Genomic DNA, 144,179 nt, shown 5'->3' on the forward strand with positions numbered 1-144,179 from the left:
AATTCCACCAAGCTTATTATTAGGTGTTGTACTAGTGGAATCTCCCAAACATGGATAATAAAACCTTGGAGTTCATTTTTAGATCGTGAAATAATTTCCAAATTTTTTTTACATACATGAACTCTAAAATTTTCATTTTGTTATGCCTTAATATCTTTTTCGTTTACGAGAAAAATGGGAGAGTGAAAACTCAAGTTTGGATATGAAAAAAAATTTGACCATCCAAGATGGAAATACACAAATGCTGAGAGAGATAGTTCCAAAAGAGTATCTGTGAATTTTAAGGATAGGCAAAAAGTGGGTTGTTTGGCTCTGGTTAATATCCAAGCACTTGAGAATTTTATTTTTTCCACTCCTTGAAATTTTTGGATCATTAGGTCCACTTGCATCCTCAACATGTTTCTGGCATGCATATCCACCACATTTAAAGCATGTTAGGATCAGTTACAAGTCCTTTTCCTATAAAATTTCACCTAGCTTATTATTAGGGGTTGTACTGGTGGAATCTCCCAAACATGGATAATAAAACCTCAGAGTTCTTTTTTCGTGCGTGAAATAATTTCCAAATTTTTTTTGCATACATGAACTCTAAAATTTTCATTTTGTTATGCCTTAATATCTTTTTTGTTTACGTGAAAAAATAGGAGAGTGAAAGCTCAAGTTTGGATTTGAAAACAAATTTGACCATCCAAGATGGAAATGCACAAATGCTAAGAGAGATAGTTCAAAAATGTATCTGTGATTTTTAAGGATAGGCAAAAAGCGGGTTGTTTGGCTCTGGTAAATATCCAACCACTTGAGAATTTGATTTTGTCCACACCTTGAAATTTTTTGATCATTAGGTCCAATATCATCCTTAACATGTTTCTGGCATATCCACCACATTTAAAGCATGTTAGGATTAGTTATAAGTCCCTTTCCTATAAAATTCCACCTAGCTTATTATTAGGGGTTGTACTAGTGGATTCTCCCAAACATGGATAATAAAACCTTAGAGTTCATTTTTATTGCATGAAATAATTTCCAAATTTTTTTTTACATACATGACCTCAAAAATTTTTAATTATTTATGCCTTAATAACTTTTTTGTTTACGAGAGAAAATGGGAGAGTGAAAACTGAAGTTTGGATCTGAAATCAAATTTGAGAATCCAAGATGGAAATGCACAAATGCTGAGAGAGATAGGTCCAAATAGTATTTGTGAATTTTAAGGATAGGCAAAAAGTGGGTTGTTATGCTCTGGAAAATATCAAACCACTTGAGAATTTGGTTTTTTCCACTCCTTGAAATTTTTTGATCATTAGGTCTAGTTGTATCCTCAATATGTTTCTGGCATGCATACCCACCACATTTAAAGCATGTTAGGATCAGCTACAAGTCCCTTTCCTATAAAATTCCACCTAGCTTATTATTAGGGGTTGTACTAGTGGAATCTCCCAAACATGGATAATAAAACCTTAGAGTTCATTTTTAGTGCGTGAAATAATTTGCAAATTTTTTTTTGCATACATGAACTCTAAAATTTTCATTTTGTTATGCCTTAATATCTTTTTTTTTTTACGAGAAAAATGGGAGTGTGAAAACTCAAGTTTGGATCTGAAAACAAATTTGACCATCCAAGATGAAAATGCACAAATTCTGAGAGAGATAGTTCCAAAAAGTATCTCTAATTTTTAAGGATAGGAAAAAAGTGGGTTGTTTGTCTCTCGTAAATGTCCAACCACTTGATAATTTGATTTTTTCCACTCCTTGAAATTTTTGCATCATTAGGTCCACTTGCATCCTCAACATGTTTCTGGGATGCATATCCACCACATTTAAAGCATATTAGGATCAGTTACAAGTCCCTTTCCTATAAAATTCCACCAAGCTTATTAATAGGGGTTATACTAGTGGAATCTCCCAGACATGGATAACAAAACCTCGATTTCATTTTTTTTGCGTGAAATAATTTCCAAATTTCTTTTGCATACATGAACTCTAAAATGTTTATTTTGTTATGCCTTAATATCTTTTTTGTTTACGTGAAAAAATGGGAGAGTGAAACCTCAAGTTTGGATCTGCAAACAAATTTGACCATCCAAGATGGAAATGCACAAATGATGAGAGAGATAGTTCAAAAAAGTATCTGTGATTTTTAAGGATAAGTAAAAAGTGGGTTGTTTGGCTCTGGTAAATATCCAACCACTTGACAATTTGATTTTTTCCACTCCTTGAAATTTTTTGATCATTAGGTCCAGTTGCATCCTCAACATGATTCTGACATGCATATCCACCACATTTAAAGCATGTTAGGATCAGTTACAAGTCCCTTTCCTATAAAGTTCCACCAAGCTTATTATTAGGGGCTGTACTAGTGGAATCACCCAAACATGGATAACAAAACCATGGAGTTCATTTTTAGTGCGTAAAATAATTTCCAAAATTTTTTTCGCATACATGAACTCTAAAATTTTTATTTTGTTATGTCTTAATATCATTTTTGTTTACGAGAAAAGTGGGAGAGTGAAAACTCAAGTTTGGATCTGAAAACAAATTTGACCATCCAAGATGGAAATGCACAAATGCTGAGAGAGATAGTTCCAAAAAGTATGTATGATTTTTAAGGATAGGCAAAAAGTGGGTTGTTTGGGTCTGGTTAATATCCAACCTCTTGAGAATTTGATTTTTTCCACTCCTTGAAATTTTTGTATGATTAGGTCCACTTGCATCCTCAACATGTTTCTGGCATGCATATCCACCACATTTAAAGCATGTTAGGATCAATTACAAGTCCCTTTCCTTTAAAATTCCACCAAGCTTATTATTAGGGGTTGTACTAGTGGAATCTCCCAAACATAGATAACAACCTTGGAGTTCATTTTTAGTGCGTGAAATAATTTTGAAATTTTTTTTGCTTACATGAACTCTAAAATTTTTATTTTGTTATGCCTTAATATCTTTTTTTTTTATGTGAAAAAATGGGAGAGTGAAAGCCCAAGTTTCGATCTGAAAAAAAATTTGACCATCCAAGATGGAAATGCACAAATGCTGAGAGAGATAGTTCAAAAAAGTATCTGTGATTTTTAAGGATAGGCATAAAGTGGGTTGTTTGTCTCTAGTAAATATCCAACCACTTGAGAATTTGATTTTTTCCACTCCTTGAAATTTTTGGATCATTAGGTCCACTTGCATCCTCAACATGTTTCTGGCATGCATATCCACCACATTTAAAGCATGTTAGGATCAGTTACAAGTCACTTTCCCTTAAAATTCCACCAAGCTTATTTTTAGGGGTTGTACAAGTGGAATCTCCCAAACATGGATAACAAAACCTTGGAGTTCATTTTTAGTGCGTGAAATAATTTTCCAATTTTTTTTTGCATACATGAACTCTAGAATTTTCATTATGTTATGCCTTAATATCTTTTCTGCTTACGAGAGAAAATGGAAGAGAGTGAAAACTTATGTTTGGATCCGAAAACAAATTTGAGCATCCAAGATGGAAAAGCACAAATGCTGAGAGAGATTGTTCCAAAAAGTATCATTGATTTTTAAGGATAGGCAAAAAGTGGGTTGTTTGGCTCTGGTTAATATCCAACCACTTGAGAATTTGATTTTTTCCACTCCTTGAAATTTTTTGATCATTAGGTCCACTATCATCCTTAAGAAGTTTCTGGCATGCATATCCACCACATTTAAAGCATGTTTGGATTAGTTATAAGTCCCTTTCCTATAAAATTCCTCCTAGCTTATTATTAGGGGTTGTACTAGTGGAATCTCCCAAACATGGATAACAAAACCTTGGAGTTCATTTTTATTGCGTGAAATAATTTCCAAATTTTTTTTTGCATACATGAACTCTAAATTTTTTATTTTGTTATGCCTTAATATCTTTTTTGTTTACGAGAGAAAATGGGAGAGTGAAAACTGAAGCTTGGATCTGAAAACAAATTTGAGCATCCAAGATGGAAATGCAAAAATGCTGAGAAAGATAGTTCCAAAAAGTATCGGTGATTTTTAAGGATAGGCAAAAAGTGGGTTGTTATGCTCTGGTAAATATCCAACCCCTTGAGAATGTGATTTCTTCCACTCCTTGAAATTTTTTGATCATTAGGTCCTCTTGCACCCTCAACATGTTTCTGGCATGCATACCCACCACATTTAAAGCATGTTAGTCCTTTCCTATAAAATTCCACCTAGCTTATTATTAGGGGTTGTACTAGTGGAATCTCCCAAACATGGATAATAAAACCTTGGAGTTCATTTTTACTGCGTGAAATAATTTCCAAATTTTTTTTACATACATGAACTGTAATATTTTCATTTTGTTTTGCCTTAATATCTTTTTTGTTTATGTGAAAAAATGGGAGAGTGAAAGCTCAAGTTTGGATCTGAAAACAAATTTGACCATCCAAGATGGAAATGCACAAATGCTGAGAGAGATAGTTCAAAAAAGTATCTGTGATTTTTAAGGATAGGCATAAAGTGGGTTGTTTGGCTCTGGTAAATATCCAACCACTTGAGAATTTGAATTTTTCCACTCCTTGAAATTTTTCAATCATTAGGTCCACTTGCATCCTGAACATGTTTCTGGCATGCATATCCACCACATTTAAAGCATGTTAGGATCAGTTACAAGTCCCTTTCCCTTAAAATTCCACCAAGCTTATTTTAAGGGGTTGTACCAGTAGAATCAGCCAAACATGGATAACAAAACCTTGGAGTTCATTTGTAGTGCGTGAAATAATTTTCAAATTTTTTTTTGCATACATGAACTCTAGAATTTTCATTTTGTTAAGCCTTAATATCTTTTTTGTTTATGTGAAAAAATGGGAGAGTGAAACTCAAGTTTGGATCTGAAAACAAATTTGACCATCCAAGATGGAAATGCACAAATGCTGAGAGAGATAGTTCAAAAAAGTATCTGTGATTTTTAAGGATAGGAAAAAAGTGGGTTGTTTGGCTCTGGTAAATATCCAACCACTTGAGAATTTCATTTTTTCCACTCCTTGAAATTTTTGGATCATTGGGTCCACTTGCATCCTCAACATGTTTCTGGCATGCATATCTACCATATTTAAAGCATGTTAGGATTAGTTACTAGTCCCTTTCCTATCAAATTCCACCAAGCTAATTATTAGGGGTTGTACTAGTGGAATCTCCCAAACATGGATAACAAAACCTGGGAGTTCATTTTTATTGCGTGAAATAATTTCCAAATTTTTTTTTTGCATACTTAAGGTCTAAATTTTTTATTTTGTTATGCCTTAATATCTTTTTTGTTTACGAGAGAAAGTGGGAGTGTGAAAACTCAAGTTCGGATCTAAAAACAAATTTGAGCATCCAAGATGGAAATGCACAAATGCTGAGAGAGATAGTTCCAAGAAGTATTTGTGATTTTTAAGGATAGGCAAAAAGTGGGTTGTTTGGCTCTGGTAAATTTCCACCACTTGAGAATTTGATTTTTTCCACTCCTTGAAATTTTTGGATCATTAGGTCCACTTGCATCCTTGAAATGTTTCTGGCACGCATATCCACCACATTTAAAGCATGTTAGGATCAGTTACAGGTCCCTTTCCTATAAAATTCTACCAAGCTTATTATTAGGGGTTGTACTAATGGAATCTCCCAAACATGGATAACAAAACCATGGAGTTCATTTTTATTGCGTGAAATAATTTCAAAATTCTTTTTTGCATACATGAACTCTAAATTTTTTATTTTGTTATGCCTTAATATCTTTTTTGTTTACAAGAGAAAATGGGAGAGTGAAAATTGAAGTTTGGATCAGAAAACAAATTTGAGCATCCAAGATGGAAATGCAAAAATGCTGAGAGAGATAGTTCCAAAAAGTATCTGTGATTTTTAAGGATAGGCAAAAAATGGGTTGTTATGCTCTGGTAAATATCCAACCACTTGAGAATTTGATTTTTTCCACTCCTTGAAATTTTTGGATCATTAGGTCCACTTGCTTCCTCAACATGTTTCTGGCATACATATCCACCACATTTAAAGCATATTAGGATCAGTTACAAGTCCTATTCCTATAAAATTCCACCAAGCATATTATTAGGGATTGTACTAGTGGAATCTCCCAAACATGGATAACAAAACCTTGGAGTTCATTTTTTGTGCGTGAAATAATTTCCAAATTTTTTTTTGCATTCATTAACTCTAAAATTTTTATTTTGTTATGCCTTAATATCTTTTTTGTTTACGAGAGAAAATGGGAGAGTGAAAACAGAAGTTTGGATCTGAAAACAAATTTGCGCATCCAAGATGGAAATGCAAAAATGCTGAGAGAGATAGTTCCAAAAAGTATCTTTGATTTTTAAGGATAGGCAAAAAGTGGGTTGTTATGCTCTTGTAAATGTCCAACCACTTGAGAATTTGATTTTTTCCACTCCTTGAAATTTTTGGATCATTAGGTCCACTTGCATCCTCAACATGTTTCTGGCATGCATATCCACCACATTTAAAGCATGTTAGGATCAATTACAAGACCCTTTCTCTTAAAATTCCACCAAGCTTATTATTAGGGGTTGTACTCGTGGAATCTCCCAAACATGGATAACAAAACCTTGGAGTTCATTTTTAGTGCGTGAAATAATTTTCAAATTTTTTTTTGCAAACATGATCTCTAAAATTTTCATTTTGTTATGCCTTAATATCTTTTTGGTTTAAGTGAAAAAATGGGACAGTGGAAGCTCATGTTTGGATCTTAAAAAAAATTTGACCATCCAAGATGGAAATGCACAAATGCTAAGAGAGATAGTTCAAAAACGTATCTGTGATTTATAAGGATAGGCAAAAAGTGGGTTGTTTGGCTCTGGTAAATATCCAACCACTTGAGAATTTGATTTTTTCCACTCCTTGAAATTTTTGGATCATTAGGTCCACTTGCATCCTCAACATGTTTCTGGCATACATATCCACCACATTTAAAGCATATTAGGATCAGTTACAAGTCCTATTCCTATAAAATTCCACCAAGCTTATTATTAGGGATTGTACTAGTGGAATCTCCCAAACATGGATAACAAAACCTTGGAGTTCATTTTTTGTGCGTGAAATAATTTCCAAATTTTTTTTTTGCATTCATTAACTCTAAAATTTTTGTTTTGTTATGCCTTAATATCTTTTTTGTTTACGAGAGAAAATGGGAGAGTGAAAATAGAAGTTTGGATCTGAAAACAAATTTGCGCATCCAAGATGGAAATGCAAAAATGCTGAGAGAGATAGTTCCAAAAAGTATCTGTGATTTTTAAGGATAGGCAAAAAGTGGGTTGTTATGCTCTTGTAAATGTCCAACCACTTGAGAATTTGAATTTTTCCACTCGAAATTTTTTGCTCATTAGGTCCACTTGTTTCCTCAACATGTTTCTGGCATGTATACCCACCACATTTAAAGCATGTTAGGATCAGTTACAAGTCCCTTTCCTATAAAATTCCACCTAGCTTATTATTAGGGGCTGTACTAGTGGAATCTCCCAAACATGGATAAGAAAAGCTTAGAGTTCATTTTTAGTGCTTGAAATAATTTTCAAATTTTTTTTTTGCATACATGAACTCTAAAATTTTCGTTTTGTTATGCCTTAATATCTTTTTTTTTTTATGAGAAATATGGGAGAGTAAAACTCAAGTTTGGATCTGAAAACAAATTTGAGCACCCAAGATGGAAATGCACAAATGCTGAGAGAGATAGTTCCAAAAAGCATCTGTGATTTTTAAGGATAGGCAAACAGTGGGTTGATTGGCTCTGGTTAATATCCAACCACTAGAGAATTTGATTTTTTCCATTCCTCTAAAATTTTTGGATCATTAGGTCCACTTGCATCCTCAACATGTTTCTGGCATGTTTATCCACCACATTTAAAGCGTGTTAGGATCAGTTCCAAGTCCCTTTCCCTTAAAATTCCACCAAGCTTATTATTAGGGGTTGTACTAGTGGAATCTCCCAAACATGGATAACAAAACCTTGGAGTACATTTTTAGTGCCTGAAATAATTTTCAATTTTTTTTTTTACATACATGAACTCCAAAATTTTCATTTTGTTATGCCTTAATATCTTTTTTGTTTACGTGAAAAAATGGGAGAGTGAAAGCTCAAGTTTGGATCTGAAAACAAATTTGACCATCCAAGATGGACATGCACAAATGCTGAGAGAGATAGTTCCAAAACGTATCTGTGATTTTTAAGGATAGGCAAAAAGTGGGTTGTTTGGCTTTGGTAAACATCCAACCACTTGAGAATTTGATTTTTTCCACTCCTTGAAATTTTCTGATCATTAGGTCCACTTGCATCATCAACATGTTTTTTGCATGCATATCCACCCTATTTAAAGCATGTTAGTCCTTCCCTATAAAATTCCACCTAGCTTATTATTAGGGGTTGTACTAGTGCAATCTCCCAAACATGGATAATAAAACATTGAAGTTCATTTTTACTGCGTGAAATAATTTCCAATTTTTTTTTTTACATACATCAACTCCAAAATTTTTATTTTTTTATGCCTTAATATCAATTTTGTTTACGAGAAAAATGGGAGGGTGAAAACTCAAGTTGGGATCTAAAAAAAAATTTCAGCATCCAAGATGGAAATGCCCAAATACTGCGAGAGATAGTTAAAAAAAGTATCTGTGATTTTTAAGGATAGGCAAAAAGTGGGTTGTTTGGCTCTGGTAAATTTCCAACCACTTGAGAATTTGATTTTTTCCACTCCTTGAAATTTTTGGATCATTAGGTCCACTTGCATCCTCAACATGTTTCTGGCATGCATATCCACCACATTTAAAGCATGTTAGGATCAGTTACAAGTCCCTTTCCTATAAAATTCCACCAAGCTTATTATTAGGGGTTGTACTATTCGAATCTCCCAAACATGGATAACAAAACCTTGGAGTTCATTTTTATTGCGTGAAATAATTTCCAAATTTTTTTTTGCAAACATGAACTCCAAAATTTTTATTTTGTTATGCCTTAATTTCTTTTTTGTTTACGAGAGAAAAGGGGAAAGTGAAAACTGAAGTTTTGATCTGAAAACAAATTTGAGCATCCAAGATGGAAATGCAAAAATGCTGAGAGAGATAGTTTCAAAAAGTATCTGTGATTTTTAAGGATAGGCAAAAAGTGGGTTGTTATGCCCTGGTAAATATCCAACCACTTGAGAATTTGATGTTTTCCACTCCTAGAAATTTTTTGATCATAAGGTCCACTTGCATCCTCAACATGTTTCTGGCATACATACCCACAACATTTAAAGCATGTTAGGATCAGTTACAAGTCCCTTTCCTATAAAATTCCACCTAGCTTATTATTAGAGGTTGTACAAGTGGAATCTCCCAAACATGGATAATAAAACCTTAGAGTACATTTTTAGTGCGTGAAATAATTTTCAAATTTTTTTTTACATATATGAACTCTAAAATTTTCATTTTGTTATACCTTAATATCTTTTTTGTTTACGAGAAAAATGGGAGAGTGAAAACTCAAGTTTGGATCTGAAAACAAATTTGACATTCCAAGATGGAAATGCACAAATGCTGAGAGAGATAGTTCCAAAAAGTGTCTGTGATTTTTAAGGATAGGCAAAAAGTGGGTTGTTTGGCTCTGGTAAATTTCCAACCACTGGAGAATTTTATTTTTTCCGCTCCTTGAAATGTTTGGAGCATTAGGTCCACTTGCATCCTCAACATGTTTCTGGCATACATACCCACAACATTTAAAGCATGTTAGGATCACTTACAAGTCCCTTTCCTATAAAATTCCAACTAGCTTATTATTAGAGGTTGTACAAGTGGAATCTCCCAAACATGGATAGTAAAACCTTAGAGTACATTTTTAGTGCGTGAAATAATTTTCAAATTTTTTTTGCATACATGAACTCTAAAATTTTCATTTTGTTATCCCTTAATATCTTTTTTGTTTACGTGAAAAAATGGGAGAGTGAAAGCTCCAGTTTGGATCTGAAAACAAATTTGACCATCCAAGATGGAAATGCACAAATGCTGAGAAAGATAGTTCAAAAAAGTATCTGTGATTTTTAAGGATAGGCAAAAAGTGGGTTGTTTGGCTCTGGTAAATATCCAACCACTTGAGAATTTCATTTTTTCCACTCCTTGAAATTTTTGGATCATTAGGTCCAGTTGCATCCTCAACATATTTTTGGCATGCATATCCACAACATTTAAAGCATGTTAGGATCAGTTACAAGTCCCTTTCCTATAAAATTCCACCTAGCTTATTATTAGGGGTTGTACTAGTGGAATCTCCCAAACATGGATAATAAAACCTTAGAGTTCATTTTTATTGCGTGAAATAATTTCCAAATTTTTTTTTGCATTCATGAACTCTAAAAGTGTTATTTTGTTATGCCTTAATATCTTTTTTGTTTACGAGAGAAAATGGGAGAGTAAAAACTGAAGTTTGGATCTGCAACCAAATTTGAGCATCCAAGATGGAAATGCAAAAATGCTGAGAGAGATAGTTCCAAAAAGTATCTGTGATTTTTAAGGATAGGCAAAAAGAGGGTTGTTATGCTCTAGTAAATATCCAACCACTTGAGAATTTGATTTTTTCCACTCCTTGAAATTTTTTGATCATTAGGTCCACTTGCATCCTCAACATGTTTCTGGCATGCATACCCACCACATTTAAAGCATGTTCGAATCAGTTACAAGTCCCTTTCCTATAAAATTCCACCGAGCTTATTATTAGAGGTTGTACTAGTGGAATCTCCCAAACATGGATAATAAAACCATAGAGTTCATTTTTAGTGCGTGAAATAATTTTCAAATTTTTTTTGCTTTCATGAACTCTTAAATTTTTATTTTGTTATGCCTCACTATCTTTTTTTTTTACGAGAAATATGGGAGAATGAAAACTCAAGTTTGGATCTGAGAACAAATTTGAGCATCCAAGATGGAAATGCACAAATGCTGAGAGAGATAGTTCCAAAAAGCATCTGTGATTTTTAAGGATAGGCAAAAAGTGGGTTGTTTGGCTCTGGTTAATATCCAACCACTTGAGAATTTGATTTTTTCCACTCCTTGAAATTTTTGGATCATTAGGTCCACTTGCATCCTCAACATGTTTCTGGCACGCAAATCCACCACATTGAAAGCATGTTAGGATGAGTTCCAAGTCCCTTTCCCTTAAAATTCCACCAAGCTTATTATTAGGGATTGTACTAGTTGAATCTCCCAAACATGGATAACAAAACCTTGGATTTATTTTTAGTGCACGAAATAATTTAAAAATATTTTTTTGCATACATGAAGTCTAAAATTTTCATTTTGTTATGCCTTAGTTTCTTCTTTGTTTACTTGAAAAAATGGGAGAGTGAAAGCTCAAGTTTGGATCTGAAAACAAATTTGACCATCCAAGATGGAAATGCACAAATGCTGAGAGAGATAGTTCAAAAAAGTATCTGTGATTTTTAAGGATAGGCAAAAAGTGGGTTGTTGGGCTCTGGTAAATATCCAACCGCTTGAGATTTTGATTTTTTCCACTCCTAGAAATTTTTGGATCATAAGGTCCACTTGCATCCTCAACATGTTTTTTGCATGCATATCCACCACATTTAAAGCATATTAGGATCAGTTACTTGTCCCATTCCTATAAAATTCCACCAAGCTTCTTAATAGGGATTGTACTAGTGGAATCTCCCAAACATGGATAACAAAACCTTGGAGTTCATTTTTAGTGACTGAAATAATTTTCAAATTTTTTTTGCATTCATGAGCTCTAAAATTTTTATTTTGTTATGCCTTAATATCTTTTTTGTTTAAGAGAGAAAATGGGAGAGTGAAAACTGAAGTTTGGATCTGAAAACAAATTTGAGCATCCAAGATGGAAATGCAAAAATGATGAGAGAGATACTTCCAAAAAGTATCTGTGATTTTTAAGGATAGGCAAAATGTGGGTTGTTATGCTCTGGTAAATATCCAACCACTTGAGAATTTGATTTTTTCCACTCGAAATTTTTTTATCATTAGGTCCTCTTGCACCTTCAACATGTTTCTGGCATGCATACCCACCACATTTAAAGCATGTTAGAATCAGTTACAAGCCCTTTCCTTTAAAATTCCACCTAGCTTATTATTAGGGGTTGTACTAGTGGAATCTCCCAAACATGGATAATAAAACCTTGGAGTTCATTTTTATTGCGTGAAATAATTTCCAAATTTTTTTTTTACATGCATAAACTCTAAAATTTTCATTTTGTAATGCCTTAATAACTTTTTTGTTTACGAGAAAAATGGGAAAGTGAAAACTCAAGTTTGGATCTAAAAACAAATTTGAGCATCCAAGATGGAAATGCACAAATGCTGAGAGAGATAGTTCCAAAAAGTATCTGTGATTTTGAAGGATAGGCAAAAAGTGGGTTGTTTGGCTCTGGTAAATTTCCAACCACTTGAGAATTTGATTTTTTCCACTCCTTGAAATTTTTGGATCATTAGGTCCACTTGCATCCTCAACATGTTTCTGGCATGCATATCCACCACATTTAAAGCATGTTAGGATCAGTTACAAGTCCCTTTCCCTTAAAATTCCACCACGCTTATTATTAGGGGTTGTACTAGTGGAATCTCACAAACACGGATAACAAAACCTTGCAGATCATTTTTAGTGCGTGAAATAATTTTCAAATTTTCTTTTGCATACATGAACTCTAAAATTATCGTTTTGTTATGCCCTATTATCTTTTTTGTTTACGTGAAAAAAGGGAGAGTGAAAGCTCTAGTTTGGATCCGAAAACAAATTTGACCATCCAAGATGGAAATGCACAAATGCTAAGAGAGATAGTTCCAAAAAGTATCTGTGATTTTTAAGGATAGGAAAAAAGTGGGTTGTAATGCTATGGTAAATATACAACCACTTGAGAATTTGATTTCTTCCACTCTTGAAATTTTTTGATCATTAGGTCATCTTGCATCCTCAACATGTTCCTGGCATGCATACCCACCACATTTAAAGCATGTTAGGATCAGTTACAAGTCCCTTTCCTATAAAATTCCACCTAGCTTATTATTAGGGGTTGTACTAGTGGAATCTCCCAAACATGGATAACAAAACCTTAGAGTTAATTTTTCGTGCGTGAAATAATTTTCAAATTTTTTTTTTACATGCATGAACTCTTAAATTTTCATTTTGTTATGCCTTAATATCGTTTTTTGTTACGAGAAAAATGGGAGAGTGAAAACTCAAGTTTGGATCTGAAAACAAATTTGAGCATCCAAGAAGGAAATGGACAAATGCTGAGAGAGATAGTTCCAAAAAGTATCTGTAATTTTTAAGGATAGGCAAAAAGTGGGTTGTTTGGCTCTGGTTAATATCCAACCACTTGAGAATTTTATTTTTTGCACTCCTTGAAATTTTTGGGTCATAAGGTTCTCTTGCATCCTCAACATGTTTCTGGCATGCATATCCACCACATTTAAAGCATGTTAGGATCAGTTACAAGTCCCTTTCGCTTAAAATTCCACCAAGCTTAATATTAGGGGTTGTACTAGTGGAATCTCCCAAACATGGATACAAAACCTTGGAGTTCATTTTTAGTGGGTGAAATAATTTAAAATTTTTTTTTTGCATACATGAACTCTTAAATTCTCATTTTGTTATGCCTTAATATCTTTTTTGTTTTCGTGAAAAAATGGGAGAGTGAAAGCTCAAGTTTGGATCTGAAAACAAATTTGACCATCCAAGATGGAAATGCACAAATGCTGAGAGAGATAGTTCAAAAAAGTATCTGTGATTTTTAAGGATAGCCAAAAAGTGGGTTGTTTGGCTCTGGTAAATATCCAACCACATGAGAATTTGATTTTTTCCACTCCTTGAAATTTTTGGATCAATAGGTCCACTTACATCCTCAACATGTTTCTGGCATGCATATCCACCACATTTAAAGCATGTTAGGATCTGTTACAAGTCCCTTTCCTATAAAATTCCTCCAAGCTTATTATTAGGGATTGTACTAGTGGAATCTCCCAAACATGGATAACAAAACCTAGGGGTTCATTTTTAGTGCGTGAAATAATTTCCAAATTTTTTTTTGCATTCATGATCTCTAAAATTTTTATTTTTTTATGCCTTAATATCTTTTTTGTTTAAGAGAGAAAATGGGAGAGTGAAAACTGAAGTTTGGATCTAAACACAAATTTGAGCATCCAAGATGGAAATACAAAAATGATGAGAGAGATACTTCCAAAAAGTATATGTGATTTTTAAGGATAGGCAAAATGTGGGTTGTTATGCTCTGGTAAATATCCAACCACTTGAGAATTTGGTTTTTTCCACTCCTTGAAATTTTTTGATCATTAGGTCCTCCTGCATCCTCAACATGTTTCTGGCATGCATACCCACCACATTTAAAACATGTTAGGATCAGTTACAAGTCCCTTTCCTATAAAATTCCACTTAGCTTATTATTAGGGGTTGTACTAGAGGAATCTCCCAAACATGGATATTAAAACCTTGGAGTTCACTTTTAGTGCGTGAAATAATTTCCAAAATTTTTTTTCACAAACATGAACTCTAAAATTTTCATTTTGTTATGCCTAAATATCTTTTTTGTTAACGAGAAAAATGGGAGAGTGAAAACTCAAGTTTGGATCTGAAAACAGATTTGAGCATCCAAGATGGTAATGCACAAATGCTGAGAGAGATAGTTCCATATAGTATATGTGATTTTTAAGGATAGGCAAAAAGTTGGTTGTTTGGCTCTGGTAAATTTCCAACCACTTGAGAATTTGATTTTTTCCACTCCTTGAAATTTTTGGATCATTAGGTCCCCTTGCATCCTCAACATGTTTCTGGCATGCATATCCACCACATTTAAAGCATGTTAGGATCAGTTACAAGTCCCTTTCTTATAAAATTCCACAAACTTATTATTAGGGGTTGTACTAGTGGAATTTCCCAAACATAGATTACAAAACCTTGGAGATCATTTTTAGTGCGTGAAATAATTTCCAAATTTTTTTTTGCATACATGAACTCTAAAATTTTTATTTTGTTATGCCTTTATATCTTTTTTGTTTACGAGAGAAAATGGGCAAGTGAAAATTGAAGTTTGGATTTGAAAACAAATTTGAGCATCCAAGATGGAAATGTACAAATGCTGAGAGACATAGTTCCAAAAAGTATCTGTGATTTTTAAGGATAGGCAAAAAGTGGGTTGTTATGCTGTCTTAAATATCCAACCACTTGAGAATTTGATTTTTTCCTCTCCTTGAAATTTTTTGATCATTAGGTCCACTTGTGTCCTCAACATGTTTCTGGCATACATATCCACCACATTTAAAGCATCTTAGGATAAGTTACAAGTCCCTTTCCTATAAAATTCCACCTAGCTTATTAGGGGTTGTACTAGTGGAATCTCCCAAACTTGGATAATAAAACCTTAGAGTTCATTTTTAGTGCGTGAAATAATTTTCAAATTATTTTTTGCATGCATGAACTCTAAAATTTTCATCTTGTTATGCCTTAATATCTTTTTTGTTTATGAGAAAAATGGGAGAGTGAAAACTCAAGTTTGGATCTGAAAACAAATTTGAGCATCCAAGATGGAAATGCACAAATTCTGAGAGAGATTGTTCCAAAAAGTATCTTCGATTTTTAAGGATAGGCAAAAAGTGGGTTGCTTGGCACTAGTAAATATTCAATCATTAGGTCCACTTGCATCCTCAACATGTTTTTGGCATGCATATCCACCACATTTAAAGCATGTTAGGATCAGTTACAAGTCCCTTTCCTTTAAAATTCCACCAAGGTTATTATTAGGGGTTATAGGGGTTATACTAGTGGAATCACCAAACATGGATAACAAAACCTTGGAGTTCATTTTTAGTGAGTGAAATAATTTTCAAATTTTTTTTGCATACATGAACTATAAAATTTTCATTTTGTTATGCTTTAATATCTTTTTTGTTTATGTGAAAAAATGGGAGAGTGAAAGCTCAAGCTTGGACCTAAAAACAAATTTGACCATCCAAGATGGAAATGCTCAAATGTTGAGAGAGATAGTTCAAAAAAGTATCTGTGATTTTTAAGGATAGGCAAAAAGTGGGTTGTTTGGCTCTGGTAAATATCCAACCACTTGAGAATTTGATTTTTTCTACTCATTGAAATATTTGGATCATTAGATCCACTTGCATCCTCAACATGTTTCTAGCAAGCATATCCACCACATTTAAAGAAGGTTAGGATCAGTTACAAGTCTCTTTCCTTTAAAATTACAACAAGCTTATCATTAGGGGTTGTACTAGTGGAATCTCCCAAACATGGATAACAAAACCTAGGAGTTCATTTTTAGAGCGTGAAATAATTTTCTAATTTTTTTTGCATACATGAACTCTAAAATTTTTATTTTGTTATGCCTTAATATCTTTTTTGTTTACGAGAAAAAATGGGAGAGTGAAAACTCAAGTTTGGATCTGAAAACAAATGATAGCATCCAAGATGGAAATGCACAAATGCTGAGAGAGATAGTTCCAAAAAGTATCTGTGATTTTAAAGGATAGGCAAAAAGAGGGTTGTTTGGCTCTGGAAAATATCCAATAACTTGAGAATTTTATTTTTTTCACTCTTTGAAAATTTTGGATCATTAGGTCCACTTGCATCCTCAACATGTTTCCGGCATGCATATCTACCACATTTAAAGCATGTTAGGATCAGATACAAGTCCCATTCCTTTAAAATTCCACCAAGCTTATTATTAGGAGTTGTACCAGTGGAATCTCCCAAACGTTGATAATAAAACCTTGGAGTTCATTTTTAGTGCGTGAAATAATTTTCAAATTTTTTTTCCATACATGAACTCTAAAATTTATATTTTGTTATGCCTTAATATCATTTTTGTTTACTAGATAATGGGCGAGTGAAAACTCAATTTTGGATCTGAACACAAATTTCAGCATCCGTGTTGGAAATGCACAAATGCTGAGAGAGATAGTTATAAGAAGTATCTGTGATTTTTAAGGATAGGCAAAATGTGGGTTGTTTGGCTCTCGTAAATATCCAATCACTTGAGAATTTGATTTTTTCCACTCTTTGAAATTTTTGGATCATTAGCCCCACTTGCATCCGCAACTTCTTTCTGGCATGCATTTCCACCACATTTAAACCTTGTTAGAATCAGTTACAAGTCCTTTTCCTATAAAATTCCACCAAGCTTATTATTAGGGGTTGTACTAGTGGAATCTCCCAAACATGGATAACAAAACCTTGGAGTTCATTTTTAGTGTGTGATATAATTTCCAAATTTTCTTTTGCCTACATGAACTCTAAATTTTTTGTTTTGTTATGCCTAAATATCTTTTTTGTTTACAAGAGAAAATGGGAGAGTGAAACCTGAAGTTTGGATCTGAAAACAAATTTGAGCATCCAAGTTGGAAATGCACAAATGCTGAGAGAGATAGTTCCAAAAAGTATCTGTGATTTATAAGGATAGGCAAAAAGTGGGTTGTTATGCTCTAGTAAATTCCCAACCACTTGAGAATTTGATTTTTTCCACTCCTTCAAATTTTTTGATCATTAGGTGCACTTGCATCCTCTACATGTTTCTGGCATGAATGTCCACCACATTTAAAGCATGTTTGGATCAATTACAGGTCCCTTTCCTATAAAATTCCACCTAGCTTATTATTAGGGGTTGTACTAGTGGAATCTCCCAAACATGGATAATAAAACCTTAGAGTTCATTTTTAGTGCGTGAAATAATTTTCAAATTTTTTTTGCATACATGAACTCTAAAATTTTTATTTTGTAATGTCTTAATATTTTTTTTGTTTTCGAGAAAAAATGGGAGAGTGAAAGCTCAAGCTTGGATCTGAAAACAAATTTGACCATCCAAGATGGAAATGCACAAATGCTGAGAGAGATATTTCCAAAAAGTATTTGTGATTTTTAAGGATAGGCAAAAAGTGGGTTGTTTGGCTCTAGTAAATATCCAACCACTTGAGAATTTGATTTTTTTCACTCCTTGAAAATTTTGGATCATATGGTCCACTTGCATCCTCAACATGTTTTTAGCATGCATATCCACCACATTTAAAGCATGTTAGGATCAGTTACAAGTCTCTTTCCTATAAAATTCCACCTTGCTTATTATTAGGGGTTGTACTAGTGGAATCTCCCAAACATGGAAAACAAAACCTTGGAGTTCATTTTTAGTGAGTGAAATAATTTTCTAATTTTTTTTTGCATGTATGAACTCTAACATTTTCATTTTGTTATGCCTTAATATCTTTTTTGTTTATGTGAAAAAATGGGAGAGTTAAAGGTCAAGTTTGGATCTAAAAACCAATATGAGCATCCAAGATGGAAATGCACAAAAGTTGAGAGAGATAGTTCAAAAAAGTATCTGTGATTTTTAAGGATAGGCAAAAAGTTGGTTGTTTGGCTCTGGTAAATATCCAACCACTTGAGAATTTGATTTTTTCCACTCCTTGAAATTTTTGGATCATTAGGTCCACTTGCATCCTCAACATGTTTCTGGCATGCATATCCACCACATTTAAAGCATGTTAGGATCAGTTACAAGTCCTTTTCCTATAAAATTCCACCAACCTTATTATTAAGGGTTGTACTAATAGAATCTCCCAAACATGGATAACAAAACCTTGGAGTTCATTTTTAGTGCATGAAATAATTTTCAAATTTTTTTTTGCATACGTGAACTCTAAAATTTTTATTTTGTTATGCCTTAATATCTTTTTTGTTTACGAGAAAAAATGGGAGAGTGAAAACTGAAGTTTGGAATTGAAAAAAAATTTGAGCATCCAAGATGGAAATGCACAAATGCTAAGAGAGATTGTTCCAAAAAGTATTTGTGATTTTTAAGGATAGGGAAAAAGTGGGTTGTTTGGCTCTAGTAAATATCCAATCACTTGAGAATTTGATTTTTTCCACTCCTTGAAATTTTTGGATCACTAGGTCCACTTGCATCCTCAACATGTTTCTGGCATGCATATCCACCACATTTAAAGCATGTTAGGATCAGTTACAAGTCTCTTTCCTATAAAATTACACCAATCTTATTATTAGGGATTGTCTAGTGGAATCTCTCAAACATGGTAACAAGACCTTGGGGTTCATTTTTAGCGCGTGAAATAATTTTCTAATTTTTTTTGCATACATGAACTCTAAAATTTTTATTTTGTTATGCCTTAATATCTTTTTTGTTTACGAGAAAAAATGGGAGAGTGAAAACTCAAGTTTGGATCTGAAAACAAATTTGAGCATCCAAGATGGAAATGCACAAATGCTGAGAGAGATAGTTCCAAAAAATATCTGTGATTTTAAAGGATAGGCAAAAAGTGGGTTGTTTGGCTCTGGAAAATATCCAATAACTTGAGAATTTTATTTTTTTCTCTCTTTGAAATTTTTGGATCATTAGGTCCACTTGCATCCTCAACTTGTTTCTGGCATGCATATCCACCATATTTAAAGCATGTTAGGATCAGTTACAAGTCCCATTCCTTTAAAATTCCACAAAGCTTATTATTAGGTGTTGTACTAGTGGAATCTCCCAAACATTGATAATAAAACCTTAGAGTTCATTTTGCGTGTAACAATTTTCAAATTTTTTTTGCATTCATGAACTCTAAAATTTTTATTTTGTTATGCCTTAATATCATTTTTGTTTACGAGAAAATGAGAGAGTGAAAACTCAATTTTGGATATGAAAACAAATTTGAGCATCTGAGATGGAAATGCACAAATGCTGAGAGAGATAGTTCAAAAAGTATCTGTGATTTTTAAGGATAGGGAAAAAGTGGGTTGTTAGGCTCTGGTAAATATCCAACCACTTGAGAATTTGATTTTTTCCACTCCTTGAAATTTTTGGATCATTAGGTCCACTTGCATCCTCAACTTGTTTCTGGCATTCATATCCACCACATTTAAAGCATGTTTGGATCAGTTACAAGTCCCTTTCCTATAAAATTCCACCAAGCTTATTATTAGGGGTTGTACTAGTGGAATCTCCCAAACATGGATAACAAAATCTTCAAGTTCATTTTTAGTGTGTGAAAATAATTTGCAAATTTTTTTTTGCATACATGAACTCTAAAATTTTTATTTTGTTATGCCTTAATATCTTTTTTGTTTACGAGAAAAAATGGCAGTGTGAAAACTCGAGTTTGGATCAGAAAAAAAATTTGAGCATCCAAGATGGAAATGCACAAATTCTGAGAGAGATAGTTCCAAAAAGTATTTGTGATTTTTAAGGATAGGCAAAAAGTGGGTTGTTTGGCTCTGGCAAATATCCAACCACTTGAGAATTTTATTTTTTCCACTCCTTAAAATTTTTTGAGCAATAGGTCCACTTGCATCCTCAACATGTTTCTGGCATGCATATCCACCAAATTTAACGCATGTTAGGATCTTTTACAAGTCCCTTTCCTATAAACTTCCACCAAGCTTATTATTATGGGTTGTACTAGTGGAATCTCCCAAACATGGATAACAACACCTTGGAGTTCATTTTTAGTGCGTGAAATAATTTTCAAATTTTATTTTGCGTACATGAACTCTAAAATTTTGTTATTTTGTTATGCCTTAATATCTTTTTTGTTTACAAAAGAAAATGGGAGAGTGAAAACTCAAATTTGGATCTGAAAAGAAATTTGATAATCCACGATGTATATGCACAAATTCTGAGAGAGATAGTTCCAAAAAAGTATCTGTGATTTTTAAGGAGAGGAAAAAAGTGGGTTGTTTGGCTCAGGAAAATATCCAACCACTTGAGAATTTTATTTTTTCTACTCCTTGAAATTTTTTTATCATTAGGTCCACTTGCATCCTCAACATGTTTCTGGCATGCATATCCACCACATTTAAAGCTTGTTAGGATCAGTTACAAGTCCCTTTCCTATAAAATTCCACCTAGCTTATTATTATGGGTTGTACTAGTGGAATCTCCCAAACATGGTTAACAAAACCTTGGAGTTCATTTTTAGTGTTCGAAATAATTTTGAAATTTTTTTTTGCATACATGAACTCTAAAATTTTTATTTTGTTTTGCCTTAATATCTCTTTTTTTTACGAGGAAAAATGGGAGAGTGAAAACTGAAGTTTGGATCTGAAAACAAATTTGAGTATCCAAGATGGAAATGCACAAATGCTGAGTGAGATAGTTCCAAAAAGTATTTGTGATTTTTACGGATAGGCAAAAAGTGGGTTGTTTGGCTCTAGTAGATATCCAATCACTTGAGAATTTGATTTTTTCAACTCCTTGAAATTTTTGGATCATTAGGTCCACTAGCATCCTCAACATGTTTCCGACATGCATATCCACCACATTTAAAGCATGTTAGGATCAGTTACAAGCCCCTTTCCTATAAAATTTCACCTAGCTTGTTATTTGGTGTTGAACTAGTGGACTCTCCCATACATGGATAACAAAACCTTGGAGTTCATTTTTAGTGCATGAAATAATCTTCAAAATTTTTATTTGCATACATGAACTCTAAAATTTTCATTTTGTTATGCCTTAATATCTTTTTTGTTTACTTTAATACATGGGAGAGTGAAAGCTCAAGTTTGGATCTGAAAACAAATTTGAGCATCCAAGATGGAAATGCACAAATGCTGAGAGTGATAGTTCCAAAAAGTATCTGTGATTTTTAAGGATAGGCAAAAATTGGGGTGTTATGATCTGGTAAATATCCAACCACTTGAGAATTTGATTTTTTCCACTCCTTGAAATTTTTTGATCATTAGGTCCATTTGCATCCTCAACATGTTTCTGGCATAAATATCCACCACATTTAAAGCATGTTTGGATCAGTTACAAGTGCCTTTCCTATAAAATTCCACCTAGCTTATTATTAGGTTTTGTACTAGTGGAATCTCCCAAACATGGATAATAAAACCTTAGAGTTCATTTTTATTGAGTGAAATAATTTCCAAATTTTTTTTTGCATACAAGAACTCCAAAATTTTTATTTTGTTACGCCTTAATATCTTTTTTGTTTACGAGAGAAAATGGGAGAGTGAAAACTCAAGTTTGGATCTGAAAACAAATTTGAGCATCCAAGATGGAAATGCACAAATGCTGAGAGAGACAGTTCCAAAAAGTATCTGTGATTTTTAAGGGTAGGCAAAAAGTGGGTTGTTAGGCTCTGGTAAATATCCTTTTTCCACTACTTGAAAATTTTGGATCATTAGGTCCACTTGCATCCTCAACATGTTTTTGGCATGCATATCCACCACATTTAAAGCATGTTAGGATGAGTTACAAGTCTCTTTCCTATAAAATTCCACCTTGCTTATTATTAGGAGTTGTACTAGTGGAATCTCCCAAACATGGATAACAAAACCTTGGAGTTCATTTTTAGTGCGTGAAATAATTTTCAAATTTTTTTTTGCACACATGAACTCTAAAATTTATATTTTGTTATGCCTTAATATCTTTTTTGTTTACGTGAAAAAATGGGAGAGTGAAAGCTCAAGTTTGGATTTGAAAAATAATTTGACCATCCAAGATGAAAATGCACAAATGCTGAGAGAGATAGTTCCAAAAAGTATCTGTGATTTTTAAGGATAGGCAAAAAGTGGGTTGGTTGGCTCAGGTAAATATCCAACCACTTGAGAATTTTACTTTTTCCACTCCTTGAAATTTTTGGATCATTAGGTCCACTTGCATCCTCAACATGTTTCTGGCATGCATATCCATCACATTTAAAGCATGTTAGGATCAGTTACAAGTCCTTTTCGTATAAAATTCCACCAAGCTTATTATTAGGAGTTGTACTAGTGGAATCACCAAAACATGGATAACAAAATCTTGCAGTTCATTTTTAGTGCGTGAAATAATTTCCAAATTTTTTTTTGTTTACATGAACTCTAAAATTTTTATTTTGTTATGCCTTAATATCTTTTTTGTTTACGAGAGAAAATGGGAGAGTGAAAACTAATGTTTGGATCTAAAAACAAATTTGAGCATCCAAGATGGAAATGCACAAATGCTAAGAGAGATAGTTCCAAAAAGTATCTGTGATTTTTAAAGGATAGGCAAAAAGTGGGTTGTTATGCTCTGGTAAATATCCAACCACTTGAGAATTTGATTTTTTCCACTCCTTGAAATTTTTGGATCATTAGGTCCACTTGCAACCTCAACATGTTTTTGGCATGCATATCCACCACATTTAAAGCATGTTAGGATAAGTTACAAGTCCCTTTCCTTTAAAATTCCACCAAGCTTATTATTAGGGGTTATACTAGTGGAATCACCGAAACATGGATAACAAAACCTTGGAGTTCATTTTTGGAGCGTGAAATAAGTTTCAAATTTTTTTTTGCGTACATGAACTATAAAATTTTCATTTTGTTATGCCTTAATTTCTTTTTTGTTTATGTGAAAAAATGGGAGAGTGAAAGCTCAAGCTTGGATCTAAAAACAAATTTGACCATCCAAGATGGAAATGCACAAATGTTGAGAGAGATAGTTCAAAAACGTATCTGTGATTTTTAAGGATAGGCAAAAAGTGGGTTGTTTGGCTCTGGTAAATATCCAACCACTTGAGAATTTGATTTTTTCCACTCATTGAAATATTTGGATCATTAGGTCCACTTGTATCCTCAACATGTTTCTAGCAAGCATATCCACCACATTTAAAGAATGTTAGGATCAGTTACAAGTCTCTTTCCTTTAAAATTACACCAAGCTTATTATTAGGGGTTGTACTAGTGGTATCTCCCAAACATGGATAACAAAACCTAGGAGTTCATTTTTAGTGCGCGATATAATTTTCTAATTTTTTTTGCATACATGAACTCTAAAATTTTTATTTTGTTATGCCTAAATATCTTTTTTGTTTACGAGAAAAAATGGGAGAGTGAAAACTCAAGTTTGGATCTGAAAACTAATGATAGCATCCAAGATGGAAATGCACAAATGCAGAGAGAGATAGTTCCAAAAAGTATCTGTGATTTTAAAGGATAGGCAAAAAGTGGGTTGTTTGGCTCTGGAAAATATCCAATAACTTGAGAATTTGATTTTTTTCACTCTTTGAAATTTTTGGATCATTAGGTCTTCTTGCGTCCTCAACATGTTTCCGGCATGCATATCCACCACATTTAAAGCATGTTAGGATCAGTTACAAGTCCCATTCCTTTAAAATTCCACCAAGCTTATTATTAGGAGTTGTACCAGTGGAATCTCCCAAACGTTGATAATAAAACCTTGGAGTTCATTTTTAGTACGTGAAATGATTTTCAAATTTTTTTTGGATACATGAACTCTGAAATTTTTATTTTGTTATGCCCTAACATATTTTTTTTTTTTACAAGATAATGGGCGAGTGAAAATTCAATTTTGGATCTGAACACAAATTTCAGCATCCGTGTTGGAAATGCACAAATGCTGAGAGAGATAGTTATAAGAAGTATCTGTGATTTTTAAGGATAGGCAAAAAGTGGGTTGTTTGGCTCTGGTAAATATCCAATCACTTGAGAATTTGAAATTTTCCACTCCTTGAAAGTTTTGGATCATTAGGCCCACTTGTATCCGCAACTTGTTTCTGGCATGCATATCTACCACATTTAAACCTTGTTAGAATCAGTTACAAGTCCTTTTCCTATCAAATTCCACCAAGCTTATTATTAGGGGTTGTACTAGTGGAATCTCCCAAACAAGGATAACAAAACCTTGGAGTTCATTTTTAGTGCGTGATATAATTTCCAAATTTTCTTTTGCATACACGAACTCTAAATTTTTTATTTTGTTATGCCTTAATATCTTTTTTGTTTACAAGAGAAAATGGGAGAGTGAAAACTGAAGTTTGGATCTGAAAACAAATTTGAGCATCCAAGATAGAAATGCTCAAATGCTGAGAGAGATAGTTCCAAAAAGTATCTGTGATTTTTAAGAATAGGCAAAAAGTGGGTTGTTTGGCTCTAGTAAAAATCCAATCACTTGAGAATTTGATTTTTTCTACTCCTTGAAATTTTTGGATCATTAGGTCCACCTGCATCCTCAACATGTTTCTGGCATGCATATCCACCACATTTAAAGCATGTTAGGATCAGTTACAAGTCCCTTGCCTATAAAATTCCACCAAGCTTATTATTAGGGCTTGTACTAGTGGAATCACCCAAACATGGATAACAAAACCTTGGAGTTCATTTTTAGCGCGTGAAATAATTTCCAATTTTTTTTTTGCATACAAGAACTCTAAAATTTTTATTTTGTTACGCCTTAATATCTTTTTTGTTTACGAGAGAAAATGGGAGAGTGAATACTCAAGTTTCGATCTGAAAACAAATTTGAGCATCCAAGATGGAAATGCAAAAATGCTGAGAGAGACAGTTCCAAAAAGTATCTGTGATTTTTAAGGGTAGGCAAAAAGTGGGTTGTTAGGCTCTGGTAAATATCCAATCACTTGAGAATTTGATTTTTTCCACTCCTTGAAAATTTTGGATCATTAGGTCCACTTGCATCCTCAACATGTTTTTGGCATGCATATCCACCACATTTAAAGCATGTTACGATCAGTTACAAGTCTCTTTCCTATAAAATTCCACCTTGCTTATTATTAGGGGTTGTACTAGTGAAATCTCCCAAACATGGATAGCAAAACCTTGGAGTTGATTTTTAGTGCGTGAAATAATTTTCAAATTTTTTTTACATACACGAACTCTAAAATTTTTATTTTGTTATGCCTTAATATCTTTTTTGTTTACGTGAAAAAATGGGAGAGTGAAAGCTCAACTTTGGATCTGAAAAAAAATTTGACCATCCAAGATGAAAATGCACAAATGCTGAGAGAGATAGTTCCAAAAAGTATCTGTGATTTTTAAGGATAGGCAAAAAGTGGGTTGTTTGGCTCTGGTAAATATCCAACCACTTGAGAATTTTATTTTTTCCACTCCTTGAAATTTTTGGATCATTAGGTCCACTTGCATCCTCAACAAGTTTCTAGCATGCATATCCATCACATTTAAAGCACGTTAGGATCAGTTACAAGTCCCTTTCCTACAAAATTCTACCAAGCTTATTATTAGGGGTTGTACTAGTGGAATCTCCCAAACATTGATAATAAAACCTTGGAGTTCATTTTTAGTGCGTGTAATAATTTTCAAATTTTTTTTGCATACATGAACTCTAAAATTTTTATTTTGTTATGCCTTAATATCATTTTGGTTTAGGAGAAAATGAGAGAGTGAAAACTCAATTTTCGATCTGAATACAAATTTGAGCGTTCGAGATGGAAATGCACAAATGCTGAGAGAGATAGTTCCAAAAAGTATCTGTGATTTTTAAGGATAGGCAAAAAGTGGGTTGTTAGGCTCTGGTAAATATCCAACCACTTGAGAATTTGATTTTTTCCACTCCTTGAAATTTTAGGATCATTAGGTCCACTTGCATCCTCAACATGTTTCTCCCATGCATATCGACCACATTTAAAGCATGTTAGGATCAGTTACAAGTCCCTTTCCTATAAAATTCCACCAAGCTTTTTATTAGGGGTTGTAGTAGTGGAATCTCCCAAACATGGATAACAAAACCTTCGAGTTCATTTTCAGTGTGTGAAAATAATTTGCAAATTTTTTTTTGCATACATGAACTCTAAAATTTTTATTTCGTTATGCCTTAATATCTTTTTTGTTTACGAGAAAAAATGGGGGAGAGAAAACTCAAGTTTGGATCTGAAAACAAATTCGACCATCCAAGATGGAAATGCAGAAATTCTGAGAGAGATAGTTCCAAAAAGTCTCTGTGATTTTTAAGGATAGGCAAAAAGTGGGTTGTTTGGCTCTGGCAAATATCCAACCACTTGAGAATTTCATTTTTCCACTCCTTGAATTTTTTTGATCATTAGGTCCACTTGCATCCTCAACATGTTTCTGGCATGCATATCCTCCACATTTAAAGCATGTTAGGATCAGTTACAAGTCCCTTTCCTATAAAATTCCACCTAAATTATTATTAGGGGTTGTACTAGTGGAATCTCCCAAACATGGAAAGAAAACCTTTGAGTTCATCTTTAGCACGTGAAATAATTTTGAAATTTTTTTTTGCATACAAGAACTCTAAATTTTTTATTTTGTTACGCCTTTGTATCTTTTTTTTTTACGAGAGAAAATGGGAGAGTGAAAACTCAAGTTTGGATCTGAAAACAAATTTCAGCATCCAAGATGGAAATGCCAAATGCTGAGAGAGACAGTTCCAAAAAGTATCTGTGATTTTTAAGGGTAGGCAAAAAATGGGTTGTTAGGCTCAGGTAAATATCCGACCACTTGAGAATTTGATTTTTTCCACTACTTGAAAATTTTGGATCATTAGGTCCACTTGCATCCTCAACATGTTTTTGGCATGCATATCCACCACATTTAAAGCATGTTAGGATGAGTTACAAGTCTCTTTCCTATAAAATTCCACCTTGCTTATTATTAGGAGTTGTACTAGTGGAATCTCCCAATCATGGATAACAAAACCTTGGAGTTTATTTGTAGTGCGTGAAACAATTTTCAAATTTTTTTTTGCATACATGAACTCTAAAATTTATATTTTGTTATGCCTTAATATCTTTTTTGTTTACGTGAAAAAATGGGAGAGTGAAAGCTCAAGTTTGGATTTGAAAACAAATTTGACCATCCAAGATGAAAATGCACAAATGCTGAGAGAGATAGTTCCAAAAAGTATCTGTGATTTTTCAGGATAGGCAAAATGTGGGTTGGTTGGCTCTGGTAAATATCCAACCACTTGAGAATTTTATTTTTTCCACTCCTTGAAATTTTTGGATCATTAGGTCCACTTGCATCCTCAACATGTTTCTGGCATGCATACCCATCACATTTAAAGCATGTTCGGATCAGTTACAAGTCCTTTTCGTATAAAAATCCACCAAGCTTATTATTAGGGGTTGTACTAGTAGAATCACCAAAACATGGATAACAAAACCTTGGAGTTCATTTTTAGTGCGTGAAATAATTTCCAAATTTTTTTTTGCTTACATGAACTGTAAAATTTTTATTTTGTTATGCCATAATAACTTTTTTGTTTACGAGAGAAAATGGGAGAGTGAAAACTGATGTTTGGATCTAAAAACAAATTTGAGCATCCAAGATGGAAATGCACAAATGCTGAGAGAGATAGTTCCAAAAAGTATCTGTGATTTTTAAGGATAGGCAAAAAGTGGGTTGTTATGCTCTAGTAAATATCCAACAACTTGAGAATTTGATTTTCTCCACTCCTTGAAATTTTTGGATCATTAGGTCCACTTGCATCCTCAACATGTTTTTGGCATGCATATCCACCACATTTAAAGCATGTTAGGATCAGGTACAAGTCCCTTTCCTTTAAAATTCCACCAAGCTTATTATTAGGGGTTATACAAGTGGAATCACCGAAACATGGATAACAAAACCTTGGAGTTCATTTTTGGAGCGTGAAATAATTTTCAAATTTTTTTTTGCGTACATGAACTATAAAATTTTCATTTTGTTATGCCTTAATTTCTTTTTTGTTTATGTGAAAAAATGGGAGAGTGAAAGCTCAAGCTCGGATCTAAAAACAAATTTGACCATCCAAGATGGAAATCCACAAATGTCGAGAGAGATAGTTCAAAAAAGTATCTGTGATTTTTAAGGATAGGCAAAAAGTGGGTTGTTTGGCTCTGGTAAATATCCAACCACTTGAGAATTTGATTTTTTCCACTCATTGAAATATTTGGATCATTAGGTCCACTTGTATCCTCAACATGTTTCTAGCAAGCATATCCACCACATTTAAAGAATGTTAGGATCAGTTACAAGTCTCTTTCCTTTAAAATTACACCAAGCTTATTATTAGGGGTTGTTCTAGTGGTATCTCCCAAACATGGATAACAAAACCTAGGAGTTCATTTTTAGAACGCGAAATAATTTTCTAATTTTTTTTGCATACATGAACTCTAAAATTTTTATTTTGTTATGCCTAAATATCTTTTTTGTTTACGAGAAAAAATGGGAGAGTCAAAACTCAAGTTTGGATCTGAAAACAAATGATAGCAACCAAGATGGAAATGCACAAATGCAGAGAAAGATAGTTCCAAAAAGTATCTGTGATTTTAAAGGATAGGCAAAAAGTGGGTTGTTTGGCTCTGGAAAATATCCAATAACTTGAGAATTTGATTTTTTTCACTCTTTGAAATTTTTGGATCATTAGGTCTTCTTGCATCCTCAACATGTTTCCCGCATGCATATCCACCACATTTAAAGCATGTTAGGATCAGTTACAAGTCCCATTCCTATAAAATTCCACCTCAATTATTATTAGGGGTTGTACTAGTGGAATCTCCCATACATGGAAAGAAAACCTTTAAGTTCATCTTCAGTGCGTGAAATAATTTTCAAATTTTTTTTGCATACATGAACTCTAAAATTTTCATTTTCTTATGCCTAAATTTATTTTTTGTTTACGAGAAAAATGGGAGAGTGTAAACTCAAGTTTGGATCTGAAAACAAATTTGAGCATCCAAGATGAAAATGCACAAATGCTGAGAGAGATAGTTCCAAAAAGTATCTGTGATTTTTAAGGATAGGCAAAAAGTGGGTTGTTACGCTCTGGTAAATATCCATCCACTTGAGAATTTGATTTTTTCCACTCCTTGAAAATTTTGGATCATTAGGTCCACTTGCATCCTCAACATTATTTTGGCATGCATATCCACCACATTTAAAGCATGTTATGATGAGTTACAAGTCTCTTTCCTATAAAATTCCACCTTGCTTATTATTAGGGGTTGTACTAGTGGAATCTCCCAAACATGGATAATAAAACCTTAGAGTTTATTTTTAGTGCGTGAAATAATTTTCAATTTTTTTTTTTGCATACATGAACTCTAAAATTTTCATTTTGTTATGCCTTAATATCTTTTTTTTTTACGAGAAAAATGGGAGAGTGAAAACTCAAATTTGGATCTGAAAACAAATTTGAGCATCCAAGATGGAAATGCACAAACGCTGGGAGAGATAGTTCCAAAAAGTATCTGTGATTTTTAAGGATAGGCAGAAAGTGGGTTGTTTCGCTTTGGTTAATATCCAACCACTTGAGAATTTGATTTTTTCCAGTCCTTGAAATTTTTGGATATTAGGTTCACTCGCATCCTCAACATGTTTCTGGCATGCATATCCACCACATTTAAAGCATGTTAGGATCAGTTACAAGTCCCTTTCCCTTTAAATTCCACCAAGCTTAATATTAGGGGTTGTACTAGTGGAATCTCCCAAACATGGATAACAAAACCTTGGAGTTCATTTTTTGTGCGTGAAATAATTTTCAAATTTTTTTTTTTGCATACCTGATCTCTAAAATTTTCATTTTGTTATGCCTTAATATCTTTTTTGTTTACGAGAAAAATTGGGAGAGTGAAAACTCAAGTTTGGATCTGAAAACAAATTTGAGCATCCAAGATGGAAATGCACAAACGCTGGGAGAGATAGTTCCAAAAAGTATATGTGATTTTTAAGGATAGGCAAAAAGTGGGTTGTTTGGCTCTAGTAAATATCCAACCACTTGAGAATTTGATTTTTTCCAGTCCTTGAAATTTTTGGATCATTAGGTTCACTCGCATCCTCAACATGTTTTTGGCATGCATATCCACCACATTTAAAGCATGTTAGGATCAGTTACAAGTCCCTTTCCCTTTAAATTCCACCAAGCTTAATATTAGGGGTTGTACTACTGGAATCTCCCAAACATGGATAACAAAACCTTGGAGTTCATTTTTTGTGCGTGAAATAATTTTCAAATTTTTTTTTTTGCATACATTATCTCTAAAATTTTCATTTTGTTATGCCTTAATATCTTTTTTTTTTACGTGAAAAAATGGGAGAGTGAAAGCTCAAGTTTTGAACTGAAAACAAATTTGACCATCCAAGATGGAAATGCACAAATGCTGAGAGAGATAGTTCCAAAAAGTATCTGTGATTTTTAAGGATAGCCAAAAAGTGGGTTGTTTGGCTCTGGTAAATATCCAACCACTTGAGAATTTGATTTTTTCCACTCCTTGAAATTTTTGGATCAATAGGTCCACTTGCATCGTCAACATGTTTCTGGCATGCATATCCACCACAATTAAAGCATGTTAGGATCAGTTACAAGTCCCTTTCCTATAAAATTCCACCAAGCTTTTTATTAGGGATTGTACTAGTGGAATCTCCCAAACATGGATAACAAAACCTTGGAGTTCATTTTTAGTGCGTGAAATAATTTCCAAATTTTTTTTTGCATTCATGAGCTCTTAAGTTTTTATTTTGTTATGCCTTAATATCTTTTTTGTTTACCTGAAAAAATGGGATAGTGAAAACTGAAGTTTGGATCTGGAAACAAATTTGAGCATCCAGGATGGAAATGAAAAAATGCTGAGAGAGATAGTTCCAAAAAGTATCTGTGATTTTTAAGGATAGGCCAAAAGTGGGTTGTTATGCTCTGGTAAATATCCTACCACTTGAGAATTTGATTTTTTCCACTCCATGAAATTTTTGGATCAATAGGTCCACTTGCATCCTCAACATGTTTCTGGCATGCATACCCACCACATTTAAAGCATGTTAGGATCAGTTACAAGTCCCTTTCCTATAAAATTCCACCTAGCTTATTATTAGGGGTTGTACTAGTGGAATCTCCCAAACATGGATAATAAAACCTTAGAGTTCATTTTTAATGCGTGAAATAATTTTCAAATTTTTTTTAGCATACATGAACTCTAAAATTTTCATCTTGTTATGCGTTAATATCTTTTTTGTTTATGAGAAAAATGGGAGAGTGAAAACTCAAGTTTGGATCTTAAAACAAATTTGAGCATCCAAGATGGAAATGCACAAATTCTGAGAGAGAATATTCCAAAAAGTATCTTCGATTTTTAAGGATAGGCAAAAAGTGGGTTGTTTGGAACTAGTAAATATCCAACCACTTGAGAATTTGATTTTTTCCACTCCTTGAAATTTTTTGATCATTCGGTCCACTTGCATCCTTAACATGTTTTTGGCATGCATATCCACCATATTTAAAGCATGTTAGGATCAGTGACAAGTCCCTTTCCTTTAAAATTCCACCAAGCTTTATTATTAGGGGTTATACTAGTGGAATCACCCAAACATGGATAACAAAACCTTGGAGTTCATTTTTGGAGAGTGAAATAATTTTCAAATTTTTTTTTCCGTACATGAACTATAAAATTTTCTTTTTGTTATGCCTTAATTTTTTTTTTTGTTTATGTGAAAAAATGGAAGAGTGAAAGCTCAAGCTTGGATCTAAAAACAAATTTGACCATCCAAGATGGAAATGCACAAATGTTGAGAGAGATAGTTCAAAAAAGTATCTGTGATTTTTAAGGATAGGCAAAAAGTGGGTTGTTTGGCTCTGGTAAATATCCAACCACTTGAGAATTTGATTTTTTCCACTCATTGAAATATTTGGATCATTAGGTCCACTTGCATCCTCAACATGTTTCTAGCAAGCGTATCCACCACATTTAAAGAATGTGAGGATCAGTTATAAGTCTCTTTCCTTTAAAATTACACCAAGCTTATTATTAGGGGTTGTACTATTGGAATCTCCCAAACATAGATAACAAAACCTAGGAGTTCATTTTTAAAGCTCGAAATAATTTTCTAATTTTTTTTGCATACATGAACTCTAAAATTTTTATTTTGTTATGCCTAAATATCTTTTTTGTTTACGAGAAAAAATGGGAGAGTGAAAACTCAAGTTTGGATCTGAAAACAAATGATAGCATCCAAGATGGAAATGCACAAATGCAGAGAGAGATAGTTCCAAAAAGTATCTGTGATTTTAAAGGATAGGCCAAAAGTGGGTTGTTTGGCTCTGAAAAATATTCAATAACTTGAGAATTTGATTTTTTTCACTCTTTGAAATTTTTGGTTCATTAGGTCCACTTGCATCCTCAACATGTTTCCGGCATGCATATCCACGACATTTAAAGCATGTTAGGATCAGTTACAAGTCCCATTCCTTTAAAATTCCACCAAGCTTATTATTAGGAGTTGTACCAGTGGAATCTCCCAAACGTTGATAATAAAACCTTGGAGTTCATTTCTAGGTCGTGAAATAATTTTCAAATTTTTTTGGCATACATGAACTCTAAAATTTTGATTTTGTTATGCCTTAACATCATTTTTTTTTACAAGATAATGGGCGAGTGAAAATTCAATTTTGGATCTGAACACAAATTTCAGTATCCGTGTTGGAAATGCACAAATGCTGAGAGAGATAGTTATAAGAAGTATCTGTGATTTTTAAGGATAGGCAAAAAGTGGGTTGTTTGGCTCAGGTAAATATCCAATCACTTGAGAATTTGATTTTTTCCACTCCTTGAAATTTTTGGATCATTAGGCCCACTTGTATCCGCAACTTGTTTCTCGCATGCATATCCACCACATTTAAACCTTGTTAGAATCAGTTACAAGTCCTTTTCCTATAAAGTTCCACCAAGCTTATGATTAGGGGTTGTACTAGTGGAATCTCCCAAACATGGATAACAAAACCTCTGAGTTCATTTTTAGTGCGTGATATAATTTCCAAATTTTCTTTTGCGTACATGAACTCTAAATTTTTTATTTTGTTATGCCTTAATATCTTTTTTGTTTACAAGAGAAAATGGGAGAGTGAAAACTGAAGTTTGGATCTGAAAACAAATTTGAGCATCCAAGATAGAAATGCACAAATTCTAAGAGAGATAGTTCCAAAAAGTATCTGTGATTTTTAAGAATAGGCAAAAAGTGGGTTGTTTGGCTCTAGTAAATATCCAATCACTTGAGAATTTGATTTTTTCGACTCCTTGAAATTTTTGGATCTCTAGGTCCACTTGCATCCTCAACATGTTTCTGGCATGCATATCCACCACATTTAAAGCATGTTAGGATTAGTTACAAGTCTCTTTCCTTTAAAATTACACCAATCTTATTATTAGGGGTTGTCTAGTGGAATCTCCCAAACTTGGATAACAAAACCTTGGAATTCATTTTTAGTGCGTAAAATAATTTGCTAATTTTTTTTGCATACATGAACTCTAAATTTTTTATTTTGTTATGCCTTAATATCTTTTTTGTTTACGAGAAAAAATGGGAGAGTGAAAACTCAAGTTTGTATCTGAAAACAAATTTGAGCATCCAAGATGGAAATGCACAAATGCTGAGAGAGATAGTTCCAAAAAATATCTGTGATTTTAAAGGATAGGCAAAAAGTGGGTTGTTTGGCTCTGGAAAATATCCAATAACTTTAGAATTTTATTTTTTTCTCTCTTTGAAATTTTTGGATCATTAGGTCCACTTGCATCCTCAACTTGTTTCTGGCATGCATATCCACCATATTTAAAGCATGTTAGGATCAGTTACAAGTTCCATTCCTTTAAAATTCCACCAAGCTTATTATTAGGGGTTGTACCAGTGGAATCTCCCAAACATTGATAATAAAACCTTAGAGTTCTTTTTTAGTGCGTGAAATAATTTCAAAATTTTCTTTTGCATCCATGAACTCTAAATTTTTTATTTTGTTATGCCTTAATATCTTTTTTGTTTACGAGAGAAAATGGGAGAGTGAAAACTGAAGTTTGGATCTGAAAACAAATTTGAGCATCCAAGTTGGAAATGCACAAATGCTGAGAGAGATAGTTCCAAAAAGTATATGTGATTTTTAAGGAAAGGTGGGTTGTTATGCTCTGGTAAATATCCAACCACTTGAGAATTTGACTTTTTCCACTCCTTGAAATTTTTTGATCATTAGGTCCACTTACATCCTCTACATGTTTCTGGCATGAATATCCACCACATTTAAAGCATGTTTGGATCAATTACAAGTCCCTTTCCTAGAAAATTCCACCTAGCTCATTATTAGGGGTTGTACTAGTGGAATCTTCCAAACATGGATAATAAAACCTTAGAGTTCTTTTTTAGTGCGTGAAATAATTTCCAAATTTTTTTTTGCATACATGAATTCTAAAATTTTCATTTTGTTAGCCTTAATATCTATTTTGTTTACGTGAAAAATTGGGAGAGTGAAATCTCAAGTTTGGATCTGAAAACAAATTTGACCATCCAAGATGGAAATTCACAAATGCTGAGAGAGATAGTTCCAAAAATTATTTGTGATTTTTAAGGGTAGGCAAAAAGTGGGTTGTTTGGCTCTAGTAAATATCCAATCACTTGAGAATTTGATTTTTTCCACTCCTTGAAATTTTTGGATCACTAGGTCCACTTCCATCCTCAACATGTTTCAAGCATGCATATCCACTACATTTAAAGCATGTTAGGATCAGGTACAAGTCCCTTTCCTTTAAAATTACACCAAGCTTATTATTAGGGATTTTACTTGTGGAATCTCCCAAACATGGATAAGAAAACCTTGGAGTCCATTTTTATAGCGTGAAATAATTTTTAAATTTTTTTTTGCATACATGAACTCTAAACTTTTCATTTTTTTATGCCTAAATAAGTTTTTTTTTACGAGAAAAAATGGGAGAGTGAACACTCAAGTTTGGATCTGAAAACAAATTTGGGCATCCGAGATGGAAATGCACAAATGCTGAGAGAGAAAGTTCCAAAAAGTATCTGTGATTTTTAAGGATAGGCAAAAAGTGAGTTGTTAAGCTCTGGTAAATATCCAACCACTTGAGAATTTGATGTTTTCCACTCCTTGAAAATTTTGGATTATTAGGTCCACTTGCATCCTCAACATGTTTTTAGCATGCATATCCACCACATTTAAAGCATGTTAGGATCAGTTACAAGTCGCTTTCCCATAAAATTCCACCTTTCTTATTATTAGGGGTTGTACTAGTGGAATCTCCCAAACATGGATAACAAAACCTTGGAGTTCATTTTTAGTGAGTGAAATAATTTTCTAATTTTTTTTTGCATACATGAACACTAAAATTTTCATTTTTTTATGCCTTAATATCTTTTTCATTTACGTGAAAAAATGGGAGAGTGAAAGCTCAAGTTTGGATCTGAAAACAAATTTGACCATCCAAGATGAAAATGCACAAATGCTGAGAGAGATAGTTCCAAAAAGTATCTGTGATTTTTAAGGATAGGCAAAAAGTGGGTTGTTTGGCTCTCGTAAATATCCAACTACTTGAGAATTTGATTTTTTCCACTCCTTGAAATTTTTGGATCATTAGGTCCACTTGCATCCTCAACATGTTTCTGGCATGCATATCCACCACATTTAAAGCATGTTAGTATCAGTTACAAGTCCCTTTCCTTTAAAATTTCACCAAGCTTATTATTAGGGGTTGTACTAGTGGAATCACCCAAACATGGATAACAAAACCTTGGAGTTCATTTTTAGTGCGTGAAATAATGTCCAAATTATCATTTGCCTACATGAACTTTAAATTTTTTATTTTGTTATGCCTTAATATCTTTTTTGTTTACAAGAGAAAATTGGAGAGTGAAAACTGAAGTTTGGATCTGAAAACAAATTTGAGCATCCAAGATAGAAATGCACAAATGTTGAGAGAGATAGTTCCAAAAAGTATCTGTGATTTTTAAGGATAGGCAAAAAGTGGGTTGTTTGGCTCTAGTAAATATCCAATCACTTAAGAATTTGATTGTTTCCACTCCTTGAAATTTTTCGATCACTTGGTCCACTTGCATCCTCAACATGTTTCTGGCATGCATATCCACCACATTTAAAGCAGGTAAGGATCAGTTACAAGTCTCTTTCCTTTAAAATTACACCAATATTATTATTAGGGGTTGTCAAGTGGAATCTCCCAAACGTTCATAACAAAACCATGGAGTTCATTTTTAGTGCGTGAAATAATTTGCTAATTTTTTTTGCATACATGAACTCTAAAATTTTTATTTTGTTATGCCTTAATATCTTTTTGTTTACGAGAAAAAATGGGAGAGTGAAAACTCAAGTTTGGATCTGAAAACAAATTTGAGCATCCAAGATGGAAATGCACAAATGCTGACAGAGATAGTTCCAAAAAATATCTTTGATTTTAAAGGATAGGCAAAAAGTGGGTTGTTTGGCTCTGGAAAATATCCAATAACTTGAGAATTTTATTTTTTTCTCTCTTTGAAATTTTTGGATCATTAGGTCCACTTGCATCCTCAACTTGTTTCTGGCATGCTTATCCACCACATTTAAAGCATGTTTGGATCAATTACAAGAGCCTTTCCTATAAAATTCCACCTAGCTTATTATTAGGGGTTGTACTAGTGGAATCTCCCAAACATGGGTAATAAAACCTTAGAGTTCATTTTTAGTGCGTGAAATAATTTTCAAATTTTTTTTGCATACATGAAGTCTAAAATTTTCATTTTGTTAGCCTTAATATCTTTTTTGTTTACGTGAAAAAAAGGGAGAGTGAAAGCTCAAGTTTGGATCTGAAAACAAATTTGACCATCCAAGATGGAAATGCACAAGTGCTGAGAGAGATAGTTCCGAAAAGTATTTGTGATTTTTAAAGATAGGCAAAAAGTGGGTTGTTTGGCTCTAGTAAATATCCAATCACTTGAGAATTTGATTTTTTCCACTCCTTGAAATTTTTGGATCACTAGGTCCAGTTGCATCCTCAACATATTTCTGGCATGCATATCCACTACATTTAAAACATGTTAGGATCAGTTACAAGTCCCTTTCCTTTAAAATTACACCAAGTTTATTATTAGGGATTTTACTTGTGGAATCTCCCAAACATGGATAACAAAAGCTTGAAGTCCATTTTTAGAGCGTGAAATAATTTTTAAATTTTTTTTTGCATACATGAACTCTAAAATTTTAATTTTGTTATGCCTAAATAAGTTTTTTGTTTACGAGAAAAAATGGGAGAGTGAACACTCAAGTTTGGATCTGAAAACAAATTTGAGCATCCAAGATGGAAATGCACAAATGCTAAGAGAGATAGTTCCAAAAAGTATCTGTGATTTTTAAGGATAGGCAAAAAGTGGGTTGTTAAGCTCTAGTAAATATCCAACCACTTGAGAATTTGATGTTTTCCACTCCTTGAAAATTTTGGATCATTTGATCCACTTGCATCCTCAACATGTTTCTGGCATGCATATCCACCACATTTAAAGCTTGTGAGGATTAGTTACAAGTCCCTTTACTTTAAAATTCCACCAAGCTTATTATTAAGGGTTGTACTACTGGAATCACCCAAACATGGATAACAAAACATTGGAGTTCATTTTTAGTGCGTGAAATAATTTCCAAATTTTTTTTTGCATACATGAACTCTAAAATTTTTATTTTGTTATGCCTTAATATCTTTTTTGTTTACGAGAGAAAATGGGAGAGTGAAACTGAAGTTTGGATCTGAAAACAAATTTGACCATCCAAGATGGAAATGCACAAATGCTGAGAGAGATAGTTTCAAAAAGTATATGTGATTTTTAAGGATAGGCAAAAAGTGGGTTGTTATGCTCTGGTAAATATCCAACCACTTGAGAATTTGATTTTTTCCACTCCTTGAAAATTTTGGATCATTAGGTCCACTTGCATCCTCAACATGTTTTTGGCATGCATATCCACCACATTTAAAGCATGTTAGGATCAGTTACAAGTCTCTTTCCTATAAAATTCCACCTTGCTTATTATTAGGGGTTGTACTAGTGGAATCTCCCAAACATGGATAACAAAACCTTGGAGTACATTTTTATTGACTGAAATAATTTTCAAATTTTTTTTGGCATACATGAACTATAAAATTTTCATTTTTTTATGCCTTGATATGTTTTTTGTTTATGTGAAAAAATGGGAGAGTGAAAGCTCAAGTTTGGATCTGAAAACAAATTTGACCATCCAAGATGGAAATGCACAAATGTTGAAAGAGATAATTCAAAAAAGTATCTGTGATTTTTAAGGATAGGCAAAAAGTTGGTTGTTTGGCTCTGGTAAATATCCAACCACTTGAGAATTTGATTTTTTCCACTCCTTGAAATTTTTGGATCATTAGGTCCACTTGCATCCTCAACATGTTTCTGGCATGCATATCCACCACATTTAAAGCATGTTAGGGTCAGTTACAAGTCACTTTCCTATAAAATACCACCAACCATGTTATTATGGGTTGTACTAATGGAATCTCCCAAACATGGATAACAAAACCTTGGAGTTCATTTTTAGTGCGTGAAATAATTTTCAATTTTTTTTTTGCATACATGAACTCTAAAATTTTTATTTTGTTATGCCTGAATATCTTATTTGTTTACGAGAAGAAATGGGAGAGTGAAAACTGAACTTTGGATCTGAAAAAAAATTTGAGCATCCAAGATGGAAATGCACAAATGCTGAGAGAGATAGTTCCAAAAAGTATTTGTGATTTTTAAGGATAGGCAAAAAGTGGGTTGTTCGTCTCTAGTAAATATCCAATCACTTGAGAATTTGATTTTTTCCACTCCTTGAAATTTTTTGATCACTAGGTCCACTTGCATCCTCAACATGTTTCTGGCATGCATATCCACCACATTTAAAGCATGTTAGGATCAGTTACAAGTCTCTTTCCTTTAAAATTACACCAATCTTATTATTAGGGGTTGCCTAGTGGAATCTCCCAAACATGGATAACAAAACCTTAGAGTTCATTTTTAGTGCGTGAAATAATTTTCTAATTTTTTTTGCATACATGAACTGTAAAAATTTTATTTTGTTATGCCTTAATATGTTTTTTGTTTACGAGAAAAAATGGGAGAGTGAAACCTCAAGTTTGGATCTGAAAACAAATTTGAGCATCCAAGATTGAAATGCACAAATGCTGAGAGAGATAGTGCCAGAAAAATATCTGTGATTTTAAAGGATAGGCAAAAAGTGGGTTGTTTGGCTCTGGAAAATATCCAATAACTTGAGAATTTTATTTTTTTCTCTCTTTGAAATGTTTTGGATCATTAGATCCACTTGCATCCTCAACTTGTTTCTGGCATGCATATCCACCATATTTAAAGCATGTTAGGATCAGTTACAAGTCTCTTTCCTATAAAATTCCACCTTGCTTATTATTAGGGGTTATACTAGTGGAATCTCCCAAACATGGATAACAAAACCTTGGAGTTCAATTTTAGTGACTGAAATAATTTTCAAATTTTTTTTGGCATACATGAACTATAAAATTTTCATTTTGTTATGCCTTGATATCTTTTCTGTTTATGTGAAAAAATGGGAGAGTGAAAGCTCAAGTTTGGATCTAAAAACAAATTTGACCATCCAAGATGGAAATGCACAAATGTTGAGAGAGATAGTTCAAAATAGTATCTGTGATTTTTAAGGATAGGCAAAAAGTGGGTCGTTTGGCTCTGGTAAATATCCAAACACTTGAGAAGTTTATTTTTTCCACTCCTTGAAATTTTTGGATCATTAGGTCCACTTGCATCCTCAACATGTTTCTGGCATGCATATCCACCACATTTAAAGCATGTTAGGATCAGTTACAAGTCCCTTTCCTATAAAATTCCACCAACCTTATTATTATGGGTTGTACCAATGGAATCTCCCAAACATGGATAACAAAACCTTGGAGTTCATTTTTAGTGTGTGAAATAATTTGCAAATTATTTTTTGCATACATGAACTCTAAAATTTTCATTTTGTTATGCCTTAATATCTTTTTTGTTTACGTGAAAAAATGGGAGTGTGAAAACTCAAGTTTGGATCTGAAAAAAATTTGAGCATCCAAGATGGAAATGCACAAATTATGAGAGAGATAGTTCCAAAAAGTATCTGTGATTTTTAAGGATAGGCAAAAAGTGGGTTGTTTGGCTCTGGCAAATATCCAACCACTTGAGAACTTTAATTTTTCCACTCCTTAAAATTTTTTGAGCAATAGGTCCACTTACATCCTCAACATGTTTCTGGCATGCATATCCACCACATTTAACGCATGTTAGGATCAGTTACAAGTCCCTTTCCTATAAACTTCCACCAAGCTTATTATTATGGGTTGTACTAGTGGAATCTCCCAAACATGGTTAACAAAACCTTGGAGTTCATTTTTAGTGTTCGAGATAATTTTCAAATTTTTTTTTGCATACACGAACTCTAAATTTTTTATGTTTTTTTTGCCTTAATATCTTTTTTGTTTACGAGAAAAAATGGGAAAGTGAAAACTGAAGTTTGGATCTTAAAACAAATTTGAGTATCCAAGATGGAAATGCACAAATGCTGAGAGAGATAGTTTCAAAAAGTATTTGTGATTTTTACGGATAGGCAAAAAGTGGGTTGTTTGGCTCTAGTAGATATCCAATCACTTGAGGATTTGATTTTTTCAACTCCTTGAAATTTTTGGATCATTAGGTCCACTTGCATCCTCAACATGTTCCCGGCACGCATATCCACCACATTTAAAGCATGTTAGGATCAGTTACAAGCCCCTTTCCGAAAAAATTTCACCTAGCTTATTATTTGGTGTTGTACTAGTGGAATCTCCCAAACATGGATAACAAAACCTTGGAGTTCATTTTTAGTGCATGAAATAATTTTCAAAATTTTTATTTGCATACATGAACTCTAAAATTTTAATTTTGTTATGCCTTAATATCTTTTTTGTTTACTTTAAAAAATGGGAGAGTGAAAGCTCAAGTTTGGATCTGAAAACAAATTTGACCATCCAAGATGGAAATGCACAAATGCTAAGAGTGGTAGTTCCAAAAAGTATCTATGATTTTTAAGGATAGGCAAAAAGTGGGTTGTTATGCTCTGGTAAATATCCAACCACTTGAGAATTTGATTTTTTCCACTCCTTGAAATTTTTGGATCATTAGGTCCACTTGCGTCCTCAACATGTTTCTGGTATGAATATCCACCACATTTAAAGCATGTTTGGATCAGTTACAAGTCCCTTTCCTATAAAATTCGACCTAGCTTATTATTAGGGGTTGTACTAGTGGAATCTCCCAAACATGGATAATAAAACCTTAGAGTTCATTTTTAGTGCGTGAAATAATTTTCAAATTTTTTTTTGCATACATGAACTCTAATATTTTCATTTTGTTATGCCTTAATATTTTTTTTTGTTTGAGTGAAAAAATGGGAGAGTGAAAGCTCAAGTTTGGATCTGAAAACAAATTTGACCATCCAAGATGGAAATGCACAAATGCTGAGAGAGATAGTTCCAAAAAGCATCTGTGATTTTTAAGGATAGGCAAAAAGTGGGTTGTTTGGCTCTGGTAAATATCCAACCACTTGAGAATTTTATTTTTTCCACTCCTTGAAATTTTTGGATCATTAGGTCCACTTGCATCCTCAATATGTTTCTGGCATGCATATCCACCACAATTAAAGCATGTTGGGATCAGTTACAAGTCCCTTTCCTAAAAAATTCCACCAAGCTTATTATTAGGGCTTGTACTAGTGGAATCACCTAAACATGGATAACAAAACCTTGGAGTTTATTTTTAGTGCGTGAAATAATTTCCAAATTTTTTTTGCATACAATAACTCTAAAATTTTTATTTTGTTGCGCCTTTATATCTTTTTTGTTTACGAGAGAAAATGGGATAGTGAAAACTAAAGTTTGGATCTAAACACAAATTTGAGCAGCCAAGATGGAAATGCACAAATGCTGAGAGAGATAGTTTCAAAAAGTATCTACAATTTTTAAGGATAGGCAAAAAGTGGGTTGTTGTGCTCTGGTAAATATCGAACCACTTGAGAATTTGATTTTTTCCACTCCTTGTATTTTTTTGATCATTAGGTCCACTTGCATCCTCAACGTGTTTCTGGCATGCTTATCCACCACATTTAAAGCATGTTAGGATCAGTTACAAGTCCCTTTGCTATAAAATTCCACCTAAATTATTATTAGGGGTTGTACTAGTGGAATCTCCCAAACATAAAAATAAAACCTTTGAGTTCATCTGTAGTGCGTGAAATAATTTTCAATTTTTTTTTGCATACATGAACTCTAAAATTTTCAATTTCTTAGGCCTTAATTTTTTTTTGTTTACGAGAAAAATGGGAGAGTGAAAACTCAAGTTTGGATCTGAAAACAAATTTGAGCATCCAAGATGGAAATACACAAATGCTGAGAGAGACAGTTCCAAAAAGTATCTGTGATTTTTAAGGGTAGGCAAAAAGTGGGTTGTTAGGCTCTGGTAAATATCCAACCACTTGAGAATTTGATTTTTTCCACTCCTTGAAAATTTTGGATCATTAGATCCACTTGCATCCTCAACATGTTTTTGGCATGCATATCCACCACATTTAAAGCATGTTAGGATCAGTTACAAGTCTCTTTCCTATAAAACTCCACCTTGCTTATTATTAGGGGTTGTACTAGTGGAATCTCCCAAACATGGATAACAAAACCTTGGAGTTCATTTTTAGGGCGTGAAAAAATTTTCAAATTTTTTTTTTGCATACTTGAACTCTAAAATTTTAATTTTGTTATGCCTTAATAAATTTTTGGCTTACGTGAAAAAATGGGAGAGTGAAAGCTCAAGTTTGGATCTGAAAACAAATTTGACCATCCGAGATGAAAATGCACAAATGCTGAGTGAGATAGTTCCAAAAAGTATCTATCATTTTTAAGGATAGGCAAAAAGTGGGTTGTTTGGCTCTGGTAAATATCCAACCACTTGAGAATTTGACTTTTTCCACTCCTTGAAAATTTTGGATCATTAGGTCCACTTGCATCCTCAACATATTTTTGGCATGCATATCCACCACTTTTAAAGCATGTCAGAATCAGTGACAAGTCTCTTTCCTATAAAACTCCACCTTGCTTATTATTAGGGGTTGTACTAGTGGAATCTCCCAAACATGGATAATAAAACCTTAGAGTTCATTTTTAGTGCGTGAAATAATTTTCAAATTTTTTTTTGGATACATGAACTCTAAAATTTTCATTTTGTTGTGCCTTAATATCTGTTTTGTTTGAGCGAAAAAATGGGAGAGTGAAAGCTCAAGTTTGGATCTGAAAACAAATTTGACCATCCAAAATGGAAATGCACAAATGCTGAGAGAGATAGTTCCAAAAAGCATCTGTGATTTTTAAGGATAGGCAAAAAGTGGGTTGTTTGGCTCTGGTAAATATCCAACCACTTGAGAATTTGATTTTTTCCACTCCTTGAAATTTTTGAATCATTAGGTCCACTTGCATCCTCAACATGTTTCTGGCATGCATATCCACCACAATTAAAGCATGTTCCCTTTCCTAAAAAATTCCACCAAGCTTATTATTAGGGCTTGTACTAGTGGAATCACCCAAACATGGATAACAAAACCTTCGAGTTCATTTTTAGTGCGTGAAATAATTTCCAAATTCTTTTTTGCATACAAGAACTCTAAAATTTTTATTTTGTTGTGCCTTAATATCTTTTTTGTTTACGAGAGAAAATGGGATAGTGAAAACTAAAGTTTGGATCTAAAAACAAATTTGAGCAGCCAAGATGGAAATGCACAAATGCTGAGAGAGATAGTTTCAAAAAGTTTCTACGATTTTTAAGGATAGGCAAAAAGTGGGTTGTTATGCTCTGGTATATATCGAACCACTTGAGAATTTGATTTTTTCCACTCCTTGAATTTTTTTGATCATTAGGTCCACTTGCGTCCTCAACATGTTTCTGGCATGCTTATCCACCATATTTAAAGCATGTTAGGATCAGTTACAAGTCCTTTTGCTATAAAATTCCACCTAAATTATTATTAGGGGTTGTACTAGTGGAATCTCCCAAACATGGAAAGAAAACCTTTGAGTTCATCTTTAGTGCATGAAATAATTTTCAATTTTTTTTTGCATACATGAACTCTAATATTTTCAATTTCTTATGCCTTAATTTTTTTTTTGTTTACGAGAAAAATGGGAGAGTGAAAACTCAAGTTTGGATCTGAAAACAAATTTGAGCATCCAAGATGGAAATACACAAATGCTGAGAGAGACAGTTCCAAAAAGTATCTGTGATTTTTAAGGGTAGGCAAAAAGTGGGTTGTTAGGCTCTGGTAAATATCCAACCACTTGAGAATTTGACTTTTTCCACTCCTTGAAAATTTTGGATCATTAGGTCCACTTGCATCCTCAACATGTTTTTGGCATGCATATCCACCACATTTAAACCATGTTAGGATCAGTTACAAGTCTCTTTCCTATAAAACTCCACCTTGCTTATTATTAGGGGTTGTACTAGTGGAATTTCCCAAACATGGATAACAAAACCGTGGAGTTCATTTTTAGGGCGTGAAAAAAATTTCAAATTTTTTTTTGCATACTTGAACTCTAAAATTTTCATTTTGTTATGCCTTAATATCTTTTTTGTTTACGTGAAAAAATGGGAGAGTGAAAGCTCAAGTTTGGATCTGAAAACAAATTTGACCATCCGAGATGAAAATGCACAAATGCTGAGAGAGATAGTTCCAAAAAGTATCTGTCATTTTTAAGCATAGGCAAAAAGTGGGTTGTTTGGCTCTGGTAAATATCCAACCACTTGAGAATTTTAGTTTTTCCACTCCTTGAAATTTTTGGATCATTAGGTCCACTTGCATCCTCAACATGTTTTTGGCATGCATATCCATCACATTTAAAGCATGTTAGGATCAGTTACAAGTCCCTTTCGTACAAAATTCCACCAAGCTTATTATTAGGGGTTGTACTAGTGGAATCATCAAAACACTGATAACAAAACCTTGGAGTTCATTTTTAGTGCGTGAAATAATTTCCAAATTTTTTTTTTGCGTACATGAACTCTAAATTTTTTATTTTGTTATGCCTGAATATATTTTTTGTTTACGCGAGAAAATGGGAGAGTGAAAACTGAAGTTTGGATCTAAAAACAAATTTCAGCATCCAAGATGGAAATGCACAAATGCTGAGAGAGATAGTTCCAAAAAGTATCTGTGATTTTTAAGGATAGGCAAAAAGTGGGTTGTTATGCTCTAGTAAATATCCAACCACTTGAGAATTTGATTTTTTCCACTACTTGAATTTTTTTTATCATTAGGTCCACTTGCAACCTCAACATGTTTCTAGCATGCATATCCACCAAATTTAACGCATGTTAGGATCAGTTACAAGTCCCTTTCCTATAAAATTCCACCAAGCTTATTATTAGGGGTTGTACTAGTGGAATCACCCAAACATGGATGACAAAACCATGGAGTTCATTTTTATTGCGTGAAATAATTTCCAAATTTTTTTTTGCTTACATGAACTCTAAAATTTCTATTTTGGTTTGCCTTAATATCTTTTTTGTTTATGAGAGAAAATGGGAGAGTGAAAACTGAAGTTTGGATCTAAAAACATATTTGAGCATCCAAGATGGAAATGCACAAATCCTAAGAGAGATAGTTCCAAAAAGTATCCGTGATTTTTAAGGATAGGCAAAAAGTGGGTTGTTAGGCTTTGGTAAATATCCAACCACTTGAGAATTTGATTTTTTCCACTCCTTGAAAATTTTGGATCATTAGGTCCACTTGCATCCTCAACATGTTTTTGGCATGCATATCCACCACATTTAAAGCATGTTAGGATCAGTTACAAGTCCCTTTCCTATAAAATTCCACCTTGCTTATTATTAGGGGTTGTACTAGTGGAATCTCCCAAACATAGATAACAAAACCTTGGAGTTCATTTTTAGTGCGTGAAATAATTTGCAAATTTTTTTCTGCAAACATGAACTCTAAAATTTTCATTTTGTTATGCCTTAATATCTTTTTTGTTTACGTGTAAAAATGGGAGAGTGAAAGCTCAAGTTTGGATCTGAAAACAAATTTGAGCATCCAAGATGAAAATGCAGAAATGTTGAGAGAGATAGTTCCAAAAGGTATCTGTGATTTTAAAGGATAGGCAAAAAGTGGCTTGTTTGGCACTTGAAAATATCCAATAACTTGAGAATTTGATTTTTTTCTCTCTTTGAAATTTTTCGATCATTAGGTCCACTTGCATCCTGAACATGTTTCTGGCATGCATATCCGCCACATTTAAAGCATGTTAGGATCAGTTACAAGTCCCATTCCTTTAAAATTCCACCAAGGTTATTATTAGGGGTTGTACTAGTGGAATCTCCCAAACATTGATAATAAAACCTTGGATTTCATTTTTAGTGCGTGTAATAATTTTCAAATTTTTTTTGCATACATGAACTCTAAATTTCTTATTTTGTTATGCCTTAATATCATTTTTGTTGACGAGAAAATGAGAGAGTGAAATCTCAATTTTGGATCTGAAAACAAATTTGAGCATCCTAGATGGAAATGCACAAATACAGAGAGAGATAGTTCCAAAAAGTATCTGTGATTCTTAAGGATACGTAAAAAGTGGGTTGTTAGGCTCTGGTAAATATCCAACCACTTGAGAATATTATTTTTTCCACTCCTTGAAATTTTTGGATCATTAGGTCCACTTGCATCCTCAACATGTTTCTAGCATGCATATCCACCACATTTAAAGCATGTTAGGATCAGTTACAAGTCCCTTTCCTTTAGAATTCCACCAAGCTTATTATTAGGGGTTGTACTAGTGGAATCACCCAAACATGGATAACAAAACCTTCGAGTTCATTTTTAGTGCTTGAAATAATTTTCAAATTTTTTTTTGCATACATGAACTCTAAAATTTTCACTTTGTTATGCCTTATATCTTTTTTGTTTACATGAAAAAATGGGAGAGTGAAAGCTCAAGTTTGGATTTGAAAACAAATTTGACCACCCAAGATGAAAATGCACAATTGCTGAGAGAGATAGTTCAAAAAAGTATCTGTGATTTTTAAGGATAGGCAAAAAGTGGGTTGTTTGGCTCTGGTAAATATCCAACCACTTGAGAATTTGATTTTTTCCACTCCTTGAAATTTTTTGATCATAAGGTCCACTTGCATCCTCAACATGTTTCTGGCATGCATATCCAACACATTTAAAGCATGTTGGATCAGTTACAAGTCCCTTGCCTATAAAATTCCACCAAGCTTATTATTAGGGGTTGTACTAGTGGAATCACCCAAAAATGGATAACAAAACCATGGAGTTCATTTTAAGTGCGTGAAATAATTTCCAAATTTTTTTTTTGCATACATGAACTCTAAAATTTTCATTTTGGTATACCTTAATTTCTTTTTTGTTTACGAGATAAAATGGGAGAGTGAAAACTGAAGGTTGGATCTAAAAACAAATTTGAGCATCCAAGATGGAAATGCACAAATGCTGAGAGAGATAGTTCCAAAAAGTATCTGTGATTTTTAAGGATAGGCAAACAGTGGGTTGTTTGGCTCTGGTAAATATCCAACCACTTGAGAATTTGATTTTTTCCTCTCCTTGAATTTTTTTCATCATTAGGTCCACTTGCATCCTCAACATGTTTCTGGCATGCATATCCACCACATTTAAAGCAAGTTAGGATCAGTTACAAGTCCCTTTCCTATAAAATTCCAACTAAATTATTATGAGGGGTTGTACTAGTGGAATCTCCCAAACATGGAAATAAAACCATTGAGTTCATCTTTAGTGTATGAAATATTTTTTCAAATTTTTTTTGAATACATGAACTCTAAAATTTTCATTTTCTTATGCCTTAATTTCGTTTTTGTTTACGAGAAAAATGGGAGAGTGAAAACTCAAGTTTGGATCCAAAAACAAATTTGACAATCTAAGATGGAAATGCACAAATGCTGAGAGAGATAGTTCGAAATAATATCTGTGATTTTTAAGGATAGGCAAAAATTGGGTTGCTTGGCTCTAGTAAATATCCAACCACTTGAGAATTTGATGTTTTCCACTCCTTGAATTTTTCTGATCATTAGGTCCACTTGCATCCTCAACATGTTTTTGGCATGCATATCCACCACATTTAAAGCATGTTAGGATCATTTACAAGTCTCTTTAGTATAAAATTCCACCTTGCTTATTATTAGGGGTTGTACTAGTGGAATCTCCCAAACATGGATAACAAAACCTTGGAGTTAATTTTTAGTGAGTGAAATAATTTGCAAATTTTTTTCTGCAAACATGAACTCTAAAATTTTCATTTTGTTATGCCTTAATATCTTTTATGTTTACGTGAAAAAATGGGAGAATGAAAGCTCAAGTTTGGATCTGAAAAAAAATTTGACCATCCAAGATGAAAATGCACAAATGCTGAGAGAGATAGTTCCAAAAAGTATCTGTGATTTTAAAGGAAAGGCAAAAAGTGGGTTGTTTGGCTCTTGAAAATATCCAATAACTTGAGAATTTGATTTTTTTCTCTCTTTGAAATTTTTTGATCATTAGGTCCACTTGCATCCTCAACATGTTTCTGGCATGCATATCCACCACATTTAAAGCATGTTAGGATCAGTTACAAGTCCCATTCCTTTAAAATTCCACAAAGGTTATTATTAGAGGTTGTACTAGTGGAATCTCCCAAACATTGATAATAAAACCTTGGATTTCATTTTTAGTGCGTGTAATAATTTTCAAATTTTTTTTGCATACATGAACTCTTAAATTTTTATTTTGTTATGCCTTAATATCATTTTTGTTTACGAGAAAATGAGAGAGTGAAAACTCAATTTTGGATCTGAAAACAAATTTGAGCATCCGAGATGGAAATGCACAAATGCAGAGAGAGATAGTTCCAAAAAGTATCTATGATTTTAAAGGATAGGAAAAAAGTGGCTTGTTTGGCTCTGGAAAATATCCAACCACTGGAGAATTTGATTTTTTCCACTCCTTGAAATTTTTTGATCATTAGGTCCACTTGCATCCTCAACATGTTTCTAGCATGCATATCCACCACATTTAAAGCATGTTAGGATCAGTTACAAGTCCCTTTCCTATAAAATTCCACCTAGCTTATTAATAAGGGTTGTACTAGTGGAATCTCCCAAACATGGTTAACAAAACCTTGGAGTTCATTTTTAGTGTTCGAAATAATTTTCAAATTTTTTTTTGCATACATGAACTCTAAATTTTTTTTTTTTGTTTGCCTTAATATCTTTTTTGTTTACGAGAAAAAATGGGAAAGTGAAAACTGAAGTTTGGATCTAAAAACAAATTTGAGTATCCAAGATGGAAATGCACAAATGCTGAGAGAGATAGTTCCAAAAAGTATTTGTGATTTTTACGGATAGGCAAAAAGTGGGTTGTGATGTTCTGGTAAATATCCAACCGCATGAGAATTTGATTTTTTCCACTCCTTGAATTTTTTTGATCATTAGGTCCACTTGCATCCTCAACATGTTTCTGGCATGCATATCCACCACATTTAAAGCATGTTAGGATTAGTTACAAGTCCCTTTCCTATAAAATTCTACCTAAATTATTATTAAGGGTTGTACTAGTGGAATCACCCAAAAATGGATAACAAAACCATGGAGTTCATTTTAAGTGCGTGAAATAATTTCCAAATTTTTTTTTGCATACATGAACTCTAAAATTTTCATTTTGGTATGCCTTAATTTCCTTTTTGTTTACGAGATAAAATGGGAGAGTGAAAATTGAAGGTTGGATCTAAAAACAAATTTGAGCATCCAAGATGGAAATGCACAAATGCTGAGAGAGATAGTTCCAAAAAGTATCTGTGATTTTTAAGGATAGGCAAACAGTGGGTTGTTTGGCTCTGGTAAATATCCAACCACTTGAGAATTTGATTTTTTCCTCTCCTTGAATTTTTTTCATCATTAGGTCCACTTGCATCCTCAACATGTTTCTGGCATGCATATCCACCACATTTAAAGCAAGTTAGGATTAGTTACAAGACCCTTTCCTATAAAATTCCAACTAAATTATTATGAGGGGTTGTACTAGTGGAATCTCCCAAACATGGAAATAAAACCATTGAGTTCATCTTTAGTGTATGAAATATTTTTTCAATTTTTTTTTGAATACATGAACTCTAAAATTTTCATTTTCTTATGCCTTAATTTCGTTTTTGTTTACGAGAAAAATGGGAGAGTGAAAACTCAAGTTTGGATCCAAAAACAAATTTGACAATCTAAGATGGAAATGCACAAATGCTGAGAGAGATAGTTCAAAAAAATATCTGTGATTTTTAAGGATAGGCAAAAATTGGGTTGCTTGGCTCTAGTAAATATCCAACCACTTGAGAATTTGATGTTTTCCACTCCTTGAATTTTTCTGATCATTAGGTCCACTTGCATCCTCAACATGTTTTTGGCATGCATATCCACCACATTTAAAGCATGTTAGGATCATTTACAAGTCTCTTTAGTATAAAATTCCACCTTGCTTATTATTAGGGGTTGTACTAGTGGAATCTCCCAAACATGGATAACAAAACCTTGGAGTTAATTTTTAGTGAGTGAAATAATTTGCAAATTTTTTTCTGCAAACATGAACTCTAAAATTTTCATTTTGTTATGCCTTAATATCTTTTATGTTTACGTGAAAAAATGGGAGAATGAAAGCTCAAGTTTGGATCTGAAAAAAAATTTGACCATCCAAGATGAAAATGCACAAATGCTGAGAGAGATAGTTCCAAAAAGTATCTGTGATTTTAAAGGAAAGGCAAAAAGTGGGTTGTTTGGCTCTTGAAAATATCCAATAACTTGAGAATTTGATTTTTTTCTCTCTTTGAAATTTTTTGATCATTAGGTCCACTTGCATCCTCAACATGTTTCTGGCATGCATATCCACCACATTTAAAGCATGTTAGGATCAGTTACAAGTCCCATTCCTTTAAAATTCCACAAAGGTTATTATTAGAGGTTGTACTAGTGGAATCTCCCAAACATTGATAATAAAACCTTGGATTTCATTTTTAGTGTGTGTAATAATTTTCAAATTTTTTTTGCATACATGAACTCTTAAATTTTTATTTTGTTATGCCTTAATATCATTTTTGTTTACGAGAAAATGAGAGAGTGAAAACTCAATTTTGGATCTGAAAACAAATTTGAGCATCCGAGATGGAAATGCACAAATGCAGAGAGAAATAATTCCAAAAAGTATCTATGATTTTAAAGGATAGGAAAAAAGTGGCTTGTTTGGCTCTGGAAAATATCCAACCACTGGAGAATTTGATTTTTTCCACTCCTTGAAATTTTTTGATCATTAGGTCCACTTGCATCCTCAACATGTTTCAAGCATGCATATCCACCACATTTAAAGCATGTTAGGATCAGTTACAAGTCCCTTTCCTATAAAATTCCACCTAGCTTATTAATAAGGGTTGTACTAGTGGAATCTCCCAAACATGGTTAACAAAACCTTGGAGTTCATTTTTAGTGTTCGAAATAATTTTCAAATTTTTTTTTGCATACATGAACTCTAAATTTTTTTTTTTTGTTTGCCTTAATATCTTTTTTGTTTACGAGAAAAAATGGGAAAGTGAAAACTGAAGTTTGGATCTAAAAACAAATTTGAGTATCCAAGATGGAAATGCACAAATGCTGAGAGAGATAGTTCCAAAAAGTATTTGTGATTTTTACGGATAGGCAAAAAGTGGGTTGTTTGGCTCTAGTAGATATCTAATCACTTGAGGATTTGATTTTTTCAACTCCTTGAAATTTTTGGATCATTAGGTCCACTTGCATCCTCAACATGTTTCCGGCATGCATATCCACCTCATTTAAAGCATGTTGGATCAGTTACAAGTCCCTTTCCTATAAAATTCCACCAAGCTTATTATTAGGGGTTGTACTAGTGGAATCACCCAAAAATGGATAACAAAACCATGGAGTTCATTTTAAGTGCGTGAAATAATTTCCAAATTTTTTTTTGCATACATGAACTCTAACATTTTCATTTTGGTATGCCTTAATTTCTTTTTTGTTTACGAGATAAAATGGGGAGTGAAAACTGAAGTTTGGATCTAAAAACAAATTTGAGCATCCAAGATGGAAATGCACAAATGCTGAGAGAGATAGTTCCAAAAAGTATCTGTGATTTTTAAGGATAGGCAAACAGTGGGTTGTTTGGCTCTGGTAAATATCCAACCACTTGAGCATTTGATTTTTTCTACTCCTTGAATTTTTTTCATCATTAGGTCCACTTGCATCCTCAACATGTTTCTAGCATGCATATCCACCACATTTAAAGCAAGTTAGGATCAGTTACAAGTCCCTTTCCTATAAAATTCCAACTAAATTATTATGAGGGGTTGTACTAGTGGAATCTCCCAAACATGGAAATAAAACCATTGAGTTCATCTTTAGTGCATGAAATATTTTTTCAAATTTTTCTTGCATACATGAACTCTAAAATTTTCATTTTCTTATGCCTTAATTTCGTTTTTGTTTACGAGAAAAATGGGAGAGTGAAAACTCAAGTGTGGATCTGAAAACAAATTTGACAATCCAAGATGGAAATGCACAAATGCTGAGAGAGATAGTTCGAAAAAATATCTGTGATTTTTAAGGATAGGCAAAAATTGGGTTGCTTGGCTCTAGTAAATATCCAACCACTTGAGAATTTGATGTTTTCCACTCCTTGAATTTTTCTGATCATTAGGCCCACTTGCATCCTCAACATGTTATTGGCATGCATATCCACCACATTTAAATCATGTTAGGATCAGTTACAAGTCTCTTTCCTATAAAATTCCACCTTGCTTATTATTAGGGGTTGTACTAGTGGAATCTCCCAAACATGGATAACAAAACCTTGGAGTTAATTTTTAGTGCGTGAAATAATTTGCAAATTTTTTTCTGCAAACATGAACTCTAAAATTTTCATTTTGTTATGCCTTAATATCTTTTTTGTTTACGTGAAAAAATGGGAGAGTGAAAGCTCAAGTTTGGAGCTGAAAACAAATTTGACCATCCAAGATGAAAATGCAAAAATGCTGAGGGAGATAGTTCCAAAAAGTATATGTGATTTTAAAGGATAGGCAAAAAGTGGGTTGTTTGGCTCTTGAAAATATCCAATAACTTGACAATTTGATTTTTTTCTCTCTTTGAAATTTTTCGATCATTAGGTCCACTTGCATCCTCAACATGTTTCTGGACCACATTTAAAGTATGTTAGGATCAGTTACAAGTCCCATTCCTTTAAAATTCCACCAAGGTTATTATTAGGGGTTGTACTACTGGAATCTCCCAAACATTGATAATAAAACCTTGGATTTCATTTTTAGTGCGTGTAATAATTTTCAAATTTTTTTTGCATACATGAACTCTAAAATTTTTATTTTGTTATGCCTTAATATCATTTTTGTTTACGAGAAAATGAGAGAGTGAAAACTCAATTTTTGATCTGAAAACAAATTTGAGCATCCGAGATGGAAATGCACAAATACAGAGAGAGATAGTTCCAAAAAGTATCTGTGATTTTTAAGGATACGTAAAAAGTGGGTTCTTAGGCTCTGGTAAATATCCAACCACCTGAGAATTTGATTTTTTCCACTCCTTGAAATTTTTGGATCATTAGGTCCACTTGCATCCTCAACATGTTTATGGCATGCATATCCACCACATTTAAAGCATGTTAGGATCAGTTACAAGTCCCTTTCCTTTAAAATTCCACCAAGCTTATTATTAGGGGTTGTACTAGTGGAATCACCCAAACATGGATAACAAAACCTTCGAGTTCATTTTTAGTGCGTGAAATAATTTTCAAATTTTTTTTTGCATACATGAACTCTAAAATTTTCACTTTGTTATGCCTTATATCTTTTTTGTTTACATGAAAAAATGGGAGAGTGAAAGCTCAAGTTTGGATCGGAAAACAAATTTGACCACCCAAGATGAAAATGCACAATTGCTGAGAGAGATAGTTCCAAAAAGTATCTATGATTTTTAAGGATAGGCAAAAAGTGGGTTGTTTGGCTCTGGTAAATATCCAACCACTTGAGAATTTGATTTTTTCCACTCCTTGAAATTTTTTGATCATTAGGTCCACTTGCATCCTCAACATGTTTCTGGCATGCATATCCAACACATTTAAAGCATGTTGGATCAGTTACATGTCCCTTGCCTATAAAATTCCACCAAGCTTATTATTAGGGGTTGTACTAGTGGAATCACCCAAAAATGGATAACAAAACCATGGAGTTCAATTTAAGTGCGTGAAATAATTTCCAAATTTTTTTTTGCATAAATGAACTCTAAAATTTTCATTTTTGTATGCCTTAATTTCTTTTTTGTTTACGAGATAAAATGGGAGAGTGAAAACTGAAGTTTGGATCTAAAAAAAAATTTGAGCATCCAAGATGGAAATGAACAAATGTTGAGAGACATAGTTCCAAAAAGTATCTGTGATTTTTAAGGATAGGCAAACAGTGGGTTGTTTGGCTCTGGTAAATATCCAACCACTTGAGAGTTTGATTTTTTCCACTCCTTGAATTTTTTTCATCATTAGGTCCACTTGCATCCTCAACATGTTTCTGGCATGCATATCCACCACATTTAAAGCAAGTTAGGATCAGTTACAAGTCCCTTTCCTATAAAATTCCACCTAAATTATTAGGAGGGGTTGTACTAGTGGAATGTCCCAAAGGTGGAAATAAAACCATTGAGTTCATCTTTAGTGCATGAAATAATTTTCAAATTTTTTTTTTCATACATGAACTCTTAAATTTTCATTTTGTTATGCCTTAATATCTTTTTTGTTTATGAGAGAAAATGGGAGAGTGAAAACTGAAGTTTGGATCTAAAAACAAATTTGCGCATCCAAGATAGAAATGCACAAATGCTGAGAGAGATAGTTCCAAAAAGTATCTGTGATTTTTAAAGCTAGGCAAAAAGTGGGTTGTTATGCTCTGGTAAATATCAAACCACTTGAGAATTTGATTTTTTCCACTCCTTGAATTTTTTTGATCATTAGGTCCTCTTGCATCCTCAACATGTTTCTGGTATGCATATCCACCACATTTAAAGCAAGTTGGGATCAGTTACAAGTCTCTTTCCTATAAAATTCCACCTAAATTATTATGAGGGGTTTTACTAGTGGAATCTCCCAAACATGGAAAGAAAACCTTTACGTTCATCTTTAGTGCGTGAAATATTTTTTCAAATTTTTTTTGCATACATGAACTCTAAAATTTTCATTTTCCTATGCCTTAATTTCTTTTTTGTTTCTGAGAAAAATGGGAGAGTGAAAACTCAAGTTTGGATCTGAAAACAAATTTGAGCATCCAAGATGGAAATGCACAAATGCTGAGAGAGATAGTTCCAAAAAGTATCTGTGATTTTTAAGGATAGGCAAAAAGAGGGTATTTAGGCTCTGGTAAATATCCAACCACTTGAGAATTTTATTTTTTCCACTCCTTGAAAATTATGGATCATTAGGTCCACTTGCATCCTTAAAATGTTTTTGGCATGCATATCCACCACATTTAAAGCATGTTAGGATCAGTTACAAGTCTCTTTCCTATAAAATTCCACCTTGCTTATTATTGGGGCTCATACTAGTGGAATCTCCCAAACATGGATAACAATACCTTTGAGTTCATTTTTAGTGCGTGAAATAATTGGAGTTTGGCTCAGGTATATAACCACATGAGAATATTATTTTTTCCACTCCTGGAAATTTTTGGATCATTAGGTCCACTTGCATCCTCAACATGTTTCTGGCATGCATATCCACCACATTTAAAGCCGATTAGGATCAGTTACAAGTCCCTGTCCTATAAAATTCCACCAAGCTTATTATTAGGGGTTGTACTAGTGGAATCACCCAAACATGGATAACAAAACCTTGGAGTTCATTTTTAGTGCGTGAAATAATTTCCAAATTTTTTTTTGCATACATGAACTTTAAAATTTTTATTTTGTTATGCCTTAATAACTTTTTTGTTTACGAGAGAAAATGGGAGAGTGAAAACTGAAGTTTGGATCTAAAAACAAATTTCAGCATCCAAGATGGAATTGCACAAATGCTGAGAGAGATTGTTCCAAAAAGTATCTGTGACTTTTAAGGATAGGCAAAAAGTGGGTTGTTATGCTCTGGTAAATTTCCAACCACTTGAGAATTTGACATTTTCCACTCCTTGAATTTTTTTGATCATTAGAACCACTTGCATCCTCAACATGTTTCTGGCATGCATATCCACCACATTTAAAGCATGGTAGGATCAGTTACAAGTCCCTTTCCTATAAAATTCCACCTAAATTTTTATTAGGGGTTGTACAAGTGGAATCTCCCAAACATGGAAAGAAAACCTTTGAGTTCATCTTTAGTGCGTGAAATATTTTTTCAATTTTTTTTTGCATACATGAACTCTATAATTTTCATTTTCTTATGCCTTAATTTCTTTTTCGTTTACGAGAAAAATGAGTGAGTGAAAACTCAAGTTTGGATCTGAAAACAATTTTGAGCATCCAAGATGGAAATCCACAAATGCTGAGAGAGATAGTTCCAAAAAGTATCTGTGATTTTTAAGGATAGGCAAAAAGTGGTTTGTTAGGCTCTGGTAAATACCCAACCACTTGAGAATTTGACTTTTTCCACTCCTTAAAAATTTTGGATCATTAGGTCCACTTGCATCCTCAAAATGTTTTTGGCATGTATATCCACCACATTTAATGCATGTTAGGATCAGTTACAAGTCCCTTTCCTATAAAAATCCACCTTGCTTATTATTAGGGGTTGTACTAATGGAATCTCCCAAACATGGATAACAAAACCTTGGAGTTCATTTTTAGTACGTGAGATAATTTTCAAACTTTTTTTTGCATACATGAACTCGAAATTTTTTATTTTGTTATGCCTTAATATCTTTTTTGTTTACGTGAAAAAATGAGAGAGTGAAAGGTCAAGTTTGGATCTGAAAACAAATTTGACCATCCAACACGAAAATGCACAAATGCTGAGAGAGATAGTTCAGAAAAGTATCGGTGATTTTTAAGGATAGGCAAAAAGTGGGTTGTTTGGCACTGGTAAATATCCATCCACTTGAGAATTTGATTTTTTCCACTCCTTGAAAATTTTGGATCATTAGGTCCACTTGCATCCTCAACATGTTTTTGGCATGCATATCCACCACATTTAAACATTGTTAGGATCAGTTACAAGTCTCTTTCCTATAAAATTCCACCTTGCGTATTATTATGGGTTGTACTAGTGGAATCTCCTAAACATGGATGACAAAACCTTGCAGTTCATTATTAGTGCGTGAAATAATTTTCAAATTTTTTTTTGCATACATGAACTCTAAATTTTTCATTTTGTTATGCCTGAATATCCTTTTGTTTACATGAAAAAATGGGAGAGTGAAAGCTCAAGTTTGGATCTGAAAACAAATTCGACCATCCAAGATGAAAATGCACAAATGCTGAGAGAGATAGTTCAAAAAAGTATCTGTGATTTTTAAGGAGTGGCAAAAAGTGGGTTGTTTGGCTCTGGTAAATATCCAACCACTTGAGAATTTGATTTTTTCCACTCCTTAAAATTTTTGGAACATAAGGTCCAATTGCATCCTCAACATGTTTTTTGCATGCATATCCACCACATTTAAAGCATATTAGGATCAGTTACATGTCCCATTCCTATAAAATTCCACCAAGCTTATTATTAGGGATTTTACTAGTGGAATCTCCCAAACATGGATAACAAAACCTTGGAGTTCATTTTTAGTACGTGATGTAATTTTCAAATTTTTTTTTACATGCATGAACTCTAAAATTTTCATTTTCTTATGCCTTAATTTCTTTTTTGTTTACGAGAAAAATGGGAGAGTGAAAACTCAAGTTTGGTTCTAAAAAAAAATTTGAGCATCCAAGATGGCAATGCACAAATGCTGAGAGAGATAGTTCACAAAAGTATCTGTGATTTTTAAGGATAGGCAAAAAGTGGGTTGTTTGGCTCTGGTTAATATCCAACCACTTAAGAATTTGACTTTTTCCACTCCTTAAAAATTTTGGATCATTAGGTCCACTTGCATCCTCAAAATGTTTTTGGCATGTATATCCACCACATTTAATGCATGTTAGGATCAGTTACAAGTCTCTTTCCTATAAAAATCCACCTTGCTTATTATTAGGGGTTGTACTAGTGGAATCTCCCAAACATGGATAATAAAACCTTAGAGTTCATTTTTAGTGCGTGAAATAATTTTCAAATTTTTTTTTTGCATACATGAACTCTAAAATTTTCATCTTGTTATGCCTTAATATCTTTTTTGTTTATGAGAAAAATGGGAGAGTGAAAACTCAAGTTTGGATCTGAAAACAAATTTGAGCATCCAAGATGGAAATGCACAAATTCTGAGAGAGATTGTTCCAAAAAGTATCTTCAATTTTTAAGGATAGGCAAAAAGTGGGTTGTTTGGCACTAGTAAATTTCCAATCACTTGAGAATTTGATTTTTTCCGCTCCTTGAAATTTTTGGATCTTTAGGTCCACTTGCATCCTCAACATGTTTTTTGCATGCATATCCACCACATTTAAAGCATGTTAGGATCAGTTACAAGTCCCTTTCCTTTAAAATTCCACCAAGCTTATTATTAGGGGTTATACTAGTGGAATCACCCAAACATGGATAACAAAAGCTTGGAGTTCATTTTTGGAGAGAAATAATTTTCAAATTTTTTTTTGCGCACATGAACTATAAAATTTTCATTTTGTTATGCCTTAATTTCTTTTTTGTTTATGTGAAAAAATGGGAGAGTGAAAGCTCAAGCTTGGATCTAAAAACAAATTTGACCATCCAAGATGGAAATGCACAAATGTTGAGAGAGATAGTTCAAAAAAGTATCTGTGATTTTTAAGGATAGGCAAAAAGTGGGTTGTTTGGCTCTGGTAAATATCCAACCACTTGAGAATTTGATTTTTTCCACTCATTGAAATATTTGGATCATTAGGTCCACTTGCATCCTCAACATGTTTCTAGCAAGCATATCCACCACATTTAAAGAATGTTAGGATCAGTTACAAGTCTCTTTCCTTTAAAATTACACCAAGCTTATTATTAGGGGTTGTCTAGTGGAATCTCCCAAACATGGATAACAAAACCTTGGAGTTCATTTTTAGTGCGTGAAATAATTTGCTAATTTTTTTTGCATATATGAACTCTAAAAATTTTATTTTGTTATGCCTTAATATCTTTTTTGTCTACGAGAAAAAATGGGAGAGTGAAAACTCAAGTTTGGATCTGAAAACAAATTTGAGCATCCAAGATGGAAATGCACAAATGCTGAGAGAGATAGTTCACAAAAATATCTGTGATTTTAAAGGATAGGCAAAAAGTGGGTTGTTTGGCTCTGGAAAATATCCAATAACTTGAGAATTTTATTTTTTTCTCTCTTTGAAATTTTTGGATCATTAGGTCCACTTGCATCCTCAACTTGTTTCTGGCATGCATATCCACCATATTTAAAGCATGTTAGGATCAGTTACAAGTCCCATTCCTTTAAAATTCCTCCAAGCTTATTATTAGGGGTTGTACTAGTGGAATCTCCCAAACATTGATAATAAAACCTTAGAGTTCATTTTTAGTGCGTGAAATAATTTCCAAATTTTCTTTTGCATCCATGAACTCTAAATTTTTTATTTTGTTATGCCTTAATATCTTTTTTGTTTACGAGAGAAAATGGAAGAGTGAAAACTGAAGTTTGGATCTGAAAACAAATTTGAGCATCCAAGTTAGAAATGCACAAATGCTGAGAGAGATAGTTCCAAAAAGTATGTGTGATTTTTAAGCATAGGCAAAAACTGGGTTGTTATGCTCTGGTAAATATCCAACCACTTGAGAATTTGATTTTTTCCACTCCTTGAAATTTTTTGATCATTAGGTCCACTTGCATCCTCTACATGTTTCTGGCATGAATATCCACCACATTTAAAGCATGTTTGGATCAATTACAAGTCCCTTTCCTATAAAATTCTACCTAGCTTATTATTAGGGGTTGTACTAGTGGAATCTCCCAAACATGGATAATAAAACCTAAGAGTTCATTTTTAGTGCGTGAAATAATTTTCAAATTTTTTTTTGCATACATGAACTCTAAAATTTTTATTTTGTTAGCCTTAATATCTTTTTTGTTTACGTGAAAAAATGGGAGAGTGAAAGCTCAATTTTGGATCTAAAAACAAATTTGACCATCCAAGATGGAAATGCAAAAATGCTGAGAGAGATAGTTCCAAAAAGTATTTGTGATTTTTAAGGATAGGCAAAAAGTGGGTTGTTTGGCTCTAGTAAATATCCAATCACTTGAGAATTTGATTTTTTCCACTCCTTGAAATTTTTGGATCACTAGGTCCACTTGCATCCTCAACATGTTTCTGGCATGCATATCCACTACATTTAAAGCATGTTAGGATCAGTTACAAGTCCCTTTCATTTAAAATTACACCAAGCTTATTATTAGGGATTTTACTTGTGGAATCTCCCAAACATGGATAACAAAACCTTGGAGTTCATTTTTAGAGCGTGAAATAATTTTTAAATTTTTTTTTGCATACAAGAACTCTAAAATTTTCATTTTGTTATGCCTAAATAAGTTTTTTGTTTACGAGAAAAAATGGGAGAGTGAACACTCAAGTTTGGATCTGAAAACAAATTTGAGCATCCAAGATGGAAATGCACAATTGCTGAGAGAGATAGTTCCAAAAAGTATCTGTGATTTTTAAGGATAAGCAAAAAGTGGGTTGTTAAGCTCTGGTAAATATCCAACCACTTGAGCATTTGATGTTTTCCATTCCTTGAAAATTTTGGATCATTAGGTCCACTCGCTTCCTCAACATGTTTTTAGCATGCATATCCACCACATTTAAAGCATGTTAGGATCAGTTACAAGTCTCTTTCCTATAAAATTCGACCTTGCTTATTATTAGGGGTTGTACTAGTGGAATCTCCCAAACATGGATAACAAAACCTTGGAGTTCATTTTTAGTGAGTGAAATAATTTTCTAATTTTTTTTTGCATACATGAACTCTAAAATTTTCATTTTGTTGTGCCTTAATATCTTTTTTGTTTACGTGAAAAAATGGGAGAGTGAAAGCTCAAGTTTGGATCTGAAAACAAATTTGACCATCCAAGAAGAAAATGCACCAAAGCTGAGAGAGATAGTTCCAAAAAGTATCTGTGATTTTTAAGGATAGGTAAAAAGTGGGTTGTTTGGCTCTGGTAAATATGCAACTACTTGAGAATTTGATTTTTTCCACTCCTTGAAATTTTTGGATCATTAGGTCCACTTGCATCCTGAACATGTTTCTGGCATGCATATCCACCACATTTAAAGCATGTTAGGATCAGTTACAAGTCCCTTTCCTTTAAAATTCCACCAAGCTTATTATTAGGGGTTATACTAGTGGAATCTCCCAAAAATGGATAACAAAAACTTGGAGTTCATTTTTAGTGCGTGAAATAATTTCCAAATTTTCTTTTGCCTACATGAACTCTAAATTTTTTATTTTGTTATGCCTTAATATCTTTTTTGTTTACAAGAGAAAATGGGAGAGTGAAAACTGAAGTTTGGATCTGAAAACAAATTTGAGCATCCAAGATAGAAATGCACAAATGCTGAGAGAGATAGTTCCAAAAAGTATCTGTGATTTTTAAGGATAGGCAAAAAGTGGGTTGTTTGGCTCTAGTAAATATCCAATCACTTGAGAATTTGATTTTTTCCACTCCTTGAAATTTTTGGATCACTAGGTCCACTTGCATCCTCAACATGTTTCGGGCATGCATATCCACCACATTTAAAGCATGTTAGGATCAGTTACAAGTCTCTTTCCTTTAAAATTACACCAATCTTATTATTAGGGGTTGTGTAGTGGAATCTCCCAAACATGGATAACAAAAGCTTGGAGTTCATTTTTAGTGCGTGAAATAATTTGCTAATTTTTTTTGCATACATGAACTCTAAATTTTTTATTTTGTTATGCCTTAATATCTTTTTTCTTTACGAGAAAAAATGGGAGAGTGAAAACTCAAGTTTGGATCTGAAAACCAATTTGAGCATCCAAGATGGAAATGCACAAATGCTGAGAGAGATAGTTCCAAAAAATATCTGTGATTTTAAAGGATAGGCAAAAAGTGGGTTGTTTGGCTCTGGAAAATATCCAATAACTTGAGAATTTTATTTTTTTCTCTCTTTGAAATTTTTGGATCATTAGGTCCACTTGCATCCTCAACTTGTTTCTGGCATGCATATCCACCATATTTAAAGCATGTTAGGATCAGTTACAAGTCCCATTCCTTTAAAATTCCACCAAGCTTCTTATTAGGGGTTGTACTGGTGCAATCTCCCAAACATTGATAATAAAACCTTAGAGTTCATTTTTAGTGCGTCAAATAATTTCCAAATTTTCTATTACATACATGAACTCTAAATTTTTTATTTTGTCATGCCTGAATATCTTTTTTGTTTACGAGGGAAAATGGGAGAGTGAAAACTGAAGTTTGGATCTGAAAACAAATTTGAGCATCCAAGTTGGAAATGCACAAATGCTGAGAGTGATAGTTCCAAAAAGTATCTGTGATTTTTAAGGATAGGCAAAAAGTGGGTTGTTATGCTTTGGTAAATATCCAACCACTTGAGAATTTGATTTTTTCCACTCCTTGAAATTTTTTGATCATTAGGTCCACTTGCATCCTCTACATGTTTCTGGCATAAATGTCCACCACATTTAAAGCATGTTTGGATCAATTACAAGTCCCTTTCCTATAAAATTCCACCTAGCCTATTATTAGGGGTTGTACTAGTGGAATCTCCCAAACATGGATAATAAAACCTTAGAGTTCATTTTTAGTGCGTGAAATAATTTTCAAATTTTTTTTGCATACATGAACTCTAAAATTTTCATTTTGTTAGCCTTAATATCTTTTTTGTTTACGTGAAAAAATGGGAGAGTGAAAGCTCAAGTTTGGATCTGAAAACAAATTTGACCATCCAAGATGGAAATGCACAAATGCTGAGAGAGATAGTTCCAAAAAGTATTTGTGATTTTTAAGGATAGGCAAAAAGTGGGTTGTTTGGCTTTAGTAAATATCCAATCACTTGAGAATTTGATTTTTTCCACTCCTTGAAATTTTTGGATCACTAGGTCCACTTGCATCCTCAACATCTTTCTGGCATGCATATTCCCAACATTTAAAGCATGTTAGGATCAGTTACAAGTCCCTTTCCTTTAAAATTACACCAAGCTTATTATTAGGGATTTTACTTGTGGAATCTACCAAACATGGATAACAAAACCTTGGAGTCCATTTTTAGAGCGTGAAATAATTTTTAAATTTTTTTTTGCAAACATGAACTCTAAAATTTTAATTTTGTTATGCCTTAATATCTTTTTTGCTTACGAGAGAAAATGGGAGAGTGAAACTAAAGTTTGGATCTGAAAACAAATTTGACCATCCAAGATGGAAATGCACAAATGCTGAGAGAGATAGTTCCAAAAAGCATCTGTGATTTTTAAGGATAGGCAAAAAGTGGGTTGTTCTGCTCTGGTAAATATCCAACCACTTGAGAATTTGATTTTTTCCTCTCCTTGAAATTTTTGGATCATAAGGTCCACTTGCATCCTCAACTTGTTTCTGGCATGCATATCCACCACAATTAAAGCATGTTGGGATCAGTTACAAGTCCCTTTCCTAAAAAATTCCATCAAGCTTATTATTAGGGCTTGTAGTAGTGGAATCACCCAAACATGGATAACAAAATCTTGGAGTTCATTTTTAGTGCGTGAAATTATTTCCAAATTTTTTTTTGCATACAAGATCTCTAAAATTTTTATTTTTTTACGCCTTAATATCTTTTTTGTTTACGACAAAAATTGGGAGAGTGAAAACTAAAATTTGGATCTAAAAACAAATTTGAGCAGCCAAGAGGGAAATGCACAAATGCTGAGAGAGATAGTTTCAAAAAGTATCTGCGATTTTTAAGGATAGGCAAAAAGTGGGTTGTTATGCTCTGGTAAATATCGAACCACTTGAGTATTTGATTTTTTCCACTCCGTGAATTTTTTTGATCATTAGGTCCACTTGCATCCTCAACATGTTTTTGGCATGCTTATCCACCACATTTAAAGCATGTTAGGATCAGTTACAAGTCCCTTTCCTATAAAATTCCACCTAAATTATTATTAGGGGTTGTACTAGTGGAATCTCCCAAACATGGAAGGAAAACCTTTGAGTTCATCTTTAGTGCGTGAAATAATTTTCAATTTTTTTTTGCATACATGAACTCTAATATTTTCATTTTCTTATGCCTTAATTTTTTTTTGTTTACGAGAAAAATGGGAAAGTGAAAACTCAAGTTTGGATCTGAAAACAAATTTGAGCATCCAAGATGGAAATGCACAAATGCTGAGAGAGACAGTTCCAAAAAGTATCTGTGATTTTTAAGGGTAGGCAAAAAGTGGGTTGTTAGGCTCTGGTAAATATCCAACCACTTGAGAATTTGATTTTTTCCACTCCTTGAAAATTTTTGATCATTAGGTCCACTTGCATCCTCAACATGTTTTTGGCATGCATATCCACCACATTTAAAGCATGTTAAGATCAGTTACAAGTCCCTTTCCTACAAAATTCCACCAAGCTTATTATTAGGGGTTGTACTAGTGGAATCACCCAAACATGGATAACAAAACCTTGGAGTTCATTTTTAGTGCGTGAAATAATTTCCAACTTCTTTTTTGCATACATGAACTCTAAAATTTTTTTTTTTATTCCTTAATATCTTTTTTGTTTACGAAAGAAATTGGGAGAGTTAAAACTAAAGTTTGGATCTAAAAACAAATTTGAGCAACCAAGATGGAAATGCACTAATGCTGAGAGAGATAGTTCCAGAAAGTATCTGTGATTTTTAAGGATAGGCAAAAAGTGGGTTGTTATGCTCTGGTCAATATCCCACCACTTGGGAATTTGATTTTTCCACTCCTTGAATTTTTTTATCATTAGGTCCACTTGCATCCTCAACATGTTTCTGGCATGCATATCCACCACATTTAAAGTATGTTAGGATCAGTTACATGTCCTTTTACTTTAAAATTCCACCTAGCTTATTATTCGGAGTTGTAGTAGTCGAATCTCACAAACATGGATAACAAAACTTTTGGGTTCATCTTTAGTGCTTGAAATAATTTTCAAAATTTTTTTTGCATACATGAACTCTAAAACTTTCACTTTCTTATGCCTTATTTTCTTTTTTGTTTACGAGAAAAATGGGAGAGTGAAAACTCAAGTTTGGATCTAAAAACAAATTTGAGCATCCGAGATGGAAATGCACAAATGCTGAGAGAGATAGTTCCAAAAAGTATCTGTGATTTTTAACGATAGTTCGTTAGGCTCTTGTAAAATATCCAACCACTTGAGAATTTGATTTTTTCCACTCCTTGAAAATTTTGGATCATTAGGTCCACTTGCTTCCTCAACATGTTTTTGGCATTCATATCCACCACTTTTAAAGCATGTTAGGATCAGTTACAAGTCTCTTTCCTATAAAATTCCACCTTGCTTATTATTAGGGGTTGCACTAGTGAAATCTCCCAAACATGGATAATAAAACCTTGGAGTCCATTTTTAGTGCGTGAAATAATTTTCAAATTTTTTTTTGCATACTTGAACTCTAAAATTTTCATTTTGTTATGCCTTAATATCATTTTTGTTTATGTGAAAAAATGAGAGTGTGAAAGATCAAGTTTGGATCTGAAAACAAATTTGACCATCCAAGATGAAAATGCACAAATGCTGAGAGAGATAGTTCCAAAAAGTATCTGTGATTTTTAAGGATAGGCAAAATGTGGGTTGTTTGGCTCCGGTAAATATCCAACCACTTGAGAATTTCATTTTTCCCACTCCTTGAAATTTTTGGATCATTAGGTCCACTTGCATCCACAACATCTTTCTGGCATGCATATCCACCACATTTAAAGCTTGTTAGGATCAGTTACAAGTCCCTTTCCTATAAAATTCCACCAAGCTTATTATTAGGGGTTGTACTAGTGGAATCACCCAAACATGGATACCAAAACCTTGTTGTTCATTTTTAGTGTGTGAAATAATTTCCAAATTTTTTTTTGCATACATGATCTCTAAAATTTTTATTTTGTTATGCCTTAATATCTTTTTTGTTTACGAGAGAAAATGGGAGAGTGAAAACTGAAGTTTGGATCTAAAAACAAATTTCAGCATCCAAGATGGAAATGCACAAATGCTGAGAGAGATAGTTCCAAAAAGTATCTGTGATATTTAAGGATAGGCAAAAAGTGGGTTGTGATGTTCTGGTAAATATCCAACCGCATGAGAATTTGATTTTTTCCACTCCTTGAATTTTTTTGATCATTAGGTCCACTTGCATCCTCAACATGTTTCTGGCATGCATATCCACCACATTTAAAGCATGTTAGGATTAGTTACAAGTCCCTTTCCTATAAAATTCTACCTAAATTATTATTAAGGGTTGTACTAGTGGAATCTCCCAAACATGGATAAGAAAACCTTTGAGTTCATCTTTAGTGAGTGAAATAATTTTCAAATTTTTTTTGCTTACTTGAACTCTAAAATTTTCATTTTGTTATGCCTTCATTTCTTTTTTATTTACGAGAAAAATGGGAGAGTGAAAACTCAAGTTTGGATCTGAAAAAACATTTGAGCATCCAAGATGGAAATGCACAAAAGCCGAGAGAGATTGTTCCAAAAAGTATCTGTGATTTTTAAAGATAGGCAAAAAGTGGGTTGTTTGGCTCTGGTAAATATCCAACCACTTGGGAATTTGATTTTTTCCATTCCTTAAAATTTTTGGATCATTAGATTGACTTGCGTCCTCAACATGTTTCTGGCATGCATATCCACCACATTTAAAGCATGTTAGGATCAGTTAGAGGTCCCTTTCCTATAAAATTCCACCAAGCTTATTATTAGGGGTTGTACTACTGGAATCTCCCAAACATGGATAAAAAAACCTTAGAGTTCATTTTTAGTGGGTGAAGTAATTTTTAATTTTTTTTTTTTGCATACATGAACTCTAAAATTTTCATTTTGTTAAGCCTTAACATCTTTTTTGTTTATGTTAAAAAATGGGGGAGTGAAAGCTCAAGTTTCGATCTGAAAACAAATTTGACCATCAAATATGGAAATGCACAAATGCAGAGAAAGATAGTTCCAAAAAGTATCTGTGATTTTTAAGGATAGGCAAAAAGTGGGTATTTTGGCTCTGGTAAATATCCAACCACTTGAGAATTTGATTTTTTCCACTCCTTGAATTTTTCTGATCATTTGGTCCACTTGCATCCACAACATGTTTCTGGCAAGTATATCCACCACATTTAAAGCACGTTAAGATCAGTTACAAGTCCCTTTCCTACAAAATTCCATCAAGCTTATTATTAGGGGTCGTACTAGTGGAATCTCCCAAACATGGATAACAAAACCTTGGAGTTCATTTTTAGTGCGTGAAATAATTTTCAATTTTTTTTTTGCATACATGAACTCTAAAATTTTCATTTTGTTATTCCTTAATATCTTTTTTTTTACGAGAAAAAATGGGAGAGTGAAAACTCTTGTTTGGATCTGAAAAAAAATTTGACCATCCAAGATGGAAATGCACAAATTCTGAGAGAGATATTTCCAAAAAGTATCTATGATTTTTAAGGATAGGCAAAAAGTGGGTTTTTAAGCTCTGGTAAATATCCAAGCACTTGAGAACATTATTTTTTCCACTCCTTGAAATTTTTGGATTATTATGTCCACTTGCATCCTCAACATGTTTCTGGCATGCATATCCACCACATTTAAAGCATGTTTGGATCATTTAGAGGTCCCTTTCCTATAAAATTCCACCAAGCTTATTATAAGGGGTTGTACTTGTGGAATCTCCCAAACATCGATAAGAAAACCATGGAGATATTTTTAAGTACGTGAAATAATTTCCAAATTTTTTTTGCATACTTGAACTCTAAAATTTATATTTTGTTATGCCTTAATATCTTTTTTGTTTACGAGAGAAAATGAAATAGTGAAAACGGAAGTTAGGACCTGAAAACAAATTTGAGCACCCAAGATGGAAATGCTCAAATGCTGAGACAGATAGTTCCAAAAAGTATCTGTGATTTTTAAGGATAGGCAAAAAGTGGGTTGTTATGCTCTGGTAAATATCCAACCACTTGAGAATTTGATTTTTTCCACTCCTTGAAATTTTTGGATCAATAGGTCCACTTGCATCCACAACATGTTTCTGGCATGCATATCCACCACATTTAAACCATGTTAGAATCAGTTACAAGCCCATTTCCTTTAAAATTCTACTAAGCTTATTATTTGGGGTTGTACTAGTGGAATCTCCCAAACATGGATAACAAAACCTTGGAGTTCATTTTTAGTGCGTGAAATAATTTCCAACTTTTTTTTTGCATACATGAACTCTAAAATTTTTTTTTTTGTTATGCCTTAATATCTTTTTTGTTTACGAAAGAAATTGGGAGAGTGAAAACTGAAGTTTGGATCTAAAAACAAATTTCAGCATCCAAGATGGAAATGCACAAACGCTGAGAGAGATAGTTCCAGAAAGTATCTGTGATTTTTAAGGATAGGCAAAAAGTGGGTTGTTATGCTCTGGTCAATATCCCACCACTTGGGAATTTGATTTTTCCACTCCTTGAATTTTTTGATCATTAGGTCCACTTGCATCCTCAACATGTTTCTGGCATGCATATCCACCACATTTAAAGTATGTTAGGATCAGTTACAAGTCCTTTTACTTTAAAATTCCACCTAGCTTATTATTCGGAGTTGTAGTAGTCGAATCTCACAAACATGGATAACAAAACCTCTGAGTTCATCTTTAGTGCGTGAAATAATTTTCAAAATTTTTTTTGCATACTTGAACTCTAAAACTTTCATTTTCTTATGCCTTAATTTCCTTTTTGTTTACGAGAAAAATGGGAGAGTGAAAACTCAAGTTTGGATCTGAAAACAAATTTGAGCATCCGAGATGGAAATGCACAAATGCTGAGAGAGATAGTTCCAAAAAGTATCTGTGATTTTTAACGATAGTTCGTTAGGCTCTTGTAAAATATCCAACCACTTGAGAATTTGATTTTTTCCACTCCTTGAAAATTTTGGATCATTAGGTCCACTTGCTTCCTCAACATGTTTTTGGCACACATATCCACCACATTTAAAGCAAGTTAGGATCAGTTACAAGTCTCTTTCCTATAAAATTCCACCTTGCTTATTATTAGGGGTTGCACTAGTGGAATCTCCCAAACATGGATAACAAAACCTTGGAGTCCATTTTTAGTGCGTGAAATAATTTTCAAATTTTTTTTTGCATACTTGAACTCTAAAATTTTCATTTTGTTATGCCTTAATATCATTTTTGTTTACGTGAAAAAATGGGAGTGCGAAAGATCAAGTTTGGATCTGAAAACAAATTTGACCATCCAAGATGAAAATGCACAAATGCTAAGAGAGATAGTTCCAAAAAGTATCTGTGATTTTTAAGGATAGGCAAAATGTGGGTTGGCTCTGGTAAATATCCAACCACTTGAGAATTTTATTTTTTCCGCTCCTTGAAATTTTTGGATCATTAGGTCCACTTGCATCCACAACATCTTTCTGGCATGCATATCCACCACATTTAAAGCATGTTAGGATCAGTTACAAGTCCCTTTCCTATAAAATTCCACCAAGCTTATTATTAGGGGTTGTACTAGTGGAATCACCCAAACATGGATACCAAAACCTTGGAGTTCAAATTTAGTGCGTGAAATAATTTCCAAATTTTTTTTTTGCATACATGAACTCTAAAATTTTTATTTCGTTATGCCTTAATATCTTTTTTGTTTACGAGAGAAAATGGGAGAGTGAAAACTGAAGTTTGGATCTAAAAACAAATTTCAGCATCCAAGATGGAAATGCACAAATGCTGAGAGAGATAGTTCCAAAAAGTATCTTTTATTTTAAAGCATAGGCAAAAGGTATTTGTGATTTTTAAGGACAGGCAAAAAATGGGTTTTTTGCCTCTGGTAAATATCCCACCAATTGAGAATTTGATTTTTTCCACTCCTTGAAATTTTTGGATCATTAGGTCCACTTGCATCCTCAACATGTTTCTGGCATGCATATCCACCACATTTAAAGCATGTTAGGATCAGTTACAAGTCCCTTTCCTATAAAATTCCACCAAGCTTATTATTAGGGGTTGTACTAGTGGAATCTCCCAAACATGGATCACAAAACCTTGGAGTTCATTTTTAGTGCGTGAAATAATTTTCAACTTTTTTTTTGCAAACATGAACGCTAAAATTTTCATTTTGTTATGCCTTAATATCTTTTTTGTTTACTTGAAAAAATGGGAGAGTGAAAGCTCAAGTTTGGATCTGAAAACAAATTCGACCATCCAAGATAGAAATGCACAAATTCTGAGAGAGATAGTTCTAAAAAGTATCTGTGATTTTTAAGCATAGGAAAAAAGTGGGTTGTTTGGCTCTGGTAAATATCCAACCAATTGAGAGTTTGATTTTTTCCTCTCCTTGAAAATTTTCGATCATTAGGTCCACTTGCATCCTCAACAAGTTTCTGGCATGCATATCCACCGCATTTAAAGCATGTTTGGATTAGTTACAAGTCCCTTTCCTATAAAATTCCTCCAAGCTTATTATTAGGGGTTGTACTGGTGGAATCTCTCAAACATGGATAACAAAACCTTGGAGTTCATTTTTAGTCCCTGATATAATTTTCAAATTTTTTTTTGCATACTTGAACTCTAAAATTTTTATTTTGTTATGCCTTAATATCTTTTTTGTTTACGAAAGAAAATGGGAGAGTTAAAACTGAAGTGGGTTGTTATGCTCTGGTATTTGATTTTTTCCACTCCTTGAAATTTTTGAATCATTAGGTCCACTTACATCCTCAACATGTTTCTGGCATGCATATCCACCACATTTAAAGCATGTTAGAATCAGTTACAAGTCCCTTTCCTATAAAATTCCACCAAGCTTATTATTAGGGGTTGTACTAGTGGAATCTCCCAAACAAGGATAACAAAACCTTGGAGTTCATTTTTGGAGCGTGAAATAATTTTCAAATTTTTTTTTGCATACATGAACTCTAAAATTTTCATTTTGACATGCCTTGATATCTTTTTTGTTTATGTGAAAAAATGGGAGAGTGAAAGTTCAACTTTGAATCTGAAAACAAATTTGACTATCCAAGATGAAAATGCACAAATGCTGAGAGAGATAGTTCCAAAAAGTATCTGTGATCTTTAAGGATGGGCAAAAAGTGGGTTGTTTGGCTCTGGTAAATATCCAACCACTTGAGAATTTGAATTTTTCCACTCCTTGAAATGTTTTGATCATTAGGTCCACTTGCATCTCAACATGTTTATTGCTTTCATATCCACCACATTTAAAGCGTGTTAGGATCAGTTACAAATCCTTTTCCTATAAAATTCCACCAAGCTTATTATTAGGGGTTGTACTTGTGGAATCTCCCAAACATGGATAATAAAACATTACAGTTCAGTTTTAGTGCGTGAAATAATTTTGAATTTTTTTTTGCATACATGAACTCTAAAATTTTCATTTTGTTATGCCTTAATATCTTTGTTGTTTATGAGAAAAATGGGAGAGTGAAAACTTAAGTTTGGATCTAAAAACAAATTTGATCATCCAATATGGAAATGCAAAAAATGCTGAGAGAGATAGTTCCAAAAAGTATCTGTGATTTTTAAGGATAGGCAAAAAGTGGGTTGTGTGGCTATGGTAAATATCCAACCACTTGAGAATTTGATTGTTTCCACTCCTTGAAATTTTTAGATCATTAGGTCCACTTGCATCCTCAACATGTTTCTGGCATGCATATCCACCACATTTAAAGCATGTTAGGATCAATTACAAGTCCCTTTCCTTTAAAATTACACCAAACTTATTATTAATGGTTGTACTAGTGGAATCTCCCAAACATGGATAACAAAACCTTGGAGTTCATTTTTAGAGCATGAAATAATTTTCAAATTTTTTTTTGCATACAAAACTCTAAAATTTTCATTTTGTTATGCATTAATATCTTTTTTGTTTACAAGAAAAAACCGGGAGAGTGAAAACTCATGTTTGGATCTAAAAACAAATTTGAGCATCCAAGATGGAAATGCACAAATGCTGAGAGAGATAGTTCCAAAAAGTATCTGTGATTTTTAAGGATAGGCAAAAAGTGGGTTGTTATGCTCTGGTAAATATCCAAGCACTTGAGAATTTGATTTTTTCCACTGCTTGAAATTTTTTGATCATTATGTCCACTTGCATCCTCAACATGTTTCTGGCATGCATATCAACCACATTTAAAGCATGTTCGGATCATTTAGAGGTCCCTTTCCTATAAAATTCCACCAAGCTTATTATTAGGGGTTGTACTTGTGGAATCTCCCAAACATGGATAACAAAACCTTGGAGTTCATTTTTAGTGCGTGAAATAACTTCCAAATTTTTTTCTGCATACTTGAACTCTAAAATTTTTATTTTGTTATGCCTTAATATCTTTTTTGTTTATGAGAAAAATGGAATAGTGAAAACGGAAGTTTGGATCTGAAAACAAATTTGAGCATCCAAGATTGAAATGCTCAAATGCTGAGAGAGATAGTTCCAAAAAGTATCTGTGATTTTTAAGGATAGGCAAAAAGTGGGTTGTTTGGCTCATGTAAATATCCAACCGCTTGAGAATTTGATTTTTTCCACTCCTTGAAATTTTCTGATCATTAGGTCCAGTTGCATCCTCAACATGTTTCTGGCATGCATATCCACCACATTTAAAGCATGTTAGGATCAGTTACAAGTCCCTTTCCTATAAAATTCCACCAAGCTTATTATTAGGGGTTGTACTAGTGGAATCACCCAAACATGGATAACAAAACCTTGGAGTTTATTTTTAGTGCGTGAAATAATTTCCAAATTTTTTTTTGCATACTTGAACTCTAAATTTTTTATTTTGTTATGCCTTAATAACTTTTTTGATTACGAGAGAAAATGGGAGAGTGAAAACTGAAGTTTGGATCTGAAAAAAAATTTGAGCATCCAAGATGGAAATGCACAAATGCTGAGAGAGATAGTTCCAAAAAGTATCTTTTATTTTAAAGCATAGGCAAAAAGTATTTGTGATTTTTAAGGATAGGCAAAAAGTGGGTTTTTTGGCTCTGGTAAATATCCCACCAATTGAGAATTTGATTTTTTCCACTCCTTGAAATTTTTTGATCATTAGGTCCACTTGCATCATTAACATGTTTCTGGCATGCATATCCACCACATTTAAAGCATGTTTGGATCAGTTACGAGTCCCTTTCCTATAAAAGTCCAGCTAACTTATTATTAGGGGTTGTACTAGTGGAATCTCCCAAAAAAGGATAACAAAACCTTGGACTTCATTTTTAGTGCGTGAAATAATTTTCAAGTTTTATTTTGCATACATGAACTCTAAATTTTTTATTTTGTTATGCCTTCATATCTTTTTTGTTTACGAGAGAACATGGGAGAGTGAAAACTGAAGTTTGGATCTGAAATAAAATTTGAGCATCCTAGATGGAAATCCACAAATGCTGAGAGAGATAGTTCCAAAAAGTATCTGTGATTTTTAAGGATAGGCAAAAAGTGGGTTGTTAGGCTCTAGTAATTATCCAACCACTTGAAAATTTGATTTTTTCTACTCCTTGAAATTTTTGGATCATTAGGTCCACTTGCATCCTCAACATGTTTCTGGCATGCATATCCACCACATTTAAAGCATGTTTCGATCAGTTACATGTCCCTTTCCTATAAAATTCCACAAAGCTTATCATTAGGGGTTGTACTAGTGGAATGTCCCAAACATGGATAACAAAACCATGGAGTTCCTTTTTAATGCGTGAAATAATTTTCAAATTTTTTTTTGCATACATGAACTCTAAAATTTTCTTTTTGTTATGCCTTAATATCTTTTTTGTTTACAAGAAAAAATGGGAGAGTGAAAACACAAGTTTGGATATGAAAAAAATTTGAGCAACTAAGATGGAAATGCACAAATGCTGAGAGAGATAGTTCCAAAAAGTATCTTTTATTTTTAAGCATAGGCAAAAAGTGGGTTGTTATACTCTGGTAAATATCGAACCACTTGAGAATTTGATTTTTTCCACTCTTTGAAATTTTTGGATCATTAGGTCCACTTGCATCCTCAATTTTTTTCTGGCATGCATATCCACCACATTTAAAACCTGTTAGGATCAATTAGAAGTCCCTTTCCTATAAAATTCCACCAAACTTATTATTAGGGGTTGTACTAGTGGAATCTCCCAAACATGGATAACAAAACCTTGGAGTTCATTTTTAGAGCGTGAAATAATTTTCAAACTTTTTTTTGCAGACATGAAATCTAAAATTTTCATTTTGTTATGCCATAATATCTTTTTTGTTTAGGAGAAAAAATGCGAGAGTGAAAACTCAAGTTTGGATCTAAAAACAAATTTGAGCATCCAAGATGGAAACACACAAATGCTGAGAGAGATAGTTCCAAAAAGTATCTATGATTTTTAAGGATAGGTAAAAAGTGGGTTGTTAGGCTCTGGTAAATATCCAACCACTTGAGAATTTGATATTTTCCACTCCTTGAAATTTTTGGATCATTAGGTCCACTTGCATCCTCAACATGTTTTTGGCATGCATATCCACCACATTTAAAGCATGTTAGGATCAGTTACAAGTCCCTTTCCTATAAAATTCCCCCAAGCTTATTATTAGGGGTTGTACTAGTCGAATCTCCCAAACATGGATAACAAAACTTTGGAGTTCATTTTTAGTGCGTGAAATAATTGTCAATTTTTTTTTGCATACATGAACTGTTAAATTTTCATTTTGATATGCCTTTATATCTTTTTTGTTTTCGTGAAAAAATGGGAAAGTGAAAGCTCATGTTTGGAATTGAAAACAAATTTGACTATCCAAGATGAAAATGCACAAATGCTGAGAAAGATAGTTCCAAAAAGTATCTGTGATTTTTAAGGATAGGCTAAAAGTGGGTTTTTTTGCTCTGGTAAATATCCAACCACTTGAGAATTTGATTTTTTCCACACCTTGAAATTGTTTGATCGTTAGGTCCACTTGCATCCTCAACATGTTTCTGGCAAGCATATTCACCACATTTAAAGCATGTTAAGATCAGTTACAAGTCCCTTTCCTTTACAATTACACCAAGCTTATTATTAGGGGTTGTACTTGTGGAATCTCCCAAATGTGGATAAAAAAATCTTGGAGTTCATTTTTAGTGTGTGAAGTAATTTTAAATTTTTTTTTGCGTACTTGAACTCTAAAATTTTCTATTTGTTATGCCTTAAGATCGTTTTTCATTACGAGAAAAAATGGGAGAGTGAAAACTCAAGTTTGGATCTGAAAACAAATTTGAGCATCCAAGATGGAAATGCACAAATGCTGAGAGAGATAGTTCCAAAAAGTATCTGTGATTTTTAAGGATAGGCAAAAAGGGGGTTGTTTGGCTCTAGTAAATATCCAATCACTTGAGAAATAGATTTTTTCCACTCTTTGAAATTTTTGGATCACTAGGTCCACTTGCGTCCTCAACATGTTTCTGGCATGCATATTCACCACATTTAAAGCATGTTAAGATCAGTTACAAGTCCCTTTCCTTTACAATTACACCAAGCTTATCATTAGGGGTTGTACTTGTGGAATCTCCCAAACATGGATAACAAAACCTTGGAGTTCATTTTTAGTGTGTGAAATAATTTATAAATTTTATTTTGCATACATGAACTCTAAAATTTTTATTTTGTTATGCCTTAATATCTTTTTTGTTTACGAGAAAAAATGGGAGAGTGAAAACTCAAGTATGGATCTGAAAACAAATTTGGGCATCAAAGATGGAAATGCACAAATGCCAAGAGAGATAGTTCCAAAATGTATCTGTGATTTTAAAGGATAAGCAAAAAGTTGGTTGTTTGGCTCTGGAAAATATCCAATAAGTTGAGAATTTGATTTTTTCCACTCTTTCAAATTTTTGGATCAATAGGTCCACTTGCATCCTCATTATGTTTCTGGCATGCATATCCACCACATTTAAAGCTTGTTAGGATCAGTTACAAGTCCCTTTCCTATAAAATTCCACCAAGCTTATTATTTGGGGTTGTACTAGTGGAATCTCCCAAACATGGATAGCAAAACCTTGGAGTTCATTTTTTGTGCGTGAAATAATTTTCAATTTTTTTTTGCATACATGAACTCTAAAATTTTCATTCTGGTATGCCTTGATATCTTTTTTTGTTTATGTGAAAAAATGGGAGAGTGAAAGCTCAAGTTTGGATCTGAAAACAAATTTAACCGTCCAAGATGGAAATGCAAAAATGCTGAGAGAGATATTTCAAAAAGTATCTGTGATTTTTAAAGATAGGAAAAAAAGTGCGTTCTTTGGCTCTGGGAAATATCCAACCAATTGAGAATTTAATTTTTTCCACTCCTTGAAATTTTTTGATCATTAGGTCCCCTTGCATCCTCAACATGTTTCTAGCATGCATATCCACCACATTTAAAGCATGTTAGGATCAGTTACAGGCCCCTTTCCTATAAAATTCCACCAAGCTTAATATTAGGGGTTGTACTAGTGGAATCTCCCAAATATGGATATCAAAAGCTTGGAGTGCATTTTTAGTGCGTGAAATAATTTTCAATTTATTTTTGCATACATGAACTCTAAAATTTTCATTTTGTTATGCCTTAATATCTTTTTTGTTCATGTGAAAAAGTGGGAGAGTGAAAGCTCAAGTTTGGATCTGAAAACAAATTTGAGCATCCAAGATGGAAATGCACAAATGCTGAGAGAGATAGTTCCAAAAAGTATCTGTGATTTTCAAGGATAGGGAAAAATTGGGTTGTTAGGCTCTGATAAATATCCAACCACTTGAGAATTTGATTTTTTCCACTCCTTGAATTTTTCTGATCATTAAGTCCACTTGCATCCTCAACATGTTTCTGGCATGCATATCCACCACATTTAAAGCAAGTTAGGATCAGTCACAAGTCCCTTTCCTATAAAATTCCACCAAGCTTATTATTAGGGGTTGTACTAGTGGAATCTCCCAAACATGGATAACAAAACCTTGGAGTTCATTTTTAGTACGTGAAATAGTTTTAAATTTTTTTTTTTGCATACATGAACTCTAAAATTTTTATTTTGTTATGCCCTAATATCTTTTATGTTTACGTGTAAAAATGCGAGAGTGAAAGCTCAAGTTTGGATCTAAAAACAAATTTGACCATCCAAGATGAAAATGAACAAATGCTGAGAGAGATAGTTCCAAAAAGTATCTTTGATTTTTAAGGATAGGCAAAAAGTGGGTTGTTTGGCTCTGGTAAATATCCAACCACTTGAGAAGTTGATTTTTTCCACTCCTTGAAATTTTTGGATCATTAGGTCCACTTTCATTTTCAACATGTTTCTGGCATGCATATCCACCACATTCAAACCATGTTAGAATCAGTTACAAGTCCTTTTCCTTTAAAATTCCACCAAGCTTATTATTAGGGGTTGTACTAGTGGAATCTCCCAAACATGGATAACAAAACCATAGAGTTCATTTTTAGAGCGTGAAAAAATTTTCAAATTTTTTTTGGATACATGAACTCTAAAATTTTCATTTTGTTAAGTCTTAATAACCTTTTTGTTTACGAGAAAAAATGGGAGAGTGAAAACTCAAGTTTGGATCTGAAAACAAATTTGAGCATCCAAGATGGAAACGCACAAATGCTGAGAGAGATAGTTCCAAAAAGTTTCTATGATTTTTAAGGATAGGCAAAAATTGGGATGTTAGGCTGTAGTAAATATCCAACCACTTGAGAATTTGATTTTTTCCACTCCTTGAAATTTTTGGATCATTAGGTCCACTTGCATCCTCAACATGTTTTTGGCATGCATATCCACCGCATTTAAAGCATGTTAGGATCAGTTACAAGTCCCTTTCCTATAAAATTCCACCAAGATTATTAGTAGGGGATGTACTAGTGGAATCTCCCAAACATGGATAATAAAACCTTAGAGTTCATTTTTAGTGCGTGAAATAATTTTCAAATTTTTTTTTGCATACATGAACTCTAAAATTTTCATTTTGTTATGCCTTAATATCTTTTTTGCTTACGGGAAAAATGCGAGAGTGAAAACTCAAGTTTGGATCTGGAAACAAATTTGAGCATCCAAGATGGAAATGCTCAAATGCTGAGAGAGATACTTCGAAAAAGTATCTGTGATTTTTAAGGATAGAAAAAAAGTGGGTTGTTTGGCTCTGGTAAATATCCAACCACTTGAGAATTTGTTTTTTTCCACTCCTAGAAATTTTTGGTTCATTAGGTTCACTTGTATCCTCAACATGTTTCTGGCATGCATATCCACCACATTTAAAGCATGTTAGGATCAGTTATAAGTCCCTTTCCTTTAAAATTCCACCAAGCTTATTATTAGGGATTGTACTAGTGGAATCTCCCAAACATGGATAACAAAACCTTCGAATTCATTTTTAGTGAGTGAAATAATTTTAAAATTGTTTTTAGCATACTTGAACTCTAAAATTTTCATTTTGTTATGCCTTAATTTCTTTTTTGTTTATGTGAAAAAATGGGAGAGTGAAAGCTCAAGTTTGGATCTGAAAACAAATTTGACCATCCAAGATGGAAATGCACAATTTATGAGAGAGATAGTTCCAAAAAGTATCTTTGATTTTTAACGATAGGCAAAAAGTGGGCTGTTTGGCTCTGGTAAATATCCAACCAATTGAGAATTTGATTTTTTCCACTCTTTGAAATTTTTGGCTCATTAGGTCCACTTGCATCCTCAACATGTTTTTGGCATGCATATCCACCACATTTAAAGCATGTTAGGATCAGTTACAAGTCCCTTTCCTATAAAATTCCACCAAGCATATTATTAGGGGTTGCACTAGTGGAATCTCCCAAACAAGGATACCAAAACCTTGGAGTTCATTTTTAGTGCGTGAAATAATTTTCAAATTATTTTTTGCATACATGAACTCTAAAATTTTCATTTTGTTATGCCTTAATATCTTTTTTGTTTACGGGAAAAATGCGAGAGTGAAAACTCAAGTTTGGATCTGGAAACAAATTTGAGCATCCAAGATGGAAATGCGCAAATGCTGAGAGAGATACTTCGAAAAAGTATCTGTGATTTTTAAGGATAGAAAAAAAGTGGGTTGTTTGGCTCTGGTAAATATCCAACCACTTGAGAATTTGTTTTTTTCCACTCCTAGAAATTTTTGGTTCATTAGGTTCACTTGTATCCTCAACATGTTTCTGGCATGCATACCCACCATATTTAAAGCATGTTAGGATCAGTTATAAGTCCCTTTCCTTTAAAATTCCACCAAGCTTATTATTAGGGATTGTACTAGTGGAATCTCCCAAACATGGATAACAAAACCTTCGAATTCATTTTTAGTGAGTGAAATATTTTTAAAATTGTTTTTAGCATACTTGAACTCTAAAATTTTCATTTTGTTATGCCTTAATATCTTTTTTGTTTATGTGAAAAAATGGGAGAGTGAAAGCTCAAGTTTGGATCTGAAAACAAATTTGACCATCCAAGATGGAAATGCACAATTTATGAGAGAGATAGTTCCAAAAAGTATCTTTGATTTTTAATGATAGGCAAAAACTGGGCTGTTTGGCTCTGGTAAATATCCAACCAATTGAGAATTTGAACTTTTCCACTCTTTGAAATTTTTGGCTTATTAGGTCCACTTGCATCCTCAACATGTTTTTGGCATGCATATCCACCACATTTAAAGCATGTTAGGATCAGTTACAAGTCCCTTTCCTATAAAATTCCACCAAACATATTATTAGGGGTGGCACTAGTGGAATCTCCCAAACAAGGATACCAAAACCTTGGAGTTCATTTTTAGTGCGTGAAATAATTTTCAAATTATTTTTTGCATAAATGAACTCTAAAATTTTCATTTTGTTATGCCTTAATATCTTTTTTGTTTACGGGAAAAATGCGAGAGTGAAAACTCAAGTTTGGATCTGGAAACAAATTTGAGTATCCAAGATGGAAATGCGCAAATGCTGAGAGAGATACTTCGAAAAAGTATCTGTGATTTTTAAGGATAGAAAAAAAGTGGGTTGTTTGGCTCTGGTAAATATCCAACCACTTGAGAATTTGTTTTTTTCCACTCCTAGAAATTTTTGGTTCATTAGGTTCACTTGTATCCTCAACATGTTTCTGGCATGCATATCCACCATATTTAAAGCATGTTAGGATCAGTTATAAGTCCCTTTCCTTTAAAATTCCACCAAGCTTATTATTAGGGATTGTACTAGTGGAATCTCCCAAACATGGATAACAAAACCTTCGAATTCATTTTTAGTGAGTGAAATATTTTTAAAATTGTTTTTAGCATACTTGAACTCTAAAATTTTCATTTTGTTATGCCTTAATATCTTTTTTGTTTATGTGAAAAAATGGGAGAGTGAAAGCTCAAGTTTGGATCTGAAAACAAATTTGACCATCCAAGATGGAAATGCACAATTTATGAGAGAGATAGTTCCAAAAAGTATCTTTGATTTTTAATGATAGGCAAAAATGGGCTGTTTGGCTCTGGTAAATATCCAACCAATTGAGAATTTGATTTTTTCCACTCTTTGAAATTTTTGGCTTATTAGGTCCACTTGCATCCTCAACATGTTTTTGGCATGCATATCCACCACATTTAAAGCATGTTAGGATCAGTTACAAGTCCCTTTCCTATAAAATTCCACCAAGCATATTATTAGGGGTTGCACTAGTGGAATCTCCCAAACAAGGATACCAAAACCTTGGAGTTCATTTTTAGTGCGTGAAATAATTTTCAAATTATTTTTTGCATACATGAACTCTAAAATTTTCATTTTGTTATGCCTTAATATCTTTTTTGTTTACGTGAAAAAATGGGAGAGTGAAAACTCATGTTTTGATCTGAAAACAATTTTGATAATCAAAGATGGAAATGCACAAATGCTGAGAGAGATAGTTCAGAAAAGTATCTGCGATTTTAAAGGATAGGCAAAAAGTGGGTTGTTTGCTTCTGGTAAATATGCAATCTCTTGAGAATATGATTTTTACCACTCCTTGAAATTTTTGGATCATTAGGTCCACTTGCATCCTCAACTTGTTTCTGGCATGCATATCCACCACATTTAAACCATGTTAGAGTTAGTTACAAGTCCTTTTCCTTTAAAATTCCACCAAGCTTTTTATTAGGGGTTGTACTAGTGAAATCTCCCAAACAAGGATAACAAAACCTTGGAGTTCATTTTTAGAGCGTGAAATAATTTTCAAATTTTTTTTTGCAGACATGAACACTAAAATTTTAATTTTGTTATGCGTTAATATCTTTTTTGTTTTCGAGAAAAAATGGGAGAGTGAAAACTCAAGTTTGGATTTGAAAACAAATTTGAGCATCCAAGATGGAAATACACAAATGCTGAGAGAGATAGTTCCAAAAAGTATCTGTGATTTTAAAGGATAGGCAAAAAGGGGGTTGTTATGCTCTGGTAAATATGCAACCACTTGAGAATTTGATTTTTTCCACTCCTTGAAATTTTTGGATCATTAGGTCCACTTGCATCCTCAACAAGTTTCTGGCATTCATATCCACCACATTTAAAGCATGTTAGGATCAGTTACATGTCCCTTTCCTTTAAAATTCCAACAAGCTTATTATTAGGGGTTGTACTAGTGGAATCTTTCAAATATGGATAACAAAACCTTGGAGTTCATTTTTAGTGAGTGAAATAATTTTCAAATTTTTTTTAGCAAACATTAACTCTAAAATTTTCAATTTGTTATGCCTTAATATCTTTTTTGTTTATGTGAAAATATGGGAGAGTGATAGCTCAAGTGTGGATCTGAAGCAAAATTTGACCATTCAAGATGGAAATGCACAAATGCTGAGAGAGATAGTTCCAATAAGTATCTATGATTTTTAAGGATAGGGAAAAAGTGGGTTGTTTGGTTCAGGTATTAAATCCAACCACTTGAGAATTTAACTTTTTCCACTCCTTGAATTTTTCTGATCATTAGGTCCACTTGCATCCTCAACATGTTTCTGGCATGCATATCCACCACATTTAAAGCATGTTAGGATCAGTTACAAGCACCTTTCCTTTATAATTCCACCAAGCTTATTATTAGGGGTTGTACAAGTGGAATCTCCAAACATGGATAACAAAACCTTGGAGTTCATTTTTAGAGCGTGAAATAATTTTCAATTTTTTTTTTGCATACATGAAATCTAAAATTTTCATTTTGTTATGCCTTAACATCTTTTTTTTTTTACAAGAAAAAATTGGAGAGTGAAAACTCAATTTTGGATATGAAATCAAATTTGAGCATCCAAGATGGAAATGCACAAATGCTGAGAGAGATAGTTCCAAAAAGTATTTGTGATTTTTAAGGATAGGCAAAATGTGGGTTGTTTGGCTGTTGTAAATATCAACCCACTTGAGAATTTGATTTTTTCCACAACTTGAATTTTTCTGATCATTAGGTCCACTTGCATCCTCAACATGTTTTTGGCATGCATATCCACCACATTTAAAGCATGTTAGGATGAGTTACAAGTTCCTTTCCTATAAAATTCCACCAAGCTTATTATTAGGGGTTGTACTAGTTGAATCTCCCAAACATGGATATGAAAACCTTGGAGTTCAATTTTAGAGCGTGAAATAATTTTCAATTTTTTTTTTGCATACATGAACTCTAAAATTTTCATTTTGTTATGCCTTAATATCTTTTTTGTTAACAAGAAAAATGGGAGAGTGAAAGCGCAAATTTGGATCTGAAAACAAATTTGAGCATCCAAGATGGAAATGCGCATATGCTGAGAGTGATAGTTCCAAAAAGTATCTGTGATTTTTAAGGATAAGAAAACAGTGGGTTGTTTGGCTCTGGTAAATATCCAACCACTTGAGAATTTGATTTTTTCCACTCCTTGAAATTTTTGGATCATTAGGTCCACTTTCATCCTCAACATGTTTCTGGCATGCATATCCGCCACATTTAAAGCTTGTTAGGATCAGTTACAAGTCCCTTTCCTTTAAAATTCCACCAAGCTTATTATTAGGGGTTGTACTAGTGGAATCTCCCAAACATGGATAGCAAAACCTTGGAGTTCATTTTTAGTGAGTGAAATAATATTCAAATTTTTTTTTGCATACATGAACTCTAAAATTATCAATTTGTTATGCCTTAATATCTTTTTTTTTATGTGAAAATATGGGAGAGTGAAAGCTCAAGCTTGGATCTGAAAACAAATTTGACCATTCAATATGGAAATGCACAAATATTGAGAGAGATAGTTCCAAAAAGTATCTGTGATTTTTAAGGATAGGCAAAAAGTGGGTTGTTTGGCTCTGGTAATTTATCCAACCACTTGAGAACTTGATTTTTTCCACTCCTAGAATTTTTCTGATCGTTAGGTCCTCTTGCATCCTCAACATGTTTCATGCATGCAAATCCACCACATTTAAAGAATGTTAGGATCAGTTACAAGTCCCTTTTCCTATAAAATTCCTCCAAGCTTATTATTAGGGGTTGTACTAGTGGAATTTCCCAAACATGGATAACAAAACCTTGGAGTTCATTTTTAGTGCGTGAAATAATTTTCAAAATTTTTTTAGCGTACATGAACTCTAAAATTTTCATTTTGTTATGCCTTAATATCTTTTTTGTTTACGAGAAAAAAAGGGAGAGTGAAAACTCAAGTTTGAAACTGAAAACAAATTTGAGCATCCAAGATGGAAATGCACAAATGCTGAGAGAGGTAGTTCCAAAAAGTATCTGTGATTTTTTAAGGATAGGCAAAAAGTGGGTATTTTGGCTCTGGTAAATATCCAGCCACTTGAGAATTTGATTTTTTCCACTCCTTGAATTTTTCGGATCATTAGGTCCACTTGCATCCTCAACATGTTTCTGGCATGCATACACACCACATTTAAAGCATGTTAGGATCAGTTACAAGTCCCTTTCCTATAAAATTCCACCAAGCTTATTATTAGGGGTTGTACTAGTGGAATCTCCCAAACATGGATAACAAAACCTTGGAGTTCATTTTTAGAGCGTGAAATAATTTTGAAATTATTTTTGCATACATGAACTCTAATATTTTCATTTTGTTATGCCTTAATATCTTTTTTGTTTACGAGAAAAAATGGGAGAGTGAAAACTCAAGTTTGGATTGTAAAACAAATTTGAGCATCCAAGATGGAAATACACAAATGCAGAGAGAGATAGTTCCAAAAAGTATCTGTGATTTTTAAGGATAGGCAAAAAGTGGGTTGTTATGCTCTGGTAAATATCCAACCACTTGAGAATTTGATTTTTTCCACTCCTTGAAATTTTTGGATCATTAGGTCCACTTGTATCCTCAACATGTTTCTGGCATGCATATCCACCACATTTAAAGCATGTTAGGATCAGTTACAAGTCCCTTTCCTTTAAAATTCCACCAAGCTTATTATTAGGGGTTGTACTAGTGGAATCTCCCAAACTTGGATACCAAAACCTTGGAGTTCATTTTTAGTGCATGAAATAATTTTCAAATTTTTTTTTGCATACATGAACTCAAAAATTTTCAATTTGTTATGCCTTAATATCTTTTTTGTTTATGTGAAAATATGGGAGAGTCAAAGCTCAAGTTTGGATCTGAAAACAAATTTGACCATTCAAGATGGAATTGCACAAATGCTGAGAGAGATAGTTCCAAAAAGTATCTGTGATTTTTAAGGATAGGGAAAACGTGGGTTGTTTGGCTCTAGTAATATATCCAACCACTTAAGAATTTGATTTTTTCCACTCTTTGAATTTTTATGATCATTAGGTCCACTTGCATCCTCAACATGTTTCTGGCATGCATATCCACCACATTAAAGCATGTTAGGATCAGTTACAAGTCCCTTTCCTTTAAAATTCCACCAAGCTTATTATTATGGGTTGTACTAGTGGAATCTCCCAAACATGGATAACAAAACCGTGGAGTTCATTTTTAGCGAGTGAAATAATTTTCAAATTTTTTTTCTGCATACTTGGTCTCTAAAATTTTCATTTTGTTATGCCTTAACATCTTTTTTTTTTACAGGAAAAAAAGGGAGAATGAAAACTCAAGTTTGGATATGAAATCAAATTATAGCATCCAAGATGGAAATGCACAAATGCTGAGAGAGATAGTTCCAAAAAGCATGTGTGATTTTTAAGGATAGGAAAAAAGTGGGTTGTTTGGCTCTAGTAAATATCAACCCACTTGAGAATTTGATTTTTTCCACTCCTTGAATTTTTCTGATCATTAGGTTCACTTGCATCCTCAACATGTTTCTGGCATGCATATACACCACATTTAAAGCATGTTAGGATCAGTTACAAGTCCCTTTCCTATAAAATTCCACCAAGCTTATTATTAGGGGTTGTACTAGTGGAATCTCCCAAACATGGATAACAAAACCTTGGAGTTCATTTTTAGTGCGTGAAATAATTTTAAAATTATTTTTTGCATACATGAACTCTAAAATTTTCATTTTCTTATGCCTTAATATCTTTTTTGTTTACGAGAAAAATGGGAGAGTGAAAGCTCAAGTTTGGAACTGAAAACAAATATTAGCATCAAAGATGGAAATGCGCAAATGCTGAGAGATATAGTTCCAAAAAGTATCTGTGATTTTTAAGGATAGGAAAAAAGTGGGTTGTTTGTCTCTTGTAAATATCCAACCACTTGATAATTTGAATTTATCCCCTCCTTGAAATTTTTGGATCATTAAGTCCATTTGCATCCTCAACATGTTTCTGGTATGCATATCCACCACATTTAAAGCAAGTTAGGATCAGTTACAAGACCCTTTCCTATAAAATTCCACCAAGCTTATTATTAGGGGTTGTACTAGTGGAATCTCCCAAACATGGATAACAAAACCTTCGAGTTCATTTTTAGTGAGTTAAATAATTTTCAAATTTTTTTTTGCATACATGAACTCTAAAATTTTCATTTTGTTATGCCTTAATATCTTTTTTGTTGATGTGAAAATATGGGAGAGTGAAAGCTCAAGTTTGGATGTGAAAACAAATTTGACCATTCAAGATGGAAATGCACAAATGCTGAGAGAGATAGTTCCAAAAAGTATCTGTGATTTTAAAGGATAGGCAAAAACTGGGTTGTTTGGCTCTGGTAAATGTACAATCTCTTGAGAATTTTATTTTTACCACTCCTTGAAATTTTTGGATCATTAGGTCCATTTGCATCCTCAACATGTTTGTGGCATGCATATCCACCACATTTAAACCATTTTAGAATCAATTACAAGTCCTTTTCCTTCAAAATTCCACAAAGCTTTTTATTGGGGGGTGTACTAGTGAAATCTCCCAAACATGGATAACAAAACCCTGGAGTTCATTTTTAGAGCGTGAAATAATTTTCAAAATTTTTTTAGCATACATGAACTCTCAAATTTTCATTTTCTGATGTCTTAATATCTTTTTTGTTTACGAGAAAAAATGGGAGAGTGAAAACTCAAGTTTGGATTGTAAAACAAATTTTAGCATCCAAGATGGAAATACACAAATGCTGAGAGAGATAGTTCCAAAAAGTATATGTGATTTTTAAGGATAGGCAAAAAGTGGGTTGTTATACTCTGGTAAATATCCAACCACTTGAGAATTTGATTTTTTCCACTTCTTGAAATTTTTGGATCATTAGGTCCACTTGCATCCTCAACATGTTTCTGGCATGCATATCCACCACATTTAAACCATGTTAGGATCAGTTACTAGTCCCTTTCCTATAAAATTCCACCAAGCTGATTATTAAGGGTTGTACTAGTGGAATCTCCCAAACATGCATAACCAAACTTTGGAGTTCATTTTTAGAGCGTGAAATAATTTTCAAATTTTTGTTAGCATACATGAACTCTAAAATTTTCATTTTGTGATGCCTTAATATCTTTTTTTTTTTACAAGAAAAATGGGAGAGTGAAAGCTCAAGTTTGGATCTGAAAACAAATTTGAGCATCTAAGATGGAAATGCGCAAGTGCTGAGAGAGATAGTTCCAAAAAGTATTTGTGATTTTTAAGGATAGGAAAGAAGTTGGTTGTTTGGCTCTGGTAAATATCCAACCACTTGAGAATTTGATTTTCTCCACTCCTTGAAATTTTTGGATCATTAGGTCCACTTGCATCCTCAACATGTTTCTGGCATGCATATCCACCACATTTAAAGCATGTTAGGATCAGTTACAAGTCCCTTTCCTTTAAAATTCCACCAAGCTTATTATTATGGGTTGTACTAGTGGAATCTCCCAAACATGGATAACAAAACCTTGGACTTCATTTTTAGAGCGTGAAATAATTTTCAAAATTTTTTTTCCATACTTGAACTCTAAAATTTTCACTTTGTTATGCCTTAACATCTTTTTTGTTTACAAGAAAAAATGGGAGAATGAAAACTCAAGCTTGGATATGAAATCAAATTTGAGCATCCAAGATGGAAATGCAAAAATGCTGAGAGAGATAGTTCCAAAAAGTATTTGTGATTTTTAAGGATAGGCAAAAAGTGGGTTGTTTGGCTCTTGTAAATTTTAATCCACTTGAAAATTTGATTTTTTCCACTCCTTGAATTTTTCTTATCTTTAGGTCTACTTGCATCCTCAACATGTTTCTGGCATGCATATCCACCACATTTAAACCATGTTAGGATCAGTTACTAGTCCCTTTCCTATAAAATTCCACCAAGCTAATTATTAAGGGTTGTACTAGTGGAATCTCCCAAACATGGATAACCAAACTTTGGAGTTCATTTTTAGAGCGTGAAATAATTTTCAAATTTTTGTTTGCATACATGAACTCTAAATTTTCATTTTGTGATGCCTTAATATCTTTTTTGTTGACAAGAAAAATGGGAGAGTGAAAGCTCAAGTTTGGATCTGAAAACAAATTTGAGCATCCAAGATGGAAATGCGCAAATGCTATGAGAGATAGTTCCAAAAAGTATCTCTGATTTTTACGGATAGGAAAGAAGTGGGTTGTTTGGCTCTGGGAAATATCCAACCACTTGAGAATTTGATTTTGTCCACTCCTTGAAATTTTTGGATCATTAGGTCCACTTGCATCCTCAACATGTTTCTGGCATACGTATCCACCACATTTAAAGCATGTTAGGATCAGTTACAAGTCCCTTTCCTATAAAATTCCACCAAGCTTATTATTAGGGGTTGTACTAGTGGAATCTCCCAAACATGGATAACAAAACCTTGGTGTTCATTTTTAGTTAGTGAAATGATTTTCAAATTTTTTTTGCATACATGAACTCTAAAATTTTCAATTTGTTAAGCCTTAATATCTTTTTTGTTTATGTGAAAATATAGGAGAGTCAAAGCTCAAGTTTGGATCTGAAAACAAATTTGACCATTCAAAATGGAAATGCACAAATGCTGAGAGAGATAGTTCCAAAAAGTATCTGTGATTTTTAAGGATAGGGAAAACGTGGGTTGTTTGGCTCTGGTAATATATCCAACCACTTGAGAATTTGATTTTTTCCACTCTTTGAATTTTTCTGATCATTTGGTCCACTTGCATCCTCAACATGTTTCTGGCATGCATATCCACCACATTTAAAGCATGTTAGGATCAGTTACAAGTCCCTTTCCTTTAAAATTCCACCAAGCTTATTATTATGGGTTGTACTAGTGGAATCTCCCAAACATGGATAACCAAACTTTGGAATTCATTTTTAGAGCGTGAAATAATTTTCAAAATTTTGTTTGCATACATGAACTCTAAAATTTTCTTTTTGTTATCCCTTAATATCTTTTTTGTTTACAAGAAAAATGGGAGAGTGAAAGCTCAAGTTTGGATCTGAAAAAAAAATTGGGCATCCAAGATGGAAATGCGCAAATGCTGAGAGAGATAGTTCTAAAAAGTATCTGTGATTTTTAAGGATAGGAAAGAAGTGGGTTGTTTGCTCTGGTAAATATCCAACCACTTGACAATTTGATTTTCTCCACTCCTTGAAATTTTTGGATCATTAGGTCCACTTGCATCCTCAACATGTTTTTGGCATACGTATCCACCACATTTAAAGCATGTTAGGATCAATTACAAGTCCCTTTCCTATAAAATTCCACCAAGCTTATTATTAGGGGTTGTACTAGTGGAATCTCCCAAACATGGATAACAAAACCTTGGAGTTCATTTTTAGAGAATGAAATGATTTTCAAATTTTTTTTTCTTACATGAACTCTAAAATTTTCAATTTGTTATGCCTTAATATCTTTATTGTTTACGAGAAAAAATGGGATCTGAAAGCTTAAGTTTGGATCTGAAAACAAATTTGAGCATCCAAGATGGAAATGCGCAAATGCTGAGAGAGATAGTTCCAAAAAGTATCTGTGATTTTTAAGGAGAGGCAAAAAGTGGGTTGTTTGGCTCTGATAAATATCCAACCACTTGAGAATTTGATTTTTTCCACTCCTTGAATTTTTCTGATCATTAGCTCCACTTGCATCCTCAACATGTTTCTGGCATGCATATCTACCACATTTAAAGCATGTTAGGATCAGTTACAAGTCCCTATCCTTTAAAATTACACCAAACTTATTATTTGGGGTTGTACTAGTGGAATCTTCCAAATATGGATAACAAAACCTTGGAGTTCACTTTTAGCGCTTGAAATAATTTTCAAATTTTTTTTTGCATACTTGAACTCTAAAATTTTCATTTTTTTATGCCTTATTATCTTTTTTGTTTACGTGAAAAAATGGGAGAGTGAAAACTCAAGTTTGGATCTGAAAACAAATTTGGGCATCCAAGATGGAAATGCACAATTGCTGAGTGAGATAGTTCCAAAAAGTATCTGTGATTTTTAAGGATAGGCAAAAAGTGGGTTTTTGGCTCTGGAAAATATCCAACCACTTAAGAATTTGATTTTTTCCACTCCTTGAAATTTTTGGATCATTAGGTCCACTTCCATCCTCAACATGTTTCTGGCATGCACATCCACCACATTTAAAGCATGTTAGGATTAGTTACAAGTCCCTTTCCTTTAAAATTAAACCAAGCTTTTTATTAGGGGTTGTACTAGTGGAATCTCCCAAACATGGACAACAAAACCTTGGAGTTCTTTTATAGTACATGTAATAATTTTCAATTTTTTTTTTTGCATACATGAACTCTAAAATTTTAATTTTGTTATGCCTTAATATATTTTTTGTTTACGTCAAAAAATGGGAGAGTGAAAACTCAAGTTTGGATCTTAAAAAAAATTTGGGTATCCATGATGGAAATGCACAAATGCTGAGAGGGATAGTTCCAAAAAGTATCTGTGATTTTTAAGGTTAGGCAAAAAGTGGGTTTTTTAGCTCAGGTAAATATCCAACCACTTGAGAATTTGATTTTTTCCACTCCTTGAAAATTTTGGATCATTAGGTCCACTTGCATCCTCAACATGTTTCTGGCATGCATATCCACCACATTTAAAGCATGTTAGGATCAGTTACAAGTCCCTTTCATATAAAATTTCACCAAACTTATTATTAGGGGTTGTACTGGGGGAATCTCCCAAACATGGATAACAAAACCTTGGAGTTCATTTTCAGAGCGTGAAATAATTTTCAAACTTTTTTTTGCATACATGAGCTCTAAAATTATTTTGTTATGCCTTAATATCTTTTTTGTTTAAGAGAGAAAATGGGAGAGGGAAAACTGAAGTTTGGATATGAAAAAAAATTTGAGCATCAAAGATGGATATGCACAAATGCTGAGAGAGATAGTTCCAAAAAGTATCTTAGATTTTTAAGGATAGGGAAAAAGTGGGTTGTTATGCTCTAGTAAATATCCAACCACTTGAGAATTTGAATTTTTCCACTCCGTGAAATTATTGGGTCATTAGGACCACTTGCATCCTCAACATGTTTCTGGCATGCATATCCATCACATTTAAAGCATGTTAGGATCAGTTACAAGTCCCTTTCCTATAAAATTCCACCAAGCTTATTATTAGGAGTTATACTAGTGGAATCTCCCAAACATGGATAACAAAACCTTGGAGTTCATTTTTAGTGCGTGAAATAATTTTAAAATTTTTTTTGCATGCATGAACTCTTAAATTTTCATTTTGTTATGCCTTAATATCTTCTTTTTTTACGTGAAAAAATTGGAGAGTGAAAGCTCTAGTTTGGATCTGAAAAGAAATTTGACCATCCAAGATGGAAATGCACAAATGCTGAGAGAGATAGTTCCAAAAAGTATCTGTGATTTTTAAGGATAGGAAAAAAGTAGGGTGTTTGGCGCTGGTAAATATCCAACCACATGAGAATTTGATTTTTTCCACTCCTTGAAATTTTTGGATCATTAGGTCCACTTGCATCCTCAACATGTTTCTGGCATCCATATCCACCACATTTAAAGCATGTTAGGATCAGTTACATGTCCCTTTCCTAAAATATTCCACCAAGCTTATTATTGGGGGTTGTACTAGTGGAATCTCCCAAACATGGATAACAAAACATTGTAGTTCATTTTTAGTAAGTGAAATAATTTTCAAGTTTTTTTTTGCATACATGAACTCTAAAATTTTCATTTTGTTATGCCTTATTATCTTATTTGTTTACGTGAAAAAATGGGAGAGTGAAAGCTCAAGTTTGGATCTAAAAACAAATTTGAGCATCCAAGATTGAAATGCACAAATGCTGAGAGAGATAGTTCCAAAAAGTATCTGTGATTTTTAAGGATAGGCAAAAAGTGGGTTGTTATACTCTTGTAAATATCCAACCACATGAGAATTTGATTTTTTCCACTCCTTGAAATTTTTGTATCATTAGATCCACTTGCATCCTCAACATGTTTTTGGCATGCTTATCCACCACATTTAAAGCAAGTTAGGATTAGTTACAAGTCCCTTTCCTATAAAATTCCACCTAGCTTATTATTAGGGGTTGTACTAGTGGAATCTCCTAAACGAGGATAATAAAACCTTGGAGTTCATTTTCAGTGCGTGAAATAATATTTAAATTTTTTTTTGCATACATGAACTCTAAAATTTTCATTTTGTTATGCCTTAATATCTTTTTTTTTTATGTGAAAAAATGGGAGAGTGAAAACTCAAGTTTGGATCTGAAAACAAATTTGAGCGTCCAAGATGGAAATGCACAAATGATGAGAAAGATAGTCCCAAAAAGTATCTGTGAATTTTAAGGATAGGCAAAAAGTGGGTTATTATGCTCTGGTAAATATCCGACCACTTGAGAATTTGATTTTTTCCACTCCTTGAAATTTTTGGATCATTAGGACCTCTTGCATCCTCAACATGTTTTTGGCATGCATATCCACCACATTTAAAGCTTGTTAGGATATGTTACAAGACCCTTTCCTATAAAATTTCACATAGCTTATTATTAGGGGTTGTACTAGTGGAATCTCCCAAACATGGATAATAAAACCTTGGAGTTCATTTTTAATGCGTGAAATAATTTTCAAATTTTATTTTCTTATACCTTAATATCTTTTCTATTTACGTGAAAAAATGAGAGAGTGAAAACTGAAGTTTGGATCTAAAAACAAATTTGATAATCAAAGATGGAAATGCAGAAATGCTAAGTGAGATCGTTCCAAAAAGTATCTCTGATTTTTAAGGATAGGCACAAAAAGTGTGTTGTTTGTCTCTAGTAAATATCCAACCACTTGAGAATTTGATTTTTTACACTCCTTGAAATTTTTGGATCATTAGCACCACTTGCATCCTCAACATGTTTCTGGCATGTACATCCACCACATTTAAAGCATGTTAGGATCAGTTAGTAGTCCCTTTCCTATAAAATTCCAACTAGCTTATTATGGGGTTGTACTAGTGGAATCTCCCAAACATGTATAACAAAACTTTGGAGTTCATTTTTTGTGCGTGAAATAATTTTCAATTTTTTTTTCATACTTGAACTCTAAAATTTTCATTTTGTTATGCCTTAATATCTTTTTTGATTACGTGAAAAAATGGGAGAGTGAAAACTAAAGTTTGGATCTGAAAACAAATTTGGGCATCCAAGATGGAAATGCACAAATGCTGAGTGAGATAGTTACCAAAAGTATCTGTGATTTTTAAGGATAGGAAAAGAGTGGGTTGTTTGGCTCTGGTAAATATCCAACCACTTGAGAATTTGATTTTTTCCACTCCTTGAAATTTTTGGATCATTAGGTCAACTTCCATCCTCAACATGTTTCTGGCATGCATGTCCACCACATTTAATGCATGTTAGGATCAGTTACAAGTCCCTTTCCTATAAAATTCAACCAAGCTTATTATTAAGGGTTGTACTAGTGGAATCTTCCAAACATGGATAACAAAACCTTGGAGTTCATTTTTAGTGCGTGAAATAATTTTCAAATTTTTTTTTTGCAAACTTGAACTCTAAAATTTTCATTTTGTTATGCCTTAATATCTTTTTTTGTTTACGTGAAAAAATGGGAGAGTGAAAGCTCAAGTTTGGATCCGAAAACAAATTTGGTCATCCAAGATGGAAATGCACAAATGCTAAGAGAGATAGTTCCAAAAAGTATCTGTGATTTTTAAGCATAGGCAAAAAGCTGGCTGTTTGGCTCATGTAAATATCCAACCACTTGAGAAATTGATGTTTTCCACTCCTTGAAATTTTTGGATGATTAGGTCCACTTGCATCCTCAACATGTTTCTGGCATGCATATCCACCACATTTAAAGCATGTTAGGATCAGTTACAAGTCCCTTTCCTATAAAACTCCACCAAGCTTATTATTAAGGGTTGTACTAGTGGAATCTCCCAAACATGGATAACAAAACCTTGGAGTTCATTTTTAGTGCGTGAAATAATTTTTAAATTTTTTTTTGCATACTTGAACTCTAAAATTTTCAATTAGTTATGCCTTCATATCTTTTTTGTTTACGTGAAAAAAGGGGAGAGTGAAAGCTGAAGTTTGGATCTGAAAACAAATTTGACCATCCAAGATGGAAATGCACAAATGCTGAGAGAGATAGTTCCAAAAAGTATCTGTGATTTTTAAGGATAGGCAAAAAGTGGGTAGTTTGGCTCTGGTAAATATCAAACCACATGAGAATTTGATTTTTATCACTCATTGAAATTTTTGGATCATTAGGTCCACTTCCATCCTCAAAATGTCTCTGGCATACATATCCACCACATTTAAAGCATGTTAGGATCAGTTACAAGTCCCTTTCCTATAAAATTCCACCTAGCTTATTATTAGGGGTTGTACTAGTGGAATCTTCCAAACATGGATAATAAAACCTTTGAGTTCATTTTTAGTGCGTGAAATAATATTAAAATTTTTTTTGCATACATGAAATCTAAAATTTTCCTTTTGTTATGCCTTAATATCTTTTTTGTTTACATGAAAAAATGGGAGAGGGAAAACTCAAGTTTGGATCTGAAAACAAATTTGAGCGTCCAAGATGGAAATGCACAAATACTGAGAGAGATAGTTCCAAAAAGTATCTGTGAATTTTAAGGATTGGCAAAAAGTGGGTTGTTATGCTCTGGTAAATATCCAACCACTTGAAAATTTGATTTTTTCCACTCCTTGAAATTTTTGGATCATTAGGTCCACTAGCATCCTCAACATGTTTTTGGCATGCATCTCCACCACATTTAAAGCATGTTAGGATCAGTTGCAAGTCCCTTTCCTATAAAATTCCACCTAGCTTATTATTAGGGGTTGTACTAGTAGAATCTCCCAAACATGGATAATAAAACCTTGAAGTTCATTTTTAGTGCGTGAAATAATTTTCAAATTTTTTTTTGCATACATGATCTCTAAAATTTTCATTTTGTTATGCATTAATATCTTTTTTGTTTACGAGAAAAAATGGGAGAGTGAAAACTCAAGTTTGGATCTAAAAACAAATGTGATAATCCAAGATGGAAATGCACAAATGCTGAGTGAGATAGTTCCAAAAAGTATCTTTGATTTTTAAGGATAGGCAAAAAGTGGGTTGTTTGGCTCTGGTAAATATCCATCCACTTGAGAATTTGATTTTTTCCACTCCTTGAAATTTTTTGATCATTACGTCTACTTGCATCCTAAACATGTTTTGGCATGTGTATCCACCACATTTAAAGCACGTTAGGATCGGTTAATAGTCCCTTTCGTATAAATTTCCAACTAGCTTATTATAGGGTTGTACTAATGGAATCTCCCAAACATGGATAACAAAACCTAGGAGTTCATTTTTAGTGCGTGAAATAATTTTCAAATTTTTTTATTCATACTAGAACTCTAAAATTTTCATTTTGTTATTTCTTAATATCTTTTTTGTTTACGAGAAAAAATGGGAGAGTGAAACCTCAAGTTTGGATTTGAAAACAAATTTTGAGCATCCAAGATGATGCAAAAATGCTGAGAGAGATAGTTCCAAAAAGTATTTGTGATTTTTTAGGATAGGCAAAAAGTGGGTTTTTAGGCTCTAGTAAATATCCAATCACTTGAAAATTTGATTTTTTCCACTCCCCTTGAATCCTGCACATGTTTCTGGCATGCATATCCACCACAATTAAAGCATGTTAGGATCAGTTACAAGTCTCTTTCCTTTAAAATTCCACCAAGCTTATTATTAGGGGTTGTACTAGTGGAATCTCCAAAACATGGATAACAAAACCTTGGAGTTCATTTTTAGTGTGTGAACTAATTTTCAAATTTTTTTTTTCATACCTGAACTCTAAAATTTTCATTTTGTTATGCTTTAATATCATTTTTCTTTACGTGAAAAAATGGGAGAGTGAAAGCTCAAGTATGGATCTGAAAACAAATTTGATCATTAGGTCCACTTGCATCCTCAACATGTTTCCAGCATGCATATCCACCACATTTAAACCATGTTAGGATCAGTTACAAGTCCCTTTCCTATAAAATTCCACCAAGCTTATTATTAGGGGTTGTACTAGTGGAATCTCCCAAACATGGATAACAAAACCTTGGAGTTCATTTTTAGTGCGTGAAATAATTTTCAAATTTTTTTTTGCTTACCTGAACTCTATAATTTTCATTTTGTTATGCCTTAATATCTTTTTTGTTTACGTGAAAAAATGGGAGAGTGAAAACTCAAGTTTGGATGTCAAACCAAATTTTATAATCCAAGATGGAAATGCACAAATGCTGAGAGAGATAGTTCCAAAAAGTATCTGTGATTTTAAAGGATAGGCTCTGGTAAATATCCAACCACATGAGAATTTAAGTTTTTCCACTACTTCAAGTTTTTGGATCATTAGGTCCACTTGCATCCTCAACATATTTCTGGCATGCATATCCACCACATTTAAAGCATGTTAGGAACAGTTACATGTCCCTTTCCTATAAAATTTCACCAAGCTTATTTTTAGGGGTTGTACTAGTGGAATCTCCCAAACATGCATAACCAAACCTTGGAGTTCATTTTTATTGCGTGAAATAATTTTCATATTGTTTTTTGCATACATGTACTCTAAAATTTTCATTTTATTATGCCTTTATATCTTTTTTTTTACGAGAAAATATTTGAGAGTGAAAGCTCAAGTTTTAATCTGAAAACAAATTTGATAATCCAAGATGGAAATGCACAAATGCTGAGAGAGATAGTTCCAAAAAGTATCTATGATTTTAAAGGATAGGCAAAAAGTGGGTTGTTTGGCTCTGGTAAATATCCAATCACTTGAGAAATTATTTTTTTCCACTCCTTGAAATTTTTGGATCATTAGGTCCACTTGCATCCAGAACTTGTTTTTGGCATGCATATCCACCACATTTAAACCATGTTAGAATCAGTTACAAGTCCTTTTCCTTTAAAAGTCCACCAAGGTTATTATTAGGGGTTGTACTAGTGGAATCTCCCAAACATGGATAACAAAACCTTGGAGTTAATTTTTAGAGCGTGAAATAATTTTCAATTTTTTCTTTGCATACATGAACTCTAAAATTTTTATTTTGTTATGCATTAATATCTTTTTTGTTTACGTGAAAAAATGAGAGAGTGAAAACTCAAGTTTGGATCTGAAAAACACATGGGGCATCCAAGATAGAAATGCACAAATGCTGAGTGAAACAGTTCCAAAAAGTATCTACGATTTTTAAGGATAGGGAAAAAGTGGGTTGTATGGCTCTGGTAAAATATCCAACCATTAGAGAATTTGATTTTTTCCGCTCCTTGAAAATTTTGGATCATTAGGTCCTCTTGCATCCTCAACATGTTTCTGGCATGCATATCCACCACATTTAAAGCATGTTAGGATCAGTTACAAGTCCCTTTCCTATAAAATTCTACCAAGCTTATTATTAAGGGTTGTACTAGTGGAATCTCCCAAACATGGATAACAAAACCTTGGAGTTCATTTTTAGTGCGTGAAATAATTTTCAAATTTTTTTTGCATACATGAACTCTAAATTTTTCATTTTCTTATGCGTTAATCTCTTTTTTGTTTACAAGAAAAAATGGGAGAGTGAAAACTCAAGTTTATATCCGAAAACATATTTGAGCATCCAAGATGGAAATGCACAAATGCTGAGAGAGATAGTTCGAAAAAGTATTTGTGATTTTTAAGGACAGGCAAAAACTGGGTTGTTTGGCTCTAGGAAATATCCAATCACTTGAGAATTTGAGTTTTTCTGCTCCTTGAAATTTTTGGATCACTAGGTCCACTTGCATCCTCAACATGTTTCTGGCATGCATATCCACCACATTTAAAGCATTTTAGGATCAGTTACAAGTCCCTATTCTTTAAAATTCCACCAAGCTTATTATTAGGGGTTGTACTAGTGGAATCTCCCAAACATGGATAACAAAACCTTGGAGTTTATTTTAGTGAGTGAAATAATTTTCAAATTTTATTTTGCGTACATGAACTCTAAAATTTTCATTTTGTTATGTCTTAATATCTTATTTGTTTATTTGAAAAAATGGGAGAGTGAAAGCTCAAGTTTGGATCTGAAAAAAAATTTGAGCATCCAAGATGGAAATGCACAAATGCTGAGAGAGATAGTTCCAAAAAGTATCTGTGATTTTTAAGTATAGGCAAAAAGTGGGTTGTTTGGCTCTGGTAAATATCCAACCATTTGAGAATTTGATTTTTTCCACTCCTTGAATTTTTCTTATCATTAGGTCCACTTGCATCCTCAACATGTTTCTCGCATGCATATCCACCAAATTAAAAGCATGTAGGATCAGTTACAAGTCTCTTTCCTATAAAATTCCACCAAGCTTATTATTAAGGGTTGTACTAGTGGAATCTCCCAAACATGGATAAGAAAACCTTGGAGTTCATTTTTAGAGCGTTAAATAATTTTCAATTTTTTTTTTTTTTTACATGAACTCTGAAATTTTCATTTTGTTATGCCTTAATATCTTTTTTGTTTACGTGAAAAAATGGGAGAGTGAAAACTAAAGTTAGGATCTGAAAACAAATTTGATAATCCAAGATGGAAATGCACAAATGCTGAGTGAGATAGTTCCAATAAGTATCTGTGATTTTAAAGGATAGGCAAAAAGTGGGTTGTTTGTCTCTGGTAAATATCCAACCACTTGAGAATTTGATTTTTTCCACTCCTTGAAATTTTTGGGTCATTAGGTCCACTTGCATCCTCAACATGTTTCTGGCAAGTGCATCCACCACATTTAAAGCATGTTAGGATAAGTTAGTAGTCCCTTTCCTATAAAATTCCAACTAGCTAATTATGGGGTTGTGCTAGTGGAATCTCCCAAACATGGATAACAAAACCTTGGAGTTCATTTTTAGAGCGTGAAATAATTTTCAATTTTTTTTTCATACATGAACTCTAAAATTTTCATTTTGTTATGCCCTAATATCTTTTTTGTTTACGTGAAAAAATGCGAGAGTGAAAACTCAAGTTTGGATCCAAAAACAAATTTGGGCATCCAAGATGGAAATGCACAAATGCAGCGTGAGATAGTTCCCAAAAGTATCTGTGATTTTTAAGGATAGGCAAAAAGTGGGTTGTTTGGCTCTGGAAAATATTCAACCACTTGAGAATTTGATTTTTTCCACTCCTTGAAATTTTTGGATCATTAGGTCCACTTGCATCCTCAACATGTTTCTGCCATTCATATCCACCACATTTAAAGCATGTTAGGATCAGTTACATGTCCCTTTCCTATAAAATTCCACCAAGCTTATTATTAGGGGTTGTACTAGTGGAATCTCCCAAACATTGATAACAAAACCTTGGAGAACATTTTTAGTGCGTGAAATTATTTTCCAATTTTTTTTTTGCATACATGAACTCTAAAATTTTCATTTTGTTATGCCTTAATATCTTTTTTTTTACAAAAAAAAAAAGGGAGTGTGAAAACTCAAGTTTTGTTCTGAAAACAAATTTGATAATCCAAGATGGAAATGCACAAATGCTAAGAGAGATAGTTCCAAAAAGTATCTATGATTTTAAAGGATGGGCAAAAAGTAGGTTGTTTGGCTCTGGTAAATATCCAATCACTTGAGAATTTGATTTTTTCCACTCCTTGAAATTTTTGGATCATTAGGTCCTCTTGCATCCTCAACATGTTTCTGGCATGCATATCCACCACATTTAAAGCATCTTAGGATCAGTTACAAGTCCCTTTCCTAAAAAATTCCACCAAACTTATTCTTAGGGGTTATACTAGTGGAATGTCCCAAACATGGATAACAAAACCTTGGAGTTCATTTTTAGTGAGTGAAATAATTTTCAAATTTATTTTGCATACATGAACTCTAAAATTTTAATTTTGTTATGCCTTAATAACTTTTTTGTTTAAGTGAAAAATGGGAGAGTGAAACCTCAAGTTTGGATCTGAAAACAAATTTGAGCATCCAAGATGGAACTGCTAAAATGCTGAGAGAGATAGTTCCAAAGAGTATCTGTGATTTTTAAGGATAGGCAAAAAGTGGGTTGTTATGCTCTGGTTAATATCCAACCACTTGAGAAATTGATTTTTTCCACTCCTTGAAATTTTTGGATCATTAGGTCCACTTGCAACCTCAACATGTTTCTGGCATGCATATCCACCACATTTAAAGCATATTAGGATCAGTTAAGACTCCCTTTCCTATAAAATTCCACCAAGCTTATTATTAGGGGTTATACTAATGGAATCTCCCAAACATGGATAACAAAACCTTGGAGTTCATTTTTAGTGCGTGGAATAATTTTAAATTTTTTTTTGCATACATGAACTCTAAAATTTTCATTTTCTTATGACTGAATATCTTTTTTGTTTACGAGAAAAAATGGGAGAGTGAAAACTCAAGTTTGGATATGAAAACAAATTTGAGCATCCAAGATGGAAATGCACAAATGCTGAAAGAGATAGTTCCAAAAAGTATCTGCGATTTTTAAGATTAGGCAAAAAGTGGGTTGTTATGCTATCTAGTAAATATCCAACCACTTGAGAATTTGATTTTTTCCACACCTTGAAATTTTTGGATCATTAGGTCCACTTGCATCCTCAACATGTTTGTGGTATGCATATCCCCCACATTTAAAGCATGTTAGGATTAGTTACAAGTCCCTTTCCTATAAAATTCCACCAAGCTTATTATTAGGGGTTATACTAGTGGAATCTCCAAAACATGGATAACAAGACCATGGAGTTCATTTTTAGTGCCTTAAATAATTTTAAAATTTTTTTTGCATACATGAACTCTAAAATTTTCATTTTGTTATGCCCTAATATCTTTTTTGTTTACATAAAAAAATGGGAGAGTCAAAGCTCTAGTTTGGATCTGAAAAGAAATTTAACTATCCAAGATGGAAATGCAAAAATGCTGAGAGGGATGGTTCCAAAAAGTATCTGTGATTTTTAACGATAAGAAAAAAGTTGGTTGTTTGGCTCTGGTAAATATCCAACCACTTGAGAATTTGATTTTTTCCACTCCTACAAATTTTTGGATCATTAGGTCCACTTGCATCCTTAACATGTTTCTGGCATGCATATCCACCACATTTAAAGCATGTTAGGATCAGTTACAGGTCCCTTTCCTATATAATTCCACCAAGCTTATCATTAGGGGTTGTACTAGTGGAATCTCCCAAACATGGATAACAAAACCTTGGAGTTAATTTTTAGTGCGTGAAATAATTTTCAAAATTTTTTTTTGCCTACTTGAACTCTAAAATTTTCATTTTGTTATGCCTTAATATCCTTTTTATTTACGAGAAAAAATGGGAGAGTGAAAACTCAAGTTTGGATCTGAAAAAAAATTTGAGCATACAAGATGGAAATGCACAAATGTTGAGAGAGATAGTTCCAAAAAGTATCTGTGATTTTTCAGGATACGCAAAAAGTGGGTTGTTTGGCACTGGTAAATATCCAACCATTTGAGAATTTGTTTTTTTCCACTACTTGAAATTTTTGGATCATTAGGTCAACTTGCATCCTCAACATGTTTCTGGAATGCATATCCACCACATTTTAAGCATGTCAGGATCAGTTACAAGTCCCTTACCTTTAAAATTCCACCAAGCTTATTATTAGGGTTTGTACTAGTGGAATCTCCCAAACATGGATAACAAAACCTTGAGTTGATTTTTAGTGCGTGCAATAATTTCCAAATTTTTTTTTGCATACATGAACTCTTAAATTTTCATTTTGTTATGCCTCATTATCTTTTTTGTTTATGTGAAAAAATGGGAGTGTGAAAACTCAAGTTTGGATCTGAAATCAAATTTGGGCATCCAAGATGGAAATGCACAAATGCTGAGTGAGGTAGTTCCAAAAAGTATCTGTGATTTTTAAGGATAGGCAAAAAGTGGGTTTTTGGCTCTGGTAAATATCCAACCACTTGAGAATTTGATTTTTTCCACTCCTTGAATTTTTTTGATCATTAGGTCCACTTGCATCCTCAACATGTTTCTGGCATGCATATGCACCACATTTAAAGAATGTTAGGAACAGTTACAAGTCCTTTTCCTATAAAAATTCACCAAGCTTATTATTAGGGGTTATACTAGTGGAATCTCCCAAACATGGATAACAAAACCTTGGAGTTCATTTTTAGTGCGTGAAATAATTTTCAATTTTTTTTTTTTGCATACATGAACTCTAAAATTTTCATTTTGTTATGCCTTGATATCTTTTTTTTTACGTGGAAAAATGGAGAGTGAAAGCTCTAGTTTGGATCTGAAAACAAATTTGAGCATCCAAGATGGAAATGCACAAATGCTGAGAGAGAAAGTTCCGAAAAGTATCTGTGATTTTTAAGGATAGGCAAAAAGTGTGTTGTTTGGCTCTGGTAAATATCTAACCACTTGAGAATTTGATTTTTTCCACTCTTTGAAATTTTTGGATCATTAGGTCCACTTGCATCCTCAACATGTTTCTGGCATGCATATTCACCACATTTAAAGCATGTTAGGATCAGTTACAAGTCCCTTTACTATAAAATTCCACCAGGCTTATTATTAGGGGTTGTACTAGTGGAATCTCCCAAACATGGATAACAAAACCTTGAAGTTCATTTTTAGTGTGTGAAATAATTTTCAATTTTTTTTTTGCATACATGAACTCTAAAATTTTCATTTTGTTATGCCTTTATATCTTTTTTGTTTTCGCGAAAGAATGGGAAAGTAAAAGCTCAAGTTTGGATATGAAAACAAACTTGACCATCCAAGATGGAAATGCACAAATGCTGAGAGAGATAGTTCCAAAAAGTATCTGTGATTTTTAAGGATAGGCAAAAAGTTGGTTGTTTGGCTCTGGTAAATATCCAACCAATTGAAAATTTGTTTTCTTCCACTCCATGAAAGTTTTTGATCATTAGGTCCACTTGCATCCTCAACATGTTTCTGGCATGCATATCCTCCACATTTAAAGCATGTTAGGATCAATTACAAGTCCCTTTCCTATAAAATTCCACCAAGCTTATTATTAGGGGTTTTTCTAATCGAATCACCCAAACATGGATGACAAAACCTTGGAGTTCATTTTTAGTGCCTGAAATAATTTTCAAATTTTTTTTTGCATAGATGAACTCTAAAATTTTCTTTTTGTTATGCCTTAATATCTTTATTGTTTACGAGAAAAAATGGGAGAGTGAAAGCTCAAGTTTGGATCTTAAAAAACAAATTTTACCATCCAAGATGGATATGCACAAATGATGAGACAGATAGTTCCAAAAAGTATCTGTGATTTTGAAGGATGGGCTAAAACTAGGTTGTTTGGCTCTAGTAAATATCCTACCACGTGAGAATTTAATCTTTTCCACTCCTTGAATTTTTCTGATCATTAGGTGCACTTGCATCCTCAACATGTTTCGGGCATGCATATCCACGACATTTAAAGCATCTTAGGATTAGTTACAAATCCCTTTCCTATAAAATTCCACCAAGCTTATTATTAGGGGTTGTACTAGTGGAATCTCCCAAACATGGATAACAAAACCTTGGAGTTCATTTTTAAAGCGTGAAATAATTTCCAAATTTTTTTTTGCATACATGAACTCTAAAATATTTATTTTCTTATGCCTTAATATCTTTTCTGTTAAGGAGAGAAAATGGGAGAGGAAAAACTGAATTTTGGATCTGAAAACAAATTTGAGCATCTAAGATGGAAATGCACAAATGCTGAGAGAGATAGTTCCAAAAAGTATCTGTGATTTTTAAGGATCATTAGGTCCACTTGCATCCTCAACATATTTTTGGCATGCATATCCACCACATTTAAAGCATGTTAGGATCAGTTTACAAGTCCCTTTCCTATAAAATTTCACCTAGCTTATTATTAGGGGTTGTACTAGTGGAATCTCCGAAACATGGATAATAAAACCTTGGAGTTCATTTTTAGTGCGTGAAATAGTTTTCAAATTTTTTTTTGCATTCATGAATTCTAAAATTTTCATTTTGTTATGCCTTAATATCTTTTTTGTTTACATAAAAAAATGGGAGAATGAAAACTCAAGTTTGGATCTAAAAACAAATTTGGGCATCCAAGATGGAAATGCACAAATGCAGAGTGAGATAGTTCCAAAAAGTATATGTGATTTTTAAGGATAGGCAAAAAATTGGGTTGTTTGGCTCTAGTAAATATCCAATCACATGAGAATTGGATTTTTTCCACTCCTTGAAATTTTTGGATCACTAGGTCCACTTGCATCCTGAACATGTTTCTGGCATGCATTTCCACCACATTTAAAGCATGTTAGGATCAATTACAAGTCCCATTTCTTTAAAATTCCTCCAAGCTTATTATTAAGGGTTGTACTAGTGGAATCTCCCAAGCATGGATAACAAAACCATGGAGTTCATTTTTAATGAGTGAAATAATTTTCAAATTTTTTTTTGCATATATCAACTCTAAAATTTTCATTTTGTAATGCCTAAATATCTTTTTTTGTTTATGAGAAAAAATAGGCGAGTGAAAACTCAAGTTTGGATCTGAAAACAAATTTGAGCATCCAAGATGGAAATACACAAATGTTGTGAGAGATAGTTCCAAAAAGTACTGTGATTTTTAAGGATAGGGAAAAAGTGGGTTGTTTGGCTCTAGTAAATATCAAACCACTTGAGAATTTGATTTTTTCCACTCCTTGAAATTTTTGGATCACTAGGTCCACTTGCATCCTCACCATGTTTTTGGCATGCATATCCACCACATTTAAAGCATGTTAGCATCAGTTACAAGTCCCTTTCCTTTAAAATTCCACCAAGCTTATTATTAGGGGTTGTACTAGTGGAATCTCCCAAACATGGATAACAAAACCTTGGAGTTCATTTTTAGTGCGTCAAATAATTTTCAAATTTTTTTTGCATACATGAACTCCAAAATTTTCGATTTGGTATGCCTTAATATCTTTTTTGTTTACACGGAAAAATGGTAGACTGAAAATTCAAGTTTGGATCTGAAAAAAAATTTGAGCATCCAAGATGGAAATGCAGAAATGCTGAGAGAAATAGTTCCAAAAAGTATCGGTGATTTTTAATGATAGGAAAAAAGTGGGTTGTCATGCTCTGGTAAATATTCAACCACTTGAGAATTTTATTTTTTCCACTCCTTGAAATTTTTGGATCATTAGGTCCACTTCCATCCTCAACATGTTTCTGGCATGCATATCCACCACATTTAAAGCATGTTAGGATCAGTTACAAGTCCCATTTCTTTAAAATTCCACCAAGTTTATTATTAGGGGTTATACTAGTTGAATCTCCCAAACATGGATAACAAAACCATGGAGTTCATTTTTAGTGAGTGAAATAATTTTTAAATTTTCTTTTGCATACATGAACTCTAAAATTTTCATTTATTTATGCCTTTATATCTATTTTGTTTACGTGAAAAAATGGGAGAGTGAAAGCGCTAGTTTGGATCTGAAAACAAATTTGACCATCCAAGATGGAAATGCACAAATGCTGAGACATATAGTTCCAAAAAGTATCTGTGATTTTTAGGGACAGGCAAAAAGTGGGTTGTTTGGCTCTTGTAAATATCCTACCACTTGAGAATTTGATTTTTTCCATTTCTTGAATTTTTCCGATCATTAGGACCACTTGCATCCTCAACATATTTCTGGCATGCATATCCACCACATTTAAAGTATGTTAGGATCAGTTACAAGTCCCTTTCCTATAAAATTCCACCAAGCTTATTATTAGGGGTTGTACTAGTGGAATCTCCCAAACATGGATAACAAAACCTTGGAGATCATTTTTAGTGCATGAAATAATTTCCAAATTTTTTTTTGCATACATGAACTCGAAAATTTTCATTTTGTTATGCCTTAATATCTTTTTTGTTTACTTGAAAAAATGGGAGAGTGAAAACTCAACTTTGGATCTGAAATCAAATTTGATAATCCAAGATGGAAATGCACAAATGCTGAGAGAGATAGTTCCAAAAAGTATCTGTGATTTTAAAGGATAGCCAAAAAGTGGGTTTTTTTGGCTCTGGTAAATATCCAATCACTTGAGAATTTGATTTTTCCACTCCTTGAAATTTTTGGATCATTAGGTCCACTTGCATCCTCAACTTGTTTCTGGCATGCATATCCACCACATTTAAACCATGTTGGAATCAGTTACAAATCCTTTTCCTCTAAAATTCCACTAAGCTTATTATTAGGCGTTGTACTTGTGGAATCTCCCAAACATGGATAACAAAACCTTGGAGTTCATTTTTAGAGCGTGAAATAATTTTCAAATTTTTTTTTGCATACACGAACTCTTAGATTTTCATTTTGTTATGCCTTATTATCATTTTGTTTTACGTGAAAATATGGGAAAGTGAAAACTCAAGTTTGGATCTTAAAACAAATTTCAGCATCCAAGATGGACATGCACAAATGCTGAGAGGGATAGTTCCAAAAAGTATCTATGATTTTTAATGATAAGCAAAAAGTGGGTTGTTTGGCTCTGGTAAATATCCAACCACATGAGAATTTGATTTTTTCCACTCCTTGAAATTTTGGGATCATTAGGTCCACTTGCATCCTCAACATGTTTCTGGCATGCATATCCACCACATTTAAAGCATGTTAGGATCAGTTACATGTCCCTTTCCTATATAATTCCACCCAGCTTATCATTAGGGGTTGTACAAGTGGAATCTCCCACACATGGATAACAAAACCTTGGAGTACATATTTAGTGCGTGAAATAATTTTCAATTTTTTTTTTGCCTACATGAACTCAAAAATTTCATTTTGTTATGCCTTAATATCCTTTTTATTTACGAGAAAAAATGGGAGAGTGAAAACTCAAGTTTGGATCTAGAAACAAATTTGAGCATACAACATGGAAATGCACAAATGTTGAGAGAGATAGTTCCAAAAAGTATCTGTGATTTTTAAGGATAGGCAAAAAGTGGGTTGTTTGGCACTGGTAAATATCCAACCAATTGAGAATTTGATTTTTTCCACTCCTTGAAATTTTTGGATCATTAGGTCAACTTGCATCCTCAACATGTTTTTGGAATGCATATCCACCACATTTTAAGCATGTTAGGAACAGTTACAAGTCCCTTTCCTATAATAATTCACCAAATCTTATTAGTAGGGGTTATACTAGTGCAATCTCCCAAACATGGATAACAAAACCTTGGAGTTCATTTTTAGTGCGTGAAATAATTTAAAATTTTTTTTTTTGCATACATGAACTCTAAAATTTTCATTTTGTTATGCCTAAATATCTTTTTTGTTTACGTGAAAAAATGGAGAGTGAAAGCTCTAGTTTGGATCTGAAAACAAATTTGAGCATCCAAGATGGAAATGCACAAATGCTGAGAGAGATAGTTCCGAAAAGTATTTGTGATTTTTAAGGATAGGCAAAAAGTGGGTTGTTTGGCTCTGGTAAATATCCAACCACTTGAGAATTTGATTTTTTCCACTCTTTGAAATTTTTGGATCATTAGGTCCACTTGCATCCTCAACATGTTTCTGGCATGCATATCCACCACATTTAAAGCATGTTAGGATCAGTTTCTAGCCCCTTTACTATAAAATTCCACCAGGCTTATTATTAGGGGTTGTACTAGTGGAATCTCCCAAACATGGTTAACAAAACCTTGGAGTTCATTTTTAGTGCGTGAAATAATTTTCAATTTTTTTTTTGCATAAATGAACTCTAAAATTTTCATTTTGTTATGCCTTTATATCTTTTTTGTTTTCGTGAAAGAATGGGAGAGTAAAAGCTCAAGTTTGGATCCGAAAACAAACTTGACCATCCAATATGGAAATGCACAAATGCTGAGAGAGATAGTTCCAAAAAGTATCTGTGATTTTTAAGGATAGGCAAAAAGTGGGTTGTTTGGCTCTGGTAAATATCCAACCAATTGAAAATTTGATTTTTTCCACTCCTTGAAATTTTTGGATCATTAGGTCCACTTGCATCCTCAACAAGTTTCTGGCATGCATATCCTCCACATTTAAAGCATGTTAGGATCTGTTAGAAGTCCCTTTCCTATAAAATTCCACCAAGCTTATTATTAGGGGTTGTACTAGTGGAATCACCCAAACATGGATAACAAAACCTTGGAGTTCATTTTTAGTGCGTGAAATAATTTTCAAATTTTTTTTTGCATACATCAACTCTAAAATTTTCATTTTCTTATGCCTTAATATCCTTTTTATTTACGTGAAAAAAATGGGAGAATGAAAACTCAAGTTTGGATCTGAAAACAAATTTGGACATCCAAGATGGAAATGCACAAATCCAGAGTGAGATAGTTCCAAAAAATATATGTGATTTTTAAGGATAGGCAAAAAATTGGGTTGTTTGGCTCTAGTAAATATCCAATCACATGAGAATTTGATTTTTCCCTGTCCTTGAAATTTTTGCATCACTAGGTCCACTTTCATCTTGAACATGTTTCTGGCATGCATATCCACCACATTTAAAGCATGTTAGGATCAGTTACAGGTCCCTTTTCTTTAAAATTCCACCAAGCTTATTATTAAGGGTTGTACTAATGGAACCTCCCAAACATGGATAACAAAACCATGGAGTTCATTTTTAGTGAGTGAAATAATTTTCAAATTTTTTTTTGCATACATGAACTCTAAAATTTTCATTTTGTTATGCCTTAATATCTTTTTTGTTTACGAGAAAAAATAGGCGAGTGAAAACTCAAGTTTGGATCTGAAAACAAATTTGAGCATCCAAGATGGAAATACACAAATGCTGTGAGAGATAGTTCCAAAAAGTATCTGTGATTTTTAAGGATAGGCAAAAAGTGGGTTGTTTGGCTCTAGTAAATATCAAACCACTTGAGAATTTGATTTTTTTCCACTCCTTGAAATTTTTGTATCATTAGGTCCACTTGCATCGTCAACATGTTTCTGGCATGCATATCCACCACATTTAAAGCATGTTAGGATCAGTTACAAGTCCCTTTCCTAAATTCCATCAAGCTTATTAATAGGGGTTGCACTAGTGGAATCTCGCAAACATAGATAACAAAACCTTGAAGTTCATTTATAGTGCGTCATATAATTTTCAAATTTTTTTTTGCATACTTGAACTCTAAAATTTTCATTTTGTTATGCCGTAATATCCATTTTTTTTTGTTTACGTGGAAAAATGGGAGAGTGAAAACTAAAGTTTGGATCTAAAAATAAATTTGAGCATCCAAGATGGAAATGCACAAATGCTGAGAGAGATAGTTCCAAAAAGTATTTGTGATTTTTAAGGATAGGCAAAAACGGGGTTGTTATTCTCTGGTAAATATCCAACCACTTGAGAATTTGATTTTTTCCACTCCTTGAAAGTTTTGGATCACTAGGTCCACTTGCATCCTCAACATGTTTTTGGCATGCATATCCACTACATTTAAAGCATGTTAGCAACAGTTACAAATCCCTTTCCTTTAAAATTCCACCGAGCTTATTATTAGGGGTTGTACTAGTGGAATGTCCCAAACATGGATAACAAAACCTTGGAGTTCATTTTTAGTGCGTGAAATAATTTTCAAAATTTTTTTTGCATACATGAACTCTAAAATTTTCAATTTGGTATGCCTTAATATCTTTTTTGTTTACGTGAAAAATCGTAGAGTGAAAATTCAAGTTTGGATCTGAAAAAAAATTTGAGCATCCAAGATGGAAATGCACAAATGCTGAGAGAGATAGTTCCAAAAAGTATCTGTGATTTTTAATGATAGGAAAAAAGTGGGTTGTTATGCTCTGGTAAATATTCAACCTCTTGAGAATTTTATTTTTTCCACTCCTTGAAATTTTTGGATCATTAGGTCCACTTGCATCCTCAACATGTTTCTGGCATGCATATCCACCACATTTAAATCATGTTAGGAAAAGTTACAAGTCCCTTACCTATAAAATTCCACCAAACTTATTATTAGGGGTTGTACTAGTGGAATCTCCCAAACATGGATAACAAAACCTTGGAGTTCTTTTTTAGAGCGTGAAATAATTTTCAAAATTTTTTTTGCATACATGAACTCTAAAATTTTCATTTTGTTATGCCTCAATATCTTTTTTGTTAACAAGAAAAAATGGAAGAGTGAAAATTCATTATTTGATCTGAAAACAAATATGAGCATCCAAGATGGAAATGCACAAATGCAGAGAGAGATAGTTCCAAAAAGTATCTTTGATTTTTAAGGATAGGCAAAAAGTGGGTTGTTATGCTCTGGTAAATATCCAACCACTTGAGAATTTGATTTTTTCCACTCCTTGAAATTTTTGGATCATTAGGTCCACTTGCATCCTCAACAAGTTTCTGGCATGCATATCCACCACATTTAAAGCATGTTAGGATCAGTTACAAGTCCCTTTCCTATAAAATTCCACCAAGCTTATTATTAGGGGTTGTACTAGTGGAATCACCCAAACATGGATAACAAAACCTTGGAGTTCATTTTTAGTGCGTGAAATAATTTTCAAATTTTTTTTTGCATACATGAACTCCAAAATTTTCATTTTGTTATGCCTTAATATCTTTTTTGTTTACGAGAAAAATTGGGAGAGTGAAAATTCAAGTTTGGATCTTAAAAACAAATTTGAGCATCCAAGATGGAAATCACAAATGCTGAGAGAGATACTTCCAAAAAGTATCTGTGATTTTTAAGGAGAGGCAAAAAGTGGGTTGTTATGCTCTGGTAAATATCCAACCACTTGAGAATTTGATTTTCCACTCCTTGAAATTTTTGGATCATTAGGTCCACTTGCATCCTCAACATGTTTCCGGCATGCATATCCACCACATTTAAAGCATGTTAGGATCAGTTACAAGTCCCTATCCTATAAAATTCCACCAAGGTTATTATTAGGGGTTGTACTAGTGGAATCTCGCAAACATGGATAACAAAACCTTGGAGTTCATTTTTATTGCGTGAAATAATTTTCAATTTTTTTTTTTGCATACATGAACTCTAAAATTTTCATTTTGTTATGCCGTATTATTTTTTTGTTTCGTGAGAAAATGGGAGAGTGAAAACTAAAGTTTGGATCTGAAAAAATATTTGAGCATCCAAGATGCAAATGCACAAATGCTGAGAGAGATAGTTCCAAAAAGTATCTGTGATTTTTAAGGATAGGCAAAAAGTGGGTTGTTATGCTCTGGTAAATATCCAACCACTTGAGAATTTGATTTTTTCCACTCCTAGAAATTTTTGGATCATTAGGTGTACTTGCATCCTCAACATGTTTCTGGCATGCATATCCACCACATTTAAAGCTTGTGAGGATCAGTTACAAGTCCCATTCCTATAAAATTCCACCAAGCTTATTATTAGGGGTTGTACTAGTGGAATCTCCCAAACATGGATAACTAAACCTTGGAGTTCATTTTTAGTGCGTGAAATAATTTTCAAATTTTTTTTTGCATAGATGAACTCTTAAATTTTCATTTTGTTATGCCTTAATATTTTTTTTGTTTACGAGAAAAAATGGGAGAGTGAAAACTCATGTTCTAATCTGAAAACAAATTTGATAATCCAAGATGGAAATGCACAAATGCTAAGAGAGATAGTTCCAAAAAGTATCTATGATTTTAAAGGATAGGCAAAGACTGGGTTGTTTGGCTCTAGTAAATATCCTATCACTCGAGAATTTGATTTTTTCCACTCCTTGAAGATTTTGGATCATTTGGTCCACTTGCATCCTCAATTCTTTTATGGCATGCATTTCCACCACATTTAAACCATGTTAGAATCAGTTACAAGTCCTTTTCCTTTAGAATTCCACCAATCTTATTGTCAGGTGTTGTACTAGTGGAATCTCCCAAACATGGATAACAAAACCTTAGAGTTCATTTTTAGAGAGTGAAATAAATTCAAATTTTTTTTTGCATACATGAAATGTAAAATTTTCAATTTGTTATGCCTTAATATTTTTTCTGTTTACGAGAAAAAATGGGAGTGTGAAAACTCAACTTTTGGATATGAAAACAAATTTGACCATCCAAGATGGAAATACCAAAATGCTGAGAGAGATAGTTCCAAAAACTATTTGGGAATTTTAAGGATAGTCAAAAAGTGGGTTGTAATGCTCTGGTAAATATCCAACCACTTGAGAATTTGATTTTTTCCACTCCTTGAAATTTTTGGATCATTAAGTCAACTTGCATCCTCAACATTTTTCTCGCATGCATATCCACCACATTTAAAGCATGTTAGGATCAGTTACAAGTCCATTTCCTATAAAATTCCACCTAGCTTATTATTAGGGGTTGTACTAGTGGAATCTCCCAAACATGGATAATAAAACCTTGGAGTTCATTTTTAGTGTGTGAAATAATTTTCAAATTTTTTTTTGCTTACATGAACTCTAAAATTTTCATTTTCTTATGCCTTAATATCTTTTTAGTTTACATGAAAAAATGGGAGAGTGAAAACTCTAGTTTGGATCTGAAAACAAATTTTATAATCCAAGATGGAACTGCACAAATGCTGAGAGAGATAGTTCCAATAAGTATCTGTCATTTTTAAGGAGAGGCAAAAAGTGGGTAGTTTGGCTCTGGTAAATATCCAACCACTTGAGTACTTAATTTTTTCCACTCCTTCAAATTTTATGATCATTAGGTCCACTTGCATCCTCAACATGTTTTTGGCATGCATATCCACTACATTTAAAGCATGTTAGGATTAGTTACAAGTCCCTTTCCAATAAAATTCCACCAAGCTTATTATTAGGGGTTGTACTAGTGGAATCTCCCAAACATGGTTAATAAAACCTTGGAGTTCTTTTTTAGCGCGTGAAATAATTTTCAAATTATTTTTGCATACATGAACTCTAAAATTTTCATTTTGTTATGCCTTAATATCATTTTTGTTTACGTGAAAAAATGGGAGAGTGAAAGCTCAAGTTTGGATCTGAAAATAAATTTGACCATCCAAGATGGAAATGCACATATGCTGAGAGAGATAGTTCCAAAATGTATATGTGATTTTTAAGGATACTCAAAAAGTGGGTTGTTTGGCTCTGGTAAATATCCAACCACTAGGGAATTTGATTTTTTCCACTCCTTGAAATTTTTGGATCATTAGGTCCACGTGCATTCTCAACATGTTTCTGGCATGCATATCCACCACATGTAAAGCATGTTAGGATCAGTTACAAGTCCCTTTCCTATAAAATTCCACCAAGCTTATTATTAGGGGTTGTACTAGTGGAATCTCCCAAACATGGATAACAAAACCTTGGAGTTCATTTTTAGTGCGTGAAATAATTTTCAATTTTTTTTTTTGAATACTTGAACTCTAAAATTTTCATTTTGTTATGCCTTAATATCTTTTTTGTTTACGAGAAAAAATGGGAGAGTGAAAAACTCATGTTTGGATCTGAAAAAAAATTTGAACATCCGAGATGGAAATGCACAAATGCTGAGAGAGATAGTTCCAAAAAGTATTTGTGATTTTTAAGGATAGGAAAAAAGTGGGTTGTTATGCCATGGTAAATATCCAACCTCTTGAGAATTTGATTTTTTCCACTCCTTGAAATTTTTGGATCAATAGGTCCACTTGCATCCTCAACATGTTTCTGGCATGCATATCCACCACATTTAAAGCATGTTAGGATCAATTACAAGTCCCTTTCCTATAAAATTCCACCAAGCTTATTATTAGGGGTTATACTAGTGGAATCTCCCAAACATGGATAACAAAACCATGGAGTTCATTTTCAGAGCGTAAAATAATTTTCTAATTTTTTTTTGCTTAAACTATCGCTAAAATTTTCATTTTAATATACCTTAATATCTTTTTTGTTTACGTGAAAAAATGGGAGAGTGAAAGCTCTAGTTTGGATCTGAAAACAAATTTGACCATCCAAGATGGAAATGCACAAATGCTGAAAGAGATAGTTTCGAAAAAGTATCTGTCATTTTTAAGGATAGGCTAAAAGTGGGTTGTTTGGCTCTGGTCAATATCCAACCACTTGAGAATTTGATTTTTTCCTCTCCTTGAAATTTTTGGATCTTTAGGTCCACTTGCATCCTCAACTTGTTTCTGGCATGCATATCCACCACATTTAAAGCATGTAAGGATCAGTTACAAGTCCCTTTCATATAAAATTCCACCCAGCTTATTATTTAGGGTTGTACTAGTGGAATCTCCCAAACATAGATAACAAAACCTTGGAGTTCATTTTTAGTGCGTGAAGTAATTTTCAAATTATTTTTGCATTCATGAACTCTAAAATTTTCATTTTGTTATGCTATAATATCTTTTTTGTTTACGAGAAAAAATGGGAGAGTGAAAACTCAAGTTTGGATCTGAAAACAAATTTGATAATCCAAGATGGAAATGCACAAATGCTGAGAGAGATAGTTCCAAAAAGTATCTGTGATTTTAAAGGATAGGCAAAAAGTGGGTTGTTTGGGTCTGGTAAATATCCAATCACTTGAGAATTTGATTTTTTCCACTCCTTCATATTTTTGGATCATTAGGTCCACTTGCATCCTCAACTTGTTATTGGCATGCATATACACCACAATTTAACCATGTTTGAATCAGTTACAAGTCCTTTTCCTTTAAAATTCCACCAAGCTTATTATTAGGGGTTGTACTAGTGGAATCTCCCAAACATGGATAACATAACCATGGAGTTCATTTTTATTGTGTGAAATAATTTCCAAATTTTTTTTGCATTCATGAACTCTAAAATTTTCATTTTGTTATGCCATAATATCTTTTTTGTTTACGAGAAAAAATGGGAAAGTGAAAACTCAAGTTTGGATCTGTAAACAAATTTGATAAACCAAGATGGAAATGCACAAAAGCTGAGGGAGATAGTTCCAAAAAACATCTGCGATTTTAAAGGATAGGCAAAAAGCGAGTTGTTTGGCTCTGGTAAATATCTAATCACTTGAGAATTTGATTTTTTCCACTCCATGAAATTTTGGGATCATTAGGTCCACTTGCATCCTCAACAAGTTTCTGGCATGCATATCCACCACATTTAAAGCATGTTAGGATCAGTTACAAGTCCCTTTCCTATAAAATTCCACCAAGCTTATTATTAGGGGTTGTACTAGTGGAATCTCCCAAACAAAGATAACAAAACCTTGGAGTTCATTTTTAGAGCATGAAATAATTTTAAAATGTTTTTTTGCATACATGAACTCTAAAATTTTTATTTTTTTATTCCTTAATATCTTTTTTGTTTACGATAAAAAATGGGATAGTGAAAACTCAAGTTTGGATCTGAAAACAAATTTTAGCATCCAAGATGGAAATACACAAATGCGGAGAGAGATTGTTCCAAAAAGTATCTGTGATTTTGAAGGATAGGCAAAAAGTGGGTTGTTATGCTCTGGTAAATATCCAACCACTTGAAAATTTGATTTTTTGCACTCCTTGAAATTTTTGGATCATTTGGTCCACTTGCATCCTCAACATGTTTCTGGCATGCATATCCACCACATTTAAAGCAAGTAAGAATCAGTTACAAGTCCCTATCCTTTAAAATTCCACCAAGGTTATATTATTAGGGGTTTTACTAGTAGAATCTCCCAAACATGGATAACAAAACCTTGGAGTTCATTTATTGCGTGAAACAATTTTCAAATTTTTTTTTGCATACATGAACTCTAAAATTTTCATTTTGTTATGCCTTAATATCTTTTTTGTTTATGTGTAAAATGGGAGAGTGAAAGCTCAACTTTGGATCTGAAAACAAATTTGACCAGCCAACATGGAAATGCACAAATGCTAAGAGAGATAGTTCCAAAAAGTATCTATGATTTTTAAGGATAGGCAAAAAGTGGGTTGTTTGGCTCTGGTAAATATCCAACTACTAGAGAATTTGATTTTTTCCACTCCTTGAAATTTTGGGATCATTAGGTCCACTTGCATCCTCAACATGTTTCTGGCATGCATATCCACCACATTTAAAGCTTGTTTGGATCAGTTACAACTCCCTTTCCTATAAAATTCCACCTGGCTTATTATTAGGGGTTGTACTAGTGGAATCTCCCAAACATGGATAACAAAACCTTGGAGTTCATTTTTAGTGCGTGAAATAATTTTCAAATTTTTTTTTGCATTCATGAACTCTAAAATTTTAATTTTGTTATGCCTTAATATCTTTTTTGTTTACGACAAAAAATGGGAGACTGAAAACTCAAGTTTGGATCTGAAAAGAAATTTGATAATCCAAGATGGAAATGCCCAAATGCTGAGAGAGATAGTTCCAAAAAGTATCTGTGATTTTAAAGGATAGGCAAAAAGTGGGGTTGTACTAGTGGAAACTCCCAAACAAGGATAACAAAACCTTGGAGTTCATTTTTAGAGCGTGAAATAATTTTCAATTTTTTTTTTTGCATAAATGAACTCTAATATTTTCATTTTTTTATTCCTTAATATCTTTTTTGTTTACGAGAAAAAATGGGAGAGTGAAAACTCAAGTTTGGATCTATAAACAAATTTGAGCATCCAAGATGGAAATGCACAAATGCTGAGAGGGATAGTACCAAAAAGTATCTGTGATTTTAAATGATAGGTAAAAAGTGGGTTGTTTGGCTCTAGTAAATATCCAATCACATGAGAATTTGATTTTTTCCTCTCCTAGAACTTTTAGGATCATTAGGTCCACTTGCATCCTCAACTTGTTTCTGGCATGCATATCCACCACATTTAAACAATGTTTGAATCAGTTATAAGTCCTTTTTGTTTAAAATTCCACCAAGCTTATTATTAGGGGTTGTACTAGTGGAATCTCCCAAACATGGATGACAAAACCTTGGAGTTCATTTTTAGTGCGTGAAGTAATTTTCAAATTTTTTTTTGCAAACATGAGCTGTTAAATTTTGATTTTATTATGCCTTAATATCTTTTTTGTTTATGTGAAAAAATGGGAGAGTGAAAGCTCAAGTTTGGATCTGAAAACAAATTGGACCATCCAAGATGGAAATGCACAAATGCTAAGAGAGATAGTTCAAAAACGTATCAGTGATTTTTAAGAATAGGCAAAAAGTGGGTGGTTTGGCTCTGGTAAATATCCAACCACTAGAGAATTTGATTTTTTCCACTCCTTGAAATTTTGGGAACATTAGGTCCACTTGCATCCTCAACATGTTTCTGGCATGCATATCCACCACATTTAAAGCATGTTAGGACCAGTTACAAGTCCCTTTCCTTTAAAATTCCACCAAGCTTATTATTAGGGCTTGCACTAGTGGAATCTCCCAAACATGGATAAAAAACCCTTGGAGTTCATTTTTAGTGCGTGAAATAATTTTTAAATATTATTTTCCATACATGAACTCTTAAATTTTATTTTTGTTATGCCTTAATAATTTTTTGTTTACGAGAAAAAATGGGAGTGTGAAAACTCAAGTTTGGATCTGAAAACAAATTTGACCATCCAAGATGGAAATGCACAAATGCTGAGAGAGATAGTTCCAAAAAGTATCTGTCATTTTTAAGGATAGGCAAAAAGTGGGTTGTTATGCTCTGGTAAATATCCAACCACTTGAGAATTTGATTTTTTCCACTCCTTGAAATTTTTGGATCATTAGGTCCACTTGCATCCTCAACAAGTTTCTGGCATGCATATCCACCACATTTAAAGCATGTTAGGATCAGTTACAAGTCCCTTTCGTATAAAATTCCATCAAGCTTATTATTAGGGGTTGTACTAGTGGAATCTCCCAAACATGGATAACAAAACCATGGAGTTCATTTTTAGTGCGTAAAATAATTTTCAAATTTTTTTTTGCATACTTGAACTCTAAAATTTTCTTTTTAATATGCTTTAATATCTTTTTTGTTTACGTGAAAAAATGGGAGAGTGAAAGCTCTAGTTTGGATCTGAAAACAAATTTGACCATCCAAGATGGAAATGCACAAATGCTGAAGGAGATAGTTTCCAAAAAGTATCTGTGATTTTTAAGGATAGGCAAAATGTGGGTTGTTTGGCTCTGGTAAATATCCAACCACTAGAGAATTTGATTTTTTCTACTCCTTGAAATTTTTGGATCATTAGGTTCACTTGCATCCTCAACATGTTTCTGGCATGCATATCCACCACACTTAAAACATGTCAGGATCAGTTACAAGTCTCTTTCCTATAAAATTCCACCAAGCTTACTATTAGGGGTTATACTAGTGGAATCTCGCAAACATAGATAACAAAACCGTGGAGTTCATTTTTAGTTGGTAAAATAATTTTCAAATTTTTTTTTGCATACATGAACGCTAAAATTTTCATTTTAATATGCCTTAATATCTTTTTTGTTTATGTGAAAAAATGGGAGAGTGAAAGCTCTAGTTTGGATTTGAAAATAAATTTGACCATCCAAGATGGAAATGCACAAATGCTGAAAGAGATAGTTTGAAAAAAGTATCTGTGATTTTTAAGGATAGGCAAAAAGTGTGATGTTATGCTCAGGTAAATATCCAACCACTTGAGAATTTGATTTTTTCCACTCCTTGATAGTTTTGGATCATTAGGTCTACTAGCATCCTCAATATGTTTCTGGCATGCATATCCACCACATTTAAAGTATGTGACGATCAGTTACAAGTCCCTTTCCTATAAAATTCCACCAAGCTTATTATTAGGGGTTGTATAGTGGAATCACCCAAACAAGGATAACAAAACCTTGGAGTTCATTTTTATTGCGTGAAATAATTTTCATATTTTTTTTGCATACATGAACTCTAAAATTTTCATTTTGTTATGCCTTAATTTCTTTTTTGTGTACGTGAAAAAATGGGAGAGTGAAAGTTTGGATCTGAAAACAAATTTGGGCATCCAAGATTGAAATGCACACATGCTGATTGAGATAGTTCCAAAAAGTATCTATAATTTTTAAGGATAGACAAAAAGTGGGTTGTTTGGCTCTGGTAAATATCCAACCACTTGAGAATTTTATTTTTTCCACTCCTTGAGTTTTTTGGATCATTAGGTCCAATTGCATACTCAACATGTTTCTGGCATGCATATCCACCACATTTAAAGTATGTTAGGATCAGTTACAAGTCCCTTTCCTATAAAATTCCACATAGCTTATTATTAGGAGTTGTAGTAGTGGAATCTCCCAAACATGGATAACAAAACCTTGGAGTTCATTTTTAGTGCGTGAAATAATTTTCAAATTTTTTTTTGCATACATGAACTCTAAAATTTTCATTTTGTTATGCCTTAATATCTTTTTTGTTTACGAGAAAAAATGGGAGAGTGAAAACTTAAGTTTGGATCTGAAAACAAATTTGAGCATCTAAGATGGAAATGCACAAATTCTGAGAGAGGTGGTTCCAAAAAGTATCTGTGATTTTTAAGGATAGGCAAAAAGTGGGTTGTTATGCTCTGGTAAATATCCAACCATTTGAGAATTTGATTTTTTCCACTCCTTGAAATTTTTAGATCATTAGGTCCACTTGCATGCTCAACATGTTTCTGGCATGCATATCCACCACATTTAAAGCATGTTAGGATTAGTTACAAGTCCTTTTCTTATAAAATTCCTGCAAGCTTATTATTAGGGGTTATACTAGTGGAATCTCCCAAATATGAATAACAGAACCATGGAGTTCATTTTTAGTGCGTGACATAATTTTCAAATTTTTTCTTTCATACTTGAACTCTAAAATTTTCATTTTGTTATGCCTTAATATCTTTGTTGTTTACGAGAAAAAATGGGAGAGTGAAAACTCAAGTTTGGACCTGAAAACAAATTTGATAATCCAAGATGGAAATGCACAAATGCTGAGAGAGATAGTTCCAAAAAGTATCTGTGATTTTTAAGGAGTGGAAAAAAGTGGGTTGTTTTGCTCTGGTAAATATCCAATAACTTGAGAATTTGATTTTTTCCACTCCTTGAAATTTTTTGATCATTAGGTCCACTTGCATCCTTAACTTGTTTCTGGCATGCATATCCACCACATTTAAACCATGTTAGTATCAGTTACAAGTCCTTTTTCTTTAAAATTCCTCCAAGCTTATTATTAGGGGTTGTACTAATGGAATCTCCCAAACATGGATAACAAAACCTTGGAGTTCATTTTTAGAGCGTGAAATAATTTTCTAATTTTTTTTTGCATACATGAACTCTAAAAATTTCATTTTGTAATTCCTTAATATCTTTTTTGTTTACGAGAAAAAATAGGACAGTAAAAACTCAAGTTTGGATTTGAAAACAAATTTGAGCATCCAAGATGGAAATACACAAATGCTGAGAGAGATAGTTCCAAAAAGTATCTGTGATTTTTAAGGATAGGCAAAAAGTGGGTTGTTAGGCTCTGGTAAATGTCCAACCACTTGAGAATATGATTTTTTCCACTCCTTGTAATTTTTGGATTATTAGGTCCACTTGCATCCTCAACATGTTTCTTGCATGGATATCCACCACATTTAAAGCATGTTAGGATCAGTTACAAGTCCCTTTCCTATAAAATTCCACCAAGCTTATTATTAGGGGTTGTACTAGTGGAATCTCCCAAACATGGATAACAAAACCTTGGAGTTCATTTTTAGTGCATGAAATAATTTTCAATTTTTTTTTTTGCATATATGAACTCTAAAATTTTCATTTTGTTATGCCTCATTATCATTTTTGTTTACGAGAAAATATGGGAGAGTAAAAACCCAAGTTTGGATCTGAAAACAAATTTCAGCATCCAAGATGGAAATGCATAAATGCTGAGAGAGATAGTTCCAAAAACTATCTGTGATTTTTAAGGATAGGCAAAAAGTGTGTTGTTATACTCTGGTAAATATCCAACCACCTGAGAATTTGATTTTTTCCACTCCTTGAAATTTTTGGATCATTAGGTCCACTTGCATCCTCAACATGTTTCTGGCATGCATATCCTCCACATTTAAAGCATGTGAGGATCAGTTACAAGCCCCTTTCCTATAAAATTCCACAAAGCTTATTATTAGGGGTTGTACTAGTGGAATCTCCCATACATGGATAACAAAACCTTGGAGATCATTTTCGGTGCATAAAATAATTTTTAAATTGTTTTTTGCATGCATGAACTCTAAAATTTTCATTTTGTTATGCCTTAATAACTTTTTTGTTTACGTGAAAAAATGGGAGAGTGAAAGCTCAAGTTTGGATCTGAAAACAAATTTGAGCATCCAAGATGGAAATGCACAAATTCTGAAAGAGATAGTTTCAAAAAGTATCTTTGATTTTTTAGGATTCGGAAAAAGTGGGTTGTTTGGCTCTGGTAAATATCCAACCATTTGAGATTTTGATTTTTTCTACTCCTTGAAATTGTTGGATCATTACGACCACTTGCATCCTCAACGTGTTTCTGGCCTACATATCCACCACATTTAAAGCTTGTTAGGATCAGTTACAAGTCCCTTTCCTATAAAATCCACCAAGCTTGTTATTAGGGGTTGTACTAGTGGAATCTCCCAAACATGGATAACAAAACCTTAGAGTTCATTTTTAGTGCATGAAATAGTTTTCAAATGTTTTTTTACATACATGAACTCTAAAATTTTCATTTTGTTATGCCTTAATATCTTTTTTGTTTACGTGAAAAAATGGGAGAGTGAAAACTCAAGTTTGGATCTGAAAAAAAAATTTATAATCCAAGAAGGAAATGCACAAATGCTGAGAGAGATAGTTCCAAAAAGTATCTGTGAATTTTAAGGACAGGCAAAAAGTGGGTTGTTATGCTCTGGTAAATATCCAACCACTTGAGAATTTGATTTTTTCCACTCCTTGAAATTTTTTGAACATTAGGTCCGCTTGCATCCTCAACATGTTTTTGGCATGCATATCCACCACATTTATAGCATGTTAGGATCAGTTACAAGTCCCTTTCCTATAAAATTCCACCTAGCTTATTATTAGAGGTTGTACTAGTGGAATCTCCCAACCATGGATAAGAAAACCTTGGAGTTCATTTTTAGAGCGTGAAATAATTTTCCAATTTTTTTTAATACATGAACTCTAAAATTTTCATTTTTTTAGGCCTTAATATCTTTTTTGTTTACGTGAAAAAATGGGAGAGTGAAAGCTCTAGTTAGGATCTGAAAACAAATTTCACCATCCAAGGTGGAAATGCACAAATGCTGAGAGAGATAGTTCCAAAAGTATCTGTGATTTTTAAGGATAGGCAAAAAGTGGGTTGTTTGGCTGTGGTAAATATCCAACCACTTGCGAATTTGAATTTTTCCACTCCTTGAAATTTTTGGGTCATTAGGTCCACTTGCATCCTCAACATGTTTCTGCCATGCATATCCACCACATTTAAAGCATATTACGATCAGTTACAAGTCCCTTTCCTATAAAATTCCACCAAGCTTATTCTTAGGGGTTGTAATAGTGGATTCTCCCAAACATGGATAACAAAACCTTGGAATTCATTTTTAGTGCGTGGAATAATTTTCAAATTTTTTTTTGCATACATGAATTCTAAAATTTTCATTTTGTTATGCCTTAATATCTTTTTCGTTTACAAGAAAAAATGGGAGAGTGAAAACTCAAGTTTGGATCTGAAAACAAATTTGAGCATCCAAGATGGAAATGCACAAATGCTGAGAGAGATAGTTCCAAAAAGTATCTGTGATTTTTAAGGATAGGCAAAAAGTGGGTTGTTATCCTTTGGTAAATATCCAACCACTTGTGAATTTGATTTTTTCCACTTCTTGAAATTTTTGGATCATTAGGTCCACTTGCATCCTCAACATATTTTTGGCATGCATATCCACCACATTTAAAGCATGTTAGGATCAGTTACAAGTCCTTTTCCTATAAAATTCCACCTAGCTTATTATTAGGGGTTGTACTAGTGGAATCTCCCAAACATGGATAATAAAACCTTGGAGTTCATTTTTAGTGCGTGAAATAATTTTCAATTTTTTTTTTGCATACATGCACTCTAAAATTTTCTTTTTGTTATGCCTTAATGTCTTTTTTGTTTATGTGAAAAAATGGGAGAGTGAAAGCTCAAGTTTGGATCTGAAAACAAATTTGACCATCCAAGATGGCAATGCACAAATGCTGAGAGAGATAGTTCCAAAAAGAATCTATAATTTTTCAGTATAGGCAAAAAGTGGGTTGTATGGCTCTGATAAATATCCAACCACTTGAGAATTTGATTTTTTCCATTCCTTGAATTTTTCTGATCATTAGGTCCACTTGCATCCTCACCCTGTTTCTGGCATGCATATCCACCACATTTAAATCATGTTTGGATCAGTTACAAGTCCCTTTTCTATAAAATTACACCTAGCTTATTATTAGGGGTTGAACTAGTGAAATCTCCCAAACATGGATAACAAAACCTTGGAGTTCATTTTTAGTGCGTGAAATAATTTTCAAATTTTTTTTTGCATACATGAACTCTTAATTTTTTATTTTGTTATGCCTTAATATCTTTTTTGTTTACGAGAGAAAATGGGAGCGTGAAAACTCACGTTTGGATCTGAAAACAAATTTGATAACCAAAGATTTAAATGCACAAATTCTAAGAGAGATAGTTCCAAAAAGTATATGTGATTTTAAAGGATAGGCAAAGAGTGGGTTGTTTGGCTCTGATATCCAACCACTTGAGAATTTGATTTTTTCCTCTTCTTGAATTTTTCAGATCATTAGGTCCACTCTCATCCTCAACATGTTTCTGGCATGCATTTCCACCACATTTAAAGCATGTTAGGATCTGTTACAAGTCCCTTTCTGATAAAATTCCACCAAACTTATTATTAGGGGTTGTACTAGTGGAATCTCCCAAACATGAACAACAAAACCTTGGAGTTCATTTTTAGTGCGTGAAATAATATCCAAATTTGTTTTTGCACACATGAACTCTAAAATTTTTATTTTGTTATGCCTTAATATCTTTTTTGTTTTCGAGAAAAAATGGGAGAGTGAAAACTCAAGTTTGGATCTGAAAACAAATTTGAGCATCCAAGATGGAAATGCACAAATGCTGAGAGAGATAGTACCAAAAAGTATCTGTGATTTTTAAGGATAGGCAAAAAGTGGGTTGTTATTCTCTGATAAATATCCAACCACTTGAGAATTTGATTTTTTCCACTCCTTGAAATTTTTTGATCATTAAGTCCACTTGCATCCTCAACATGTTTCAGGCATGCATATCCACCACATTTAAAGCATGTTAGGATCAGTTAAGAGTCCCTTTCCTATAAAATTCCACCAAGCTTATTATTAGGGGTTATACTGGTGGAATCTCCCAAACATGGTTAACAAAACCTTGGAGTTCATTTTTAGTTCGTGAAATAATTTTAAAATTTTTTTTTACATACATGAACTCTAAAATTTTTATTTTGTTATGCCTTAATATCTTTTTTGTTTATGACAAAAAATGAGAAAGTGAAAATTCAAGTTTGGATCTGAAAACAAATTTGAGCATCCAAGATGGAAATGCAAAAATGCTGATAGAGATAATTCCAAAAAGTATCTGTGATTTTTAAGGATAGGCAAAAAGTGGGTTGTTATGCTCTGGTAAATATCCAACCACTTGAGAATTTGATTTTTTCCACTCCTTGAAATTTATGGATCATTAGGTCCACTTGCATCCTCAACATGTTTCTGGCATGCATATCCACCACATTTAAAGCATGTTAGGATCAGTTACAAGTCCATTTCCTATAAAATTCCACCCGGCTTATTATTAGTGGTTGTACTGGTGGAATCTCCCAAACATAGATAACTAAACCATGGAGTTCATTTTTAGTTCGTGAAATACTTTTCAATTTTTTTTTTGCATATATGAAATCTAAAATTTTCATTTTGTTTTTCCTTAATATCTTTTTTGTTTACTAGAAAAAATGGGAGAGTGAAAACTCAAGTTTGGATCTGAAAACAAATTTTATAATCCAAGATTTAAATGCACAAATGCTAAGAGAGATAGTTCCAAAAAGTATCTGTGATTTTAAAGGATAGGCAAAAAGGGTGTTGTTTGGCTCTGGTAAATATCCAACCACTTGAGAATTTGATTTTTTCCACTCCTTGAAATTTTTGAATCATTAGGTGGACTTACATCCTCAACATGTTTCTTGCAGGCATATCCACCACATTTAAAGCATGTTAGGATCAGTTACAAGTCCCTTTCCTATAAAATTCCACCTAGCTTATTATTAGGGGTTGTACTAGTGGAATCTCCCAAACAGAGAAAACCAAACCTTGGAGTTCATTTTTAGGGCGTGAAATAAGTTCCAAATTTTTTTTTGCTTACATGAACTCTAAATATTTTATTTTGTTATGCCTTAATATCTTTTTTGTTTACGAGAGAAAATGGGAGAGTGAAAACTGAAGTTTGGATTTGAAAACAAATTTGAGCATCCAAGATGGAAATGCACAAATGTTGAGAGAGATAGATCCAAAAACTATCTGTGATTTTTAAGGATAGGCAAAAAGTGGGTTGTTATGCTCTGGTAAATATCCAACCACTGGAGAATTTGATTTTTTCCACTCCTTGAAATTTTCGGATCATTAGGTCCAGTTGCATCCTCAACATGTTTCTGGCATGCATATCCACCACATTTAAAGCATGTTAGGATCAGTTACAAGTCCCTTTCCTATAAAATTCCACCAAGCTTATTAGGGGTTATACTAGTGGAATCTCCCAAACATGGATAACAAAACCATGGAGTTCATTTTTAGTGCGTTGAATAATTTTAAATATTTTTTTTGCATACATGAATTCTAAATTTACATTTTGTAATCCCTTAATATCTTTTTTGTTTACGAGAAAAAATGGGAGAGTGAAAACTCAAGTTTGGATATGAAAAAAAATATGGGCATCCAAGATGGAAATGCACAAATGCTGAGTGAGATAGTTCTAAAAAGTATCTGTGATTTTTAAGGATAGGCAAAAAGTGGGTTTTTGGCTCTGGTAAATATCCAACCACTTGAGAATTTGATTTTTTCAACTCCTTGAAATTTTGGTATCATTAGGTCGACTAGCATCCTCAACATGTTTTTGGCATGCATATCCACCACATTTAAAGCATGTTAGGATCAGTTACAAGTCCCTTTCATGTAAAATTCCACCTAGCTTACTATTAGGAGTTGTGGTAGTGGAATCTCCCAAACATGGATAACAAACCTTGGAGTTCATTTTTAGTGTGTGAAATAATTTTCAAATTTTTTTTGGCATACATGAACTCTATAATTTTCATTTTGTTATGCCTTAATATCTTTTTTGTTTATTTGAAAAAATGGGAGTGAAAGCTCAAGTTTGGATCTGAAAAAAAAATTGACCATCCAAGATGGCAATGCATAAATGCTGAGTGACATAGCTCCAAAAAGAATCTGTGATTTATAAGGATAGGCACAAAGTGGGTTGTTTGGCACTGGTAAATATCCAACCACTTCAGAATTTGATTGTTTCCAATCCTTGAATTTTTCTGATCATTAGGTCCACTTGCATCCTCAACATGTTTCTCGCATGCATATCCACCACATTTAAAGCATGTTAGGATAAGTTACAAGTCCCTTTCCTATAAAATTCCACCAAGCTTATTATTAGGGGTTGTACCAGTGGAATCTCCCAAACATGGATAACAAAACCTTGGAGTTCATTTTTAGTGCATGAAATAATTTCCAAAATTTTTTTTTGCATCCAAGAACTATAAAATTTTTATTTCATTATGCCTTAATATCGTTTTTGTTTACGAGAGAAAATGGGAAAGTGAAAACTCAAGTTTGGGTCTGACAACAAATTTGAGCATCCAAGATGGAAATGCACAAATGCTGAGAGAGATAGTTCCAAAAAGTATCTGTGATTTTTAAGGATAGGCAAAAAGTGGGTTGTTATGCTTTCGTAAATATCCAACCACTTGAGAATTTGATTTTTTCCACTCCTTGAAATTTTTGGATCATTAGGTCAACTTGCATCCTCAACATGTTTCCTGCTTGCATATCCACCACATTTAAAGAATGTTAGGATGAGTTACAAGTTCCTTTCCTATAAAATTCCACCAAGCTTATTATTAGGAGTTGTAATAGTGGAATGTCCCAAACATGGATAACAAAACCTTGGAGTTCATTTTATGTGCGTGAAATAATTTTGAAATTTTTTTTTTGCATACATGAACTCTAAAATTCTCATTTATTATGCCATAATATCTTTTTTGTTTATGTGAAAAAATGGGAGAGTGAAAGTTTGGATCTGAAAACAAATTTGACCATCCAAGATGGCAATGCTCAAATGCAGAGAGAGAGAGATCCAAAAAGTATATGCGATTTTTAAGGATCGGCAAAAAGTGGGTTGTTATGCTCTGGGAAATATCCAACCACTTGAGAATTTGATTTTTACCACTCCTTGAAATTTTTGGATCATTAGGTCCACTTGCATACTCAACATGTTTTTGGCATGCATATCCACCACATTTAAAGCATGTTAGGATCAGTTACAAGTCCCTTTCCTATAAAATTCCACCTACTTATTATTAGGGGTTGTATAAGTGGAATCTCCCAAACATGGATAACAAAAACTTTGAGTTCATTTTTCGTGCGTGAAATAATTTTTGAATTTTTTTTTGCATACATGAACTCTAAAATTTTCATTTTGTTATGCCTTAATATCTTTTTTGTTTACGTGAAAAAATGGGAGAGTGAAAGCTCTAGTTTGGATCTGAAAACAAATTTCACCATCCAAGGTGGAAATGCACAAATGCTGAGAGAGATAGTTCCAAGAAGTATCTGTGATTTTTAAGGATAGGCAAAAATGGGTTGTTTGGCTCTGGTAAATATCCAACCACTTGAGAATTTGATTTTTTCTACTCCTTGAAATTTTAGGATCATTAGGTCCACTTGCATCCTCAACATGTTTCTAGCATGCATATCCACCACATTTAAAGCATGTTAGGATCAGTTACAAGTCCCTTTCCTATAAAATTCCACCTAGCTTATTATTAGGGGTTGTACTAGTGGAATCTCCCAAACATGGATAACAAAACTTTGGAGTTCATTTTTAGTGCGTGAAATAATTTTCAAATTTTTTTTGCATACATGAACTCTAAAATTCTCATTTTGTTATGCCTTAATATCTTTTTTGTTTATGTGAAAATATGGGAGAGTGAAAGTTTGGATCAGAAAACATATTTCACTATCCAAGATGGCAATGCACAAAAGCTGAGAGAGATAGTTCCAAAAAGTATCTGCGATTTTTAAGGATAGGAAAAAAGTGGGTTGTTATGCTCTGGTAAATATCCAACCACTTGTGAATTTGATTTTTACCACTCCTTGAAATTTTTGGATCATTAGGTCCACTTGCATCCTCAACATGTTTTTGGCATGCATATCCACCACAAATAAAGCATGTTAGGATCAGTTACAAGTCCCTTTCCTATAAAATTCCACCAAGCTTATTATTAGGGGTTATACTGGTGGAATCTCCCAAACATGGATAACAAAACCATGGAGTTCAGTATTAGTGCGTGAAATAATTTTCAAATTTTTTTTTGCATACATGAACTCTAAAATTTTCATTTTGTTATGCCTGAATATCTTTTTTGTTTACGTGAGAAAATGGGAGAGTGAATGCTCTAGTTTGGATCTGAAAACAAATTTCACCATCCAAGATGGAAATGTACAAATGCTGAGAGAGATAGTTCCAGAAAGTATCTGTGATTTTTAAGAATAGGCAAAAAGTGGGTTGTTTGGCTGTGGTAAATATCCAACCACTTGCGAATTTGATTTTTTCCACCTCTTGAAATTTTTGGGTCAATAGGTCCAATTGCATCCTCAACATGTTTCTGCCATGCATATCCACCACATTTAAGGCAAGTTACGATCAGTTACAAGTCCCTTCCCTATAAAATTCCACCAAGCTTATTCTTAGGGGTTGTAATAGTGGAATCTCCCAAACATCGATAACAAAACCTTGGAATTTATTTTTAGTGCGTGGAATAATTTTCAATTTTTTTTTTGCATACATGAACTCTTAAATTTTAATTTTGTTATGCCTTAATATCTTTTTTGTTTACAAGAAAAAATGGGAGAGTGTAAACTCAAGTTTGGATTTGAAAACAAATTTGAGCATCCAAGGTGGAAATGCACAAATGCTGAGAGAGATAGTTCCAGAAAGTATCTGTGATTTTTAAGGATAGGCAAAAAGTGGGTTATTATGCTTTGGTAAATATCCAACCACTTGAGAATTTGATTTTTTCCACTCCTTGAAATTTTTGGATCATTAGGTCCACTTGCATCCTCAACATATTTTTGGCATGCATATCCACCACATTTAAAGCATGTTAGGATCAGTTACAAGTCCTTTTCCTATAAAATTCCACCTAGCTTATTATTAGGGGTTGTACTAGTGGAATCTCCGAAACATGGATAATAAAACCTTGGAGTTCATTTTTAGTGCGTGAAATAATTTTCAATTTTTTTTTTGCATACATGCACTCTAAAATTTTCTTTTTGTTATGCCTTAATGTATTTTTTGTTTATGTGAAAAAATGGGAGAGTGAAAGCTCAAGTTTGGATCTGAAAACAAATTTGACCAGCCAAGATGGCAATGCACAAATGCTGTGAGAGATAGTTCCAAAAATAATCTATAATTTTTCAGTATAGGCAAAGAGTGGGTTGTATGGCTCTGGTAAATATCCAACCACTTGAGAATTTGATTTTTTTCACTCCTTGAATTTTTCTGATCACTAGGTCCACTTGCGTCCTCAACCTGTTTCTGGCATGCATATCCACCACATTTAAATCATGTTTGGATCAGTTACAAGTCCCTTTCCTATAAAATTACACCTAGCTTATTATTAGGGGTTGTACTAGTGAAATCTCCCAAACATGGATAACAAAACCTTGGAGTTCATTTTTAGTGCGTGAAATAATTTTCAAATTTTTTTTTGCATACAGGAACGCTAAATTTTTTATTTTGTTATGCCGTAATATCTTTTTTGTTTACGTGAAAAAATGGGAGCGTGAAAACTGAAGTTTGGATCTGAAAACAAATTTGATAATCCAAGATTTAAATTCACAAATTCTAAGAGAGATAGTTCCAAGAAGTATCTGTGATTTTAAAGGATAGGCAAAGAGTGGGTTGTTTGGCTCTGATAAATATCCAACCACTTGAGAATTTGATTTTTTCCACTTCTTGAATTTTTCTGATCATTAGGTCCACTCTCATCCTCAACATGTTTCTGGCATGCATATCCACCACATTTAAAGCATGTTAGGATCAGTTACAAGTCCCTTTCCTATAAAATTACACCTAGCTTATTATTAGGGGTTGTACTAGTGAAATCTCCCAAACATGGATAACAAAACCTTGGAGTTCATTTTTAGTGCGTGAAATAATTTTCAAATTTTGTTTTGCATACATGAACTCTAAATTTTTTATTTTGTTTTGCCATAAATATCTTTTTTGCTTACGAGAAAAAATGGGAGCGTGAAAACTGAAGTTTGGATCTGAAAATAAATTTGATAATCCAAGATTTAAATGCACAAATTCTAAGAGAGATAGTTCCAAAAAGTATCAGTGATTTTAAAGGATAGGCAATGAGTGGGTTGTTTGGCTCTGATAAATATCCAACCACTTGAGAATTTGATTTTTTCCACTTCTTGAATTTTTCTGATCATTAGGTCCACTCTCATCCTCAACATGTTTCTGGCATGCATATCCACCACATTTAAAGCATGTTAGGATCAGTTACAAGTCCCTTTCCTATAAAATTACACCTAGCTTATTATTAGGGGTTGTACTAGTGAAATCTTCCAAACATGGATAACAAAACCTTGGAGTAAATTCTTAGTGCGTGAAATAATTTTCAACTTTTTTTTTGCATACATGAACTCTAAATTTTTTATTTTGTTATGCCTTAAGATCTTTTTTGTTTACGAGAAAAAATGGGAGCGTGAAAACTCAAGTTTGGATGTGAAAACAAATTTGATAACCAAAGATTTAAATGCACAAATTCTAAGAGAGATAGTTCCAAAAAGTATCTGTGATTTTAAAGGATAGGCAAAGAGTGGGTTGTTTGGCTCTGATAAATATCCAACCATTTGAGAATTTGATTTTTTCCTCTTCTTGAATTTTTCTTATCATTAGGTCCACTCTCATCCTCCACATGTTTCTGGCATGCATATCCACCATATTTAAAGCATGTTAGGATCTGTTACAAGTCCCTTTCCGATAAAATTCCACCAAACTTATTATTAGGGGTTGTACTAGTGGAATCTCCCAAACATGAATAACAAAACCTTGGAGTTCATTTTTAGTGCGTGAAATAATATCCAAATTTTTTTTCGCACACATGAACTCTAAAATTTTTATTTTGTTATGCCTTAATATCTTTTTTGTTTACGAGAAAAAATGGGACAGTGAAAACTCAAGTTTGGATCTGAAAACAAATTTGAGGATCCAAGATGGAAATGCACAAATGCTGAGAGAGATAGTACCAAAAAGTAACTGTGATTTTTAAGGATAGGCAAAAAGTGGGTTTTTATTCTCTGATAAATATCCAACCACTTGAGAATTTGATTTTTTCCACTCCTTGAAATTTTTGGATCATTAAGTCCACTTGCATCCTCAACATGTTTTTGGCATGCATATCCACCACATTTAAAGCATGTTAGGATCAGTTAAGAGTCCCTTTCCTATAAAATTCCACCAAGCTTATTATTAGGGGTTATACTGGCGGAATCTCCCAAACATGGTTAACTAAACCTTGGAGTTCATTTTTAGTGCTTGAAATAATTTTAAAATTTTTTTTTACACACATGAACTCTAAAATTTTCATTTTGTTATGCCTTAATATCTTTTTTGTTTATGACAAAAAATGGGAAAGTGAAAATTCAAGTTTGGATCTGAAAACAAATTTGAGCATCCAAGATGGAAATGCAAAAATGCTGAGAGAGATAATTCCAAAACGTATCTGTGATTTTTATGGATAGGCAAAAAGTGGCTTGTTATGCTCTGGTAAATATCCAACCACTTGAGAATTTGATTTTTTCCACTCTTTGAAATTTTTGGATCATTACGTCCACTTGCATCCTCAACATGTTTCTGGCATGCATATCCACCACATTTAAAGCATCTTAGGATCAGTTACAAGTCCATTTCCTATAAAATTCCACCAGGCTTATTATTAGTGGTTGTACTAGTAGAATCTCCCAAACATAGATAACTAAACCATGGAGTTCATTTTTAGTTCGTGAAATACTTTTCAAATTTTTTTTTGCATACATGAACTCTAAAATTTTCATTTTGTTATGCCTTAATATCTTTTTTGTTTACGAGAAAAAATGGGAGAGGAAAACTCAAGTTTGGATCTGAAAACAAATTAGATAATCCAAGATTTAAATGCACAAATGCTAAGAGAGATAGTTCCAAAAAGTATCTGTGATTTTAAAGGATAGGCAAAAAGTATGTTGTTTGGCTCTGGTAAATATCCAACCACTTGAGAATTTGATTTTTTCCACTCCTTCAAATTTTTGGATCATTAGATGGACTTGCATCCTCAACATGTTTCTTGCATGCATGTCCACCACATTTAAAGCATGTTAGGATCAGTTACAAGTCCCTTTCCTATAAAATTCCACCTAGCTTATTATTAGGTGTTGTACTAGTGGAATCTCCCAAACAGAGAAAACCAAACCTTGGAGTTCATTTTTAGTGCGTGAAATAATTTCCAAATTTTTTTTGCTTACATGACTCTAAATTTTTTATTTTGTTATGCCCTAATATCCTTTTTGTTTACGAGGGAAAATGGGAGAGTGAAAACTGAAGTTTGGATTTGAAAACAAATTTGAGCATTCAAGATGGAAATGCACAAATGCTGAGAGAGATAGTTCCAAAAAGTATCTGTGATTTTTAAGGATAGGCAAAAAGTGGGTTGTTATGCTCTGGTAAATATCCAACCACTGGAGAATTTGATTTTTTCCACTCCTTGAAATTTTTGGATCATTAGGTCCATTTGCATCCTCAACATGTTTCTAGCATGCATATCCACCACATTTAAAGCATGTTAGGATCAGTTACAAGTCCCTTTCCTATAAAATTCCACCAAGCTTATTAGGGGTTATACTAGTGGAATCTCCCAAACATGGATAACAAAACCATGGAGTTCATTTTTCGTGCGTTGAATAATTTTCAATTTTTTTTTTGCAAACATGAACTCTAAAATTTACATTTTGTAATCCCTTAATATCTTTTTTGTTTACGAGTAAAAATGGGAGAGTGAAAACTCAAGTTTGGATATGAAAACAAATATGGGCACCCAAGATGGAAATGCACATATGCTGAGTGAGATAGTTCTAAAAAGTATCTGTGATTTTTAAGGATAGGCAAAAAGTGGGTTTTTGGATCTGGTAAATATCCAGCCACTTGAGAATTTGATTTTTTCAACTCCTTGAAATTTTTGGATCATTAGGTCCACTAGCATCCTCAACATGTTTCTGGCATGCATATCCACCACATTTAAAGCATGTTAGGATCAGTTACAAGTCCCTTTCATGTAAAATTCCACCTAGCTTATTATTAGGAGTTGTGGTAGTGGAATCTCCCAAACATGGATAACAAACCTTGGAGTTCATTTTTAGTGTGTGAAATAATTTTCAAATTTTTTTTGGCATACATGAACTCTAAAATTGTCATTTTGTTATGCCTTAATATCTTTTTTGTTTATGTGAAAAAATGGGAGTGAAAGCTCAAGTTTGGATCTGAAAAAAAAATTGACCATCCAAGATGGCAATGCACAAATGCAGAGAGAGATAGCTACAAAAAGAATCTGTGATTTATAAGGAAAGGCAAAAAGTGGGTTGTTTGGCACAGGTAAATATCCAACCACTTGAGAATTTGATTTTTTCCACTCCTAGAATTTTTCTGATCATTAGGTCCACTTGCATCCTCAACATGTTTCTGGCATGCATGTCCACCACATTTATAGCATGTTAGGATCAGTTACAAGTCCCTTTCCTATAAAATTCCACCAAGTTTATTATTAGGGGTTGTACTAGTGGAATCTCCCAAACTTGGATAACAAAACCTTGGAGTTCATTTATAGTGTGCGAAATAATTTTCAAATTTTTTTTGTATACTAGAACTCAAAAATTTTCACTTTGTCATGCCTTATTATCTTTTTTGCTTACGTGAAAAAATGGGAGAGTGAAAGCCCTAGTTTGGATCTGAAAACAAATTTGACCATCCAAGATGGAATGCACAAATGCTGAGAGAGATAGTTCCAAAAAGTATCTGTGATTTTTAAGGATAGGCAAAAAGTGGGTTATTTGGCTCTGGTAAATATCCAACCATTTGAGAATTTGATTTTTTCCACTACTAGAAATTTTTGGATCATTAGGTCCACTTGCATCTTCAACATGTTTCTGGCATGCACATCCACCACATTTAAAGCCTGTTATGATCAGTTACAAGTCCCTTTTGTATAAAATTCCACCTAGGTTATTATTAGGGTTGTACTAGTGGAATCTCTCAAACATGGATAACAAAACCTTGGAGTTCTTTTTTAGTGCATGAAATAATTTTCAATTTTTTTTTTGCATACATGAACTCTAAAATTTTCATTTTGTTATGCTTTATTATCTTTTTTGTTTACGAGAAAAATGGGAGAGCGAAAGCTCAAGTTTGGATCTGAAAGCAAATTTGACCAACCAAGATGGAAATGCACAAATGCTAAGAGAGATAGTTCCAAAAAGTACTTGTGATTTTTAAGGATAGCAAAAAGTGGGTTGTTATGCTCTCGTAAATATCCAACCACTTGAGAATTTGATTTTATCCACTCCTTGAATTTTTCTGATCATTAGGTCCACTTGCGTCCTCAACATGTTTCTGGCATGCATATCCACCACATTTAAAGCATGTTAGGATAAGTTACTGGTCCCTTTCCTATAAAATTCCACCAAGTTTATTATTAGGGGTTATACTAGTGGAATCTCCCAAACATGGATAACAAAACCATGAAGTTCATTTTTAGTGCGTGAAATAATTTTCAAATTTTTTTTTGCATACATGAACTCTAAAATTTTCATTTTGATATGCCTTAATATCTTTTTTGTTTACGAGAAAAAATGGGAGAGTGAAAACTCAAGTTTGGATCTGAAAACAAATTTGAGCATCCAAGTTGGAAATGCACAAATGCTGAGAGAGAAAGTTCCAAAAAGTATCTGTGATTTTTAAGGATAGGCAAAAAGTGGGTTGTTTGGCTGTGGTAAATATCCAACCACTTAAGAATTTGATTTTTTCCACTCCTTGAAATTTTTTGATCATTAGGTCCACTTGCATCCTCAACATGTTTCTGGCATGCATATCCACCACATTTAAAGCATGTTAGGATCAGTTAGAAGTCCCTTTCCTATAAAATTCCACCAAACTTATTATTAGGGGTTGTACTAGAGGAATCTCCCAAATATGGATAACAAAACGTTAGAGTTCACTTTTAGCACGTGAAATAATTTTCAAAATTTTTTTTGCATACATGAACTCTAAAATTTTCATTTTGTTATGCTTTAATATGTTTTTTGTTTACGAGAAAAAATGGGAGAGTGAAAACTCAAGTTTGGATCTGAAAACAAATTTGAACATCCAAGATGGAAATGCACAAATGCTGAGAGAGATAGTTCCAAAAAGTGTCTGTGATTTTTAAGGATAAGCAAAATGTGGGATGTTATGCTCTAGTAAATATCCAACCACTTGAGAATTTGATTTTTTCCACTTCTTGAAATTTTTGGATCATTAGGTCCACTTGCATCCTCAACATGTTTCTGGCATGCATATCCTCCAGATTTAAAGAATGTTAGGATCAGTTACAAGTCTCTTTCCTATAAAATTCCACCAAGCTTTTTATTAGGGGTTGTACTAGTGGAATCACCAAAACATAGATAACAAAACCTTGGAGTTTATTTTTAGTGCGTGAAATAATTTTCAAATTTTTTTTGCATACATGATCTCTAAAATTTTCATTTTGTTATGCCTTATTATTTTTTTTGTTTACGTGAAAAAATGGGAGAGTGAAAGCTCAAGTTTGGATCTGAAAACAAATTTGAGCATCCAAGATGGAAATGCACAAATGCTGAGAGAGATAGTTCCAAAAAGTATCTGTGATTTTTAAGGATAGGCAAAAAGGTGGGTTGTTATGCTCTGGTAAATATCCAACCACTTGAGAATTTGATTTTTCCACACCTTGAAATTTTTGGATCATTAGGTCCACTTGCATCCTCAACATGTTTTTGGCATGCATATCCACCAGATTTAGAGAATGTTAGGATCAGTTACAAGTCTCTTTCCTATAAAATTCCACCAAGCTTATTATTAGGGGTTGTACTAGTGGAATCACCAAAACATGGATAACAAAACCTTGGAGTTCATTTTTAGTGCGTGAAATAATTTTCAAATTTTTTTTTGCATACATGAGCTCTAAAATTTTCATTTTGTTATGCCTTAATATTTTTTTTGTTTACGTGAAATAAAGGGAGAGTGAAAGCTCAAGTTTGGATCTGAAAACAAATTTGACCATCCAAGATGGAAATGCACAAAGGCTGAGACAGATAGTTCCAAAAAGTATCTTTGATTTTTAAGGATAGGCAAAAAGTGGGTTGTTTGGCTCTGGTAAATATCCTACCACTTGAGAATTTGATTTTTTTCCACTCCTTGAAATTTTTGGATCATTAGGTGGACTTGCATCCTCAACATGTTTCTTGCATGCATATCCACCACATTTAAAGCATGTTAGGATCAGTTACAAGTCCCTTTCCTATAAAATTCCACCTAGCTTATGATTAGGGGTTGTACTAGTGGAATCTCCCAAACAGAGAAAACCAAACCTTGGAGTTCATTTTTAGGGCGTGAAATAATTTCCAAATTTTTTTTTGCTTACATGAACTCTAAATATTTTATTTTTTTATGCCTTAATATCTTTTTTGTTTACGAGAGAAAATGGGAGAGTGAAAACTGAAGTTTGGATTTGAAAACAAATTTGAGCGTCCAATATGGAAATGCACAAATGCAGAGAGAGATAGTTCCAAAAAGTATCTGTGATTTTTAAGGATAGGCAAAAAGTGGGTAAATGCTCTGGAGAATTTGATTTTTTCCACTCCTTGAAATTTTTGGATCATTAGGTCCAGTTGCATCCTCATCATGTTTCTGGCATGCATATCCACCACATTTAAAGCATGTTAGGATCATTTACAAGTCCCTTTCCTATAAAATTCCACCAAGCTTATTAGGGGTTATACTAGTGGAATCTCCCAAACATGGATAACAAAACCATGGAGTTCATTTTTAGTGTGTTGAATAATTTTCAAATTTTTTTTTGCATACATGAACTCTAAAATTTACATTTTGTAATCCCTTAATATCTTTATTGTTTACGAGAAAAAATGGGAGAGTGAAAACTCATGTTTGGATATGAAAACAAATATGGGCATCCAAGAAGGAAATGCACAAATGCTGAGTGAGATAGTTCTAAAAAGTATCTGTGATTTTTAAGGATAGGCAAAAAGTGGGTTTTTGGCTCTGGTAAATATCCAACCACTTGAGAATTTGATTTTTTCAACTCCTTCAAATTTTTGGATCATTAGGTCCACTAGCATCCTCAACATGTTTCTGGCATGCATATCCACCACATTTAAAGCATGTTAGGATCAGTTACAAGTCCCTTTCATGTAAAATTCCACCCAAGTTATTATAAGGAGTTGTGGTAGTGGAATCTCCCAAACATGGATAACAAACCTTGGAGTTCATTTTTAGTGTGTGAAATAATTTTCAAATTTTTTTTGGCATACATGAACTCTAAAATTTTCATTTTGTTACGCCTTAATATCTTTTTTGTTTATGTGAAAAAATGGGAGTGAAAGCTCAAGTTTGGATCTGAAAAAAAAACTGACCATCCAAGATGGCAATGCACAAATGCTGAGAGAGATAGATCCAAAAAAAATCTGTGATTTATAAGGATAGGCACAAAGTGGGTTGTTTGGCACTGGTAAATATCCAACCCCTTGAGAATTTTATTTTTTCCACTCCTCGAATTTTTCTGATCATTAGGTCCACTTGCATCCTCAACTTGTTTCTGGCATGCATATCCACCACATTTAAAGCATGTTAGGATCAGTTACAAGTCCCTTTCCTATAAAATTCCACCAAGCTTATTATTAGGGGTTGTACTAGTGGAATCTCCCAAACATGGATAACAAAACCTTGGAGTTCATTTTTAGTGCACGAAATAATTTCCAAAATTTTTTTTTGCATGCTAGAACTCTAAAATTTTTATTTCGTCATGCCTTAATATCGTTTTTGTTTACGAGAGAAAATGGGAGAGTGAAAACTCAAGTTTGGATCTGACAACAAATTTGAGCATCCAAGATGGAAATGCACAAATGCTGAGAGAGATAGTTCCAAAAAGCATCTGTGATTTTTAAGGATAGGCAAAAAGTGGGTTGTTATGCTCTGTTAAATATCCAACCACTTGAGAATTTGATTTTTTCCACTCCTTGAAATTTTTGGATCATTAGGTCAACTTGCATCCTCAACATGTTTCCGGCATGCATATCCACCACATTTAAAGCAAGTTAGGATCAGTTACAAGTCCCTTCCTATAAAATTCCACCAAGCTTATTATTAGGAGTTGTAGTAGTGGAATGTCCCAAACATGGATAACAAAACCTTGGAGTTCATTTTAAGTGCGTGAAATAATTTTCAAATTTTCTTTTGCATACATGAACTCTAAAATTCTCATTTTGTTAGGCCTTAATATCTTTTTTGTTTATGTGAAAAAATGGGAGAGTGAAAGTTTGGATCTGAAAACAAATATGACCATCCAAGATGGAAATGCACAATTGCTGAGAGAGATAGTTCCAAAAAGTATCTGTGTTTTTTAAGGATAGGCAGAAAAGTGGGTTGTTATGCTCTGGTAAATATCCAACCACTTGAGAATTTGATTTTTACCACTCCTTGAAATTTTTGGATCATTAGGTCCACTTGCATCCTCAACATGTTTTTGGCATGCATATCCACCACATTTAAAGCATGTTAGGATCAGTTACAAGTCCCTATCCTATAAAATTCCACCTAGTTATTATTAGGGGTTGTACTAGTGGAATCTCCCAAACATGGATAACAAAAACTTGGAGTTCATTTTTCGTTCGTGAAATAATTTCCGACTTTTTTTTTGCATACATGAACTATAAAATTTTCATTTTGTTATGCATTAATATCTTTTTTGTTTACAAGAAAAAATGGGAGAGTGAAAGCTCTAGTTTGGATCTGAAAACAAATTTCACCATCCAAGGTGGAAATGCACAAATGCTGAGAGAGATAGTTCCAAAAAGTATCTGTGATTTTTAAGGATAGGCAAAAAGTAGGTTGTTTGGCTCTGGTAAATATCCAACAACTTGAGAATTTGATTTTTTTCACTCCTTGAAATTTTAGGATCATTAGGTCCACTTGCATCCTCAACATGTTTCTGGCATGCATATCCACCACACTTAAAACATGTCAGGATCAGTTACAAGTCTCTTTCCTATAAAATTCCACCAAGCTTATTAGGGGTTATACTAGTGGAATCTCCCAAACATGGATAACAAAACCATGGAGTTCATTTTTAGTGCGTTGAATAATTTTCAAATTTTTTTAAGCATGTTAGAATCAGTTACAAGTCCCTTTCCTATAAAATTCCACCAAGCTTATTATTAGGGGTTGTACTAGTGGAGTCTCCCAAACATGGATAACAAAACCTTGGAGTTCATTTTTAGTGCGTGAAATAATTTCCAAATTTTTTTTTGCATACATGAACTCTAAAATTTTCATTTTGTTATGCCTTAATATCTTTTTGTTTACGAGAGAAAATGGGAGAGTGAAAACTCAAGTTTGGATCTGAAAACAAATTTCAGCATCCAAGATGGAAATGCACAAATGCTGAGAGAGATAGTTCCAAAAAGTATCTGTGATTTTTAAGGATAGGCAAAAAGTGGGTTGTTTGGCTCTGGTAAATATCCAACCATTTGAGAATTTGATTTTTTCCACTCCTTGAAATTTTAGGATCATTAGGTCCACTTGCATCCTCAACATGTTTCTAGCAGGCATATCCACCACATTTAAAGAATGTTAGGATCAGTTACAAGTCCCTTTCCTATAAAATTCCACCAAGCTTATTAGGGGTTATACTAGTGGAATCTCCCAAACATGGATAACAAAACCATGGAGTTCATTTTTAGTGCGTTGAATAATTTTCAAATTTTTTTTTGCATACATGAACTCTAAAATTTACATTTTGTAATCCCTTAATATCTTTATTGTTTACGAGAAAAAATGGGAGAGTGAAAACTCATGTTTGGATATGAAAACAAATATGGGCATCCAAGATGGAAATGCACAAATGCTGAGTGAGATAGTTCTAAAAAGTATCTGTGATTTTTAAGGATAGGCAAAAAGTGGGTTTTTGGCTCATGTAAATATCCAACCACTTGAGAATTTGATTTTTTCAACTCCTTGAAATTTTTGGATCATTAGGTCCACTAGCATCCTCAACATGTTTCTGGGATGCATATCCACCACATTTAAAGCATGTTAGGATCAGTTACAAGTCCCCTTCATGTAAAATGCCACGCAGCTTATTATTAGGAGTTGTGGTAGTGGAATCTCCCAAACATGGATAACAAACCTTGGAGTTCATTTTTAGTGTGTGAAATAATTTTCAAATTTTTTTTGGCAAACATGAACTCTAAAACTTTCATTTTGTTATGCCTTAGTATCTTTTTTTTTTTATGTGAAAAAATGGGAGTGAAAGCTCAAGTTTGGATCTGAAAAAAAAATTGACCATCCAAGATGGCAATGCACAAATGCTGAGAGAGATAGCTCCAAAAAGAATCTGTGATTTATAAGGATAGGCACAAAGTGGGTTGTTTGGCACTGGTAAATATCCAACCCCTTGAGAATTTGATTTTTTCCACTCCTCGAATTTTTTTGATCATTAGGTCCACTTGCATCCTCAACTTGTTTCTGGCATGCATATCCACCACATTTGAAGCATGTTAGGATCAGTTACAAGTCCCTTTCCTATAAAATTCCACCAAGCTTATTATTAGGGGTTGTACTAGTGGAATCTCCCAAACATGGATAACAAAACCTTTTAGTTCATTTTTAGTGCATGAAATAATTTCCAAAATTTTTTTTTGCATGCTAGAACTCTAAAATTTTTATTTCGTTATGCCTTAATATCGTTTTTGTTTACGAGAGAAAATGGGAGAGTGAAAACTCAAGTTTGGATCTGACAACAAATTTGAGCATCCAAGATGGAAATACACAAATGCTGAGGGAGATAGTTCCAAAAAGCATCTGTGATTTTTAAGGATAGGCAAAAAGTGGGTTGTTATGCTATGTTAAAAATCCAACCACTTGAGAATTTGATTTTTTCCACTCCTTGAAATTTTTGGAACATTAGGTCAACTTGCATCCTCAACATGTTTCCTGCATGCATATCCACCACATTTAAAGCATGTTAGGATCAGTTTCAAGTCCCTTCCTATAAAATTCCACCAAGCTTATTATTAGGAGTTGTAGTAGTGGAATGTCCCAAACATGGATAACAAAACCTTGGAGTTCATTTTAAGTGCGTGAAATAATTTTCAAATTTTTTTCTTGCATACATGAACTCTAAAATTCTCATTTTTTTATGCCTTAATATCTTTTTTGTTTATGTGAAAAAATGGGAGAGTGAAAGTTTGGATCTGAAAACAAATTTGACCATCCAAGATGGAAATGCACAAATGCTAAGGGAGATAGTTCCAAAAAGTATCTGTGTTTTTTAACGATAGGCAAAAAAGTGGGTTGTTATGCTCTGGTAAATATCCAACCACTTGAGAATTTGATTTTTACCACTCCTTGAAATTTTTGGATCATTAGGTCCACTTGCATCATCAACATGTTTTTGGCATGCATATCCACCACATTTAAAGCATGTTAGGATCAGTTACAAGTCCCTATCCTATAAAATTCCACCTAGTTATTATTAGGGGTTGTACTAGTGGAATCTCCCAAACATGGATAACAAAAACTTGGAGTTCATTTTTCGTTCATGAAATAATTTCCGAATTTTTTTTTTTGCATACATGAACTCTAAAATTTTCATTTTGTTATGCCTTAATATCTTTTTTGTTTACGAGAAAAAATGGGAGAGTGAAAGCTCTAGTTTGGATCTGAAAACAAATTTCACCATCCAAGGTGGAAATGCACAAATGCTGAGAGAGATAGTTCCAAAAAGTATCTATGATTTTTAAGCATAGGCAAAAAGTGGGTTGTTTGGCTCTGGTAAATATCCAACAACTTGAGAATTTGATTTTTTTCACTCCTTGAAATTTTAGGATCATTAGGTCCACTTGCATCCTCAACATGTTTCTAGCATGCATATCCACCACATTTAAAGCATGTTAGGATCAGGTACAAGTCCCTTTCCTATAAAATTCCACCTAGCTTATTATTAGGGGTTGTACTAGTGGAATCTCCCAAACATGGATAACAAAACCTTGGAGTTCATTTTTAGTGCGTGAAATAATTTTCAAATTTTTTTTTGGATACATGAACTCTAAAATTCTCATTTTGTTATGCCTTAATATCTTTTTTGTTTTTGTGAAAAAATGGGAGAGTGAAAGTTTGGATCAGAAAACATATTTCACCATCCAAGATGGTAATGCACAAATGCTGAGAGAGATAGTTCCAAAAAGTATCTGCAATTTTTAAGGATAGGCAAAAAGTGGGTTGTTATGCTCTGGTAAATATCCAACCACTTATCAATTTGATTTTTACCACTCCTTGAAATTTTTGGATCATTAGGTCCACTTGCATCCTCAATATGTTTTTGGCATGCATATCCACCACATTTAAAGCATGTTAGGATCAGTTACAAGTCCATTTCCTATAAAATTCCACCAAGCTTATTATTAGGGGTTATACTAGTGGAATCTCCCAAACATGGATAACAAAACCTTGGAATTCATTTTTAGTGCGTGGAATAATTTTCAAATTTTTTTTTGCATACATGAACTCTAAAATTTTCATTTGGTTATTCCTTAATATCTTTTTTGTTTACAAGAAAAAATGGGAGAGTGAAAACTCAAAATTGGATCTGAAAACAAATTTGAGCATCCAAGATGGAAATGCACAAATGCTCAGAGAGATAGTTCCAAAAAGTATCTGTGATTATTAAGGATAGGCAAAAAGTGGGTTGTTATGCTTTGGTAAATATCCAACCACTTGAGAATTTGATTTTTTCCACTCCTTGAAATTTTTGGATCATTAGGTCCACTTGCATCCTCAACATATTTTTGGCGTGCATATCCACCACATTTAAAGCATGTTTGGATCAGTTACAAGTCCTTTTCCTATAAAATTCCACCTAGCTTATTATTAGGGGTTATACTAGTGGAATCTCCCAAACATGGATAATAAAACGTTGGAGTTCATTTTTAGTGCGTGAAATAATTTTCAATTTTTTTTTTTTGCATACATGCACTCTAAAATTTTCTTTTTGTTATGCCTTAATGTCTTTTTTGTTTATGTGAAAAGTTGGGAGAGTGAAAGCTCAAGTTTGGATCTGAAAAAGAATTTGACCATCCAAGATGGCAATGCACAAATGCTGAGAGAGATAGTTC

The sequence above is a fragment of the Aristolochia californica genome, unplaced genomic scaffold (assembly GCF_029961685.1).
Source record: "Aristolochia californica isolate CCGP_79_NKW_82.1479 unplaced genomic scaffold, dmAriCali1.0.hap1 SCAF_16, whole genome shotgun sequence".
Taxonomy (NCBI): domain Eukaryota; kingdom Viridiplantae; phylum Streptophyta; class Magnoliopsida; order Piperales; family Aristolochiaceae; genus Aristolochia; species Aristolochia californica.